This window comes from Oncorhynchus gorbuscha, linkage group LG01 (genome assembly GCF_021184085.1).
Source record: "Oncorhynchus gorbuscha isolate QuinsamMale2020 ecotype Even-year linkage group LG01, OgorEven_v1.0, whole genome shotgun sequence".
In the NCBI taxonomy this organism is placed as follows: domain Eukaryota; kingdom Metazoa; phylum Chordata; class Actinopteri; order Salmoniformes; family Salmonidae; genus Oncorhynchus; species Oncorhynchus gorbuscha.
The window spans coordinates 60,095,915-60,240,093 of record NC_060173.1 but is presented as its reverse complement, the minus strand read 5'-3'; the positions used below and the strand labels follow the sequence as shown (position 1 = coordinate 60,240,093).

Here is a 144,179-nt window from a genome sequence, read left to right as displayed (position 1 = left end):
GGGCTGGTAGAGGCCAGCGTACTTCCTCTCCAGCTCGTGGACTTCCTCATAGAACTTTGCTTCTATGCTGGCACATTGCACCTGTAGCTTCTTCAGGGCGTAGACTCGCCTCTTCACAGCCTTGGGGAGCAGGCTGGGGAAGAGCGGGAGAGGCATAATCATGCACACATCACAAAATGGTAAATCCATGTAGCAAAGTGCACACATAAGGAGAAAGGACAGATTAAGTGAATATATAACATCACAGAACCCAGAGCCATGCATGTCTAAAATAAAGTATAGTAGCATGTTTCTATGGAACAAGGAAAATAAAGTTTGTCATTTGCAAATGGGGCTGTGTCAACAAAGTCTCAGAAGAAAATTGATTGTAAGTGCCCAGAATATACATTTGACTTGGGGGTACAAATCAAAAACTATGCATGAAGCCTCTTTAGTCATAAGATTTATACCTAGACCTCATGAGCTGTCCTAAACAGTTAAATGTTACATTTATTTAACTAGGCAAGTCAGTTAAGAACAAATTCTTATTTACAATGACGGCCTCCCCGGCCAAGCCCGGACGACGCTGGGCCAATTGTGCGCCGCCCTATGGGACTCCCAATCACGGCCTGTTGTGATACAGCCTCGATTCGAACCAGGGACACACCTCTTGCATTGACATGCAATGCCTTATACCCACTGCACCACTCGGAAGCCCATTAGCCGGTAATAGCCGGCATTTGTCTGATATTTGCATAATTAAGTGCAGTTAAATTTAGAGTGCACAGGATATTTGTTATAAATCTTCTCACATCGGAACAGCATACAGATAGAGCCTTTGAGTGGAAAATCTGTCACACAGCACAAGAGCTGTTGCAAGACAACTGGGAACTCTGAAAAATACAGAGGTAAAATCATTACGTATTCAGGTTGATAAGTCGGAGCACTAGAAAGAGGCCCGAGGTCCCGAGTTGGACTACCATTCAAAACTATTTTTCCCCAGTCGGAGCAATTTTTTCACCCCCAGTTCCCAGTGCCCTGAACTCAAATTGTATTTATTTAACCTTTATTTAACCAGTTCAGTTGTTTTCAACACAGCGGCAAGCGGCAACGGAAGGCAGGCTTCATCAGCGCGTCACACAACACTTTACAATGAGATGGAGGCAGTATGCATTTACCAAAACATATACTTTATTGTTTGAAACCTGAACGTTTTAATACCAGGCATGTCTTACCTTGCTTCCAAGCAGCCTATTAGATCACTCATCCTCGAAACTGCTAATGGACATTTTCATCTATCACATGAAACTGCTCACATGTGCAGTGATATTTTGACAATGGTGGTTTCCCGCTAATAGCATGATGGAGCGAAGAATCGCAAGAAGCCTACCGTAATTTCCGGACTATAAGCCGCTACTTTATTCCCACACTTTGAACCTCGCGGTTTATACAATGACGCTGCTAATTTATGGATTTTTCCCGCTTTCACTAGATTCATGCCGTCAAAAAACTGAGCACCGTCACATAATGTGACGTAAATCGAGCGCGCTCAAACTTTCCATCATTCTGATTACGGTAGTAATTTTGTCACCCTCATCATGGCAAAGAAACGGAGAAATGCATATGATGAAGCTTTCCAAGTTGATGGCGATCGATCTGGCTGTTGGAAAAGGAAATAGAGCTGCTGCATGGGAGCTTGGCCTTAATGAGTCGATTATAAGACTTTGTAAACAGCAGCGTGAGGAACTGACTCAGTGCAAAAAGACAAACCTTTCAGAGGGAAGAAAAGCAGATGGCCCAAAGTATTTGCAGCCACTCGACATCAGTGTAAATCGTGCATTTAAGGTGGCGCTCCGTGTTCAGTGGGAGGCTTGGATGACAACTGGGGAGAAATCCTTCACTAAAACGGGCCGCATGCGAAGAGCAACTTATGGTCAAGTCTGCCAGTGGGTCCTGACAGCGTGGAGCATTGTCAAAAAAATCCACTACCATCAACAGGTTTCGAAAGGCTGGACTGCTGCGTGTTGAAGGGCCAGCATGAGCTCAGCGGGGTATTTGCCTCCGGATGAAAGTGACGAGAGCGACAATGAAAACGATCCAACATCGGATGAAGCGATTCTGAGGCTATTCAACTCCGACACCGAAGGAGATGACTTCAGTGGTTTCAGTGCACAGGAGGAGGAAGATAGTGACCAATGACTTTCTTGGTAGGCTACAGTTTTAATTTTTGATACAAGCTGTGTTTCGTTAAAGCATATTTATTTTTGTTACAAGCCGTGTTTCGTTTAAAGGCTGTGTAAAGTTTATTTGTTTCAATGTACCAGTAGGCACCTACGGCTTACAGATATGTGCAGCTTATTTATGTACAAAATACATATTTTTTAATAATTCAGTGGGTGCGGTTTATATTCAGGTGCGCTTAATAGTCCAGCAATTACGGTACTGCCTTGTGCACATTGCTGCGCTTATAATGTATAGAAATAATGGTTTGTCAAAGTTAAGCTAAACGCTCTCCTCGGCTGCATCACACTCATTGCTTTTTAATGTATTTTTTTCGTTTATGTGGCCTAGGCCTACTGGTTGAATACATTTGGGATCTATCATCCCGCAACTGTCCCAGAGTGTTTGGAATAGGTCATTTCTTTCTCGACAAGCTGACAAATAGAACTTTTAAACTTTTCTACTTTTCTACTATTAGTCTTGTTGGCTGAGGAAAAGTAAAATGTGGACCGTTCAAAGAGCACATCAGAATTCAGTAAGGACTGCACATCATTGCAATCTCGACTTGCATGTTCTGTTAATATGAATGACCATATTCAAAATGTGATTTGTCATTCTGAGCACTGTGGGTGGACGCCCTAAACAAGTTATTACTAAAATGTCTGGTCAATTAAACGTTACATTAGCTGGCTAGCCAGTTCAAATAATGACCATATACTATACAAAAAAGTATGTGGACACCCTTTGAAATTAGTGGATTTGGCTATTTCAGCCACACCGGTTGCTGACCAGAGTAACCAATCGAGCACACAGCCATGTAATCTCCAGGCAAACATTGGCAGTAGAATGGCCTCACTGAAGAGCTCAGTGACTTTCAACATGGAACCAACATAGGATGCCACCTTTCCAACAAATCAGTTAGTCAAAGTGTTGCCCTGCTGTTATTATGAAGTGGAAACATCTAGCAGCAACAACGGCTCAGCTGCAAAGTGGTAAGCCACACAAGTTCACAGAACGGGACCGCAATTCACAAGAGTTCCAAACTGCCTCTGGAATCAACGTCAGCACAATAAGTTTGTCAGGAGCTTCATGAAATGGGTGCCGATGGCCGAGCAGCCACACACAAGCCCAAGATAACCACGCACAATTAAAAGCGTTGGCTGTAAAGCCCGTCGCCATTGGACTATGGAGCACCGGAAACGCTTTCTCTGGAGTGATGAATCACGCTTCACCATCTAGCAGTCCAACAGACAAATCTGGATTTGGAGGAGACCAGAAGAGCGTAACCTGCCCCAAAGCATAGTGCAAACTGTAACGTTAGGTGGAGTGTAAAGTTAGTGGAAGGAAATCTGAACACTACAGCATATATTTAAACGATTCTATGCTTCCAACTTCGTGACAACAGTGTGAGGAATTTTTGCAACCCTAGTTGTAGCCCCTTTCAGTTCACCTTTAATTATGTCATTTTAATTCCATCTTCCATCGATTAGATCTCTTAACTTGCTTTCCGTCCAGCGGAGCACCAATTGCAACTGCCTCTCCACAGCGAGCACATTGAAAGGATCAGAAAGCATGCTTTTTCCCCAAAACTTTTCCAGAACAACAATATAGTGCCCTTATGTTTTGATTTCTAAGACATTCTCAGGTTTGCAGGCCTATCACATCAAAATAAATCATGGATTTTATTGTGATGGAGTAGGCTATATTAAATGGATTTATTCAACTTTCTATGACAATTACCGGCTGACAAAATTTCACGACCGCCACAGCCCTAGGCACACACATCAAAAGTTTGGTTTATATTTGGTTAGTCCATTATGCAAGACATTTTTTTTTTTTTTGCGTGAAAACGTAACATCCATAGTGCTGGAATTGGCCAAAAAATATCTGTGACTCGTGCTCACCTCTCCATGTTGTGGAGGCTGTCCTGTCTGTCCAACGGTCCTCCTGGGATCTGCATGCCATGGTCTCCTTTACCTGTCAATCAAACCAGAGCACATACTGACTCACACTTGAGCACTACTACTCCTCACCAATTCACTGTGTGAATCATGCTGGCCACGTTCCAATCTGCACATTTAGACTGAATCTAAATTGTATTTCCGTGATTCCTCATATCCCATCTCCTCCTCCAATGTGCTTTGAGGAGGAGGCAAGGATGTCAGGGGTGCTGTAACTATATGAAGAAATGTCATCATAACCTGTGAGCCAGAGAATATTTTCAGGACCACAGCGAGGGACCGCAACCAAGCACAAGAGAAACCACTCACTTCAGCAACATGGCAGTGGAGAGCTCTTAATGAGCAGATTCTACAGATAATTGTTTATTCTCCTACCTTGGCAAACACAACATTGATCTGTATTATTATTCCCCCAAAGTTTAGATTTGTAAAACGATAGGAAATAAAACCCGATTTATCTTCAACCGCAAGTACTGTGTTGGGACTCCTGATTATACGCCACAAATTACTACCGAAACCCAGAAGGGAGGGATTCCTTAATGGGAAAATGACAAGGAATATTGAGGATTACATTGGCTAATCTGACAGAAAAGTAGGAGATGGTTCCAAGACAGAGAGAAGCAATGTGGGACAGTACACAGGAGAACATGACAGAAGTAAGCCCAACACATTGACGGCAATGTTTCACAGAAGTGCGAGGGAGTCACAATTAGAGGTCGCCCGATGAAACGGAATGGCCGATTAATTAGTGCCGATTTCAAGTTTGCATAACAATTGGTAATCGGCATTTTTGGATACCGATTATGGCCGATTACATTGCACTACACGCGGAGACTGCGTGGCAGGCTGACTACCTGTTATGAGAGTGCAGCAAGGAGCCTAGTTAAGGTGCTAGCTAGCATTAAACTTCATTAAATAACATAATCACACTTCATATCATAATCAAACTTCATAGCATTAAATAACATAATCACTAGTTAACTACAAACGGTTTATGATATTACTAGTTCGTCTAGCTTGTCCTGCATTGCAGTGCCAGTTTAATTTATCATTGAATCACATCCTATTTCGCCAAACAGGTGATTTAACAAGCGCATTCATGAAAAAAAAGCACTGTCGTTGCACCAATGTTGTACCTAACCATAAACATCCATGCCTTTCTTAAAATCAATCCACAGAAGTACATATTTTTAAACCTGCATATTCATTTAAAACAAATTCGTGTTCGCAGGCAATATTAACTACGAAAATTGTGTCACTTCTCTTGCGTTCATTGCACGCAGAGTCAGGGTATATGCAACAGTTTGAGCCAACTGGCTCGTTGCGAACTAATTTGCCAGAATTTTACATAATTATGACAACATTTGAAGGTTGTGCAACGTAACAGCAATATTTAAACTTAAGGATGCCACAGTTAGATAAAACACACAACGGTTCCGTATTTCACTGAAAGAATAAACATTTTGTTTTCGAAATGATAGTTTCCAGATTTGACCATATTAATGACCTAAGGCTCGTATATGTGTGTTATTATAATTAAATATATGATTTGATAGAGCAGTCTGAGCGGTGGTAGGCAGCAGCAGGCTCGTAAGCATTCATTCAAACAGCACTTTACTGCGTTTGCCAGCAGCTCTTCGCAATGCTTCAAGCATTGTGCTGTTTATGACTTCAAGTCTATCAACTCCCGAGATTAGGATGGAAATAAATTACCTATTAGAACATTCAATAGTCAAAGGTATATGAAACAAATGGTATAGAGAGAAATATTCTGATAATAACTACAATCTAAAACTTCTTATCTGGGAATATTGATGACTCATGTTAAAAGGAAACACCAGCATTCATATGTTCTCATGTTCTGAGCAAGGAACTTAAACGTTAACTTTTTTACATGGCACATATTGCACTTTTACTTTCTTCTCCAACACTGTGTTTTTGCATTATCTAAACCAAATTGAACATGTTTCATTATTTATTTGATAATACATTTAATTTTTTTGATGTCTTATATTAAGTTAAGTGTTCATTCAGTATTGTTGTAATTGTCATACACACACACACACACACACACACACACACACACACACACACACACACACACACACACACACACACACACACACACACACACACACACACACACACACACACACACACACACACACACACACACACACAAAAAAATAAAGGGAACACTAAAATAACACATCCTAGATCTGAATGAATGAAATCTTGTTCTTAAATATTTTTCTTTACATAGTTGAATGTGCTGACAACAAAATCACACAAATTAAATCAATGGAAATAAAATGTATCAACCCATGGAGGTCTGGATTTGGAGTCACACTCAAAATTAAAGTGGAAAACCACACTACAGGCTGATCCAACTTTGATGTAATGTCCGTAAAACAAGTCAAAATGAGGCTAAGTAGTGTGTGGCCTCCAAGTGCCTGTATGACCTCCCTACAACACCTGGGCATGCTCCTGATGACCTGGACTAAAGCATCCGCCAACTCCTGGACAGTCTGTGGTGCAATGTGGCATTGGTGGATGGAGCGAGACATGACGTCTTAGATGTGCTCAATTGGATTCAAGTCTGGGGAACGGGCGGGCCAGTCAATAGCATCAATGCCATCCTCTTGCAGGAACTGCTGACGCACTCCAGCCACATGAGGTCTAGCATTGTCTTGCATTAGGAGGAACCCAGGGCCAACCGCACCAGCATATGGTCTCACAAGGGGTCGGAGGATATCATCTCGGTACCCAATGGCAGTCAGGCTACCTCTGGCGAGCACATGGAGGGCTGTGCGGCCCCCCAAAGAAATGCCACCCCACACCATTACTGACCCACCGCCAAACCGGTCATGCTGGAGGATGTTGCAGGCAGCCGAACGTTCTCTACGGCGTCTCCAGACTCTGTCATATGTGCTCAGTGTGAACCTGCTTTCATCTGTGAAGAGCACAGGGCGCCAGTGGCGAAATTGCCAATCTTGGTGTTCTCTGGCAAATGCCAAACGTCCTGCACGGTGTTGGGCTGTAGGCACAACCCCCACCTGTGGACGTCGGGCCCTCAAACCACCCTCATGGAGTCTGTTTCTGACCATTTGAGCAGACACATGCACATTTGTGGCCTGTTGGAGGTCATTTTGGAAATGGAGGAAAACTCGCCTCCCTGCGGACCTGGCATCCTTTCGCTCCCTCCTCTCTACATTTTCCTCTTCTGTCTCTGCTGCTAAAGCCACTTTCTACCACTCTAAAATTCCAAGCTTCTGCCTCTAACCCTAGGAAGCTCTTTGCCACCTTCTCCTCCCTCCTGAACCCCCCCCCCCCTCCTCCCTCTCTGCAGATGACTTCGTCAACCATTTTGAAAAGAAGGTCGACGACATCCGATCCTCGTTTGCTAAGTCAAACGACACCGCTGGTTCTGCTCACACTGCCCTACCCTGTGCTCTGACCTCTTTCTCCCCTCTCTCTCCAGATGAAATCTCGCGTCTTGTGACGGCCGGCCGCCCAACAACCTGCCCGCTTGACCCTATCCCCTCTCTTCTCCAGACCATTTCCGGAGACCTTCTCCCTTACCTCACCTCGCTCATCAACTCATCCCTGACCGCTGGCTACGTCCCTTCCGTCTTCAAGAGAGCGAGAGTTGCACCCCTTCTGAAAAAACCTACACTCGATCCCTCCGATGTCAACAACTACAGACCAGTATCCCTTCTTTCTTTTCTCTCCAAAACTCTTGAACGTGCCGTCCTTGGCCAGCTCTCCCGCTATCTCTCTCAGAATGACCTTCTTGATCCAAATCAGTCAGGTTTCAAGACTAGTCATTCAACTGAGACTGCTCTTCTCTGTATCACGGAGGCGCTCCGCACCGCTAAAGCTAACTCTCTCTCCTCTGCTCTCATCCTTCTAGACCTATCGGCTGCCTTCGATACTGTGAACCATCAGATCCTCCTCTCCACCCTCTCCGAGTTGGGCATCTCCGGCGCGGCCCACGCTTGGATTGCGTCCTACCTGACAGGTCGCTCCTACCAAGTGGCGTGGTGAGAATCTGTCTCCTCACCACGCGCTCTCACCACTGGTGTCCCCCAGGGCTCTGTTCTAGGCCCTCTCCTATTCTCGCTATACACCAAGTCACTTGGCTCTGTCATAACCGCACATGGTCTCTCCTCTCATTGCTATGCAGACGACACAATTAATCTTCTCCTTTCCCCCTTCTGATGACCAGGTGGCGAATCGCATCTCTGCATGTCTGGCAGACATATCAGTGTGGATGACGGATCACCACCTCAAGCTGAACCTCGGCAAGACGGAGCTGCTCTTCCTCCCGGGGAAGGACTGCCCGTTCCATGATCTCGCCATCACGGTTGACAACTCCATTGTGTCCTCCTCCCAGAGCGCTAAGAACCTTGGCGTGATCCTGGACAACACCCTGTCGTTCTCAACTAACATCAAGGCGGTGGCCCGTTCCTGTAGGTTCATGCTCTACAACATCCGCAGAGTACGACCCTGCCTCACACAGGAAGCGGCGCAGGTCCTAATCCAGGCACTTGTCATCTCCCGTCTGGATTACTGCAACTCGCTGTTGGCTGGGCTCCCTGCCTGTGCCATTAAACCCCTACAACTCATCCAGAACGCCGCAGCCTGTCTGGTGTTCAACCTTCCCAAGTTCTCTCACGTCACCCCGCTCCTCCGCTCTCTCCACTGGCTTCCAGTTGAAGCTCGCATCCGCTACAAGACCATGGTGCTTGCCTACGGAGCTGTGAGGGGAACGGCACCTCAGTACCTCCAGGCTCTGATCAGGCCCTACACCCAAACAAGGGCACTGCGTTCATTCACCTCAGGCCTGCTCGCCTCCCTACCAATGAGGAAGTACAGTTCCCGCTCAGCCCAGTCAAAACTGTTCGCTGCTCTGGCCCCCCAATGGTGGAACAAACTCCCTCACGACGCCAGGACAGCGGAGTCAATCACCACCTTCCGGAGACACCTGAAACCCCACCTCTTTAAGGAATACCTAGGATAGGATAAGTAATCCCTCTCACCCCCCCCTTTAAGATTTAGATGCACTATTGTAAAGTGACTGTTCCACTGGATGTCATAAGGTGAATGCACCAATTTGTAAGTCGCTCTGGATAAGAGCGTCTGCTAAATGACTTAAATGTAAAATTTTGCAGGGCTCTGGCAGTGCTCCTCCTTGCACAAAGGCGGAAATAGCGGTCCTGCTGCTGGGTTGTTGCCCTCCTACGGCCTCCTCCACGTCTCCTGATGTACTGGCCTGTCTCCTGGTAGCGCCTCCATGCTCTGGACACTACGCTGACAGACACAGCAAAACTTCTTGCCACAGCTCGCATCGATGTGCCATCCTGGATGAGCTGCACTACCTGAGCCACTTGTGTGGGTTGTAGACTCAGTCTCATGCTACCACTAGAGTGAAAGCACCGCCAGCATTCAAAAGTGACCAAAACATCAGCCAAGTAAGCATAGGAACTGAGAAGTGGTCTGTGGTCACCACCTGCAGGACCACTCCTTTTATCGGGAGTGTCTTGCTAATTGCCTATAATTTCCACCTGTTATCTATTCTATTTGCACAACAGCATGTGAAATTTATTGTCAAACAGTATTGCTTCCTAAGTGGACAGTTTAATTTCACAGAAGTGTGATTGACTTGGAGTTACATTGTGTTGTTTAATTGTTCCCTTTATTTTTTTGAGCAGTGTGTGTGTGTGTGTGTGTGTGTGTGTGTGTGTGTGTGTGTGTGTGTGTGTGTGTGTGTGTGGTGTGTGTGTGTGTGTGTGTGTGTGTGTGTGTGTATGTATATATATATATACACACACACACAAACAAACAGATTTACATACATTTACAGAGATAGATACATATATATATATACATAAAAAAAGTGGCTGATTAGTCATTATCAGCTTTTTTTTGGTCCTCCAATAAATCGGTATTGGTGTAGAACAATCACGAATCGGTCGACCTCTAGTCACAATGCATACTGTGACAACATGGATCACAAATCCAAAGACTAACGAGTTAACGGTTGAAATGAGAGAAAAGCAGAGGAGAAAAGGCAGGTGTTGCGCATTCCTGCAGAGTGCAAGACAGTTCCCTCGGAAAGTATTCAGACCTCTTGACTTTTTCCACGTTACATTAGCCCATTGTTCTCTGCAGATCATATCAAGCTTTGTGAGGTTGGATGGGGAGCATTGTTGCACAGCTATTTTAAGGTCTCTCCAGAGGTGTTCGATCAGGTTCAAGTCTGGGCTCTGGCTGGGCCACTCAAGGACATTGAGACTTGTACCGAAGCCACTTCTGCATTATCCTTCTGTAGCTCAGTTGGTAGAGCATGGCGCTTGTAACGCCAGGGTAGTGGGTTCGATTCCCGGGACCACCCATACGTAGAATGTATGTACACATGACTAAGTCGCTTTGGATAAAAGCGTCTGCTAAATGGCATATATTATTATTATTATCCTGGCTGTGTGCTTTGGGTCTTTGTCCTGTTGGAAGGTGAACCTTCGCCCCAGTCAGAGGTCCTGAGAGCTCTGGAGCAGGTTTTCATCAAGGCTCTCTCTGTACTTTGCCTCAATCCTGACACGTCTCCCAGTCCCTGCCTCTGAAAAATATGCCCAAAGCAAGTTTCCTCAAGACGTGATACATGTTAAATCTTGGTTTCATCAGGTTCTTTTGGCAAACTCCAAGCGTGCTGTCATGTAGCTTTAACTGAGGAATAGGTAAGGTTTGGCCACACTACCATAAAGGCCTGTTTGAGTGCTGCAGAGATGGTGGTCCTTCTGGAAGGTTCTCCCATCTCCACAGAGGAACTCTAGAGCTCTGTCAGAGTGACCAGCAGGTTCTTGGTCACTTCCCTTACCAAAGCCCTTCTCCCCAGATTGCTCAGTTTGGCCGGGCGGCCAGCTCTTGGAAGAGTCTTGGTGGTTCCAAACTTCTTCCATTTGAGAATGATTGAGGCCACTGTGTTCTTAAAGACCTTCAATGCTGCAGAAATATGTTGGTACCCTTCCCCAGATCAGTGCATCAACACAAGCCAGTCTCTGAGCTCTAGACAGTTCCTTCGACCTCATGGCTTGGTTTTTGCTCTGACATGCACTGTCAACTGTGGGACCTTATATAAACAGGTGTGTCTTTGCAAATCATGTCCAATCAATTGAATTTACCACAGGTGGACTCCAATCAAGTTTTAGAAACATCAAGGATCAATGGAAACACGATGCACCTGAGCTCAATTTCAAGTATTGCAAAGGGTCTGAATACTTAAGTTATTTTTATATTCGTTATTAATTCACAATAAAAAAAAAATCTATTTTCGCTTTGTCAGTATGAGATTGTGTGTAGTTTGCTGAGGATTATAAAAAAAATTAAATCCATTTTAGATTAAGGCTGTAACGTAACAAAATGTGGAAAAAGTCATGGGGTCTGAATGCACCGTATATCATATGTAGAATGCGCGGAAGACAACTGAACAATCCTGCACTCAGCCAATGAGTACCCAGATATGCCACGGAGAGCACATGAACACAGATGCTGTAGTTTCTATTTCACCAGGTAACAGTGAAGGTAGCACGGTTTTACTGCAAACCAATAGGAATTTCTATAGACACTAAACAGTGTCAAGTAGCCAGGTGTTTATAAGCAAAGCCATTTCACAAGCACTTAAGTTACCTATAGTAGGACAGGAAGTGTTGAATTTGCATACATTTGGCTCAGTTACGTCCAAGAACATAACCTGCATTAGAGTAAGGGTCCCTCGCTGGCTCACATGAAAGATGTGTTCTCAAAAGCACGGCAACTTATCAGTCTCCTCTGTTCCAAAAAATACTGAATCTTAGGAGTCGATTCAGTATTTTTGGAACAGAGGAGACTGATTAGTTGCCACAGCAGGAGTGTGACACTCAGAAACGGGAGTAGACACCAGGAGTCAATGTGCAAAGAAACTAGAAATCAGTTACTTCGGAGTTCACTCTCCACCACTACGTCATTGTTAACAGTTGAAAAGTGGAAGAGAAAGGCAAGCGACAGCAGTGAAGTCCTGTAAGCAATACATTGAAGAGTTCAATGAGAAGGAAACGCAAACTTTGCACGGTGGAATTGAAGTACAGAAATGGTAGTACAGGTACAATGCTTCACCATCTGAAAAGGTACGCACTGTGAGACCCAAACCGTTGCTGGCAACAAGCAGCGCAGGGTTACTGTGAATTAACATGTTTAAAGATTTTTTTCTTAGACCTCGACCAAGCCGGAGCCACACGTGTGCATTTTGTCTATACCCACCAGACGCATTCATGACACGCAGGTTAAAATGCAAAAACCAACTATATCGGGACAAAAAAAAAGCATCCATGGACATTTAGCAAGCTTGCTGATGCTAGCTAATTCATAATTTGAGATAAACATTGGGTGAATTTACCTGAAATGCATAAGGTCCTTTTTTTGCAGGATCTTTGTGGAATTTTGAGTCATACAAAATCGTATTTTCTCTAATCTAACAATTAACCCAGATAAAAGGGGAAACCTAGAACAATTTTAGTTTGTTTTCCCTCTTCGTTCATCTTCTGTGGATTTTATTTGGCAGTTGGCAACCAACTTTAAGGTGTATTACCACCACCAACTGGACTGGGGACCTCATTCAATTAGTATTCTTGTTAAAACCAATGAGTAGATGGGAGAGGCAGGACTTGCAGCGTGTTAAACGGAGAACCCTAATGACGTGCACGAGCAGTTTGGATAAATTGACACACTGGGAATCGAAGTTACATAAAGAAATCCATCAAAATCTGTCAGTTTAAACGAGAGAAATATTTAACTTTTATTTAACTAGGCAAGTTAGTTAAGAACAACTTCTAATTTACAATGACAGCCTAACCAAGATGATGCTGGGCCAATTGTGCGCCGCCCTATGGGACTCCCAATCATGGATTTTTTTGCATTGGATGCGTCACAATACACTGCATCCGCCAATGTTTCACTTCTGCATCTGCAGTGAAAGATGCCAAAGCTAAAGCCGTGTTTGTCAGACCATGGACCAGCGAAAATCTGTCTTCTCAAAGACGTCTATAGTGTCCAAATTGTTTGACTATGATCCCTCTATTGAAAGATGACACTCAAGAATACTATGGTGTTCTCCCTTTTGTTCTTCGACACCCACAAGTGTCAAGAGACTCGTCTGAAGTCGGGACCACTGAGATGCCAACTTGTTTGGTAGCATCCAAACAGTTTGGGCTACAAATTAATGAGACCCCACGAAGGGGTTCTTCATTTTGCACTACAATCCCCACAAGTGTCATGTGACTGGTCTGAAGGTAACTGGTACCGGTAAAAAAAAAATATATATATAATAATTTAGAAAGTTTTGGGACTACCCCCAAAAAGGGCTTAAATCTGTATAAAAGAAATGTATATCCACTGAGGTGTTTTTTAAATTAAATATCTCCTAGATCTAGGACAGACTTCAAAACATTTATTTATTGACTGTCCATTTTGCCATTAATAAAGGTGTTATTCAATGCATTTATGGGCTTTAGCAGTAAAGGCATTGTTGATTGTGTAAAATAATGCATCAATATTCTCTGTTTATGGTTATCAACTGTCAAGTTGTCTAGGTGTTATAATTATTTCAGCTCTGCCCAAACTTGAAAACAGCTTGCTCAACACGTGAAGGATTCAAAGGGACAACTCAATTCCTTTTTAGTGTTTTAATGCAACTTGTTGAATATGTTGAAACAGTTGATTTGTTGAATAGAGTAGTTGAATGACAGAGGAATAAGGAATAAGTTGATAAACTTAAACAGAGAATAAAGATGCATTATTTTACACAATAAACAATGCATGACAGCATAAAAGCGTCTGCTAAATGGCATATATTATTATTATTATTACAGCAACAAAACATGGCATTGAATAAAGTAAACGTTTAAACAATAATAATCTAGCACGTCAAGCAATTACTTCTGCAGTCAGAAAATATCCACAAAAAAGAAGTCACCACTCCTACCAGAGTTAAACATGTAAATTGTGCTAAGCACTGGATGCAACATAATAAATCATTCCAAACATTACATACCAGTTGCATCTTTAGGGTTAAACAATGAGCTGTTTGTATGTTGAGGACCCAAGCAAAGCTAAGCCCAAACATTTTATACCCATGCTTATCTGCAAGGTGCGCATGTAAAAGTAGTTCCTCCAGAAATCCTGGCTCAATGTTTTAGTTCCACCCGTGTTTTTGGGTTATCTGCCCTCTTGAGGCCTGGAGTTCTTTAAAGGAAGAGCTGCCACTGTGCTCATGTTTTGAATGTTTTTTGACACAACACACACATGATCAAACGTACGTGGACACCTGCTCATTAACGTTTATTTCCAAAATCATGGGAATTAATATGGAGTTGGTCCACACTTTGCAGCCTTAACTGCTTCCACTCTTCTGGGAAGGCTTTCCACTAGATGTTGGAACGGGGACTTGTTTCCAATCAGCCACAAGAGCATTCATGAGGTCAAGCACAGATGTTGGGCAATTAGGCTTGGCTCGCAGTCAGCGCTCCATTTCATCCCAAAGGTGTTTGATGGGGTTGAAGTCAGGGCTCTGTGCAAGCTTGCCAATTTCTTCCAAACCGATCGACAAACAATTTCTTTATGGACCTTGCTTTGTGCATAGGGGCTTTGTCATCCTGAAACAGCAAAGGGCCTTCCCCAAACTGTTGTCAAAGTCAGAAGCAAAGAATAATCTAGAATGTCATTGTATGCTGCAGCTTTTAGATTTCCCTTCACTGGAACTAAAGGGCCTGGCATCCACCAAACACTGATTTGTCAGTACGGCGAAGTGTGATTCATCACTCCAGAGAAAGTGTTTCCACTGCTCCAGAGTTCAATGGGGCGAGCTTTACACAGGTCCAGTCAATGCTTGGCATTGTGCATGGCAATCTTATGCTAGTCTGTGGCTGCTCTGCAATGGAAACACATTTCATGAAGCTCCCATCGAACAGTTATTGTGCAGATGTTGCTTCCAGAGGCAGTTTGGAACTCTGTGGCGAGTGTTGCAACTGAGGACAGAATATTTATACACTCTTCAGCACTCGGTGGTCCAGTTCTGTGAGGTTGTGTGGCCTACCACTTCGCAGCTGAGACGTTGTTGCTCCTAGACATTTCCACTTCACAATAACAGCACTTACAGTTGACTGGGGCAGCTCTAGCAGGGCAGAAATTTGACTGACTGACTTGATGGAAAGGTAGCATCCTATGACGGTGCCACGTTGAAAAATCACAGAGCTCTCCAACAAGGCCACTCTACTGCCAATTTGTGTCTATAGAGATTGCATGGCTGTGTGCTCGATTTTATACACACGTCAGCCAAATCCACAAATTTCAAGGGATGTCCACATACATACACACGCAGTTGAAGTAGGAAGTTTACATACACGTACGTAGGTTGGAGTCATTAAAACTAGTTTTTCAACCACTTCACAAATTTCTTGTTAACAAACTATAGTTATGGCAAGTTGGTTAGAACATCGACTTCGTGCATGACATGCAATTTTTCCAACAATTGTTTAAAGATTATTTCCCTGTATCACAATTCCAGTGGGTCAGAAGTTTGCATACACTAAGTTGACTGTGGCTTTAAACAGCTTGAAAAATTCCAGAAAATGCCATGGCTTTATGAGCTTCTGATAGGCTAATTGACCTCATGAGTAAATTGGACATGTACCTGTGGATGTATTTCAAGGTCTACCTTCAAGCTCAGTGCCTCTTTGCTTGACATCATGGAACAATCAAAAGAAACAGCCAAGACAACAGAAAAGAAATGTGTAGACATCCACAAGTCTGGTTCATCCTTGGGAGCAATTAACAAATCCCAGAAGGTACCACGTTCATCTGTTCAAACAATAGTACGCGATCATAAACACCATTGGACCACTCAGCAGTCACACCGCACTTTTCGGTGCGAAAAGTGTAAATCGGTCAAATCAAGTACCTATATCCACAGTAAAACGAGTCCTATATCGACATAACCTGAAAGGCCACTCAGCAAGGAAGAAGCCACTGCTCCAAAACCACCATAAAAAAGCCGGTTTGCAACTGCACATGGGAACAAAGATCGTACTTTTTGGAGAAATGTCCTCTGGTCTGATGAAACAAAAATAGAACTGTTTGGCAAGAATGACCATTGTTATGTTTGGAGGAAAAGGGGGGAGGCTTGCAAGCCGAAGAAAACCATCCCAACCGTGAAGCACGGGGGTGGCAGCATTTTGTGGGGGTGCTTTGCTGCAGGAGGAACTGGTGCACTTCACAAAATAGATGGCTTCATGAGGAGGACAAATTATGGGGATACATTGAAGCGACATCTCAAGATCAGTCAGGAAGTTAAAGCTTGGTCAAAAATGATCTTCCAAATGGACAATGACCCCAAGCATACTTCCAAAGTTTTGGAAAATGGCTTAAGGACAACAAAGTCAAGGTATTGGAGTGGCCATCACAAAGCCCTGTCCTCATCCTATAAAAAAAAAATGTGTGGTCAGAGCTGAAAAAGCTTGTGCGAGCAAGGAGGCCTACAAACCTGTCTCAGTTACACCAGCTCTGTCCGGAGGAATAGGCCAAAATCCACCCAACTTATTGTGGGAAGCTTGTGAAGGCTGCAGGAAAGACACCTTTGACCCAAGTTAAAACAATTTAAAAAGGCAATGCTACCAAATACTATTTGAGTGCATGTAAACTTCTAACCCACTGGGAATGTGATGAAAGAAATAAAAGTTTAAATAAATCATTCACTCTACTATTATTCTGACATTTCACATGCTTAAAATAAAGTGGTGAGCCTAACTGACCTCTGGTGCCCACCAGACGTCACCCGCAACAATAATATTGGGGTCCTTCTGTAGCTCAGTTGGTAGAGCATGGCGCTTGTAACACCAGGGTAGTGGGTTCGATCCCCGGGACCACCCATACGTAGAATGTATGCACACATGACTGTAAGTCGCTTTGGATAAAAGCGTCTGCTAAATGGCATATATTATTATTATTATTATATCGCCTATGGGCACAAAGCCACCGTCGTTGGACCAGACAGGACTGGCAAAAAGTGCTCTTCTCTGACGAGTCTCGGTTGTCTCACCAGGGGTGAAGGTCGGATTTGCGTCTATTGTCAAAGGAATCAGCGTTACACCGAGGCCTGTACTCTGGAGTGGGATCGATTTGGAGGTGGAGGGTCCGTCATGGTCTGGGGCGGTGTGTCACAGCATCATCAGACTGAGCTTTTTGTCATTGCAGGCAAACTCAACACTGTGCGTTACAGGGAAGACATCCTCCTCCCTCATGTGGTACCCTTCCTGCAGACTCATCCTGACATAACCCTCCACCTCCACTGGTGGCATGACAATGCCACCAGTCTTACTGCTCGTTATGTGCGTGATATCCTGCAAAGCAGGAATGTCAGTGTTCTGCCAAGGCTAGTGAAGAGCCCGGATCTCAACCCTATTGAGCACATCTGGGACCTGTTGGATCAGAGGGTGAGGGCTAGGGCCATTCCCCCCCAGAAATGTCCAGGAACTTGCAGGTGCCTTGGTGGAAGAGTGGGATAACGTCGCACAGCAAGAACTGGCAAATCTGGTGCAGTCCATGAGGAGGAGATGCATTGCAGTACTTAATGCAGCTGGTGGCCACAACAGATACTGAGTTACTTTTGATTTTTACCCCCCTTTGTTCAGGGACACATTATCCCATTTCTGTTAGTCACATGTCTGTAGAACTTGTTCAGTTTATGTCTCAGTTGTTTAATCTTGTTATGTTCATCCACATTTTTAAGTTTGCTGATAATAAACACAGTTGACAGTGAGATGACGTTTCTTTTTTTTGCCGAGATATATATTGCGTACGTTTTCACACTGAGGTTGGAATAATACTGTGAAAAAAAAACATGTAATTTTGTAATTTGTCAAGTCAGCCGCCCTAGGTAACCCTTTTAGTGTAAGAGCTGTTTGAAAAGACCACCTTGAATTTCAGCCTGTTTAGGTGGGATGGTTAATATAGGAATAAGAAAGAGTTCCAAACCTCTGCCAATAACAGCTAGTTCTCAGTTTTCCCCTCCCAGACAGTACTAGCCAAATTCTTACTTGAAAAATAGCTATTTTCTAAGATATTATATTTCTTTTTGGCCATTTGAATTGAAAACGATCACAATCTGGGTAAATTGTTACCCAGAAATATGATGTTGGGATAAAAACAGCTGTATTGGACCTTTACAAATGTTCCATTATTCTTATCTCTAGATGCTAGCTATCAGGATAAGAACATGTCAACAGCTCTGTGACCAGGGTCATGTTCATCATGTCCCACAATGGAAAACATTTGTAAATATTTGGCGATGGAAAAAGAAAATGGGTGGTTCAAATCCGACAGGTCTAGGCAGTCCCTCCCAGTTTCATTCAGTTTTCTTCTGTTCGTTGCCTAAGACGAATGACAGGCAGTTTGTGCTGATCCAACAGGCTTTTGCTTCCCATTTATATTAATAAATGCCCCCTTTATGATAACAAAGATGCAGCGAATGATTGTTCATACCTCTTTCAATCTTATCATAGCCCTGCTCGTGAGTAAATATTACATGGCCCATGACTTCTGTATAAGGCAGTGAGATGCTACATGCAAAAGAGTCTGTTGTGAAATAATGAGCTGAGGCTTAGGAGTGATCTAATGGTAGGGCAAGGAGGCACTTGGGTTACACCAATAGCTCAGTTTGTGTTGTGAACTTATTTGCAAAGCACACACACATACATACAAATAAACACAGGGCACCAAGTTCCTGTTAACTCTCGACAAAGAGGGTGTCATGTTCCTGAAAATGGGTTGTGTGCAGAAAGAAATGTTCACATCCTAGGGGATCTGAAAAGCTATTATCAAAAGGAAGAAAATATAAAGTATTTGCACAGCATCCAACTAAGAGGAATGTTATGCAGATATAAAATTGAATGATGCTTTTAAAATGTATTTGTCTTCCAGAGGTGACAGAATTGGCACGACGCTGAGGTTAGGTTCAGTGCAGGAAAATCCATGACCCTATGACAGCCTAGATCAGAGGCTGTCAGATAAAAAAAAGATTGCAAATTGAGACATGATTGTTCCATAACAGGCCATCAAAGTCGAGAGGTTCATCTAACTCAGCCGAATGGCTGAAATAAGTTTAATTCCTACATCTTCATTTCATATTTTAAAATCAGATTTTGTATCCTCAAATCCTCACTAGGAAATAGCTATCTTTCATAGAATTGAAAATACAAGTGTTGTCTGATTTGGGTAAACTGATTATGAGTAATAAAATTGGTCTTACACGGACAGAGCAGATACTTGCCACATTCCTTCACCACATTAGATCACACAGAACATACCTCTGCCTTCAGCTTTGTTGGCCTCCATCGTAACAGCTCCTTCTGCTCTGTAGCAAAATAGATACAGGGGTCAATCTGGGAATTAAGTGACTTATGCTCTTAATAAACTTGGCATGCTTGTGTGAAACATAACTGGAATGATAGGTAGTTAAAACTATGTTCATAGGCAGTGCAACAGTAGTGGTTAGGTAACTTTGCTAGCATTGTTAAATTAACGTAGCTACTACCAAGCGTTCCTGACAAGCCTATTGTCAGTAACCAAACAAGCCTGTCAGTTGACAAGCTAACTTAGCTAAGATCTGCTGTTTGGCTGGATATCGAATATGTAAAGTTAAAGTGACGGCCTTAATAGGTATTGTGAAATCAAAATGAACTAGCTTGCTCCAGTAACTGGAACACAACAAGCCTCCAGAGCGCAGTTAGATCACGCATTATGCTTGCCTTTGGCAATAATGATACATTGACATGCTACGTTGCTAGCGTACCTACAATAGCTAGCTAAGATTGTTTTACGTCGGACCGTGTCGCGAATAGAGAAATGTCGTATTACCAGATCCTCAAAACAACGAAATTGACATGTTATGTCTGTACGCATTAGTTGCCTACCTGCGAGACAATTCTAGCATCCACACAAATAACTCTGGGCGGTGCCACACTTATTTGACAGTAAACGTTAGCTAGCAGTAACGTCAGCGTGCTAGCTGATAGCATGTTCGCATGCTGCCCCTCAGAAACATATTTTATGGTCAACAAAAACCCGGTAACACGACAGCAAGTAGTTAGTCAGCTAACGTCACACACAGAAAACACTACCAAACGACGAATATTAATGGTCGACCACGACGGAAAAACCTGTTCATATAAGCTTGTTTCTTCTTAAGTCAAATGCCCCCACTCAACGAGCCACATGACATGTGGGAATCTCGCTAGCTAGCCAAGCATTTGTTGCTAACAATCAAATGTCACAAACAGTAACTTCTCTGACACTAGCAACACGCCTCTGACAGCTTCTACCATTTCACTGTTCAATACCTCCTGTTGAAACACAAACAATGTAACAAAATCCAACGAGAATAACTACGTAGATATCTGGCGAATTCTGCTCTCTTTACCTCAGGGTCTTCTTCTTCTTGAGAGTTTTATGGCAGATTACACCTATGGACGTTTTGCCGCCACCTACTGTACAGGGTTTTGAAACAAAACAAAAAATTATATATATTCCATTGCGGGAAGGGGGACCCGAGATTTAAACATTTTTGACCCTTATTTTACCAGGTAAATTGACTGAGAACGCATTCTCATTTACAGCAACGACCTGGGGAATAGTTACATGGGACAGGAGGGGGGATGAATGAGACAATTGTAAACTGGGGATGATTAGGTGACCGTGATGGTATGGGGGCCAGATTAGGAATTTAGCCAGGACATCAGGGTTAACACCCCTACTCTTACGATAAGTGCCATGGGATCTTTAGTGATCACAGCGAGTTAGGACATCCATTTAACATCCCATCCAAAAGACAGCACCCTACACAAGGCAATGTCCCCAATCACTGCCCTGGGGTATTGGGATATATCTTTTTTTTAGACCAGAGGAAAGTGTGCCTCCTACTGGCCCTTCAACACTACTTTCAGCAGAATCTGGTCTCCCATCCAGGGACCAACACTGCTTAGCTTCAGAAGCAAGCCAGCAGTGGGATATGCTGCTGGCGGCGAGATAATACAAAATTTAATCAAAACAACCAACTCCTACACAGGCCTGTGAGGGTGGAGCATTCATCAACAAGATGCATTGCAATGCCGCTGCATTGACAAGTCTAGTAGAGTTGTTTTCACCAACTCTGAAACTACAAATGGATCAGCCAAAAGGCAAGGGTTCACTCTTTCCAAAAAGTGCACTCCTACCGTCACAGACTCATCTTTATCCTGACTCTCGGTGCAAACCTCGGGCTTCGAGAACTTCACCACATCTACCACCTCCGATACTTTGCCCTCATTCACTTCCATTTCTCCTCCTGTCCTCAAATCAGCATCCAGCTCACTCGGCTTACATTTTCTACCATTCTTCTTTAACAAAACATATCCTTTTTTCCTCCATATTTAACCGATTCAAGCTCACTATCTTTCTTCAACCTCCTTTGCCTCTCATTTTCCCTCCATTCCTCCTCCATATTCCAAGTATATGTCTCACTATGATAATACTGCACTTCTGCTGACATACTGTACATCTTGTTCTTGCCCTCTTAAGGGCAGTCATTTTCCCCTGGCTAATCCTTTCTCCTCAATCACTCTGGACGTGCATTGGGATTCTGAGAACTTCAACGTTGCCTTCAGCTGAACTTGCAAAGAGAGATGGTTGACCTTCTGCCCAACTAGGTCTTCTTCTTCTGTAAATTGCCGATCACACAATTTAATCAGCATCCTGCCACCTACTGTGCAGGATGGAAACAAGATTCACCAAAAAACTAAACAGAAATAAATGAACTAAATCAGATCTGATCCCTACATAGGTTCAAGGGGAACCTGGGAGGGTGGGTCTTCTGGCGTCAGTACTCCTCACAAGTCTTCAAATATAAAATCCTTCAGTCCCAAAAGATTTTCTGCCACAGCCACAATAATGTCCAGTTTCTTAGACTTCTTTGAGACTTGTGCTATAAAGTTTATAACTGTGGCAAAGAACGCCACAAAATCCACATTTTTAACACACAGGGTATCTTTTGACTGGCAGCAAACCTTTATTACAGGCTGTGGTGCGTCCACAACCATATCGTCACCAGCTTCACTTGTTTTCTCAATTATTTTAAATCGCCTCCCCATAGGAGATTCGATTTACCTCTCTAACTTTTGTCACTTCAATCTCATTCACCCTTACAGGGCACTCCAGGAACTCGGGATCATGAGCCCCACCACAATTGCAACAATGTCGTCCTTCTACCCACAGTTCTTCAATATACTCTGTCCGTCTGCACACCCTTGAAACATGGACAAATTCTTTACAATTCTTGCACTGCAATTGGTTTTGGGATGAAAGCTCTTACAGCGTATCCTACATAACCAAGCTTCACATGCGGTGGTATTTGTTCTTTATCAAAAAACAACAGGACATACAGACTTTCTTCTTTTTCTCCATTCCCCCAGAGGGTCAGACACCAGGCACCACTACTCCGGGAATTCTATTCAGGTATTCAGCCTGAACATCTGTCGTCACCCCTGAGATGACTCTGATGGGTGCTCTACTCTGAAGTTAGAAACACAAAACCCATGTTGCTCGTATTCTTTTGAGGCTCACTGCAATCTTCCTCTGTTCTTCAGCAATACAATTCATCTAAATAAGACTGCTCCTGGTCAATGACAGACTTTCCCCAGTGCATACATTGTTATTGTTATTGTACCTTGTTATTGTTGTTTGATCAATAGGACTGTAAAGTTCCCAAATGTAAAAGGGCTCCCGTGGTATTTAGCTGCATATTTGCAGAAATCCATTCAAGTGTATTTTGTTTTTATTAGGTTTTATTTAATTCAGTGCCTATTAATTGTCAAAGCTCACGGCCGCGTTCCCACTCTATATTGCTCTAGAACTTTCACAAATGCTATAGTATATGTCATTCCCAAACACTCTAAGAATTTATGAAAACACGAGCAATGAGCAATGATGAGTCCAAATTTGAGATTTTTGGTTCCAACTGCCATGTCTTTGTGAGACGCAGAGTAGGTGAATGGATGATCTCCACAAGTGTGGTTCCCACCGTGAAGCATGGAGAAGGATGTGTGATGGGATGGGGGTGCTCTGCTGGTGACACTGTCTGTGATTTATTTAGAATTCAAGGCTTACTTAACCAGCATGGCTACCACAGAATTCTGCAGTGATACGAAATCCCATCTGGTTTGCACTTAGTGGGATTATCATTTGTTTTTGAACAGGACAATGACTCAACACACCTCCGGGTTGTGTAAGGGCTATTTGACCTAGAATGAGAGAGATGGAGTGCTGCATCAGATGACCTGGCCTCCACAATCACCCGACCTCAACCCAATTTAGATTTATTTATTTATTTCTTTATTTCACCTTTATTTAACCAGGTAGGCAAGTTGAGAACAAGTTCTCATTTACAATTGCGACCTGGCCAAGATAAAGCAAAGCAGTTCGACAGATACAACGACACAGAGTTACACATGGAGTAAAACAAACATACAGTCAATAATACAGTATAAACAAGTCTATATACAATGTGAGCAAATCAGGTGAGAAGGGAGGTAAAGGCAAAAAAGGCCATGGTGGCAAAGTAAATACAATATAGCAAGTAAAACACTGGAATGGTAGTTTTGCAATGGAAGAATGTGCAAAGTAGAAATAAAAATAATGGGGTGCAAAGGAGCAAAATAAATAAATAAATTAAATACAGTTGGGAAAGAGGTAGTTGTTTGGGCTAAATTATAGGTGGGCTATGTACAGGTGAGATTATTTGGGATGAGTTGGACCACAGAGTGAAGGAAAAGCAGCCAATTGCTCATCATGTAGGAAATCCATTCCAGGTGAAGCTGGTTGAGAGAATGCCAAGACTGTGCAAAGCTGTAATCAAGGCAAAGGGTGGCTACTTTGAAGAATATCAAATATAAAATATGTTATTATTTGTTTAACACTTTAAAACAAAACTTTTTTGGTTAATACATGATTCCATATGTGCAATTTCATAGTTTTCATGTCTTCACTATTATTCTACAATGTATTAAATAGTAAAAATACAGAAACACCCTTGAATGAGTAGGTGTGTCCAAACTTTTGACTGGTGGTCTATGTTTCAGTAAGATTTGATTTTGGGCATTTATGGCATTTATGTTCATCAACTGTACTGCAGGGATGGAATGTAAGTTGCAGAAAATAGAGGTTGTGGTGGCAACTGCAGAGAGGTGTTTGGGTGTGCGAGACTTGACATCAGAAGAGTTACAGTGTGTGTTGAGTGGTGGTGTCCCATCCTCTCAGGCTGTTGGCCTTAATTTGGACTAAATAGATTTAAATAGTGAAGTATGGTATTTATTATTATTAATTGTGAGTGTAGTGTTAGATGGTAGGGTATTTGTTTTATTATTATTATTATTATTATTTGGGGGGGGGGGTGGAGTAGAAAAAATTGGCAAAGAATAAGGGAGTTATACTCCAGTCTAGTAGGTGGCGGTAATCAACATTTATTGGATGTCAACCGCCGTTAAACCTCATCAAAGAAGAAGAACTGGTCGCGCAAACGATTGATTTTGCGGTCTCCACTCATTCGAGAGCTACATTGTTGCAAGAATAGCACAGTGTAGTCTCTTTAGCTATTGCCTTGGTTGAACGGGTTTAGCATTGTTTGCATCGACGTAATGTTTGCTTCCTGTTACTTTCCGCCAATGGCGTTTTAGTTTAGATTGGTAAATCAGGCTAAATGTTCCGTGTATGAAGACAGCAGACTACTTTCGTGGCTCATTTGGAAGATATATTGTTTTCATAAATACGTCAACATGTCAAGCGAGCAGGTGTTCAGCTGGACTGTAGTAGTCTTGACCTGTCAACATAAAGATAGCGTTTACGCCTTTCAAAGAGGTGAGTCTCTTATTTCTCTTCTTGTTTACAGTAATGCACAGTTGCCCACTGTAGTCTAATAATGCAAAAGATGAGGAATAGACTAGATGCATGCGTAGCCTTCTGTAGGCCTAAGTCTATTAAATTTACTGAAGAATAAGTTACTAAACTTAATTTTACTCTCGTGTTTACCAATCTGAAACTATTGAAGCAGGATTGTGAATGAGCTGTCAAAATAAAAGTCTTGTTATATAACTTAAAAATACATTCTTTATTAATTTGATAAAACAGAACAGTTAAGAAACATTTAAAATCCCACTGTGGATCTATTAGTCTGCATAATTGCATTGGTATAACCTTTTATTTGTAAAGCGCATTTCCCACGCTCAATGCACAAGTGAAGGTTGTTGGTGCGTGCTCCTGTGCGTAAGTCATTTGACTGATCCAGTTTCAGATGAGTTATTCCTTATTATTTCTAAAATTATTTCTAAAAAAAGAAGCTGATAAACTCCTCCCCCTCCTCCCCCAATAAAAAATCAAATAAAAAAGACAGCAATGCTAACAATGTTAAAGGGATAATTCACCCAAATTACATGTTAACCATTTTGTTTTGTTGTCCACTGTTTCAAAATTCTAACTATTTAGTATTTGTGGCTCAAATCAATGGTACCTACAGTATATTAGCATTTTCATGCTTCATGTCCAAATCATCCAGAAGTATCTTACAATTGATTGTGTAACTCAATGATGTTACTTATAGATTTGGGTATGAAGCCCAGACATGCTAATATTGTACCATTGTCTTGAAAAGTTATCATTCTTAAATAGTTTCCAGGTAAACAAAATGGGTCGTTGTCATACCTTCTCCATATACTGCTTGCATAGTAAGGAAAACAATATGTCATTTGGGTGAACTATCCCTTTAATATGGGGTGATTCTTTAAAAACAAATAATCACATCATAATAGCAACACCACCTAGTGGTCAGAACTTGGTGATATCAGGATGTAGGATGGGACATGAAGCTAACAAATTCAATGACTAATTTCTCTGAACAGGGTGAGAAAAAAACATCCCCAAATGTGACTGACTGCCTCAACTACAAAATAACACACATGGAATCATGTAGTAACCAAAAAAGTGTTAAACAAATGTAAATATTTTATATTCTTCAAAGTAGCCACCTTTTGCCTTGACAGCTTTGCACACTCTTGGCATTCTCTCAACCAGCTTCACCTGGAATGCTTTTCCAACAGTCTTGAAGGAGTTCCCACATATGCTGAGCACTTGTTGGTTACTTTTCCTTCATGCTGCGGTCCAACTCATCCCAAACCATCTCAATTTGGTTGAGGTCTGGTGATTGTGGAGGCCAGGTCATTTGATGCAGCACACCATCATTCTCCTTCTTGGTCAAATAACCCTTACACAGCCTGGAGGTGTGTTGGGTCATTGTCCTGTTGAAAAACAAATGATAGTCCCACTAAGCACAAACCAGATGGGAGGGCGTATCGCTGCAGAATGCTGTCGTAGCCCTGCTGGTTAAGTGTGCCTTGAATTCTAAATAAATCACAGTGTCACCAGCAAAGCACCATCAGACCTCCTCCATGCTCCACGGTGGGAACCACACTTGTGGAGATCATCCGTTCACCTACCCGGCATCTCACAAAGACTTAACAGTTGGAACCAAAAATCTCAAATTTGGACTCATCTGACCAAAGGACAGATTTCCACCAGTCTAATGTTCTTTTTTTTTTTTACCCATTTTTTTTCTCCCTAATTTTGTGATATCCAATTGTTGTAGTAGCTACTATCTTGTCTTATCGCTACAACTCCCGTAGGGGCTCGGGAGAAAGGTTGAAAGTCATGCGTCCTCCGATACACAACCCAACCAGCCGTACTGCTTCTTAACACAGCACGCATCCAACCCGGAAGCCAGCCGCACCAATGTGTCGGAGGGTACACCGTGCACCTGGCAACCTTGGTTAGCGCTCACTGCGCCCAGCCTGCCACAGGAGTCGCTGGTGCGCGATGAGACAAGGACATCCCTACCGACCAAGCTCTCCCTAACCCGGACGACGCTAGGCCAATTGTGCGTCGCCCCACGGACCTCCCGGTCGCGGCCGGTTACGACAGAGCCTGGGCGCGAACCCAGGGACTCTGATGGCACAGCTGGCACTGCAGTACAGCGCCCTTAACCACTGCGCCACCCGGGAGGCCAGTCTAATGTTCATTGCTCGTGTTTCTTGGCCCAAGCAAGTTACTTCTTCTTATTGGCATCCTTTTAGTAGTGGTTTATTTGCAACAATTTGATCATGAAGGCTTGATTCAGAGCAGTTTCCTCTGAACAGTTGATGTTGAGATGTCTGTTACTTGAACTCTGAAGCATTTATTTGGGCTGCCATTTCTGAGGCTGCTAACTCTAATGAACTTTTCCTCTGCAGCAGAGGTAACACTGTGTCTTCCTTTCCTGTGGCGGTCCTCATGAGAGCCAGTTTCATCATAGCGCTTGATGGTTTTTGTGACTGCACTTGAAGAAACTTTTAAAGTTCTTGAAATGTTCCGTATTGACTGACCTTCATGTCTTAAAGTAATGATGGACCTTCGTTTCTCTTTGCTTATTTGAGATGTTCTTGCCATAATATGGACTTAGCCCTATTTTGTAAAAGACCATCTTCAGTATACCACCCCTACCTTGTCACAACACAACTGATTGGCTCAAACGCATTAAGAAGGAAAGAAATTCAGCAAAATCATTTTTAACAAGGCACACCTGTTAATTGAAATGCATTCCAGGTGACTACCACATGAAGCTGGTTGAGAGAATGCCAAGATTGTGCAAAGCTGTCATCAAGGCAAAGGGTGGTTACTATGAATAATCTCAAATACAAATATATTTGGATTTGTTTAACCCTTTTTTTGCTGGTTACATGATTCCATATGTTTTTTTTGTAGTTTTGATGTCTTAATTATTATTCTACAATGTAGAAAAGAGTAAAAAATATAAAAAAAACATTGAATGTGTAGGTGTGTCCAAACTTCTGACTGATACTCTATTCTGGTCAAGGCTCAACCTTTTCTATTCATATACTGTTTGTACTGACATTATGGACAATCATATATTTATATTCCAGAATCTGACATTGCTCGTTCTAATATTTCTACTTTTGTTAAATAGTTTTTTTTTGGGGGTGTAATGTTTATTGTTGTTGTTAGATTTTACTGCACTGTTGGAGCTAGAAACATAGCATTTTGCTACACCTGCAATAGCAAATGTGTACTCGACTAATACATTTCGATTTTGAACCGCAAATTTCAGTATTGTGGCTAACTTCACACAGGTTTACACAGTCTACTATGGAGACATTGAATGAGCTGTCAGAATTTTTTAAATATTTTTTTATGTAACCCTGTTAACCCTGATTTCTCAATGAACAGCTTGAGAGTATGTTGGTGACTGTAGTTGTGGAACCTTCCTTTTCCAGATGGGCTTCTCGAGTTGTCCTTATTCCTTCTTTAGTAATCTGGATCTTAACATCGGATATTGGCAGGTGGCAATGAATCCCGCCGTTCAGAACAAGATTGTGTTCATTTCCCCAGCTGGTTTGTACTCATTCAAATGCATGCCTTTTGGTTTGGAGAACACTCCCGCAACCTTTCAAAGGCTGATGGAGACTTCCCTGGGAGATCTGAGGGGGGAAAATTGTGTATCTGGATGACATAATCTATTCCTCTGTCACTGATTATCTGCAGCTTTGACCCTGAACTTGAAGTGTCATTTCTGCTTGCCTGAACTCAAGTTCCTTTGTCATGTAATTAATGCAGAAGGTATCCATGCAGATCCAGCCAAAGTTGCAGCAGTGCAGGGGCTCCCAATTCCCACATCCCTGATGGCTGTTCAGAGCTTCCTGGGTATGGCTTGATGGTACCACAGGTTTGTGCTTGACTTTTCAAAGTTAGCTGAACCACTCAATCACCTTAAGAAGAAGGTGGTGAAGTTCCAATGGACTCCTGCATTTGAAGCACTCAAAAACAGTCTCATTGCTCCTCCAGTGCTTGGACATCCTAAGCTGAATGCCCCATTTCCTAGAGTACACAGATGCAAGTCAAACAGGACTCGGAGCAGTCTTTGCTCAACCAACAGGATCTGGAACAGAAGAAGTTCTTGCCAATGCAAGTCTAACCCTGAATTGCGCCAAGAGGAATTTGTCAACAAATGAACGGGAGTGCCTCGCTGTGGTCTGGGCTCTGGAGAAATGGAGCTACTATTTGGAGGCCAAGGTCTTCAATGCTGTCACAGACCAACGCTGCGGTGGGTTCTGACATCAGGCAAGACCAACAGCTGTCTCATTCGCTGGCCAATCATACTTGGTCTTCATCGTTGAGTATCGCAAAGGAAAACTGAATGTTGTACCAGATGCCCTCAGATTACAGAGACTGCCAACGTTTGTCATCCATTGTGCAGCACTATCACTACCACTAAGTGTATGCATTATTATTTTCCTCTGGATTATGTGTGTGGAGGGCACAGCCACTTCAGTGCACCCCTTACTGTGTCTTAGTCCCCTCTACATTGACTGACCAAATGATCCAAGCTTATCATGCCAACCCCATGAGTGGCCATCTTGGAGTCTTCAAAACCGACCGAAGATTACATGAGGTGGTGTACTGGCCAGGCATGTGGGTCGATACCAAGATGTTTGTGCAGCAGTGTCTGCTAGAAATACAAACCAGACGTTGGCAGACCTGCCGGGAAACTCCAGCAGACCGTTGTGAACCATCCCAAAGAAATGCTGGGAATTTTCCTCCCAGGCGGGGAACCAGGAATGAATTCTTATTGGTGGTTGTGGACTACTACGTTGTTTCCACTCCGCAAAGCCACTGCTTCAACCATTGCTCTAATTCTGCGAATGGAGATCTTTACCACCTGGGAAGACCACTAGAAGATCCGATGAGTCTTGCAAAGTTCCCCCGTTTTCATCTGACTGCCCAGCATTTGATGCAGTCCACCACCACCATACCTTGCGAGCCAAACAACGACAGCTCATAAACTATGACAAACAGGCGAGACGTGTGTTTCCCACCTGAGTCTCATGATCCGTTCTCATCTGTCAAAGGCGTCCAAGCAGTTTACTGCAAAACAAGCTAGGAGATGGAAAGGTCCTTTCTTTGTGGTGCAGAAGTTGGGCCCGGTGAACTACTTGGTCTCTTTGGAGGAAACGCGGAAGATGTCAGGAAGGTGCATGTTGTTGACCTAAAGCCCTGCTACACTATGGCAGAAGATCTGAATTGCAGGCAAAAGTAACACCTGCAGGAACACTTCTTGGAGGACCCTCTTGATGAGTTCCCTGGTTTTGTGTAGTAGTGGGGGGGACTAAATGCATGAAGTAATTTCATTTCTAAATGGTAAAACATATACTTTGTGTACGTGGACACCACTTGAAATTAGTGGATTTGGCTATTTCAGCCACACCCGTTGCTGACCGGTGTATAAAATTGAGCACACAGCCATGCAATCTCTATACTTCCAATGTTTGTCTATAATGGTCTTACTGAAGAACTCAGTGACTTTCAACGTGGCACCGTCATAGGATGCTACCTTTCCAACAAGTCAGTTAGTCAAATTTCTGCCCTGCTAGAGATGTCCCAGTCAACTGTAAGTGCTGTTATTGTGAATTGGAAGCGTCTAGGAGCAACAATGGCTCAGCCGCAAAGTGGTAGGCCACATAAGCTCAAAGAATGGGACCGCAGACTGCTGTAGAGCGTTGCTTGTAAAAAATTGTATTTTTTCAGTTTCAACACTCACTGCCGAGTTCCAAACTGCCTCTGGAAGTAACGTCGGCACAATAACTGTTCGTCGGGAGCTTCATGAAATGGTTGTCCATGGCGAAACAGCTGCACACACGCCTAAAATCACAATGCGCAATGCCAAGCGTCGGCTGGAGTGGTGTAAAGCTTGTCGCTATTGGACTCTGCACATTTTGGGGAATATTCAGAGGTGGAAACTTAACGTGGGAATATATGCGAATTAACGGAAATATGCAAATGAATATTAATACCATTTTAAATGTGATGTTTTTTGCATTGGATATATTTACCATATCTTATGGAGACAAACATAACATTTTACCTTAACATAAGTAGACATTGCAAATGATTTAAATCCTTCAAATGTAACTAAATTGTTTTTATTTCTGAGTTGAACTTTTTAAATGAGTTCACTTCACATGATTTCACTGAACAACAAAATATGGGAATATTAAATGATCCCCAATGATCCATCGCATCTGTAAAATGAGATGCGCGCCATTGTGCATAAATGTATTTTGTCCCCCCACACCAAATGCGATCATGACACGCAGGTTAAAATACCAAAACAAACTTTGAACCAATTATATTAATTTGGGGACAGGTCGAAAAGCTTTAAATATTTATGGCAATTCAGCTAGCTAGCTTGCTGTTTCTAGCTAATTTGTCCTGGGATATAAACATTGAGTTGTTATTTTACCTGAAATGCACAAGGTCTTCTACTTGGACAATTAATCCACACATAAAACGGTTATCTCTCCTCCTAGGCTTTTTTTTTCTCTTGACTTTATATTGCGATTGGCAACTTTCATAAATTAGGTGCATTACTGCCACTGACCTCGTTCGTCTTTCAGTCACCCACGTGGGTATAACCAATGAGGAGATAGCGTGTGGGTACCTGCTCCTATAAACCAATGAGGAGATAGGAGTTGCAGCGCAATCTGCGTCACAAATAGAACTGACTTCTATTTTAGCCCTTGGCAACGCAGAAGCTTGTTGGCACGTGCGAGCATTGTGGGTGCAATGATTGAATAATATAGATTTCAAAATGTATTTTGCAATGCTCACGCATGGGACGCGAAAGGTGTAGTCAGCCTGTAACGTTACAGCCTTATTCGAAAATGTATTAAATTGTTTTTCCCCCTCATCAATCTACACACAATACCCCATAATGACAAAGCAACATTTATTAAAAATAAACTGTTCTTACATTTAAGTATTCAGACCCTTCACTCAGTACTTTGTTGAAGCACCTTTGGCAGCGATTACAGCCTCGAGTCTTCATGGGTATGATGCTACAAGCTTGGCACACCTGTATTTGGAGTTTCTCCCATTCTTCGCTGCAGATCATCTCAAGCTCTGTCAGGTTGGATGGGGAGCGTCCCTGCACATCTATTTTCAGGTCTCTCCAGAGGTGTTCGATCGGGTTCAGGTCTGGGCTATGGCTGGGCCACTCAAGGACATTGAGGCTTGTCCTGAAGCCACTCTTGCATTGTCTTAGTGTCATTGTCCTGTTGGGAGGTGAACCTTTGCCCCAGTCTGAGGTCCTGAGTGTTAATGGAGCTGGTTTTCATCAAGGATCTCTCTCTACTTTGCTGTTTCTCATGGTCTGAGAGTCCTTTAGGTGCCTTTTGGCAAACTCCAAGCGGGCTGTCATATGCCTTTTTACTTGCTTCTGTCTGGCCACTCTACCATAAAGTCCTGATTGGTGGTTCCAAACGTCTTCCTTTTAAGAATGATGGAGGCCACTGTGTTCTTGGGGGGCTCTATGGACAATTCCTTCGACCTCATGGCTTGGTTTTTGTCTGACATGCCTGTCAACTGTGGGACCTTATGTAGACAGGGTGCGCCTTTCCAAATCATGTCCAATCAATTTAGTTTACCACAGTTGTAGAAATATTTTAAAAAATGATCAATGGAAACAAGATGCACCTGAAATGTAACTGTGGAAAAAGTAAAGGGGTCTGAATACTTTCCAAAGGCACTGTTTATATGAAAAGATCCTCAAATAAAAGGTTACATTCAGTACGGTCTCCTCATTTGATCTGAAATGCTGAACTATAGAGCCAAATTAAAAGTTTTAGCTTCACTGTTTAAAGAAAGGGTGTGTTTGTCTCAGAGCTGGAGGTCCGGCAGCAGCGTGGAGGTCTCTTACAGGGGACGTTACTGCTCACTGTGTCAGACCCCCAGGAGCCTGGACTGGGCAGTGGGGGAGCCACTCTCAATGCACTGCTGGTGGCAGCCGAGCACCTGAGTGCCAGAGCTGGATACACTGTAAGTGACTCCAGACAATATGTCCATAAAATATCATAAAGAGAGAAGATAGAGACGAAGGACAAATTCCACTGCAAATATTGTGAGTCAGTTTGTGCATTTTAGTTTCAGACCATAGTATTTGTAGATTGATTACATTTTTGTATACTTTACAGATGGAATATATTCCTGTAACTGAAATTACACAATATTATTGTCTTGACTGTTACTGTATTATGGTGTAAACCTCTTGTTGGGGTATATTAATTGTGGAGCTGAACAATGCACTTATCCAATGTTGTTTTCAGGTTGTTACCGCGGATGTCCTTGACGATGCCCGTATCCTGATCTTGCACACGGTAAGACTGGAGGGGTAGCAGGGGACGGGGAGAAGGAGAGAGTGGGGCAGAGAGACTGAATGGATCAGGAATGAGCTTTCAATTGTGAGATTTCATTTATTATTATTCACATGGACATGGGAGTAATCTCTCTTCTGTATTTTTCTCTCTCCCCAACTCTCCTGTCTTTCTGCAGGGACGTGACTTTCCCTGGGATAGCTGTGGCAGGGCCTTCTGCTGGCTACCTGTGGAAAAGCCAGCTCAGACTGTGCAGGGACCTGTCTGCTGCCTGGATATGCTGCTTGACTGCCTTTCCAATCAGGTTAGCCATAATCCTATTTGTCGGAGACACCATCTAGACTAAGGGGCTCCTACTCTGGTCCTGGAGTGGGATTACTTCTCCGTTAATGGGGCAGTTGGTACAAGTGGCTTGGTGTCATCCATTAATACAGGCTGCTCTGTAATATTTTCTCAGGTTTTCAAGCTACCTTCCTTCCGTCATTGAGTGTGACGATAACAGTGGCGATTTTAGCATGTGTAAATCCATTTGTGTAACTGGATAAGAACTGCGTTCTCCTTCAATAACAATGAATATCGGAATGAGTTTTGACTTTTGAACTATGCACAAGACATTATTACATTTATGTTCAATAAATTCACAATGTTTGTTCTTTATAATTAACACTTAGCTCTGAAGTATAAGCAAGTGCAAGCAAACGAGCTGCGATGAGGTAGGCCTATTCTTGCAGCAATTTTGAAATGGACAATGAGAGGAGTTCAGATAAATTCAGGAAAATTTTGAGGCCTTAACTTGACTCTTCTTTAAGTAACTCAGCGGTTAGCCTTCCATTTTGAAGTATTTTATTTGGTCTGTGCGGTCTGTACCCGGACATTGAACTACTCCCAACTGGGCACAGATATAGGGCACCCCTCAGCAGGAAAAACAGAACTAGACAATCATTTGTGCCAGGTGTGATATCCCTCCTAAATAGCTTGGGCTAATGTTCCTATTGACTCCGTAAGTCTTACCAATAAAACATTTTTATTTTTTTTTTTTTGTCACTGTTATGAAAGTTGTATTGTCAATTTTGTTTGGTATTTAAACACCACTTTAAACGTGTACATGACACTGCAACAAAATTTCCCCATGGGGGCAATAAAGTAAGTAAGTAAAAAGGAAGGAAAATACAATCACGAGGATCCACTTTTATAGACAATATACATACGCACTGCAGCTCATTGAGCAAACAAAACAACCCTTGCAATATCAACTGGAATTACATGGGTCTAGTACTAATATAATGTTGTTGAGTCTGTAACTTACCACCCTCCTCGTGGAGAAAAGCACCAGAGATAATTATAACACACAAAGTAAGAAACGATTAAATGGAATAATTCAGAACATTCTTACAGTATTCTCCCTGTACACCTAGTCTGAACAGTATGCTAAATTATTAACGGGCACATAAGCAGGCAATGAAAGCTGTTACAATATTCAATGATTAATTTTCTCTAAAACTGGCTGTAGGCTAAATTAACAGGGGCACTTAAGCAGACAATTGTTCTGCCAGTCACATTCTGTTAAAGGTCTCCAAAGCACACACATCCCTGGGTCGCTCCTCTTTTCAGTTCGCTGCAGCTAGCGACTGGAACGAGCTGCAACAAACACTCAAACTGGACCGTTTTATCTCCATCTCTTCATTCAAAGACTCAATCATGGACACTTGCAAAGCAGCCACAACTGTCAGTATGATGTATTGTTGTCTCTACCTTGCCGTTTGTGCTGCTGTCTTTGCCCAATAATGTTTGTACCATGTTTTGTGCTGCTGCCATGTTGTTGCTACCATGCTATGTTGTTGTCTTAAGTCTCTCTGTATGTAGTGTTGTGGGGTGTCCTGTCCTGATGTGTGTTTGGTCCTGTATTTATTTTTAATCCCAGCCCCCATCCCCGCAGGAGGCCTTTTGGTAGGCCATCATTGTAAATAAGAATTTGCACATAACTGACTTGCCTAGTTTAATAAAATAAACTATGAAAGAGCTTACAATGTGAACGGGTAAGTAGGCAATGAAAGCTGTTACAATATTTGATTATTAAATTGCTCTAAAACTGGCTATAGGCTACATGTGCACCACCAAGTCAGAACAGTAAGCTAAGTTCTAAGGGGGGGGGGGGGGACCACATTCTTAGCATGAGGCACATAGGCTACTAACTGCTTACTACACAACATACACTGAGTAATACTATCTTAGCTACAGTATACACATTTCCCTGACATATTACATCACTTATGCAGCAGCATACTAGACATAAACTCAGCAAAAAAAGAAATGTCCTCACTGTCAACTGCGTTTATTTTCAGCAAACTTAACATGTAAATATTTGTATGAACATAACAAGATTCACAACCAAGACATAAACTGAACAGGTTCCACAGACATATGACTAACAGAAATGGAATAATGTGTCCCTGAACAAAGGGGTGGTCAAAAGTAACAGTCAGTCTGGTGTGGCCACCAGCTGCATTAAGTACTGCAGTGTATCTCCTCCTCATGGACTGCACCAGATTTGCCCGTTCTTGCTGTGAGATGTTACCCCACTCTTCCACCAAGGCACCTGCAAGTTCCTGGATATTTCTGGGGGGAATGGCCCTAGCCCTCACCCTCTGATCCAACAGTTCCCAGACGTGCTCAATGGGATGGGGGGCTCTTTGCTGGCCATGGCAGAACACTGACATTCCTGTCTTGCAGGAAATCACGCACAGAACGAGCAGTAAGACTGGTGGCATTGTCATGCTGGAGGGTCATGTCAGGATGAGCCTGCAGGAAGGGTACCACATGAGGGGGGAGGATGTCTTCCCTGTAATGCACACAGCATTGAGATTGCCTGCAATGATGACAAGCTCAGTCCGAGGAGGCTGTGACACACCGCCCCAGACCATGACGGACCCTCCACCTCCAAATCGATCCCGCTCCAGAGTATAGGCCTCAGTGTAACGCTAATTTCTTCAACGATAAACGCAAATCCGACCTTCACCCCTGGTGAGACAAAACCGCGACTTGTCAGTGAAGAGCACTTTTTGCCAGTCCTGTCTGGTCCAGCGACAGTGGGTTTGTGCCCATAGGAGACGTTGTTGGCTAATTTTACGTCAAGCTTGTGACTCTATAAACTTGTTGAATGCATTTGCTGTTCATTTTGGTTGTTTCAGATTGTTTTGTGCCCAATTTAAATGAATGGTGGGTAATGTATTGTCCTTTTGGAGTCACTTTTATTATAAACACTTCTACATTAATGTGGATGCTACCATGATTACAGATAGTCCTGAATGAATTGTGAGTGAGAGAGTTAGACACACAAATATAATACCCCCAAGACATGCTAACCTTGCACTGTTACACCATTTTAGGGTATGATATTTATGCGTGTAACTATCTCACTCATCACTATTCACAATTAATTCAGAACTATCCGTAATCATGGTAGCATCCACATCAAACACAAACTCATTACCTCCATACTTTCTCTGTTAAATCTTCTAGACTGTGCTGTAAATCAAGCAGATAATCAACATAAATGTAGGGGCATTGGATTCAAAATGTTGATGTCTCGTTCGTTGTGCCAGTGAAGTTGTGATTCACAACTTAACTGAAGCAACGATCGAGACATCAAAATATTCTGGACTGACTTCTGACGTTTTCCGCACCGGCTGTTTTTGCATTGCATGCTATATCACAACAGCTGATTGTCACTTAACTGTTGTTCAGAAAAATATTTCCTGGATCAGCTGATAGTTAGGCCTATGGATATTGTCAACTATCAGCTGGACACCAAATGCGCATTCAACAAGTAGGTTTATTAGCCTACGCATAGCCTATAGAAGAACCACTTAAGTTAGGTGACTTTCGGTCTAGAAGCATTTGATTTAGCAGTTGCATGCGTCATTTTGGATTTGTGTGCCCATGAAAACTGGTTTCACGGCATAGCCTAAAATATCAATATGGACCTTTGATAAAGCGGTGCTGCCATTAATAGGGCACTACCTCATAGACGCAGCAATACTTTTGTCCCGCTGATGGCCCATACGGGGTCGGAAGGAAATATCATAGGCCTAGTTCTGTTATATTGATAATTATCTTCTATTTATCAAATTGAAAGAAAATTCATTATTACAAGGTTGATGTGTATTTTATGATTTTTTTTTTACTTAAAAAAAACTACTTTTTACCCCATTTTACTTCCCAATTGGTAGTTATAGGCTTGTCCCTTCACTGCAACTCCTGGACGGACTCGGGAGAGGCGAAGGTCGAGAGCCATGAGTCTTCCGAAACACGACCAAGCCTCACTGCTCACAGCTGGCCCACCACACAGTTGCTAGAGCGCGATGGGACAAGGACATGCCGGCCAAACCCTCCCCTAACCCGATGATGCTAGGTCAATTATGAGATGCCTCATGGTTCTCCCAGTCGCGACCGGCTGCAACGCAGCCCGGGATCGAACCCGGATCCGTAGTGACTCCTTAAGCACTGCGATGCCAGTGCCTTAGACCGCTGCGCCAATCGGGAGGCCTGAAATTGCTTTTCTTCATGTGCATGTTTTTAATTCATTAGTAGGCTTATGGATGACATTTTAAGTTATTTGCCCAACCCCGTTGTATTTATTCCATCTGAAAAGGAAGACCGTGAATGCAGCACATATTTATTTTATACAATAGTCTGCCCATAACAACAAGTGTGTATATACAATATTCTTCCCATGTGAACCATGTGTTTTAGGGCATTAGGGACCCAATATGAGAGCCTTTACCCGATTTGTTCCCCAGCCAATCATGCACACGCGGATGAAAGAGTCGCCGACAAAGGAGTTAACTTCTGCTGCAACCTTCGCTGTGAAATATAATGCGTTGGGGCGGTGCTTCCTGAAATAAATAATTGCTACCAATGTAATTACAGTAATAGCAGGTTGTTCTGAATCTTGAAACCAAATGCTTTCTGTTTTTTCTTAAAACAATTTATTAGCCCATAGTGAATTGTTTGTGTTTTTAGTAGGTCTATATAGTCTTTTATTGATAAATAGTTAATTTGTTGATGTTTGTTTTGTGTGTCATGTCCATGGACTTTGTTTGTATTAGCTGCGATTTTGGGTATGATAAACTGGTTACAACATTGACTATACCATTCTCTCTTAGCCCAAATTTGGTTAGTACTTCTGATTTTAAAATAATGTACATAATAAACTGATTAATCAATTGCTTTGAATATGGTGCGCCACAAGGCTCTATGTTTGGGGTCAGTGCTTTTTGAATACATTTAACGTAACCAGGGCCCAGATTCACAAAACCTTAAGAAATGTCTTTTTCACTGACATTTTTTCCTTTTAACTATAGACTTAAGAAGAACATTAAGCAAAGTTGCTATTCCTAAAAAGGTTGTTGGAAATGTTCTCGTGTGTCATGCCCTGGCCATAGAGAGGTTTTTATTCTCTATTTTGGTTAGGCCAGGGTGTGACTAGGCTGGGCATTCTAGTTTCTTTATTTCTATGTTTTCTATTTCTTTGTGTTTGGCCGGGTGTGGTTCTCAATCAGAGGCAGCTGTCTATCGTTGTTTCTGATTTGAGAATCATACTTAGGTAGCCTTTTCCCACCTGGGTTTGTGGGTAGTTGTTTTAGTTTACAGAACTGTTCAATTCTCGCTTTGTTATTTTTGTTCTAGTGTTCAGATTTAAATAAATATCATGAACATGTACCACTCTGCGCTTTGGTCCACTCCTTCATCAGACGAGCGTTACATTGTGCTATTTCTTATGTTTCTCTTATTAAGCAAAAAGGAAGAAGATTATTGAAAATAAAGTTCTTGGAAACTCGTGAAAGCTATTGAACATGTTTAATTCACTGACAAACTTCACCTGAAAGTTTCAGTATTGATTATTTTAAACCCCAAAACATGTTTAAGAACAGTAATCTCAATAAGAAATATGCTAACATGATTGCCATTTGCTAGCTAAAATGGTTGCCTAGCAACAAGATATTTGAGAAGTTCATAAGAAAATGGTTTAATCTTAAAATATTGTTGAGGAATTGCACTTACGAACTTGTTTTCTTTTCTTAATAAGCTTCTGAAGTTTTTGCATAAGAAGTGTTTTGTGAATCTGGGCCCAGGTCAAGAACAAATTACCTACCTACATTTTTTTGGGTCAATGGCCGAACTCACTTGTTGTGTTGTCTGCCTCACAGTTTTTTGTCTCTGCCTTGTTTGATCCATCTGTAGGTGTGCCCTGGTTCTCCCCCGGGTGTTTGGGTGTGCAGCACTGACATGATCCTGACCATGCCGACTACCTTCAGTTAGATCTTCTCTATAATTCCATTCAGATTATATTTTAACCATTTTTTTTTTAACCGGTCTCCCCCCACTGTCCCTTAATATTATTTCTCTTCTGTCTTTCAGAAATGTCATGGGAGGGTTTTTCTGGGGTCCGTGTGTTGGCACTACCTGGTGATATCTCTTACGCCGCCAATCATGGAGTCTACTTTGCTGATGAGCAGGTACATCACTTTTAAGGATATGTCTCTTACTGAATGGAATGACAAACTTTAGATACAGTGCCTTCAGAAACTATTCACACCCATTGACCTTTTCCACATTGTTGTTACAGCCTGAATTTAAAATGGATAAAATGAAGATTTCTTTTGTCACTGGCCTACATACAATACCCCATAATGCCATTTTTTTACAAATGTTTTGAGTCAAGTATTCAACCCCTTTTGTTGTGGCAAGCCTAAATAAGTTCAGGAGTAAACATTTGCTTAACAAGTCACATAATAAAGTGCGTGTATTCATGTCTATCTCTATCTCCACAATTATATACTAATTCCAAATACAGATTTTTTTAAACCACATTGTGGATCACTCTAATTGAGTTTTAAGACACTAAAAGACAATCATTATCAAACATGGTACAGGCGTAATTTATGTTACATTACATCATCTATACATACACATGTATGCATAAACCAAAAAAACAAAAATACAGTATAATAAAGGGACAGGTAGACGCTTATAAAGAAACATCTCAGTTGAAAGATTAGGTTGCAGGCTTTGCCGCAGACATTTACATTGTTACCTGATAAAAGTTGACACAAATTCTTATTTTCATCCAGACTGTTAAAATGCTAATTTTGTCTGGAAAGCTGACATAACATATCATCCCTAATGTCACTGTATAGCCCACAGTAAAGCGAGACATGAACTTCTGTTTCAATGGAACCATGGTTACAAAAAGTACATACTGTACACATGTACACGTGGTCCTTCTGTAGCTCAGTTGGTAGAGCATGGCGCTTGTAACGCCATGGTAGTGGGTTCGATTCCCGGGACCACCCATACGTAGAATGTATGCACACATGACTGTAAGTCGCTTTGGATAAAAGCGTCTGCTAAATGGCATATATTTATTATTATTATTATAATACGTTGCATAAGTGCAATAATATATATGATTTTTGAATGACTACTTCATCTCTTTAGTCCACACGTACAATTTATCTGTAAGGGATGAATATTTTTCCGGAAATCTACCAAGTTTCAATACCGGGAATAATTCATCCCGAGTGTCCCGGGAAATACCACAGAAACTGTAAGTGCCAATTTAAAGTGTTTGAAACCAAGATATGGTCAGGGTTCTCCCAAAATAAGATTGCTGCTGCGCCACTTTGCCTTCTTAGTTGCACCTCCTATGTAAAGATTTCACAGCAAGTGAAACTGATATTTCGTAATGATAGAGTAGCTTTGATCATCACTGACATTAATTGTGAACAGGCCTTTCATAAATTCAGAGCATTATCATGTTCCTTAATTATTTCAGTAGTAGGCCTAGGCTATCTCGACACAGAGCTTGCTCAGGACGCACAGAGCTCACCCCGAGTAGGCCATAGCGTTGTCGAATCATACAAACTTTGCAATGCCAGTTAAATAAAAGTCAAATCACCAAAGTTGATATGTTTGCTAGATAACCTCCCATGAATGACAGAATATCTCCTATTTGTTAAAATCGAGTTGACGATTATACAGATAGCAGATCAGCTCATGAATAACGTGGGAGATGAAGAGAGGTTGTTTTAAATATTAAGGTCTCTTATACGGGGACCAATTCTGTTAAAAATATCCATATCTACTCTCATACCGTTTGCTGATCACACATTCTCAAACGACGCTCTCATATGGGCAGCAATATGAGACAGCACAGAGAAGCGGGGGAAATGTTCTAGTGGTATTTTGACATACGTAGGCGAAACATGCTTTGATAATGCAGTCTATGGATTTTTTTTGTTTGATTATCAGACAGGCTTTTGGTCGGGAGTAGGACTGGCTACTACACGAGTGAAGCCCAAAATCCACTTGTATTATATGCTAGCAAAATGTCCTGAACAGGTAATATAATGTATGACCAATCTAGAATAAAGGTGATAATTAGCACTCACCTCAACTTAGCTAACATTTTCCCAGCCTAATTGTTACCAAATATCCAAACTGAGATTCCGTGAAGACAAAGATCTGACATTGATGGATTTATCTACACGGGCACCCCAAACTTGTCTCAAGTCAGCCCAACGGTGCTGTCCCAATCAAAGAGGTGCTGAAATGATCATCTAGGTGACAACACACAACAATTGCTTTAAATTAGTACACCAGTTTGTATATGACTTTGGGAGTTTCAGTTAGAATTTACTACATTATTTTAATTAGATTAGCCTACATCATTCCAATATTCTCATCATTCAGTTGATCATAACTAAGGGGGAGTTTTCCTCTCTCTGTGCCTTTTCAAGGCCCAATGGCTGTTTTCTCATCTCCAAACTGTGCTGCCGCCCGCCTATACCGCATTGTTCTCAACACCAGTTTAAGTCAATATAGCTAACTATTTTCTAGAAATCTGGCTTTTTTTTGCGGGGGGGTTTGGGCTCATTTAATTTCTGTGATGTCGGCTCGGGCTTCAACTCACCGGGCTTGGATCGGACCTGGATTGAATTTTCCACTCTGATAAACTCTCGTTGGGTTCTGAGAATATGAAATATACTTATGTCACTGAGGCAGTGCTGGGGTTTAGAGGGTCTACACCAGAAGTTAATGGTTATAGGAGGAAGGTATATAGTGTAGGGTCTATACCAGAAGGTAATGGGTATCTGTAGGAGGAAGGTATATAGTGGAGGGTCTACACCAGAAGTTAAGGGTTATAGGAGGAAGGTATATAGTGTGCAATTTAAGCTTGGAATGTGCTGAGTGCAGGGAAGCGATCACATGTGGCAGGCATTGATAAGGGGAGAGAGCCATGGATTGGTGATGGAGGGGGGTTGAGGTCAGGTCACCTTAAGGGAGAAATATACGTTTTTTGCCTGTATCACCAGTGTCCTGCCTAGCAGTAAACAATGACATTTGTACAGATGAGTAGGAGGGGACTCAGCCTATGAGGAACAGTTAAATATCAGTGCTTGTGTGAAAAATGTTTTTGTCTGAATGCAGCTATATTGACCCTTTGGGAAGAATAAACTTGGTTAAGCGTTTTACTCTGAGAATTAGAACTTAACACTCTAAACTGCATTCTGGTCTCGTGTGCAGTGTCAATTATGCGTGTGCTTTGAATTAATGGCAACTTTGTGTGAAGTAAATACGCTAGGCTAAAGACCTTCTATTCAATAACCTGTTTGGCAAAAAAATGTCGTGGCATATTATCCAATCTGCTGCTGTGCATGTTGTGTATTTTGTGGTATTGCATTATTGCGACATTGAGGGAATATTTTGGTTATTTTTTATTTTTTCGGGAAATGTGAAGAGTGATCCCGGTTACCTGTGTTAATCCCTAGTAAGGTCCTTCAGTCGAGCAGTGAATTTCATACACACATTCAACCACAAAGACTAGGGAGGATTTCCAGTGCCAGTGCCTCACAAAGAAGGGCACCTATTGGTAGATTAGTATGAGGCCAATGTTGACTAAAACAGTTTCATGGCTGTGATAGGAGAAAACTGAGGATGGATCAACAACATTGTAGTTACTCCACAATACTAACCTAACTGGTAGTGAAAAGAAGTAACCCTGTACAACAAGGCACTACAGCAACATTGCAAACAAATATGGCGGAGAGAATTCACTTTTTGTACTTAATACAAAGAGTTATGTTTGGCAAATCCAGTGCACACATTACTGAGTACCACTCCATATTTTCAAGCATAGTGGGGGCTGCATCATGTTATGGGTATGCTTGTAATCATTAACCTCTTGAAGCTAGGGGGCACTATTTTTATGTTTGGAAAAATAACGTTCCCAAAGTTTAGTTAAATTCCCAAAGCCTATTTCTCAGGACCACATGCTAGAATATGCATATAATTGACAGATTAGGATAGAAAACACTCTAAAGTTTCCAAAACTGTCAAAACATTGTCTGTGAGTATAACATAACTGATATTACAGGCGAAACCCTGAGAAAAATCAAACCAGGAAGTGGCTTCTATTTTGAAAACTCGATGTTCCATAGCCTCCCAGGGATATCAACCAGATTCCTTTCCCTATCGCTTCCTCAAGGTGTCAACAGTCTTCAGACATAGTTTCAGGCTTTTATTTTGAAGAATAAGCGTGAACGACCACATTGCGTAAGTGGATAGGTGGGGGCTCTCAGAGTGAGTTGTGCGCAAAAGAGAAAGGCGGCCATTGTTACTCCCGGTCCAAGTGAAAAGCCAACTGTCCCGGGTGATACATTAGCGAATAGATATTTGAAAAACACCCTGAGGATTGATTATAAAAAATGACATGTTTCTGTGGACATTATGGATATAATTTGGAATTTTTGTCTGCATTGTCATGACCGCTCTCTCCGGTGTTTTCCTGGGCATAACACACCAAACTAACGGAGGTATTTGGATATAAAAAATATCTTTATGGAACAAAAATAACATTTGTTGTCTAACTGGGCGTCTCGTGAGTGAAAACATCCGAAGATCATCAAAGGTAAATTATTCATTTGATTCCTTTTCTGATTTTCGTGACCAAGTTACCTGAAGCTAAGTGTACTTATTGTTTTGTCGAGCGATCGATAAACTTACACAAACGCTTGTATTGCTTTCGCTGTAAAGCATAATTTCAAAATCTGAGACGACAGGTGGATTAACAAAAGGCTAAGCTGTGTTTTGCAATATTGTACTTGTGATTTCATGAATATGAATATTTTCTAGCAATATTATTTGACTGTGGCGCTATGCTTTTCAGCGTTGCTGATGACAATTATCCCGGATCCGGTATGGGTGGTTCAGAGAGGTTGAGGACGGAAGTTTTTAAGGATAAAAAATAAATGTAATGGAGCTAAGCACAGGGAAAATCGTAGATGAAAACCTGGTTCAGTCTGCTTTCCACCAGACACTGGGAGATAATTTCACCTTTCAGTAGGACAATAACCTTAAACACAAGGCCAAATCTACACGGGAGTTACTTACCAATACCACGACAGTGAATGTTCTTGAGTAGCTGACTGTACAGTTTTGAATTAATCTACTTGAAAATCTATGGCAAGACCTGAAAATGGTTGTCTAGCAATGATCAACAACTCATTTGACAGAGCTTGAAGAATCTTGAAAATAATTATTGGCAAATGTTGCACAGTCCAGGTGTAGAAGGCTCTTAGAGACTTACCCAAAAAGACTCTTAGCTGTAATCACCGCGGAAGGTGCTTCTACAAAAGTATTGACTCAGGAGTGAATACTTATGTGAATGAGATTTCTGTATTTAATTTTCAATACATTTGGAAACTAAAAACATGTTTTTACTTTGTCGTTATTGGGTCTTGTGTGTAGATGGGTGAGAATGTTTTTGTATTTTGAATTCAGGCTGTAACACAACAAAGTGGAATAAGCCAATTAATCCTTTCTGAAGGCACTGTACACATTGTCTGCATGAAGATGATCATTCATAAGTAGTGTCAAATGGTGGTTTTTCTCTGCTCATAGGGTAGAGTATGTGACATCATCTACAAGGGGTCAGAGGAGCGGATTCGCCGAGCCGCACAGCCTGATGGGATGGTGCCACTGGTAAGTCAAAGATAGTGAATATAGGAAAATATCCAGAAATGTATTTTTTCCTTCAATAAAAAGAGTCATGGGAATACCTAGATGGCAGGTAGGCTAGCGGTTAGAGCATTGGGTCAGTAACTCGAAGGTTACTGGTTCGAATACCCGAGATGACAAGGTGCAAATGATGTGCCCTTGAGCAAGGCAATTAACCCTAATTTGCTCCAGGGGTGCTGGCTGACCCTGTGAAACAACCCATTTCACTGTACCTCTTGTGTTTACTGTATGTGATAAAATAACCTTGTTTTATTTTATGAGCCTGCAACACATGTAATGATGTAACTCCCTTCAGGTGTCAGGGCCTGTGTTCTTCTGCAGGAGGGTACTCGAGCGATTGCTGAAGGCCCATGTTACCCCTCCCCTTGACGGCTGCACGTACATGGGCATGGACTCTGGGGCACCACCCATTCAGGTATGCAGTCTTCATCTTTACTTCTCATTTCTAATTCTAATTTTCATTACCTCTCTTTGTGCCTGTCACGCTCCATTTCATCTTCTGTATCAATTTCACTCTTCCATATCTTTGCACCCTCCCCCCTCAAACACTGTTCTGTTTTTTTCTAGGTTTACACAAAGCTGGTTTTATTCTGATACAGCCTTATCCTCTGTTACATCCCTTCATTGTCTTTCTTTCCATGGTTATTTATTATCTGCAGATCTCCCTCTTCCTGGATTTGTTGATGTGTCTTTGCTCAGACCTGAGTGAGTCAGAGTTTGTGAATGGTGAGAGGACGGGCTGCAGTTCCCCCATCAGTCAACAGGGAGCTGTAGTGAGGAGCGCACGGGCCTTGCTATGGAGGATACTGAGAGGCACTACTCTCCATATGGGTATGTCTCTTTCTATGTGGTACATCATTCTCTGTACATGCCAAATGTGCCATCCTATTACAAGTGGTTCATAAGTGTGTTTGGTTTTCTCCTTGCAGTTTACGTTCCTGGCGGTTGCTACGACTACCTGACTCTGTCCGGTAGAGAGCACATTGCCCGCCTGACAAAGAAGGGGACAGAGAGAGACACATTGTCACACATACAGGTACCGTACTGGCAGTGGCGGTCGGTGCCGTTTTTAAGATGGAGTATTTTCCTTGTTAATGAGTGTGGCCTTATGTCTATTACAGCATATTGGATGACTGTCATTCATATTCCATTCACCCAGCTCAATGTAATATCGATAGGTTTAGGCTACTACATGATACTCATTTTCCCTGTGCCCATCATGAGGTTGCTACAACCTAGCCTATGAATGAAAGTTTACAACGTAGGTGCACAGGTCGAGACAATTTTAAGTTATCAAGGTGACAGACAGTGACACTGATCTAGGATGTAATCGTTAGTCCATCCCTTGCAAATGAGAGTTTCTATTGGACAAATTCAGGTATGTTCCGTTTGCTGACGTTTTTAAGAAAAGTTTTTCAACAGAATCAGCGGAACGAAGACGCCCCTGACCACACACAAACATAGTTCACTTTCCTCCTTGTGTGTGTATATATATATAATTCCTTCTCACACCTTTTCCGTTCGCTTGTGGGCTTCAGCTTTCAGCTTTCTATGACCAGGCTAAAAAAGCTTTCCAAGCCAATAAATCAAATCAAATTTATTTATATAGCTCTTCGTACATCAGCTGATATCTCAAAAGTGCTGTACAGAAACCCAGCCTAAAACCCCAAACAGCAAGCAATGCTGATGTAGACGCACGGTGGCTGGGAAAAACTCCCTAGGAAGAAACCTAGAGAGGAACCAGGCTATGGGGGGGAGGGGCAGTCCTCTTTTGGCTGTGCCGTTTGGAGATTATAACAGAACATGGCCAAGATGTTCAAATGTTCATAAATGACCAGCATGGTCAAATAATAGGTCTGGGACAGGTAGCATGTCCGGTGAACAGGTCAGGATTCCATAGCCGCAGGCAGAACAGTTGAAACTGGAGCAGCAGCACGGCCAGGTGGACCGGGGACAGCAAGGAGTCATCATGCCAGGTAGTCCTGAGGCATGGTCCTAGGGCTCAGGTCCTCCGAGTGAGAGAGAGAGAATTAGAGAGAGCATACTTAAATTCACACAGGACACCGGATAAGACAGGAGAAGTACTCCAGATATAACAAACTGACCCTAGCCCCCCGACACAAACTACTGCAGCATAAATACTGGAGGCTGAGACAGGAGGGGTCAGGAGACACTGTGGCCCCATCCGATGATACCCCGGGACAGGGCCAAACAGGAAGGATATAACCCCACCCACTTTGCCAAAGCACAGCAGCCACACTACTAGAGGGATATCTTCAACCACCAACTTACCATCCTGAGACAAGGTCGAGTATAGCCCACAAAGATCTCCGTCACGGTACAACCCAAGGGGGGGCGCCAACCCAGACAGGAAGATCACATCAGTGACTCAACCCACTCAAGTGACGCACCCCTCCTAGGGACGGCATGAAAGCGCACCAGTAAACCAGTGACTCAACCCCTGTAACAGGGTTAGAGGCAGGCAATCTCAGTGGAACCGGCCTGGCAGAGACGGCGAGGGCGGCTCGTTGCTCCAGAGCCTTTCTGTTCACCTTCACACTCCTGGGCCAGACTACACTCAATCATATGACCCACTGAAGAGATGAGTCTTCAGTAAAAACTTAAAAGGTTGAGACCGAGTTTCCGTCTCTCACATGGGTAGGCAGACCATTCCATAAAAATGGAGCTTTATAGGAGAAAGCCCTGCCTCCAGCTGTTTGCTTAGAAATTCTAGGGACAATTAGGAGGCCTGCGTCTTGTGACCGTAGCGTACGTGTAGGTATGTATGGCAGGACCAAATCAGAGAGATAGGTAGGAGCAAGCCCATGTAATGCTTTGTAGGTTAGCAGTAAAACCTTCAAATCAGCCCTTGCTTTGACAGGAAGCCAGTGTAGGGAGGCTAGCACTGAAGTAATATGATCAAATTTTCTGGTTCTAGTCAGTATTCTAGCAGCCGCATTTAGCACTAACGGAAGTTTATTTAGTGCTTTATCCGGGGTAGCCGGAAAGTAGAGCATTGCAGTAGTCTAACCTAGAAGTAACAAAAGCATGGACTCATTTTTCTACATCATTGTTGGACAGAAAGTTTCTGATTTTTGCAATGTTACGTAGATGGAAAAAAGCTGTGCTTGAAACATTCTTGATATGTTTGTCAAAAGAGAGATCAGGGTCCAGAGCAACACCGAGGTCCTTCACAGTTTTATTTGAGACTTCTAGCGAGGGCAATTTTGGGGCTTCGCCATGTTTCATTGAAATGTACAGCTGTGTGTCATCCGCATAGCACTGAAAGTTAACATTAAGTTTTCGAATGACATCCCCAAGAGGTAAAATATATAGTGAAAACAATAGTGATCCTAAAACGGAACCTCGAGGAACACCGAAATTTACAGTTGATTTGTCAGAGGACAAACCATTCACAGAAAAGATCTTTCCGACAGATAAGATCTAAACCAGGCCCGAACTTGTCCGTGTAGACCAATTTGGGTTTCCAATCTCTCCAAAAGAATGTTGTGATCGATGGTATCAAAAGCAGCACTAAGGTCTCGGAGCACGAGAACAGATGCAGAGCCTCGGTCTGATGCCATTAAAAGGTAATTTACCACCTTCACAAGTGCAGTCTCAGTGCTATGATGGGGTCTAAAACCAGACTGAAGCATTTCGTATACATTGTTTTTCTTCAGGAAGGCATTGAGTTGCTGCGCAACAACCTTTTCTAAAATTTTTGAGAGGAATGGAAGATTCGATATAGGCCGATAGTTTTTCACTTTTAGTGAGTTTGGTAACACAATAGAAGCCATATAATGACTACCAACCACTACACACAGCCTGCATCATAGTCAACATACACTATATATACAAAAGTATATGGACACCCCTTCAAATTAGTGGATTCGACTATTTCAGCCACACCGTTGCTGACGGGTGTATAAAATCGAGCACACAGCCATACAATCTCCATAGACAAACATTGACAGTAGAATGGATTTACTGAAGAGCTCAGTAACTTTCAATGTGGCACTGTCATAATATGCCACCTTTTCAACAAGTCAGTTCATCAGATTTCTGCCCTGCTACAGCTTCCCCGGACAACTGTAAGTGCTGTTATTGTGAAGTGGAAACGTCTAGGAGCAACAACAGCTCAACCGCAAAGTGGTAGGTAACAAGCTCACAGGACTGGACGTGTAAAGCGTGTAATAATAGTCTGTCCTCGGTTGCAACACTCACTACCGAGTTCCAAACTGCCTCTGGAAGCAATGTCAGCACAATAACTATTTGTCGGAAGCTTCATGAAATGGGCTTCCGTGGCCGGGCCGCTGCACACAAGCCTAAGATCGATGTGGAAGAACCTGACTGGCCTGCACAAAGCCCTGACCTCAACCCCATCGAACACCTTGGGGAGAAATTGGAATGCCGACTGCAAGTCAGGCCTAATCACCCGACATCAGTGCCCGACCTCACAATTGCGCTTGTGGCTGAATGGAAGCAAGTCCCCACACAAATGTTCCAACATCTAGTGAAAAGCCTTCCCGGAAGAGTGGAGACTGTTATAGCAGCAAAGGGGGGACCAACTCCATATTAATGTCCATGATTTTGGAATGAGATGTTCAACGAGCAGATGTCCACATACTTTTGGTCATAGAATGTAGCTACTATACTAATGCATTTGTAAACCCACTACAATCATGCAATACAGTCAAAGCAGCTTAGCAGTTACATCGGCGGGCCCCTTTGGCAATAAATTAATCAAACCTAAAGCTTATCTTGACTTGGAAGAGTTCCAGTGTTGGATAGCCATAGCCAGCTAGCTAACATCCTTTTCTGTTTGAGTACGCTAAACTAGCTAGTTGCATTCAGCTAGCTCTTTCTCTCTTGCTTCTCCTTTATTCTGGAAGAAATGAATTTGTTCAACTATTGTCTTTCTATGAGTCAACTACTCAACACATTTTATGCGCTGCAGTGCTAGATATCTGAAGCTTATGCTTTCAGTACTAGATTCATTCTGCGATCCTTTGATTGGGTGGACAATATGTCAGTTCATGCTGCAGGAGCTCTGATAGGTTGCAAGTCTATGGAAGGGGGTGAAAAATAAGAGCCTCCTAGGTTTTGTATTGAAGTCGATGTGCTTTTACACCTGCATTGTTTGCTGTTTGGGGTTTTAGGCTGGGTTTCTGTACAGCACTTTGAGATATCAGCTGATGTACGAAGGGCTATATAAATAAATTTGATTTGATTTTGATTTGATGTACCCAGAGGAGGACAGAAGCTAGCTCTCCTCCGGCTCCACCAAGTGCTGCTAAAGCTACTGTAGACCTTCATTGCAGAATAGTGTTTTTTTAAATCAATTATTTGGTGACTTGTGAATATATTTAGAATAGGTTTAACTAAAAAGGATCACTGTTTTATTGGTTCAGTATTTTATTTTTATGAAATGTTCTTCCTCCTCTTAGGATCTTCCACTACGTACTAGGTAACCCTTCACTCGTAAGGTCTACATAAAGCTGCCATAAACGTGTCAGGAACAATAAATTGAATTAATCCCAACCTTGATCACAACCCTGGACCCAACCCTGGACCAAGTATTGTGTGTGTTTAACATCTGTCCATGTATTTCTGTCTGTGTTGTCCTCAGAATACTCAGTGTGTGAGTGATGGAGGCAGGGTGATCAACAGTGTTCTGGAGGGGGACGTCAGTGTTGCGTCAGGAGCAGTTATCCAGCACTGCCACCTTCAGGTCTGGAGGAACTCAAACGTAGAATAAAATGTGTACTTAAAACATTTATTTCACTGTGTCCCCGTATGCTTGGATGTTGTATGACCTTTGACCTCTTTTCCCAGGGACCAGTGGATGTGCATTCAGGTTGTTTACTCTCAGGCCTGGAAGTGACCTCATCTTCGCACATCCAGCAGCTGGCCTTAACCAATGACCACATCATCCAAGGGCACCACATACAACTGGGAGAGATGAAGATTACTGTTTATACAGTGCTGGGGGCTTACGATGATCTTAAGGTAGCAGGGCGCTGTCTCCTCCCTCTGCCTCCCTTCCACCTTCTTTAGATATTTCACCATCTGAATGGTAGGACTGTGGACAGAGGCTGTTTAGAATGTCTGTTGGTCTCTTACAGACTTTGCCTTCCCATAGGTTTCCTGCAATGACGATGGTGCCACCTTTCTGAATCACAGATGGAGTGACCTCTACAGCCGCACTGGAATACAGTAAGCGTGTTAGCTTGATTGCTAACCTACTCTGCTCATGATTTGGACCCTTGGAATGATGAATGTTATATTTGCTGGGTCCCTCTGTTCTTTCTCTCCCTAGGTCAGAGGATCTGTGGGGGTCCGGGCGGTCCCAGTCACTCATGGAGGCCCGCCTGTTCCCAGTCTTCCAGCCGCGGGGTGGTGCGGTGGGGCTGGAGGTGGGGGTGTGCTGGCTGTTGGGTGGGCCTGGGGCATTGGAGCAGTGGAGGGCCGTGTGGAGGCTCTCTCTCCGAGAGGTCCTTTCCCTTACTGACCAGGAGGGGGAGCTGCGCTGGAGGGAGGCGCTATTCTTCCAGGTGGGGAGGAGGAGAGTGATGGACAACTTGAAGAGCCAGAGCGATCGTGGGTTGTTGCCCAGCTTCAGGGCTGCCGTGCTTGGAGGCCAGCATGAGGAGCTCCTCTGCACACTAGACTCCAGTGAGTATTGATGTTCCTTTATTTGACCGTGAGAACACATGGGCATTTACACTGCAAGGAGTTGCAGTGTGGAGGAGTTAGTGTCTCAGGTACCATGTTATTTCTTTCACCTTTTCAACACTTGGAAGTTTATGTTCTCTAAATGTGTGTTTGTGTGAATTCCTGGGGGTGCAGGTGCCTGAATGCATTATACAGGCTCATTTTGCACTCTTGCTGTCAGACGGCCATAAGAATGGAAAAAAGGCTGGTGGAGACCAAGTAGATATACTGTTATCTACGTGCAGACACGCTCTCAATGACAATAGTAATCTTGTGTGCTCCAGTTGCAGCGGGCAGCGGGGAGAATCTGGGAGTGGCGGCCCGCTGCCTGGCCTGTATAGCTGACGTGTTGGCCTGCCTGGCCGGGGAGGGCCGAGGGGGGCTGAGGAGCGGGCCGGCTGCTAACCCTGCCTGGAGCCATGCCTTCTCCATCCTAGAGCAGGGAGACCTACTGGGTGGCGTCCAGGCCCTGGCCACCGAGAGAGCCAAGTGGCTCAGCAGGTCAGACCCATACTGATACTATTAACTATTAACTGCTGACATCTGCATATGCACCATAATGTTTACTTTCTGCAATATCAATTCCTTAAGACTATCGTCAAGAAGGGAAGGAAACCATTAATTATTATAATACATTTAAATTAAGTCAGAAGTGACAGTATATGACTGCCCCCTGCAGGCCAGACTTGCTGGTGCGTGCTGCACGGCACTATGAGGCGGCCGGGCAGGTGCTGTTACGACAGGCTGTGATGTTATCACAGAGATTTATCTACATTGGTCAAGGTGAGGTCCCGCCCCTTGGGGAATGGCAAGATGTGGAGTGTCCTGCCAGACTGGACCTCTCAGGTGAGTGTCAACAGCCCTGTTCTTTCACCCCTAGAACAGCGTTTTTAAAACTCTTGTCTTCGGGACCTGAAGGGGTACGCTTTTTGCTTGTTCCCCTAATGTTACACAGCTGATTCAAATGATCAAAGCTTGATGATTAGTTGATTATTTAAATAAGCTGTGTAGCGCTAGGGCAAAAACCCAAATATGTAGCCCTTGGGGTCCCGAGGACCGAGTTTGGGAACTCTGCCCTAGACCTTTCCCTTAGCCAAACTCTAATGGCAAAGCTCTTTTGAGGAGTTATCCCTACTCTTTTAAACCGGGACAATATCCCTAAAAACATGCCGTTAGTTTCTACTCTGTTTATTTAGAACCTAACGGACATCTAGTCAAAGCTCAAACCAAGTTTATTCACCCATTGTGTCAAACAGCTGCAAAGACGTGTTTCCACCAGCACAAGTGTTTAAACCCCCTTTTAGGTGGCGTCTCCTCCTTTTCTATAAACACTACATCTTTGTTGTTAGGCAGGAAGTTAAGTGATGTGGGTAATAAACTGTTCCTTCTCCCTTCATGTGACCTGACCTCAGACCCCATTCCTTACTAATCCACAGCTATTCACCCTTATTAGTGACCGCAACCATGTGATTGCCTTTCCCTTACTTAGTAATATGCCAAACCTCTTATCCAACCTCCATTGACCCCACCATATACATTCCTCATACATGTGCCCATTAACGCCATGTATAGCAAGTATTTCATACTGGAACCCAACAATGCTATGGGATGCTTAGTTTAACAAAAAATGGAATGGAAAGTCATTAGCCTGGTCCTATATCAGTTTGTGTTTTCATTCCACAAAGCCCGTCGGAGTACTTCTCACAATAGGCTCTATCCCACAGGTGGCTGGAGCGACACTCCGCCCATTGCCTTTGAACATGGCGGCACAGTGGTCAACGTGGCAGTGAAGGTCGACGGGAGACGGCCCATTGGTGCCCGAGCTCGTCGCATCAAAGAGCCCCGTCTGCTATTGGTCAGTTCCAGCGGAGTGCAGGATGATGCTATCGCCATGGAGACAGTTTGCGAGAGGCTGGAGGATCTGAAAGACCACTGTGTGCCATATGCACCTGGTAAGACTTAAATGGGCAATTTTATGTACATTTTTTTGTCCATTTAAAAAACAAACATCAAATTGATCAGAAATACAGTAGACATCGCTAATGTTGTAAATGACTATTGTAGCTGGAAACGGCTTTTTTAAAAATTCTATGGAATATCTATGCGTACAGAGGCCCATTATCAGCAACCATCACTCATGTGTTCCAATGTCACGCTGTTAGCTAATCTTTTGCAATTATGTTACCACAGCTGAAAACTGTTGTCCTGATTTAATGAAGCAATAAAACTGGCCTTCAGACTAGTTGAGTATCTGGAGCATCTGCATTTGTGGGTTCGATTCCAGGCTCAAAATGGCCAGAAACAAGTAACTTTCTTCTGAAACTCGTCAGTTTATGAAATGAAGGCCATTCCATGAAAGAAACAGCCAAGAAACTGAAAATCTCGTACAATACTGTGTACTACTCCCTTCACAGAACAGAACTGGCTCTAACCAGAATAGAAAGAGGAGTGAGAGGCCCCGGTGCACAACTGAGCAAGAAGACAAGTACATTAGTGTCTAGTTTGAGAAACAGACCCCTCAGAAGTCCTCAACTGGCAGCTTCATTAAATAGTACCTGCAAAATACCAGTCTCAACGTCAACAGTGAAGAGGCGACACCGGGATGCTGGACTTCTAGGCAGAGTTGAAAAGAAAAAGCCATATCTTAGACAATAAAAAGAAAAGATTAAGATGGGCAGAAGAACACACACTGTACAGAGGAAGATTGGAAAAAAAGTGTTATGGACCGACGAATCTAAAAGGATCACAAAGAAGAACATTCGTGAGACGCAGAAAAGATGCTTGAGGAGTGCTTGGAGCCATCTGTCAAGCATGTAAAGGTCTGGGGGTGCTTTGGTGATGGTAAAGTGGGAGATTTGTTCAGGGTAAAAGGGATCTTGAAGAAGGAAGGCTATCACTCTGTTTTGCAACGCCATGCCATAACCTGTGGACGGCACTTTTTTGTTGAAGCCAATTTCCAGGACAATGACCCAAAGCACAGCTCCAAACTATGCAATAACTATTTAGGGAAGAAGCAGTCATGGTATTCTGTCTATAATGGAGTGGCCAGGCCAGTCACCGGATCTCAACCCTATTGAGCTGTTGTGGGAGCAGCTTGACCGTATTGTACGTAAGAAGTGCCCATCAAGCCATGCTTCAGGAAGCATGGGTTGAAATCTCTTCAGATTACCTCAACAAATTGATAACCAGAATGCCAAAGGTCTGCAAGGCTGTAATTGCTGCAAATGGAGGATTCTTTGTCGAAAGCAAAGTTTGAAGGACACAATTTACTATTTCAATTAAAAATCATTATTTATAACCTCGTCAACGTCTTTACTATATTTCCTATTCATTTTGCAACTCATTTCATGTATGTTTTGAACGGTAGTGTATGTGGTCCGTGCTGATCAGTAAGTGTGTGTGTGTGGAGTCTTGTGTGGCATTTCCATGTTTTTTTTTTTTTTTTAAATGATCTTAAAAATAATTCTATATCCTTGTGCTGTCTGTTGACTGCTATTGCGTGATCCAGTTTTTCATAAAGGCACATTTCTAGTTGTCATGTTTGATCACTTTGTCTTTGATCGTAGTCCAGGTCATGCTTTGTGATCAATCATGTTGTGGTAAAACTGGCAGCTGTCACTGTGAACACTAAATGCTCACCAATTAAAAGGGTGCGTGAACAGAATCGATGTGTCTTTACGCTACACTACATCTCTGTTGGTCATATCTGGTCATCTGCTCCTGTGTGTGTGTCCCAGCTGCCCTGTTGAAGGCCGTGTGTGTATGCAGCGGCCTGGTTACCTATCCCGCTCGGCAGTCCCTGGATGAGCAGCTCCTGCAGCGCTGGGGCGGAGGGGTGGAGATCCACACCTGGTCCCTCCTGCCGCACGGTTCAGGACTGGGTAAGAAGAGCAATGGGTTATGCTCAATAGGGCATGTAACAGAAAACATTTTGACATTTTGCAAGACATTGATTGGTCTTGCAAAACGGAGAATGTTTTGCAATGGAAAATGTATTGTCATTTTTATTAGAGAGTCTAAGTAGTCCCTCCCTGTTTCAGTCTGTTTTTCTTCCATTTGGTGCCTAATGCACATGACCATGGGCCAGTGTCAGCGTCTCATAACACATAAACCACCACATTGTCTCTTGTTGTTGTGGTGCTGCAGAAAAAGCAAAAAACACTACCTTGTCATCAATGACAAGTGGCACACATTGCCCACTCACTCCTTCACCCTTCTCTCCCCTTCCCCTCACATCCCCTCTCTCACTCTTTCTCCATCTTTCTCCCCGTTTTCTCTCGCACTGCTTGTTGTTGCACCTGCAGGTACCAGTAGTATCTTGGCAGGAGCGGTGCTGGCAGCCGTCTATAGATGCACGGGGCGAACGTACGACACAGACTCTCTCATTCACGCTGTTCTCCACCTGGAGCAGATGCTGACCACTGGTGAGACAACACGCACTCACAAAAACACATACAGTGCATTCAGAAAGTATTCAGACCCCTTGACTTCTTCCACATTTAGTTTGTTACAGCCTTATTCTAAAAGGGATGAAATAAATACATATCCTCGTCAATCTACACACAATACTCCATAATGACAAAGTGAAAATAGATTTTTAGAATTTTTTGCAAATGTATAAAAAATAAAAAAAAACTGATACCTTTTAAGTATTCAGAACTTTTGATGCTCAGGTGCATCCTGTTTCCAATGATCATACTTGAGATGTTTCTACTACTTGGAGTCCACCTGTGGTAAATTAAATTGATTGGGAATGATTTGGAAAGGCACACACCTGTCTATAAAAGGTCCCACAGTTGACAGTGCATGTCAGAGCAAAAACCAAGCCATGAGGTTAAACGAATTGTCCGTAGAGCTCTGGGACAGGATTGTGTCTAGGCACAGATCTGGGGAAGGGTACCAAAATATTTCTGCAGTTTTGAAGGTCTCCAAGAACACAGTGGCCTCCATCATTCTTAAATGGAAGAAGTTTGGAACCACCAACACTTTCAAGAGCTGGCCGCCCAGCCAAACTGAGCAATCGGGGGAGAAAGGCCTTGGTCAGGGAGGTGACCAAGAACCCCATGGTCACTCTGACAGAGCTCTAGAGTTCCTCTGTGTTGATGGGAGAACCTTCCAAAAGGACAACCATCTCTGCAGCACCAATCAGTCCTTTACGGTAGTGTGGCCAGATGGAAGCCACTCCTCAGTAAAAGGCACATTGCAGCCCGTTGGGAGTTTGCCAAAAGGTACCTAAATACTCTCAGACCATGAAAAACAAGATTCTCTGGACTGATGAAACCAAGATTGTACTCTTTGGCTTGAATGCAAAAGCTTCACATCTGGATGAAACCTGGCACCATCCCTACGGTGAAGCATGGTGGTGGCAGCATCATGATGTGGGGATGTTTTTCAGCAGGACGGACTGGGAGACTGAGGGAAAGATGAACGGAGCAAAGTACAGAGAGAGCCTTGATGAAAACATGCTCCAGAGTGCTCAGGACCTCAGACTGGGTCTAAAGTTAACCTTCCAACAGGACAACAGCCCTAAGCACACAGCCAAGACAACACAGGAGTGGCTTCGTGACAAGTCTAAGACTGTCCTTGAGTGGCCCAGCCAGAGCCCGGACTTGAACCCGATCAAGCATCTCTGGAGAGACCTGAAAATAGCTGTGCAGCGACGCTCCCCATCCAACCTGACAGAGCGTGAGAATATAATACAGGTGTGCCGAGCTTGTAGCGTCATACCCGAGAAGAATCGAGGCTGTAATTGCTGCCAAAGGTGCTTCATCAAAGTACTGAGTAAAGGGCCTGAATACTTGTATAAATGTAATATTTCAGTTTTTTGTTTTTAATAAATTTGCAAAAATTTAAAAATAAATAGTTTTTGCTTTGTCATTGTGGGGTGTTGTGTGTAGATTGATGACTAAAAAAAAACAATTTAATAAATTTTGTAATGGGGCTGTAGCGTAACAAAATGTGGAAAAAGACAAGGGGTCTGAATACCTTCCGAATGCACTGTACACAGGATACCATTCACATCCTATGCTGTGTGGCTCAGGTAAGGCATGGTGCTTGCAACGTTAGGATAGAGGGATCAATTACCGCTGGGGCCACTGATACGAGAATCTATTCACCCACATGTGAGTTCCAAATATCTGTCCCCAAAGCATGAGATGTTTTTATGCTTGTGAAGAATGCCTTCACTGTTGCAAAATGTGATTGTTACGCATCAGGACAGTTCACCCGCTCTGCCCTTAAACCATGGCGTGCTGCGTGCTAATTATCTATAGGCAAACAAGGCTTATTTAACTATTTGAATTTGAGGTGTGTTTCGCCCTCCTCAATAATTCACATAGAAGCAGCCCATTTCACTGTGGCGAACAATTTACATAATAATATAATATAATAATATAATAATAATAATATAATAATAATATTATATATATATTTACATTTGTTCGGCTCATTGTAATGCCTCAAACTTCTCTCTTAGATGAGAGCCCAAGCACTTCCCCAGTGTTTCTTAGGATCAAGAATGCAGACATTTGCATCTCCAGTGAGAACAGAACCTGCACTAACTTTTTTCCCCCTGGCGCATTTTCCGACTGGCGTACTGACATGGCTAGAAGGGATCCATTTTAGCTAATCCTAACCCTTTTCCTAACCTTAACCTAATTCTCTTAACCTGCTATGTTAATTTTCCTAACCTGCTACGAAAAGTCAAATCTGACAAAAGCTGGGATCCCTTCTAGCCAAAACCCTGGCTCCCGTGTTGCCTTCATTGTTCTTTTCCTTACTTATAATAACTTTGGATTCTTGCATAGATTGTAATGGACATGTGTGTAATATACTTTTTTGAAGGTTGTACTGATTATGCTGAGCTAATGCTAAGCTACAGGCACGTCACAGGGGCTATGAAGATGAAGCATCAGTTTAGAACATTTTCTCACAACCAAATATAGAAGAGGGAAGAGGAATTCCAGTCGTTAGTAGTGAAACTGGGCCGAGATTCTGGTCCTTTTCTCATCTATGAAACATCTGGATCTCAATACATTTTTCTGTTCCCAAAACTAGAATCCTCTACAAACACAGTGCACTACGTTTGATAGATTTGACACTTTTCCAAAGTTTTTTAAAAATGCCGTTGTTTAAGAATGCAAGTTCGAATCAGAGGAGGTGCTCCCTGACTGAAAATGCAAATGTACGCTACAATGTGCCAATAGGATCTCACTAGCTCATGCTTGGCTTTGCTCACCTTCTTCATTGTTCTGCCCACTATGCTTCATTTGCTCCCACTGTAAACGGCACAGATAAACCAGCTTAGGTCCGTTATAAATATATTTTGCTAAGCTGTTTGCCGGCTATGTGTGGAGCCATGTTTGTTGACATCATTCAATGCATTCTGAGTCACGAAAACGTCTGTCAGACAAATTATGTTATAGCAAGGTGAAGGGATGGTTCACTCGAGAACTTCTGGAAGTGAATGATGGGAGACGACACATCCCATTCGTCTTTAACATGCATACTGCAAACAAATCAACATCAAATTTATTTATATAGCCCTTCGTACATCAGCTGATATCTCAAAGTGCTGTACAGAAACCCAGCCTAAAACCCCAAACAGCAAGCAATGCAGGTGTAGAAGCACAGACCCAACTCATCTTGTTACCTCTTATCTTTGGTTGATGGGGAAAAACAACCATGGCGGCGCGCACAACTACACACCATCGGACTACTTTAGACTTTTAGAAAGGGCTTTACTCAATTATTTTGATCACTGGTGAGCTCACCCATGATGTGATGAAGTGTAAATAGTCATTGTTAATTCATATTATGGTTTCTATCAGCCAAGAGTTGTCTAAATATGACAGCTTGTGTCTCTTTTCTCAGTTAGCGCTAGGACCAATGTAGCCTATAAAACACAATGATAATTGCAACATTGTTTTGTGATAAAACAGTGTGGCCAGCTCAAACACGTCAATCGGAACTAGACATTCTAATGAAGTGTTCTAATCACACCGGTTTGGGACCACCCGTGTCAAAGGGTTTTAAGTCGCTTTGGATAAAAGCATCTGCTAAATGGCATATTATATTAATAGAATATTATGATATGTTATTTGTTAGGATGCACTCATTTTGTTTCCTTCTCTCTCCCGATCTCCCTCCTGAGGTGGTGGTTGGCAGGACCAGGTCGGAGGCTTGGTGGGGGGAGTAAAGGTGGCGCGCTCCAAAGCCTGTCTCCCCCTCCGGGTGGAAGTGGAACGTCTCCCTCTCTCCGACGACTTTCTGCTCTCACTGCAACAGCACCTCCTGCTGGTCTACACCGGCAAGACTCGGCTTGCACGAAACTTGCTGCAGGTTAGCCATCCAGCCTTCCACATTTACATTTTAGTCATTTAGCAGACGCTCTTATCCAGAGCGACTTACTTATTCAAAGTCACAATGTTAACCCCTTAACTTTATACCATTCATTGAAAAGACTGACTTTTTGTACTTTCAAAAAATTATTGTAACTTATAAATCAGGCCTTTTAGTCTGTATTGAGTTTAAATCTCCACTGTAATAAATCCAACACTTTCTGACTCTGTGTGCTAGAACACCTTGTTTTGTGCTTTTAGTCAAGTTTAGGGTTAAAGAAATCGCTTTGGGATTTAATGAGGTTCTGTAAAGTTCCTTTTAATATATTTTCATCAAGCATCCACACTTCCTGTTTCCACAATAATATTTCTGATCACTTCCTGTTTACAGTGTACAGTTGTGGTAGAACACTTCCTCTCAGTGCTGCAGGCATTTTGTCATTTCACATGTACCATGTATTTACTAGCTGAAATCTTTCAAAACTACATGATCAAAATAGTATGTCAACTTCTACAGCTACTTAGAGGAATAGCCAAGGAGAGGAAGCAACTTCAGACTACTGAGCTGTACCCCTGGTACAGTTTGAAGGATGTTGGGTGTCTCGTCTCTAAAATGGCTGCCATGTTGTTGTGCAGGACACGGTGCGGCGCTGGTACAGCCGTGTCCCCTCCATTGTGGAGAACGCCGGGCAGCTAGTGGACAACGCAGAAGAGTGTGCCCGCGCCTGTACAGAAGGTGAGAGGGAGGGGAATGGTCTTTCAAACTCGTACTTAAGTGGGGCTGCATATTTTAATTGGCAGATTTGTTTTCTAGCTGCACCTGTTTTGAGATGGGCGCATGATAATGGTCCCTTCTAAATGAAAACAAATTATACACACACACACACACGTGTGTGTGTGTGTACAGTGCCTTGCGAAAGTATTCGGCCCCCTTGAACTTTGCGACCTTTTGCCACATTTCAGGCTTCAAACATAAAGATATAAAACTGTATTTTTTTGTGAAGAATCAACAAGTGGGACACAATCATGAAGTGGAACGACATTTATTGGATATTTCAAACTTTTTTAACAAATCAAAAACTGAAAAATTGGGCGTGCAAAATTATTCAGCCCCTTTACTTTCAGTGCAGCAAACTCTCTCCAGAAGTTCAATGAGGATCTCTGAATGATCCAATGTTGACCTAAATGACTAATGATGATAAATACGCAGTTTGCTGAGTTTCAAGTTTGGGAAAGATAATTTTCACCATAAAAATGCACCTTGAAAATAAAAGCATTTAATGCATAATCTCATTTGTGGTCACTTTTTTGTGAATGGTGTTTTCCTGTTAATGGAACATTCGTGCTTGTAACTTACTGCCGTGTGCACATTGCTGTGCTTATAATGTGAAACTATTATGCTTTTTCTTATCAACATTTTCAGCTAAACGTTCTCATCTGCTGCGTCAGGCTCATTGTTTAAAACATTTTTTTTAATGCTAGTGGTTGTATTAATTTGGGATCAGTCGCATCACACAACTGTCCCAGACTATGTTTGGAATATTTATTTCTCGCACAGAATAGAGTAGGTCAACCTTTGTACTATGGGGGATAGTAGATTGACATCGTCTAGTGCTTTTGCTGTTCGTTAGGCCTACTCATATTGTTGGTTGACGAAAAGTAAATGTGGACAGTTCTTCCAATATCTTCAATACGCACCTCGGAATTGGTTCAAAACGTGCACAGAATGTCTTCATGTGCACACACACTCAAATTATTTTGAGAAAATATACTTTCTATTTTATTCAGCTTTGTTCAATTGTATTCTTCATACTATAAAATAATGCCACGGAATTCTAAGGAAATCCTGTCTGCTAAATGAAGTAGTGTAGCCCACAGCCATTTGGCATAGCCAGATCAGGACCTAACATCAGGACAACTCAGAGTATGCTATTATGTTCTTCTGAAATATACATTTTCTTCATATCATGTTTCTTTAGTCCTGTCTAAAATACATAATGGATTTATTGTGATGGTGTATTACATGGATTTGTTAGACTTTTCAAAAGTTAGACGTTCCAAAGGTCTGCATCAGTGGCTTGTAGGCTATGTGTGGAAGCCAGGAGATGCTAAATGTGTTTGTTAATCCTCTCCATCTCCCTCTAGGCTCTCTCCCCAGACTGGGGGCTTGTCTGGAGCGTTACTGGGGCCAGAAGAAGGTGATGGCTCCGGGGTGTGAGCCGGCAGCTGTGCGGACCATGATGGATGCTCTGCGCCCGCTGGCCCTGGGACAGACTCTGGCTGGGGCAGGCGGAGGGGGCTTCCTCTACCTGCTGACCCGCCAGCCACAGCAGGGGGAGGCAGTGCGTCAGGTCCTCAACAACACACAAGTGAGTATATATAGACAGATGGCGATATACTGAAAGGATCAGGTATAGTTCAAATGAAGATGGCAGGGAATGAACAGGGCAGTTATATCAGTCCTATGTGTTTAAAACTTGAGTTTAAAAAGAAACCAAAAGAACTCATTTAAAAGCAGAGTTGAGGTATGCTCAGTGTTTCAGCTGACATTGACTGTTTGTGTCCCAGGGCCTCCGAGACTTCAGTGTCCATCCAGTTGAGCTGGACATGGACGGCATCTCACTGCTGAAGTCTTCTTGAGACAGACAGATGGATGTCTGGACCCTAAGCCATTTTTATACACATTTCTAACTTTTATGATCTATTGGGGGATGGTTAGTGTTAGGACATATCACAAGAGGTTGGTGGCACCATAATTGTGGAGGACGGGCTCGTGCTAATGGCTGGAGCAGAAGAATGAATGGAATGGTATATTAAATACATCAGACACATGGTTTCCAGGTGCTTGATGCCATTCCATTTGCTCCCTTCCAGCCATTATTATAAGCCGCTCACCTCAGCAGCATCCACTGGGACATGTACACCTTTCAAACCGAGACATTATTCTGCCAACTTTTCTCTATATAAGGTATTAGGTATATATAAGGTATATATATATAAGGTATTGCCCGCGAGACAAAGCCCATATGTTTATTTCCGCCAACCGACCTAGTCATGATTACGGTAAAGTTCTGCCTACGGCTTAGAATGAAATGTAGCCATAAAAATCCTGAGGCGGCATTGGCATGCACTCCGCTCTTAAACTCTTGATGGTTGCTAGACAGCGGCCGTTACTACTATCATCCTGGCAGTTAGAAACTTTGCGAGGCATGTCACTTCACCCATCATGCACTATTTCCTTAAACACCAACTGTGGAAACAAATATCACTGAATCATGAAAATATTGGAATAAAGTAGGCTAATGCAATTGAAGGCATCAAATTATTGTTTACTTAAACTCGCAAAGTCATCCAATTTGTTATAATAGGCCTACATTTGATTTGAGGTGAGTGCTGCTCATGATCATCTTGTCAAGTTGGCTCATTTATTAGCACTGATCACACGCAGTAGGAACACGAGACTCCAATGCTTTTGAAAATATAGATTGCTATTATTTTCTATCCGTGTCGTGATGAAGATACTATCAATGTAATATCCTACGCCTACTCCCTAACAAAGCAGAGTGAGGGTTGGAAAGAGGTGACACGTAGATTTAAATAAAATAAAAATCAGGTTTAATTTGGGCTCTGATAAATCTTTTTATGTTGCCATGATGCAAGTTGTGTGGGATATTCTTTGTATTTTATTATATTATTTCATTCTTAGCCTACTATCAAATGTGTGACTGTGTCTTTTCTGTTTAATAAACAAAATAAATATTAATTTCATGTGCATGCTACAACCATAGAGGCTGCACAGACCAGTAACATAATTCAACTCAATATGAAATTCTATCCTTTTGAAAATATTTTTTATTAGTCTTATGGTTCTTAAGATCTGCCTAAACAAATGAATAATGGATTTTTGTTATGGTGTATATTCCATGAAAATAGACAACCACCCACATCTGCACACCACTACAACCACTCGCACACGGGAGTTATAAAAGGCGTATGCAGGAAACAATGGGCCTGTTTGGGGGTCATATAAACATTGGGAGAAAACAATTTACCAGGCAAAATACTGTAACAGTGGTGTAAAGTATTAAGTAGTTTTGGGGGTATCTGTACTTTCCTATTTACATTTTTGACAACTTTTACTACACCACATTCCTAAAGAAAAGTATGTACTTTTTACTCATATTTTCCTTGACACCCAAAAGTACTCGTTACATTTTGAATGCTTAGCAGGACAGGAAGATTCACACACTTATCAAGCAAACATCCCCGGTCAACCCTACTTCCTTTGATCTGGCGGACTCACTAAACAGTGTTAGTGTTGGCTATCTGTAAAAAAGGGTTCAAATTCTACTACTAATGGACATTGTCAAGGATACCGTTTCACACACAATCCCTCAGGTGGCAGCGACCTGAGCTTGGTTGATCGGCACACATTGGTGCTGCCAATTAGGGTGATTGTCAATCAGCGTCTCAGCTTGTAAGCTGTGAGGCTGCTGGTTCATTTGGACATGCCTGCTGGTGGTTTCCTTTTTGTACATGTGTTTCGTCACCATCTGAACAAATAAAACTCCGCTTGGATGGCCAACCAAGAGACAGAGCCGGCCCTGGCCCAAGGAAAGTTTGCTGTCTCCCTTTGCAACATCTCGGCACATACGTTGATTTCTCACAAATGCACACATTCATGTTACAGGACCCCTAGACAAAGCGTGTGCAACAATATCTGTAGGCTAGTTATGGGTTTCGTCACACTACTAACTGCTACTTTCCCATGCAACAAGATCAACACACTTGATCAAAATGTTTAATATGGTATTGATGCGAGGTTCTTACTGTGTTTTGATATGGGAATATTTACCCTAACACCAAAGATTTGGCTTGTTAAATGTAGGGGCCTCCTGTTAACAAAAAGGATGTGATAAGAGATTGTAGCCTTGATGTATTTGCAGTGTACAATATAATTGTAAGGGAAATGAGCCATTAATAACATACTACTTGAATGAAGATGAACCATAACTTGTTTCGTAACTAACTGTTTACGGTCAGACTAAAATACATGTAATCCAGCTCTGCAATATCTTGGTCCTGTGTATTGACTGATTTGATGGTCCTAGTACAAGAGCAGTGAAAAGACAAACTTCAGCATTAATCTCTTCATTTATTGACATAAACATTGAATTCAAAAAACCCTCTTGACTCTACTGACAGAACAAGGAGGAATGTAGTGGCACTACCAGATCAGCGCTAATGATGGGATTGTGTGTACTTGTTTGTTTCTTCCCCCCGGGACTAGAGGAACGAGTCTCTTCTCCTTTTCCATCTTTTAGCCCATGTCTAAAATTGCTACCTCTTCTTTCCCACCTTCCTTAAAACGGCACTGACACACAACTTTTGTGGCTGATACCCTGGCAGTGTCACTGACGTCGTGTGAGCCACTTTATCAAGTGTTTACATTTTAGACTTATGTCGATTAGTAGAAAATGGGCACCCATAATTGATTTCTCTGTTTTTAGATTTGTGCAGATAAATGAGAGGAGATGAGGAGTAAAAGTCACTTTAGAGTATCGAGAATGATGCACCCAAGGCCTCCGGTGTGGCCATTCTGGTGAGGGGGTCTCATTTTCCGGCCACCACTGACAATTGGTCACGGATCCGGCCCAGGCCGTCCAGCATGGTGTCCAGAGTTTCCTTGCTCAACTCCACCGTGACCGATGAGAGAGCGCCACTTCCCCTTAGACAGCTGGAGTCCTCCACCTGCAATGGCAACACACTATTAGTGACAGTCACTTATACCCAGACCAACTTCAACAAGCCCTAGTTGTAGCATCTACACATTTATAAATGTTATTGCAGTGCTTGTGATGTATGGATGTAAAGCAGTGCTTGACTGACTGAAATGGGTACCAGTACAATACTTTTGAGCTAATATTCTGAGGTGCAGGAGCTCAAGCAGTAGAACATTTGAGGCTCCAGTGTGCCCCTGCCCATGTTAAGCACTGGATGTATGTGACAAAGTGCAGACAATTTTAATATTAAAGTGAGGAGAACACGTTTGTTGAGACCAGTGCATGGCGCACATTGGCATACCTTCATGTGCACCAGGCAGGTGGGCACAGCCATGCGACTGACCGAGTCAGATGCAGTCTTCATGTCGACTCTCCAGTCCATCTCCACTAGATGGGGCAGCGAAACTGGAGAACATTCAACCAACAGTTGTGTCAGGGTTGGTACCACACGTTCACACTCATTCAGTAACAGATAGTTCAAAGAATAGAGCTGGAATATGAAAGAACATGCTTACTTTGATTAGACAGAGCCTCATTTCTCCATGTGGGGCTACAACAACAAAAATCATTTGACACCATTTTAGTTCTCAAAATTAGACGTACGTTGAAGAACCATGAGAAAGTGGTCCTTGGTGAGCGTGGGAGGGATGGCTACAGACCTGTGCTCAAGCATAATCTTGGTAATGAGGATCTTGAGGCTGGGGTGGAATGACTTGGGGAATAGTACAAGGATCTGCTCGGGCGCTGTCAGGTTATGGAACAGGATGTGGTGAGAAAGGGTGTGCAGGGCTGCAATAAGCTGGAAGAGAGGAGCACAGGATCAATTGGTGTCCTCTCCCAGATGATCAGTTTGACAAACACTGGTGGTTTGAGAGATGTGTAAAGAGCCATGTTGGTGGCTCTATACATTAGGCCTGCATTCTGTAATAATATTGTAGCAAACAGCGACAGTACAATGCCCTTTGCAGATTTTGAACCCGGTCGCCACGCTTTACTAGGTCCTTGACATGTAAACGCTTCTTGGAATCTGATGAGAATTAGTGAATGGCAGTTAGAATTAGAAAGCTGCCATCTGTGTGCAGTGCAACCTGTTTCTCTCCTTGGTTGATGACTGATATTGCAATTACTTTACTTTCTCACACTCACCTCCTTTGCCTCGATGGCAGATACAGACAGGGTCCCTGCTGTACTTTCCGCGAGTCGCCATGACTCAGGGGCTCCAGAAGGGAAACTGTCAGCACATAGCTGCCGCACCGCATCCTTCGATGGAGCCTTCTCCCATTCATGGTAGTGAGTCGACATGAAAGTGATTAGAGACAGACGTTCACTGTGAGATCATTCAGGGCTCATCTATAGACTACAGAGGCACATTATGGGATAGGTAAGACTAGCCTTACAGTGGCGTGTATTCACGGGTGCCAAGGGAAGCCATCATTTTCCTTCAATTCACAAGAGGCTGAATGTATTTCACCGGAGAAAGCAAGCGAATAAGTGCCCCTCTGTATGTGTAGCCCATCTATCATTGAATGCAAGGGAAGCGAGCATTTGGCCACCCTTTCTTTTTTTTAATCAAATAATCCAAACAGCGTTGAGCTAACCTAACGAGCTCAACTATAAATGGTCCTGGCGCACCCCCCCAAAAAAAGTCAAGGGAAGCCAGTTTGGATTTGGCTTCACAACAAAAGCCAGATGTCATTGACAGAATTTGAATTGTTGTATTGTTCTCCAGTGGCTAGCTACAGTGCATAACCCTGACTTTTTCCACATTTTGTTATGTTACAGCTAGGGATGCATGAGATATCGGAATACTGTCCAGTTTAACACCGATGTCAAAGCCTACGTGTGTAGGTACATGATAATGACGCCACATAAAATGTAGTACTACACAGCATTCCTGACCTAGCCCACAATGTCTGCTGTGTGGATCGAGCAGTCATTTGAAAGAGTAAGACAATTTCAGCGAGACAACTCAAAGGCGAAATCCATTAAACGCCAAGATAATGGAATTCATTCCCCTTGACAAACAACTGTTCTCTGTTGTGGGTGATGTTGGCTTTCGCCAACTGGTCGAGCACCGGTACACTACCCGGTGTGCTATTTTTCAGATGTTGCCCTAAAGGAGTTACACAGTAATAGCAAACGGAACGCTGTTTGGGTCTTTGCATGTTAGTGTTAAATAAGCTTTTCATTTTACATCAAATAACAGTTATATTATAGAATGTTATGTGTTCTGAAATTGCATGTGCAAGCCAAGCGCCGCCACTATAAGTAGCACTGTCAAAGCTGTACAAAAGTCTACAAACAAGCAAACACCGGCCACAATACCGCGTTGGTAATAAAACCTAGCTTTAGCGTGGTACCTAGCTAGCACTAATACAACCAGCCTGAAAACAATGACCAATAGAAACTGCAGTCCTTTCCATTATTCTTAGCAAAGATTTAGGAATCCTTGTAACTTAACTAGGTAGCCACTTTTTCACCTATTGCAATTGAACTTAATGTTGATTAAAGTAAATAGCTAGCTAGCTAGCTACTTAACCCTTTTGCCCAAAGCTAAGGTTATAAGCAGCCAGAGAGCTTCATCTGGCTCGTGAGGCTCGACCGGACCGGGTTGTGTGTTTTGAGAAGCTAGCCACAATAAGGATTAGGGACAATAGTGGAATTTGCAGTTTGCCTTCGGAATAAAAGTACCTCAAAGTGATGCAGAAGGTTACAATTGCCACGGGTCCCCCAGATCCTCAAAGTTCTACAGCTGCACCATCCAGTACATCACTGGGGCCAAGCATCCTGCAATCCAGGACCTATATAATATGCGGTGTCAGGAAAGCCCATAAAGTTGTTAAGACTATTTTTATATCGGTATTGCTTTTTTTCGCATGGAAAACATTAGGTATCGGCCAAAAATGTCATATCAGTACATCACTAGTTACAGCCTTATTCTAGAATGTATAAAATACATTGAGGGAAACAATCTACACACACTACCCCATAATGACAAAGCGAAAACACGTATTACAAATAAAGGCCTTATTTACACAAGTATTCAGATCCTTTGCTATGAGACTTGATGCAGGTGCATCCTGTTTCCATTGATCATCCTTGAAGTTTCTACAACTTGGACTTCACCTGTGGTAAATTCAATTGATTGAACATGATTTGGAAGGGCACACACCTGTCTATGTAAGGTCCCACAGTTGACAGTGCATGTCAGAGCAAAAACCAATCCACGAGGTCAAAGGAATTGTCCATAGAGCTCCAAGACAGGATTGTGTCGAGGCGCAGATCTGGGAAGGGTACCAAAAAATGTATGCAGCATGGAAGGTCCCCAAGACCACAGTGGTCTCACTCATTCTCAAATGGAAGAAGTCTGGAACCACCAAGACTCTTCCTAGAACAGGCCGCCTGGCCAAACTGAGCAATTGGGGCGAAAATGGCCTTGGTCAGTGAAGTTACCAAGAACCCGGTGGTCACTCTGACATAGCTTCAGAGTTCCTCTGTGGAGATGGGAGAACCTTACAGAAGGACAACCATCTATCTCTGCAGCACTCCAACAATTAGGCGTTTATGGTAGAGTGGCGAGACTGAAACTGGAGGTCGACCGATTAATCGGAATGGTCGATTTCAGGTTTTCATAACAATCGGAAATTGGTATTTTTGGGCGCGGATTTTTTAAAATACCTTTATTTAACTATGCAAGTCAGTTAAGAACACATTCTTATTTTCAATGACGGCCTAGGAACGGTGGGCAGAACAACAGATTTTCACCTTGTCAGCTCGGGGGATCCGACCTTGCAACCTTACAGTTAACTAGTCCAACGCAGTAACGACCTGCCTCTCTCTCGTTGCACTCCACAAGGAGACTGCCTGTTACGTGAATGCAGTAAGCCAAGGTAAGTTGCTAGCTAGCATTAAACTTATCTTATAAAAAACAATCAATCATAATCACTAGTTAACTACACATGGTTGATGATATTACTATATATTATCTAGCGTGTCCTGCATTGCATATAATCTGACTGAGCATACAAGTATCTAAGTATCTGACTGAGCGGTGGTAGGCAGAAGCAGGCGCGTAAACATTCATTCAAACAGCACTTTCGTGCGTTTTGCCAGCAGCTCTTCGTTGTGCGTCAAGCATTGTGCTGTTTAGGACTTCAAGCCCCGAGATGAGGCTGGGGTAACCGAAGTGAAATGGCTAGCTAGTTAGCACGCGCTAATAGCATTTCAAACGTCACTCGCTCTGAGCCTTGGGGTGGTTGTTTCCCTTGCTCTGCATGGGTAACGCTGCTTCGATGGTGGCTGTTGTCGTTGTGTTGCTGGTTCGAGCCCAGGGAGGAGCGAGGATAGAGACTGAAGCTATACTGTTACACTGGCAATACTAAAGTGCCTATAAGGACATCCAATAGTCAAAGGATAATGAAATACAAATGGTATAGAGGGTAATAGTCCTATAATAACTACAACCTAAAACTTCTTACCTGGGAATATTGAAGACTCATGTTAAAAGGAACCACCAGCTTTCATATGTTCTGAGCAAGGAATTGAAACGTTAGCTTTCTTACATAGCACATATTGCACTTTTACTTTCTTCAACACTTTTCTTTGCATTAATTAAACCAAATTGAACATGTTTCATTATTTACTTGAGGCTAAATTGATTTTGATGTTTTATATTAAGTTAAAATAAATGTTCATTCAGTATTGTTGTAACTGTCATTATTACAAATCATGTATATAAAAAATATTTTTTTTAAATCTAAAATCGGCCGATTAATCGGTATCGGCTTTTTATGTCCGCCAATAATCGGTATCGGCGTTGAAAAATCATAATCGGTTGACCTCTAACTGAAACCACTTCTCAGTAAAGGGCACATGACCGCCCTGCTTGGAGTTTGCCAAAAAGCAGCTAATGGACTCTCAGACCATGAGAAACAAGGTTCTCTGGTCTGAGGAAACCAAGATTGAACCATTTCTGGCCTGAATGCCAAGCGTCACGCCTGGAGGAAACTTGGCACCATCCCTATGGTGAAGCATGGTGGTGGCAGCATCATGCTATGAGGATGTTTTTCAGCCGCAGGGACTGGTCGACTAGTCAGGATCGAGGGAAAGATGAACGGAGAAAAGTACAGAGAGATCCTTGACGAAAACCTACTCCAGAGCGCCCAGGACCTCCAACTGGGGTGAAGGTTTACCTTCCAACAGGACAATGACCCTAAGTACACAGCCAAGACAACACAGGAGTGGCTTCGGGACAAGTCTATGAATGTCCTTGAATGGCCCAGGAAGAGCCCGGACTTGAACCCGATCGAACATCTCGGGAGAGACCTGAAAATAGCTGTGCAGCGACGCTCCCCATCCAATCTGATAGAGCTTGAGAGAATCTGCAGAGAAGGATGGAAGAAACTCCCCAAATACAAGTGTGGCAAGTTTGTAGCATCATACCCAGAAAGACTGGGCTATAATTGCTGCCAAAGGTGCTTCAGCAAAGTTTGTAATACTTCTGTAAATTATTTGTTTATACATTTGCAAACATTTCTAAGCCTGCTTTTTTTGGTATTGTGTGTAGATTGAGGGGGAAAACGAATCAATTTCAGACTGAGGCTGTAATGTAACAATGTAGAAAAAGTTAGGTCTCAATACTTTCTGAATGCACTGTAACTAAAATTGGCCATGGATGGAGATAGGGATTTTGACTTGTGGTTTTACTTAATTCTCCATACTGGCCAATGATTATAATGGCAATTCTGATCCAACCATAAATTCATACATAATGCCTGAGAAGATGAAAGTTCAATATGTAGCTAGATATATGCTAATATTAACTAGCTGGCTCCTCGTTGCCCATGAAAGTAAGGCTAGTGAACAAGCATTTTAGTTAGGACAAAAAAACTAAAAGCATGTAGCCTACTGTATGACAGAGTCGTAGATGAACGAGCGGTTTGGCATTTCTCTACAAGTAGAGTGAGTCTTTTCTCCAACTTGGACACGCAAACAAAGACTAACTAACTGACAAACATTAAGCAGGACATTCATACGAGCCTTAACTCCTAATACAGACGTTCTGTGCGTCCATGAATCAACGTAAATCCACCAAATCAGTTCAGATGAAAGGTAACAATCTGTTGCGATCGGGAGAGCAGGCCATCAGTTATTGTTTATAGTTATTACCTTGGAGTACATGCTTCAAACCTATTGTGTAATGTCAATGGACAATGATCACGGCCCTACAGATCGTCACAGGCCAATTATGCCATCGATATGGTTAATATGTAATGACATTACATGTACATATGAAGACGAACCTGAAAAGATGAAATATGAAATGTCATTGTTTGCTGAACTGATTAATTCTGATATGAAACTGATGGGGATTAGACTGAATAACCGATAACTGATTGTATTATTCTTCTCATTATTATGATGAATATTTCCGAGCATAAATGACTCTGACTCCCATTGACTTCTTATTGAACTGAATTACCTAATTATGTTAGAGAATGATTTATGATTTTCTTTGTGATTATGAATTTGATTGGATACATGTTATTCTGTTTCCTTTGTTATGCAGCAAACTGCCCAGTAAATATACCACTTTGTGGTTAAAGGAATTCCTGCCTCAGTCTCATCCATTCCTCTGTCACCTGACCCATGACCTCCTGTTCACCCTCACTGTCAGTCATCCTACCTGTCCAGCTACCCACACAGATTCCAATAATATTTCAAAGGGGCACCGTCTCGCTCGGATGTTTTCCCGGTGATATGCATTCAGCTTTTTGGGAATTGAAGGACAAGAAGAAAAAAAGTTTTTTTCTTGGTCCAGTTTACGGAAAGACTGTCTTCCCTTGGCACCCATGCATACACGCCACTCTTCCCGAGTGATTTTACGCACCGCTATAGTACTGTAGACTTAGCAGAGCCTATTCCATACAGCAAGCCAGCCATAATAATCAAACTAGTTCACGTAACTAGCTAACGAAATGAACAAAAGCGACCGATACATCGACTGATATAACAAACCGATAACACAAAGATTATCACACTAATACATATAGCAAAGGCGACAAACAGTAGATAGCTTACCTTTAAAAGAATTTGCAAGGAAGAAAAATATTCATCTGAAATTGCAGCCATCTTGCCACGTGATGCAATGAAAACACAGATGGCAATCGCAGCAAGAAAGATGTTCCAGATATTTCACCGGATGTATAAATGTGAACTATCCGGTTGGCGATCCCACTCACTACCAAATATGTTGAGGAGAGGAAGCCAAGTGGCCAGCAGTGGGAGAAGATGGAGCGAGGTGGATTTTGGCCGAAATTTTGCAAATGTTCTCATCGATGAAACGTTTAATCTCGTAAAGTTTTATGTTTTCAAAAATAAAATATGTAAGAGTGGACTGCATTTTGTAGACTTACCGTTTGCGGAAGTTTTTTGTTGTTGTTGTTGCGTTTAAGTTATTGCGAATTTCATTGAGTAGGCATCCCCTTACAAATAAATGCTACAACGCGTAAATAGGATCTCACTAGTTCGTCATTGGCCCTGCCCACCTCCTTGCTTGTTCTGCTCATTATGATTCAGGTGCTATCAATGGAAACGACAGCCTCTGGTCTATCTTGGGTTAGTTATAAAAATCTTTGTGGAAATATCTGTAAACATGGAGTCATGTGCTCAACAAAGACGAGGGGGCACAGTTTCTTATTTTTCTTCTTTGGTTTTTAAATAGCAGTTGGCAATCCCAAGGTGCTTTACACCCACCAACTGGACTGGAGTGTAAACCATTACACTTTTTATTTTTTAGAAAGTACATAAAAGAAAACACCCTTTTGACTTACCCTACACTCATTAAAAACCCACTACCCCATTCCACTTCTTTGATTCTACCTGCTCCTACACCATGCCAATGGCCTGGGAGCACAGGACATCACCACTCAACACACCATGTAACGCTTCTGAAGTCATCTTGTACACCCAAGTACTTCTCTGCAACTGCCACAACAATATCCATTTTCTGTGATTTATGTTCTATTTCTGCAGTACAGTTCATAACCATAGCTAAGAAGCCAACCTTACTGAAGCATATATCACTCATTGGCCTATCCCTCTATGCTGGCACAGATCTACTACTGACAGGGATCCTCTCAGGATCCCTCACCCTTGACCCATCCTCCTCCTACTATCTTCACTGCCTCAGCATACGACATCTTCTGCATTACTCTGGCCACCTCAACATGCCTCTCTCGCACTGGAAACTTCCGAACCCAGGCAACATGGGAATCCCTATGTTTTTCCACCAAAACTACACAATCCTCTGTCCCATGCCCTCCTGCACACTTCCCACATATTGGAATCTCCCTCCTGTTACATGACTATACACATGGCACCAGAAACACAGCAGTGGGTTCAGCACAAAAACTCTAACAGGATAACTCACAGTTCCGTATATGCTTTGGCAGTTTGATTTTCATTCAAATCAAATTGTGGAAAAACCTGAAAATGACTCATTTTATTGAGTTTGGATTCATCATTTTATGAACGAAAATCAGATGTCAACTAGTTTTTCTCGTTAATGGCATCGAGTAATAGAAAATAAATGATAACATTTCTATCCCAGTTTCCTTTTCTTCATACCTGGAAGTACACACCCCCTAATATAATGTTCACTGTGCATAGCAGGGTGTTTGTTTCCAGTCTGGGTTGAGCTGCAGTGTCTGCATCACAGAGAAAGGATTAGACATTTGTGTGACAGGAAGATAAAAATAGTAATATTAGCTAAGATGCTTAACTTATCATGATGTTAGCATGCCAATAGAACAAACTCAACAACAACTGAATAAAGTTGCCTTGCACTGCCTGGTTAGCTGTCTAACATTACTGCTGGCTAACTGACTAGCTAGCTAGACATAACTGGCTACTGGCTATACACATGCTAGCTAGTAGTAGCTAGGGAAGTAAGTGTGTCCCTCAACCTGCTACAAGATGAAGCTGCCCGGCCAGAGGTACCTGCTGCATACATTTTTTAATTTCTCCATTACTTTCTGTAGCTAGCTTAGCTAGATCTTCTGCCTGGCTGATGCTTATTAACTGAGTAATAATGAACTGCAGTTACTATAAATGTTTAACTATCCAAGCTGCTTCACAACCGGCCGTGATTGGGAGTCGCATAGGCCGGGGCACAATTGGCCCAGTGCCCGGGGTAGGCCATCATTGTAAATAAGAATTTGTTCTTAACGGTCTTGCCTAGTTAAATAAAATAGCTAACTGTCCCTTTGCATAGCAATTTCTAACACATTCAATTTTGTGTGTGTGTGTGTGTGCGTGGGGAGGGGGGGGGTCGGAATGTGCCCACATCATATGCACTTGATCCAGTGCATTAAGTTAAAATCAGCCTTCTATTAATGTGGGTATATTTCACAAACCTAATTTTACTGCTTAATGTAAGGCAGTCGCTTAGGGCCGCACACATATCCATTTTCTATGTGGCTCAGTTGGTAGAGCATGGCGCTTGCAAAGCCAGAGGTGTAGGTTTGATTCCCAGCACATATGTATGCACTCACTAGTGTAAGTTGTTCTGGATAAGAGCGTCTGCTAAATGACAAAATGTAAAAATGTGTGTGGATACTAAATTAAATACTATGACAATTATTGTAATTTATACCAAACACCTTTCAGGGGGGCTGATGATCATTGATACAGAGGCAGTCTGATATGACTTGACTACTGATTCCCCCTACACTTTCTCATTCAAAGTACCATTCACACAGCCCAGAAGCTCTCAAGGTCCTACAGTATTTCCCCCTACAACACCTTGATGAGAAGTAAAATGCCTCTACCCATGACTGTAAGTTGGCATATCTCTCTAACCCTGCTGTACACTACCGTGTTGAGACAATCTGACTCTTGAACAGTATTACACTATTTTTAAATGTAATGGCCAACATTGATCTCTCATCCTCACAGTTCACTCACTCAGATGTACAGTTGAAGTCGGAAGTTTAGATACGCTTAGGTTGGAATCATTAAAACTCATTTTTCAACCACTCCACACCTTTCTTGATACCGAACTATAGTTTTGGCAAGTTGGTTAGAACATCTACTTTGTGCATGACACAAGTCATTTTTCCAACAATTTTTTGCAGACAGATTATTTCACTTATAATTCACTGTATCACAATTCCAGTGGGTCATAATTTTACATACACTAAGTTGACTGTGCCTTTAAACAGCTTGGAAAATTCCAGAAAATGATGTCATGGCTTTATAAGCTTCTGAAAGGCTAATTGACCTCATTTGAGTCAACTGGAGGTGTACCTGTGGATATATTTCAAGGCCTACCTTCAAACTCAGTGCCTCTTTGCTTGACATCATGGAATAATCCAAATAAATCAGCCAAGACCTCAGAAAAAAAATTGTAGACCTCCACAAGTCTGGTTCATCCTTGGGAGCAATTTCCAAATGCCTGAATGTTCATCTGTACAAACAATAGTATGCAAGTATAAACACCATGGGACCACGCAGCCATCATACCGCTCAGGAAGGAGACGCATTCTGTCTCCTAGAGATGAACGTACTTCATTGCGAAAAGTGCACATCAATCCCAGAACAACAGCAAGGGACCTTGTGAAGATGCTGGAGGAAAAAAGTACAAAAGTGTCTATATCCACAGTAAATCGAGTCCTATAATGTCATAACCTGAAAGGCTGCTCAGCAAGGAAGAAGCCACTGCTACAAATCCGCCATTAAAAAAGTCAGACCACGGTTTACAACTGCACATGGGGACAAAGATCATACTTTTTGGAGAAATGTCCTCTGGTCTGATGAAACAAAAATAGAATTGTTTGGCCATAATGAACATTGTTATGTTTGGAGGGAAAAGGGGGAGGCTTGCAAGCCGAAGAACACCAGTCTAACCGTGAAGCACGGGGGTGGCAGCATCATGTTGTGGTGGTGCTTTGCTGCAGGAGGGACTGGTGCACTTCACAAAATAGATGGCATTATGAGGGAGGAAAATTATGTGGATCTCAAGACATCAATTAGGAAGTTAAAGTTTGGTCGAAAATGGGTCTTGCAAATGGACAATGACCCCAAGCATACTTCCAAAGTTGTGGCAAAATGGCTTAAGGACAACAAAATCACAAAGCCCTGACATCAATCCTATAGAAAATGTGTGGTCAGAACTGAAAAAGCATATGCGAGCAGGGAGGCCTACAAACCTGTCTCAGTTACACCAGCTCTGTCAGGAGGAACGGGCCAAAATTCACCCAACTTATTGTGGGAAGCTTGCGGAAGGCCACCTGAAACGTTTGTCCCAACTTAAACAATTTAAAGGCAATGCTACTAAATTCTAATTGAGTGTATGCAAACTTCTGACCCACTGTAAATGTGATGAAAGAAATAAAAGCTGAAATAGTATCAGAATGCTTGGACTGCAGCTGAGACTCTCTTCTCATTCCTCTCTTCTCAATCTTTTAAGGAAAGTACGTTCTTTACACTTCCGGTTGTGCATGATGCTTTCAAGGTGTCTCTTTCGTGTTTGCGTGGTATTACCTATTGATGACTCCTTTGCTTCTGAATTGGTGTCCACATCAGGCATTTTACTTGTTACCTGATTGTTAGAATACTGCTTCCCCTTCACATCATTTGAATGATCCCTTCACTGCCACATGGTTTCTCTCTTTCTCTCCAGGATACATTAGGGGAAGTTGCTTTGTTGTTGGCACCAATCCCAGGCTGCCAGACAACATCAATGACTTTCACCAGACGTTTAGTTACTCGTCTTCTACTTAAGTCTTTGCTAATCCCTTTCATCAACAGACGGGACCGACATATGGACGGAAGTTCATGACTGGCTATCTGTCTTCGAAAGGGTCGCTGCATCGGCCGGTCGAGTGGGAAGGCTGCTGAGATCTATGCGTCAACCCTATCATCAGGCACGATGCCAGGTAAACCCAGCAATGTAGTCTCAAAACATACACGTATAGAGAAAAGGGTTCCAACTAAAACCATGTAGGGTTATTCGGCTTGTCCCTGTAGGAGAACCCTTTATGGTTCTAGGTATATGAAGAGTTCTATGTAGAACTCTCTGTTAAAGGTTCTACCTAGAACTCAAATCAAATTTTATTTGTCACATACACATGGTTATCAGATGTTAATGCGAGTGTAGCGAAATGCTTGTGCTTCTAGTTCCGACCATGCAGTAATATCTAACAAGTAATCTAACCTAACAATTTCACAACAGCTACCTTATACACACAAGTGTAAAAATATATGAATGAGTGATGGTACAGAACGGCATAGGCAAGATGCAGTAGATGGTATCGAGTACAGTATATACATATGAGATGAGTAATGTAGGCTATGTAAACATTATATAAAGTGGCATTGTTTAAAGTGGCCAGTGATACATTTAATTACATCAATTTTTCCATTATTAAAGTGGCTAGAGTTGAGTCAGCAGCCACTCAATGTTAGTGATGGCTGTTTAACAGTCTGATACCTAGAACCCTCCGTGAAGGGTTATACATAGAATGATTCTATCTTCTAAGGGTTCTACCCTACTCCTTTGCCAAGAAACCTGTAGCACAATGAAACAGAGCCGCTTTACCAACCAGTTTGTTTCTATGATGGAAAAAGTCAGAAAAGCTTATGGAATATTTCTATAATTATAATAAGTTAATGATCTAGCTGAAAGTGAAGAATCCCTCTGATTATAGATAAAAGGCTATGCCAAAACATAGCAGGTTTCCAGTGTATTTGATAAAGGATTTTTTGGGGGGGGGCTTTCTATTAGGGTGCATGGAATCTTAATGCTGTACCATACAACACAAAGTACATTGGTCATAAACTGCATGTTGACCAAAACGGAAAGCTTGTCATGTTTTGCGTGACCCATGTTTTTTCCGTTTATGGATAGAGTAAGAAAATAGTGGGTCATTCCACCAATCCTCTGAAGAACAATTTGCCAGTCTATCAATCATTACAGGTAGGCCTAATAAGTTTATTCATCTCGCTCTCTCCCAATCAAATTGTAATTGTCACATATGCCGAATACAATAGGTGTAGCTTTAGTGTGAAATACTTACTTACAAGCCCTTAACCAAAAATGCAGTTAAGAATATAGTTCAGAAAATATTTACTAAATAAACAAAAGAAGAGAATACTAAAGTAACACAATAAAATTAAAATAATGAGGCTATGTACAGGGGGTACCGGTACAGAGTCAGTGTGCGGGAGTACAGGTTAGTCAAGGTCATTTGTACATATAGGGGTAAAGTGACTATGCATAGATAATAAACAGCGAGTAGCAGCAGTGTTAAAACAAGGGGTGGGGGTCAATGCACATAGTCCAGGTGGCCATTTGATTAATTGTTCATCAGTATTATGGCTTGGGGGTAGAAGCTGTTAAGGAGCCTTTTGGACCTAGATTTGGCGCTCTGCTACAGCCTACTTTTTGAGGATCTGAGGGGACTAAGCAGGCACCCCTGAGGGGCCCACATGTTGAGGATCAGCGTGGCAGATGTGTTGTTGTCTACCGTTACCACCAGGGGGCGGCCCATCAGGAAGTCCAGGATGCAGTTGCAGAGGGGGTATTTAGTCCCAGGGTCCTTAGCTTAGTGATTAGCTTTGTGGGCACTATGGTATGGAATGCTGAGCTGTAGTCAATGAATAGCATTCTCACATAGGTGTTCCTTTTGTCCAGGTGGAAAAGCTTCTATCTCAAGGCCATCAGACTGTTAAATAGCCATCACTAGCACAGAAAGGCTGAAGCCTTTAATAAATGGAACACTAGTCACTTTAAATAATGTAACTTGTATGTATATAAACTTAGCAAAAACATAAATGTCCTCTCACTGTCAACTGCGGTTATTTTCAGCAAACTTAACATGTGTAAATATTCAACAACTGAGACATAAACTGAACAAGTTCCACAGACATGTGACTAACAGAAATTGAATAATGTGTCTCTGAACAAAGGGGGGGATAAAAATCTAAAGTAACAGTCAGTATCTGGTGAGGACACCAGCTGCATTAAGTACTGCAGTGCATCTCCTCATGGACTGTACCAAATTTGCCAGTTCTTGCTGTGAGATGTTATCCCACTCTTCCACCAAGGCACCTGCAAGTTTCCGGACATTTCTGGGGGGATTGGCCCTAGCCCCCACCCTCCGATCCAACAGGTCCCAGACGTGTTCAATGGGATTGAGATCCGGGCTCTTTGCTAGCCATGGCAGAACACTGACATTCCTGTCTTGCAGGAAATCACACACAGAACGAGCAGAATGGTTGGTGGCATTGTCATGCTGGAGGGTCATGTCAGGATGAGCCTGCAGGAAGGGTACCACATGAGGGAGGAGGAAGATGTCTTCATGTAACGCATGATTGCCTGCAATGACAACAGGATCTGTCCGATGATACTGTGACACACCACCCCAGACCATGACGGACCCTCCACCTCCAAATCAAATCAAATAAAATTTTATTTGTCACATACACATCGTTAGCAGATGTTAATGCGAGTGTAGCGAAATGCTTGTGCTTCTAGTTCCGACAATGCAGTGATAACCAACAAGTAATCTAACTAACAATTCCAAAACTACTGTCTTATACACAGTGTAAGGGGATAAATAATATGTACATAAGGATATATGAATGAGTGATGGTACCGGGCAGCATACAGTAGATGGTATCGAGTACAGTATATACATATGAGATGAGTATGTAGACAAAGTAAACAAAGTGGCATAGTTAAAGTGGCTGATACATGTATTACATAAGGATGCAGTCGATGATATAGAGTACAGTATATACGTATGCATATGAGATGAATAATGTAGGGTAAGTAACATTATATAAGGTAGCATTGTTTAAAGTGGCTAGTGATATATTTACATCATTTCCCATCAATTCCCATTATTAAAGTGGCTGGAGTTGGGTCAGTGTCAATGACAGTGTGTTGGCAGCAGCCACTCAATGTTAGTGGTGGCTGTTTAACAGTCTGATGGCCTTGAGATAGAAGCTGTTTTTCAGTCTCTCGGTCCCAGCTTTGATGCACCTGTACTGACCTCGCCTTCTGGATGATAGCGGGGTGAACAGGCAGTGGCTCGGGTGGTTGATGTCCTTGATGATGGCCTTCCTGTAACATCGGGTGGTGTAGGTGTCCTGGAGGGCAGGTAGTTTGCCCCCGGTGATGCGTTGTGCAGACCTCACTACCCTCTGGAGAGCCTTACGGTTGAGGGCGGAGCAGTTGCCGTACCAGGCGGTGATACAGCCCGCCAGGATGCTCTCGATTGTGCATCTGTAGAAGTTTGTGAGTGCTTTTGGTGACAAGCCAAATTTCTTCAGCCTCCTGAGGTTGAAGAGGCGCTGCTGCGCCTTCTTCACGACGCTGTCAGTGTGAGTGGACCAATTCAGTTTGTATGTGATGTGTATGCCGAGGAACTTAAAACTTGCTACCCTCTCCACTACTGTTCCATCGATGTGGATAGGGGGGTGTTCCCTCTGCTGTTTCCTGAAGTCCACAATCATCTCCTTAGTTTTGTTGACGTTGAGTGTGAGGTTATTTTCCTGACACCACACTCCGAGGGCCCTCACCTCCTCCCTGTAGGCCGTCTCGTCGTTGTTGGTAATCAAGCCTACCACTGTTGTGTCGTCCGCAAACTTGATGATTGAGTTGGAGGCGTGCGTGGCCACGCAGTCGTGGGTGAACAGGGAGTACAGGAGAGGGCTCAGAACGCACCCTTGTAGGGCCCCTGTGTTGAGGATCAGTGGGGAGGAGATGTTGTTGCCTACCCTCACCACCTGGGGGCAGCCCGTCAGGAAGTCCAGTACCCAGTTGCACAGGGCGGGGTCGAGACCCAGGGTCTCGAGCTTGATGACGAGCTTGGAGGGTACTATGGTGTTGAATGCCGAGCTGTAGTCGATGAACAGCATTCTCACATAGGTATTCCTCTTGTCCAGGTGGGTGAGGGCAGTGTGCAGTGTGGTTGAGATTGCGTCGTCTGTGGACCTATTTGGGCGGTAAGCAAATTGGAGTGGGTCTAGGGTGTCAGGTAGGGTGGAGGTGATATGGTCCTTGACTAGTCTCTCAAAGCACTTCATGATGACGGAAGTGAGTGCTACGGGGTGGTAGTCATTTAGCTCAGTTACCTTAGCTTTCTTGGGAACAGGAACAATGGTGGCCCTCTTGAAGCATGTGGGAACAGCAGACTGGTATAGGGATTGATTGAATATGTCCGTAAACACACCGGCCAGCTGGTCTGCACATGCTCTGAGGGCGCGGCTGGGGATGCCGTCTGGGCCTGCAGCCTTGCGAGGGTTAACACGTTTAAATGTCTTACTCACCTCGGCTGCAGTGAAGGAGAGACCGCATGTTTTCGTTGCAGGCCGTGTCAGTGGCACTGTATTGTCCTCAAAGCGGGCAAAAAAGTTATTTAGTCTGCCTGGGAGCAAGACATCCTGGTCCGTGACTAGGCTGGGTTTCTTCTTGTAGTCTGTGATTGACTGTAGACCCTGCCACATGCCTCTTGTGTCTGAGCCGTTGAATTGAGATTCTACTTTGTCTCTGTACTGACGCTTAGCTTGTTTAATAGCCTTGCGGAGGGAATAGCTGCATTGTTTATATTCGGTTATGTTACCAGACACCTTGCCCTAATTAAAAGCAGTGGTTTGCGCTTTCAGTTTCACGCGAATGCTGACATCAATCCACGGTTTCTGTATTAGGGAATGTTTTTATCGTTGCTATGGGAACGACATCTTCAACGCACGTTCTAATGAACTCGCACACCGAATCAGCGTATTCGTCAATATTTTTATCTGACGCAATACGAAACATGTCCCAGTCCACGTGATGGAAGCAGTCTTGGAGTGTGGAGTCAGCTTGGTCGGACCAGCGTTGGACAGACCTCAGCGTGGTAGCCTCTTGTTTAAGTTTCTGTCTGTAGGCAGGGATCAACAAAATGGAGTCGTGGTCAGCTCTTCCGAAAGGGGGGCGGGGCAGGGCCTTATATGCGTTGCGGAAGTTAGAGTAACAATGATCCAAGGTTTTACCACCCCTGATTGCGCAATCGATATGCTGATAAAATTTAGGGAGTCTTGTTTTCAGATTAGCTTTGTTAAAATCCCCAGCTACAATGAATGCAGCCTCCGAATAAGTCGATCCCGCTCCAGAGTACAGAACTCGGTGTAACGCTCATTCCATCGATGATAAATGTGAATCCGACCATCAACCCTGGTGAGACAAAACCGCGACTCGTCAGTGAAGAGGACTTTTTGCCAGTCCTGTCTGGTCCAGCAACGGTGGGTTTGTGCCCATAGGCGACGTTGTTGCCGGTGATGTCTGGTGAGGACCTGCCTTACAACAGGCCTACAAGCACTCAGTCCAGCCTCTCTCAGCCTATTGCGGACAGTCTGAGAACTGATGGAGGGGTTGTGCGTTCCTGGTGTAACTCGGGCAGTTGTCATCCTGTACCTGTCCCGCAGGTGTGATGTCCGGATGTACCGATCCTGTGCAGGTATTACACGTGGTCTGCCACTGCGAGGATGATCAGCTGTTCATCCTGTCTCCCTGTAGCACTGTCTTAGGCTTCTCACAGTACGGACATTGCAATTTATTGCCCTGGCCACATCTGTAGTCCTCATGCCTCCTTGCAGCATGCCTAAGGCACGTTCACGCAGATGAGCAGGGACCCTGGGCATCTTTCTCTTGGTGTTTTTCAGAATCAGTAGAAAGGCCTCTTTAGTGTCCTAAGTTTTTATTACTGTGACCTTAATTGCCTACCGTCTGTAAGCTGTTGGTGTCTTAATGACCGTTCCACAGGTGCATTTTCAGTAATTGTTAATGATTCATTGAACAAGCATGGGAAACATGTGTTTAAACTCTTTACAATGAAGATCTGTGAAGTTATTTTAATTTTTTCGAATTATCTTTGAAAGACAGGGTCCTAAAAAGGGACATTTATTTTTTTGCTGTGTTTACTGTGTTCTATACTATATACTGTATCTCAGTCTATGCCGCTCTGACATTGCCCGTCCATAGAAACTCAGCAAAAAGAGAAACGTCCCTTTTACCACCTGGCTACATAAAGACGTGGGTGACTCCAAATAGGAATTTAATACAACATTATAATCCATTGGTTAGAATTGAAAATATGTCTTCTCCCTTTCCCAACACCAACAAATACACACAAGTTGACACAGGATCAGCAGCAGTGCGGAGCCCCTGGATTGAGAACAATTGTGGGGGGTTTGGTGCCTTGCTCAATGGCTGGAGATGGTCCATGGGATCAATGACCAGCAGTGTTCCAGCTGCCAGTTAAGTTCAGTTCCCATTTTTATGTTGCTCCAGCTGCTGGTCTGCCTCTCCAACCCCTATTTCCTAATCCTGTTTCTCAATCAAGCCTTATTTTTTCCTAACACTACACAGCTGATTCAAATAATCAACGTAGTCTTCATCAAGCACTCATCACCCTTCTTACGAGTGCTGGCCAGCCCAAAGTCAGTGACCATAATCTTAGAGTCTGCATTTAAACTGGTAGCTGGGAGGCTCCTATGTACCATCTCCTGCAATTTCCCATGGGTGCTGCACTGCAGGGTGTTGGGAAAATCAGAAGACACAATTTCCATTCTAACCAATGGACAATAAAGTATATATTCTATCTGTTCTTGACACAAGTGGCAGTTTACACAATATGTTATGAATTGCAATTCGTTCAATATGGATGTCCATTTCATCAAAAGTATTAGAACACCTACTCATTCAAGGGTTTTTCTGTATTTGTACTAGACATCAAAACTATGAAATAACACATATGGAATCATGTAGCAACCAAAAAAGTGTTAAACAAATAAACAATTATTTTGTATTTGCGATTCTTCAAAGTAGCCACCCTTTGCCTCACACGCTTGACATTCTCTCAACCAGCTTCACGAGGTAGTCACCTGGAATGCATGTCAATCAACAGGTGTGCCTTGTTAAATGTTGTGGAATTTCTTTCCTTCTTAATGCAATTGAGCCAATCAGTTGTGTTGTGACAAGATAGGGGGGGTATAGAGAAGATAGCCCTATTTGGTAAAATATCAAGTCCATATTATGGCAACAGCTCAAATAAGCAAAGAGAAATTACAGTCCATCATTACTTTAAGACATTAAGTTTCGTCAATACGGGAAATTTCAAGAACATTTGCAGTCGTAAAAACCATCAAGTGCTATGATGAAACTGTCTCTCCTGAGGACCGCCACAGGAAAGGAAGACCCAGAGTTACCTCTGCTGCAGAGAACAAATTCAATAGAGTTACCAGCCTCAGAAATTGCAGCCCAAATAAATGCTTCAGAGTTCAAGAAACAGACACATCTCTACATCAACTGTTCAGAGGAGACTGTGAATCAGGCCTTCATGGTCAAATTGCTGCAAAAAGACACCAATAAGAAGAAGAGACTTGCTTGGGACAAGAAGCGAGAACAATGGACATTAAATCTGTGGAAATCTGTCCTGTGGTCTAAGTCCAAAATTGGAGATTTTTGGATCCAACCCTCGTGTCTTTGTGAGACGCAGTGTGGGTGAATGGATGATAAAAGCGTCTGCTAAATGGCATATATTATTATATTATTATTACGCAAGTGTAGTTCCACCGTGAAGCGTGAAGGAGAAGGTATAATGGTGTGGGGGTGCTTTGCTGGTGACACTGTCTGTTATTTATTTTGAATTCAAGGCACACTTAACCAGCATGGCTACCACAGCATTCTGCAGTGATACGCCATCCCATCTGGTTTGTTTTTCAACAGAACAATGACCGAAAACACACCTCCAGGCTGTGTAAGGTGACCTGGCCTCCATAATCACCCTACCTCAACCCATTTTGTTATTTTTATTTAACCTTTATTTAACTAGGCAAGTCAGTTAAGAACAAATTCTTATTTACAATGATGTCCTACCAAAAGGCCTCCTGTGGGGACAGTGGCTGGGATTAAAAATAAATAAAATATAAATATAGGACAAAACACATCATGACAAGAGGCAACACAGCACTACATGAAGAGAGACCTAAGACAACAACATGGTAGCAACACAACATGCTACAAACATTATTGGGCACAAACAGCACAAAAGGCAAGAAGGCAGAGACAACCTTGCATCATGCAAGGCAACCACAACTGTCAGTAAGAGTGTCCATGATTGAGTCTTTGAATGAAGAGATAAAACTGTCCAGTTTGAGTGTTTGTTGCAGCTTGTTCCAGCTGCTAGCTGCAGCGAACTGAAAAGACGAGAGACCCAGGGATGTGTGTGCTTTGGGGCCCTTTAACAGAAGGTGCATGGCAGAATGGGTGGAGGATGAGGGTTGCAGTAGAATTTTGATGAGTTGGACTGCAAAGTGAAGGGAAAAGCAGCCAACACGTGTTCAGCATATGTGGGAACTCCTTCAAGACGGTTGGAAAAGCATTCCTCGTGAAGCTGGTTTCGAGAATGCCAAGAGTTTGCAAAGCTGTCCACTGTCCACCATCCACTGTCTCGCTTCCTTCACCCTCCAAGTTTCTAGCCAGCTAGCAAACATCCTAGTTAGCTGCCTAAATCTTTGTCCTCTTCCAGTTGATGATAATACGCATCAATCAAAATGCTATGGCACCGCCCATTCTGTATGGAGGACGGAGTACACCGGTTGGACATCTTGGACGAAATCTCCTTATTATACCTCAGTGGTTACAAGTTATCCAGTTAAAACCTTACTTCGTCCACTAGATTACTAATTGGGTGCACTGTGTTGAAGCTGCCGTGCATCCATTTTGGCACTCCCCCACCATTGTAAAAAATGGTTGTAAAGAATGGCTCCGCCATTTCCTGGTTGCTAAAACTATAATAGTTTGCCTAATTTCAGTTTGTGATTAAATAAGATGGTACAATGACTCTCTACACTATACCATCTAAACCGCTGTGAAATATATTTTCCATAACCAAAAATATTGTTGTTTCAGCTGTTTGAAAATACAGTAAAAGATGCAAAAAACTAAACTTAAGAATGGGCCGCATGGAAATGGCGCACCACGATACCAGATACCCAAATTGGTCTACACGGAGAAGTTCTGGTCTGGTCTTAGTTCCTATCTGTCAAAAATATATCAGTTCGTCTCTGATGGTTTGTCATCTGACACATCATTGTAAGGTTTGGCGTTCCTCAAGGTTCCATTTTAGGACCACTATTGTTTTCATGATATATTCTACCTCTTGGTGATGTCATTCGAAAACACAATGTCAACTTTCACTGCTATGTGGATGACACACAGCTGTACATTTCGATCAAACAAATCAAAACTGCCTACCCTGGAAGCCTGTGTTTCAGACATAAGGAGGTGGATGGCGGCAACTGTTTTACTTTTAAACTCGGACAAAACAGAGATGCTAGTTCTAGGTTCCAAGAAACAAAGACATCTGCTGTTGGATCTGACAATTAATCTTGATGGTTGTACAGTCATCTCAAATAACACTGTGAAGGACCTCAGCGTTACTCTGGACACTGATCTCTCTTTTGATGAACATATCAAGAATATTTCAAGGACAGACTTTTTCTGTCTTTGTAACCTTGCAAAAATCTAAATTTTCATCCACAAAATGATGCAGAAAAGCTAATCCATGCTTTTGTCACTTCTAGATTAGACTACTGCAATGCTCTACTCTCCGGCTACCCAGATAAAGGTCTAAATAAACTTAATATATATATATATATGTATATATGCCATTTTATATATATATATGCCATTTTAGCAGACGCTTTTATCCAAAGCGACTTACAGTCATGTGTGCATACATTCTACGTATGGGTGGTCCCGGGGATCGAACCCACTACCCTGGCGTTACAAGCGCCATGCTCTACCAACTGAGCTACAGAAGGACCACAACTTAAATTAGTGCTAAACACGGCAGTTAGAATCTTGACTAGAACCAATAAATTTGATTGGATTACTCCAGTGCTGCTTCTCTACACTGGCTTCCCGTTAAGGCTAGGGCTGATTTCGAGGTTTTACAGCTGACCTACAAAGCATTACATGGGCTAGCTCCTACCTATCTCTCCAATTTAGTCCTGCAGTACACACCTACAAGTATGCTACTGTCACAAGACTCAAGTCTCCTTATTGTCCCTAGAATTTCTAAGCAAAAAGCTGGAGGCAGGGCCTTCTCCTATAGAGCTAAATTTTTATGGAATGGTCTGTTTATGTGAGAGACGCAGACGCTCTCAACCTTTAAATCTTTACTGAAGACTCATCTCTTCAGTAGGTCCTATGATTGAGTGTAGTCTGGCCCAGGGGTGTGAAGGTGAACGGCAAGGCACTGGAGCAACTAACCGCCCTTGCTGTCTCTGCTGGCTGGCTCCCCTCTCTCCACTGAGATTCTCTGCCTCTGACCGTATTACGGGGGCTGGATCACTGGCTTACTAGTGCTCTTCCATGCCGTCCCTAGAAGGGATGCGTCACTTGAGTGGATTGAGTCACAGTCGTGATCTTCCTGTCCGGTTTTACGCTCCCTTAGGGCTCGTGAGGTGGAGGAGATCTTGGTGGGCTATACTCAGTCTCAGGGTAGTGTCATGATTCTCTCCTTGGTGAGGCTCAAAGGTGCCAGATCAACTGGCAATGGCTGACAGGAGAGGAGAGCGGTGAGTTGGGCTGGTTTTATGACATAACAAACAAGCATAAATAGTTTGCAGAAACCACCCTCTGGCTCTCTAGTATGAGAAGATGGAAACCTCTTTGTTCCAGAGACCTTTGCTGTCAAAATCCTTTTTCTCCAAGAGAATGAACTTTGGAACAATATTTATAAGATAGGAATGTTAAGAATGGTCCGGGGGGGGATCTAAAGAATAATTCTGTCACATTGTTTATTATTTTGATGTCATTAAGGATGGTATAACAAAGTAACTGTAAGTTAGGAAGGAAGCACATTCTATATGTCAAGATTACATCTAAATGTTGTATAAAATTAATTATGAAGTATCAGAGTATTTTTGATAAGATAGAAATGTGATTTTAGTTTTCTAATGAGAATTGAGACCTGTACATTGCTGGGTTACTACTGGCGTAAAGTGGTCGGGAGCTGAACCCTGAATAATCAACCCTTGATACCAAAAGACGTGAGACGGTGGTGTACACGTTGAAATGGTTAGAAACTCTAAAGCTCTCAACCTCAACACAAGTGAAGATCACCTAGGAGACCAGAAACATTCACAGTCTGCAGCTGTGCATGTAAAAGTGGTCCTAGAACTTTGACTAAAGACACAAGGTGGGAAATAACCATTGATACATCTGAAATATGTGTTCTAACAAACACTCCACTACCAGAGAAGCTCAACAAAGAAGAAGGACATTGTGACCTTTGGTGGACAACCAGAGCCTTACATCGAGCCACTACCCATAGACGGATCGATTGGTTTCAACAGATAGACGACGATTAGGAGCAGCTGTGTGTAAATATATATTGCATTTCTAATCCGAATGAGTGGTGGTTAGGGTGCTAAGTATTCATATTTCTGTGAGCGTAGCTTCCAAATATATTAAAGTGTTGTCTCTCTTTGTCTCTCCCTCTCTTTGCCTACCCCTCCCTCTCCATATGTGTAACAAGCCGTCATATCTTCTCTGTCCCCCAGGGACTTTTATTTCATGTATGTGTATTGTGTTATTATTTAGTTAGTCAATAAATTATTGAATCAATTTGTGTAGTACTGAATGTTCAGAAGGGCTAGGGTTCTTGCAGATCCAAGGCTTACGCGACGTTCAGAATGAGACTGATGAGGTAATAATTAATAATGGACTGTTATTGATGTAAGAGATATATAGATATCTTTGGAGTTTAAGTCGGGAGATAGTAACTTGTTAAAAAACTTTTCACGTGGTGCCCTAAATTCCTAATGAGTTAGTTGTTACATGATTAATTTAATTGAGTAACAATTAAAAATACTTAATTAACAGTCATCACATTAATGGGAGTCACTACAGTAGTAAGTTGGTGGTGTGTTGATATCCCTCTAGGGGTGTGGGAGCTGTGCTTTGGCTAAGTGGGTGAGGTTATATCCTGCCTGGTTGGCTCTATCTGGGGGTATCGTTGGACAGGGACACAGTGTCCCCCGACCCACCCCTGACTCAGCCCTCCCGTATCTATTCTGCAATAGTCTATGCGCTGGGGGCCTAGGGTCAGTCTGTTATATCTGGTGTAATTCTCCTGTCTTATCTGGTGTCCTGTGTGAATTTAAGAATGCTCCCTCTAATTCTCCCTCCCTCTCTCCCTCCCTCCCTCCCTCCCCTCCAAGAGAACTTGAGCCCTAGAACTATCTGGCCTGATGACTCCTTGCTGCCCCCATTTCCACCTGGTTGTGCTGCTGCTCTAGTTTCAACTGCTCTGCCTGCGGCTATGGAACCCTGACCTGTTCACCGGACAAGCTACTTTGTCCCGGACCTGCTGTTTTCGACTCGCTCTCTACCGCATCTGCTGTCTCGACCTCTGATTGCTCGGCTATGAAAAGCCAACTGACATATACTCCTGAGGTAGTGACCTGTTCCACCCTCTACAACCACTGTGATTATTATTTGTCCCTGCTGGTCATCTATTAACGTTTGAACATCTTGAAGAACAATCTGGCCTTATGGCCACGTACTCTTATAATCTCCACCCGGCACAGCCAGAACAGGACTGGCCACCCCTCAGAGCCTGGTTCCTCTCTAGGTTTCTTCCTAGGTTCTGGCCTTTCTATGGAGTTTTTCCTAACCACCGGGCTTCTACATTTGCCTTGCTTGTTGTTTGGGGTTTTAGGCTGGGTTTCTGTATAACACTTTGTGACATCTGCTGATGTAAAAAGGGCTTCATAAATACATTTGATTGTTTGATAGAACATATCTACCGCTTATTAGACATGCTTTTAAGTAGAATGATAGATCTATAACTCATATTTCTATGTGAATTTGGTCGGGTCGCCCAAAAAGTTACATATTGCACTTTAAATAGCATTTGTTTTTGCCACGTGTTCTATTACAGACACCTTAATGCATACTTTTTAAATTAGATTGTGAGCTCAACATACAAATAAAATGTATAATATTTAAAGATTACTAATGTTACTGTCCCCACAAAAAAACACAATTAAATACATGTAGCCAGCTATTGTCGTTCTTTTAACGCAACGTAGCGTAAACAACACTACTAGCTAGCCAGCTAGCCCCCGAATAGCAGCACTGCAGAAACTATTACACTCAACGGAACGACTTGATTAGTGTAGTGTCAACAACGCACCCACTGCCAGCTAGCCTACTTCAGCAATACTTACTGTATCATTTTAATCATTTTAGTCAATAAGATTCTTGCTACGTAGCTTAAATTTCTGAACATTCGAGACGTGTAGTCCACTTGTCATTCCAATCTCCTTTGCATTAGCGTAGCCTCTTCTGTAGCCTGTCAACTATGTGTCTGTTTATCCCTGTTCTCTCCTCTCTGCACAGACCATACAAACGCTCCACACCGCGTGGCCGCGGCCACCCTAATCTGGTGGTCCCAGCGAGCACGACCCACGTGGAGTTCCAGGTCTCCGGTAGCCTCTGGAACTGCCGATCTGCGGTCAACAAGGCAGAGTTCATCTCAGCCTATGCCTCCCTCCAGTCCCTCGACTTCTTGGCACTAACGGAAACATGGATCACCACAGACAACACTGCTACTCCTACTGCTCTCTCTTCGTCCGCCCACGTGTTCTCGCACACCCCGAGAGCTTCTGGTCAGCGGGGTGGTGGCACCGGGATCCTCATCTCTCCCAAGTGGTCATTCTCTCTTTCTCCCCTTACCCATCTGTCTATCGCCTCCTTTGAATTCCATGCTGTCACAGTTACCAGCCCTTTCAAGCTTAACATCCTTATCATTTATCGCCCTCCAGGTTCCCTCGGAGAGTTCATCAATGAGCTTGATGCCTTGATAAGCTCCTTTCCTGAGGACGGCTCATCTCTCACAGTTCTGGGCGACTTTAACCTCCCCACGTCTACCTTTGACTCATTCCTCTCTGCCTCCTTCTTTCCACTCCTCTCCTCTTTTGACCTCACCCTCTCACCTTCCCCCTACTCACAAGGCAGGCAATACGCTCGACCTCATCTTTACTAGATGCTGTTCTTCCACTAACCTCATTGCAACTCCCCTCCAAGTCTCCGACCACTACCTTGTATCCTTTTCCCTCTCGCTCTCATCCAACACCTCCCACACTGCCCCTACTCGGATGGTATCGCGCCGTCCCAACCTTCGCTCTCTCTCCCCCCGCTACTCTCTCCTCTTCCATCCTATCATCTCTTCCCTCCGCTCAAACCTTCTCCAACCTATCTCCTGATTCTGCCTCCTCAACCCTCCTCTCCTCCCTCTCTGCATCCTTTGACTCTCTATGTCCCCTATCCTCCAGGCCGGCTCGGTCCTCCCCTCCCGCTCCGTGGCTCGATGACTCATTGCGAGCTCACAGAACAGGGCTCCGGGCAGCCGAGCGGAAATGGAGGAAAACTCGCCTCCCTGCGGACCTGGCATCCTTTCACTCCCTCCTCTCTACATTTTCCTCCTCTGTCTCTGCTGCTAAAGCCACTTTCTACCACGCTAAATTCCAAGCATCTGCCTCTAACCCTAGGAAGCTCTTTGCCACCTTCTCCTCCCTCCTGAATCCTCCTCCCCCTCCCCCTCCTCCCTCTCTGCAGACGACTTCGTCAACCATTTTGAAAAGAAGGTCGACGACATCCGATCCTCGTTTGCTAAGTCAAACGACACCGCTGGTTCTGCTCACACTGCCCTACCCTGTGCTCTGACCTCTTTCTCCCTCTCTCTCCAGATGAAATCTCGCGTCTTGTGACGGCCGGCCGCCCAACAACCTGCCCGCTTGACCCTATCCCCTCCCCTCTTCTCCAGACCATTTCCGGAGACCTTCTCCCTTACCTCACCTCGCTCATCAACTCATCGCTGACCGCTGGCTACGTCCCTTCCGTCTTCAAGAGAGCGAGAGTTGCACCCCTTCTGAAAAAACCTACACTCGATCCCTCCGATGTCAACAATTACAGACCAGTATCCCTTCTTTCTTTTCTCTCCAAAACTCTTGAACGTGCCGTCCTTGGCCAGCTCTCCCGCTATCTCTCTCTGAATGACCTTCTTGATCCAAATCAGTCAGGTTTCAAGACTAGTCATTCAACTGAGACTGCTCTCCTCTGTATCACGGAGGCGCTCCTCACCGCTAAAGCTAACTCTCTGTTATGCAGGTGAATGAGGACCCAAAAGCGACTTGGCGAAAACAGTCTTTAATCCAGTAAAGTAAATTTACAATCATAAGGCATAATTCCACTCGTAATGACGAGAACAGACTGGAGACTCGATCAAGAACTGCAGGTTGCCTCGGGAAGGCACTTGAACGTAGCAGACTCAGACACCTGCTCACCACGCAGCATCTGAGGGAAACACGACACGACAGGGCGATACACAGACACAGCACGGTGAACAATAGACAAGGATCCGACAGGGCAGAAACGGAAAACAAGGGGAGAAATAGGGACTCTAATCAGGGAAAAAGATAGTGAACAGGTGTGGGAAGACTAAATGATTGATTAGGGGAATAGGAACAGCTGGGAGCAGGAACGGAACGATAGAGAGAAGAGAGAGAGGAAGGGAGAGAGAAAAAGGGGAACGAACCTAAAAAGACCAGCAGGGGGAAAATGAACAGAGGGAAAAGCAAAATGACAAGACAATCTAAGACAAAACATGACAGTACCCCCCACTCACCGAGCGCCTCCTGGCGCACTCGAGGAGGAATCCTGGCGGCAACGGAGGAAATCATCAATAAGTGAACGGTCCAGCACGTCCCGAGACGGAACCCAACTCCTCTCCTCAGGACCGTAACCCTCCCAATCCACTAAGTATTGGTGACCCCGTCCCCGAGAACGCATGTCCATGATCCTACGTACCTTGTAAATAGGTGCGCTCTCGACAAGGACGGGAGGGGGAGGGAAGACGAACGGGGGTGCGAAGAAAGGGCTTGACACAGGAGACATGGAAGACAGGATGGATGCGACGAAGATGTCGCGGAAGAAGCAGTCGCACAGCGACAGGATTGACGACCTGGGAGACACGGAACGGACCAATGAACCGCGGAGTCAACTTACGAGAAGCTGTCGTAAGAGGAAGGTTGCGAGTGGAAAGCCACACTCTCTGGCCGCAACAATACCTTGGACTCTTAATCCTACGTTTATTGGCGGCTCTCACAGTCTGTGCCCTGTAACGGCAAAGTGCAGACCTCACCCTCCTCCAGGTGCGCTCACAACGTTGGACAAACGCTTGAGCGGAGGGAACGCTGGACTCAGCAAGCTGGGATGAGAACAGAGGAGGCTGGTAACCCAGACTACTCTGAAACGGAGATAACCCGGTAGCAGACGAAGGAAGCGAATTGTGAGCGTATTCTGCCCAGGGGAGCTGTTCTGCCCAAGACGCAGGGTTTCTGAAAGAAAGGCTGCGTAGTATGCGACCAATCGTCTGATTGGCCCTCTCTGCTTGACCGTTAGACTGGGGATGAAACCCGGAAGAGAGACTGACGGACGCACCAATCAAACGACAGAACTCCCTCCAAAATTGTGACGTGAATTGCGGGCCTCTGTCTGAAACGGCGTCTAACGGGAGGCCATGAATTCTGAACACATTCTCGATAATGATTTGTGCCGTCTCCTTAGCGGAAGGAAGTTTAGCGAGGGGAATGAAATGTGCCGCCTTAGAGAACCTATCGACAACCGTAAGAATCACAGTCTTCCCCGCAGACAAAGGCAGACCGGTAATGAAGTCTAGGGCGATGTGAGACCATGGTCGAGAAGGAATGGGGAGCGGTCTGAGACGACCGGCAGGAGGAGAGTTACCCGACTTAGTCTGCGCGCAGTCCGAACAAGCAGCCACGAAACGGCGCGTGTCACGCTCCTGAGTCGGCCACCAAAATCGCTGGCGAATAGACGCAAGAGTGCCTCGAACACCGGGATGACCAGCTAACTTGGCAGAGTGAGCCCACTGAAGAACAGCCAGACGAGTGGAAACAGGAACGAAAAGGAGGTTACTAGGACAAGCGCGCGGCGACGCAGTGTGCGTGAGTGCTTGCTTAACCTGTCTTTCAATTCCCCAGACTGTCAACCCGACAACACGCCCATAAGGAAGAATCCCCTCGGGATCAGTAGAAGCCACAGAAGAACTAAACAGACGGGATAAGGCATCAGGCTTGGTGTTCTTGCTACCCGGACGGTAAGAAATCACAAACTCGAAACGAGCGAAAAACAACGCCCAACGAGCTTGACGGGCATTAAGTCGTTTGGCAGAACGGATGTACTCAAGGTTCTTATGGTCTGTCCAAACGACAAAAGGAACGGTCGCCCCCTCCAACCACTGTCGCCATTCGCCTAGGGCTAAGCGGATGGCGAGCAGTTCACGGTTACCCACATCATAGTTGCGCTCAGATGGCGACAGGCGATGAGAAAAATAAGCGCAAGGATGAACCTTATCGTCAGACTGGAAGCGCTGGGATAGAATGGCTCCCACGCCTACCTCTGAAGCGTCAACCTCGACAATGAATTGTCTAGTGACGTCAGGAGTAACGAGGATAGGAGCGGACGTAAAACGTTCTTTTAGAAGATCAAAAGCTCCCTGGGCGGAACCGGACCACTTAAAACACGTCTTGACAGAAGTAAGAGCTGTGAGAGGGGCAGCAACTTGACCGAAATTACGAATGAAACGGCGATAGAAATTAGCGAAACCTAAAAAGCGCTGCAACTCGACACGTGACCTTGGAACGGGCCAATCACTGACAGCTTGGACCTTAGCGGAATCCATCTGAATGCCTTCAGCGGAAATAACGGAACCGAGAAAAGTAACGGAGGAGACATGAAAAGAGCACTTCTCAGCCTTCACGTAGAGACAATTCTCTAAAAGGCGCTGTAGAACACGTCGAACGTGCTGACCATGAATCTCGAGTGACGGTGAAAAAATCAGGATATCGTCAAGATAGACAAAAACAAAGATGTTCAGCATGTCTCTCAGAACATCATTAACTAATGCCTGAAAAACAGCTGGCGCATTGGCGAGACCAAACGGCAGAACCCGGTACTCAAAATGCCCTAACGGAGTGTTAAACGCCGTTTTCCACTCGTCCCCCTCTCTGATGCGCACGAGATGGTAAGCGTTACGAAGGTCCAACTTAGTAAAGCACCTGGCTCCCTGCAGAATCTCGAAGGCTGATGACATAAGGGGAAGCGGATAACGATTCTTAACCGTTATGTCATTCAGCCCTCGATAATCCACGCAGGGCGCAGAGTACCGTCCTTTTTCTTAACAAAAAGAACCCCGCCCCGGCCGGAGAGGAAGAAGGCACTATGGTACCGGCGTCAAGAGACACAGATAAATAATCCTCGAGAGCCTTACGTTCGGGAGCCGACAGAGAGTATAGTCTAACCCGAGGAGGAGTGGTCCCCGGAAGGAGATCAATACTACAATCATACGACCGGTGAGGAGGAAGGGAGTTGGCTCGGGACCGACTGAAGACCGTGCGCAGATCATGATATTCCTCCGGCACTCCTGTCAAATCGCCAGGTTCCTCCTGAGAAGTGGGGACAGAAGAAATGGGAGGGATGGCAGACATTAAACACTTCACATGACAAGAAACGTTCCAGGATAGGATAGAATTACTAGACCAATTAATAGAAGGATTATGACATACTAGCCAGGGATGACCCAAAACAACAGGTGTAAAAGGTGAACGAAAAATCAAAAAGAAATAGTCTCACTGTGGTTACCAGATACTGTGAGAGTTAAAGGTAGTGTCTCAAATCTGATACTGGGAAGATGACTACCATCTAAGGCAAACATGGGTGTAGGCTTGTCTAACTGTCTGAAAGGAATGCCATGTTTCCGAGCCCATGCTTCGTCCATGAAACAACCCTCAGCCCCAGAGTCAATCAAGGCACTGCATGTAGCACCCGAACCGGTCCAGCGTAGATGGACCGACATAGTAGTACAGGATCTAGATGAAGAGACCTGAGTAGTAGCGCTCACCAGTAGCCCTCCGCTTACTGATGAGCTCTGGCCTTTTACTGGACATGAATTGACAAAATGTCCATCAAATCCGCAATAGAGGCACAGGCGGTTGGTGATCCTCCGTTCCCTCTCCTTAGTCGAGATGCGAATACCTCCCAGCTGCATGGGCTCAGTCTCAGAGCCAGAGGAGGGAGATGGTTGCGATGCGGAGCAGGGAAACACCGTTGACACGAGCTCTCCTCCACGAGCTTGGTGACGAAGATCTACCCGTCGTTCTATGCGGATGGCGAGAGCAATCAAAGAGTCCACACTGGAAGGAACCTCCCGAGAGAGAATCTCATCTTTGACCACTGCGTGGAGTCCCTCCAGAAAACGAGCGAGCAGCGCCGGCTCGTTCCAGTCACTAGAGGCAGCAAGAGTGCGAAACTCTATAGAGTAATCCGTTATGGATCGATCACCTTGGCATAGGGAAGCCAGGGCCCTAGAAGCCTCCCTACCAAAAACTGAACGGTCAAAAACCCGAATCATCTCCTCTTTAAAGTTCTGGTAATTGTTTGAACAATCAGCCCTTGCCTCCCAGATAGCTGTGCCCCACTCTCGAGCCCGGCCAGTAAGGAGTGAAATGACGTAAGCAACCCGAGCTCTCTCGCTAGAGTATGTGTTGGGTTGGAGAGAGAACACAATATCACACTGGGTGAGAAAGGAGCGGCACTCCGTGGGCTGCCCGGAGTAGCAAGGTGGGTTATTAACCCTAGGTTCCGGAGGCTCGGCAGGCCAGGAAGTAACAGGTGGCACGAGACGAAGACTCTGGAACTGTCCAGAGAGGTCGGAAACCTGAGCGGCCAGGTTCTCCACGGCATGGCGAGCAGCAGACAATTCCTGCTCGTGTCTGCCGAGCATGGCTCCTTGGATCTCGACGGCAGTGTTACGAGCGTCTGTAGTCGCTGGGTCCATTCTTTGTTCGGATCCTTCTGTTATGCAGGTGAATGAGGACCCAAAAGCGACTTGGCGAAAACAGAGTCTTTAATCCAGTAAAGTAAATTTACAATCATAAGGCATAATTCCACTCGTAATGACGAGAACAGACTGGAGACTCGATCAAGAACTGCAGGTTGCCTCGGGAAGGCACTTGAACGTAGCAGACTCAGACACCTGCTCACCACGCAGCATCTGAGGGAAACACGACACGACAGGGCGATACACAGACACAGCACGGTGAACAATAGACAAGGATCCGACAGGGCAGAAACGGAAAACAAGGGGAGAAATAGGGACTCTAATCAGGGAAAAAGATAGTGAACAGGTGTGGGAAGACTAAATGATTGATTAGGGGAATAGGAACAGCTGGGAGCAGGAACGGAACGATAGAGAGAAGAGAGAGAGGAAGGGAGAGAGAAAAAGGGGAACGAACCTAAAAAGACCAGCAGGGGGAAAATGAACAGAGGGAAAAGCAAAATGACAAGACAATCTAAGACAAAACATGACACTCTCTCTCCTCTGCTCTCATCCTTCTAGATCTATCGGCTGCCTTCGATACTGTGAACCATCAGATCCTCCTCTCCACCCTCTCCGAGTTGGGCATCTCCGGCGCGGCCCACGCTTGGATTGCGTCCTACCTGACAGGTCGCTCCTACCAGGTGGCGTGGCGAGAATCTGTCTCCTCACCACGCGCTCTCACCACTGGTGTCCCCCAGGGCTCTGTTCTAGGCCCTCTCCTATTCTCGCTATACACCAAGTCACTTGGCTCTGTCATAACCTCACATGGTCTCTCCTATCATTGCTATGCAGACGACACACAACTAATCTTCTCCTTTCCCCCTTCTGATGACCAGGTGGCGAATCGCATCTCTGCATGTCTGGCAGACATATCAGTGTGGATGACGGATCACCACCTCAAGCTGAACCTCGGCAAGACGGAGCTGCTCTTCCTCCCGGGGAAGGACTGCCCGTTCCATGATCTCGCCATCACGGTTGACAACTCCATTGTGTCCTCCTCCCAGAGCGCTAAGAACCTTGGTGTGATCCTGGACAACACCCTGTCGTTCTCAACCAACATCAAGGCGGTGGCCCGTTCCTGTAGGTTCATGCTCTACAACATCCGCAGAGTACGACCCTGCCTCACACAGGAAGCGGCGCAGGTCCTAATCCAGGCACTTGTCATCTCCCGTCTGGATTACTGCAACTCGCTGTTGGCTGGGCTCCCTGCCTGTGCCATTAAACCCCTTCAACTCATCCAGAACGCCGCAGCCCGTCTGGTGTTCAACCTTCCCAAGTTCTCTCACGTCACCCCGCTCCTCCGTTCTCTCCACTGGCTTCCAGTTGAAGCTCGCATCCGCTACAAGACCATGGTGCTTGCCTACGGAGCTGTGAGGGGAACGGCACCTCAGTACCTCCAGGCTCTGATCAGGCCCTACACCCAAACAAGGGCACTGCGTTCATCCACCTCTGGCCTGCTCGCCTCCCTACCACTGAGGAAGTACAGCTCCCGCTCAGCCCAGTCAAAACTGTTCGCTGCTCTGGCCCCCCAATGGTGGAACAAACTCCCTCACGACGCCAGGACAGTGGAGTCAATCACCACCTTCCGGAGACACCTGAAACCCCACCTCTTTAAGGAATACCTAGGATAGGATAAGTATTCCCTCTCACCCCCCCCCTTTAAGATTTAGATGCACTATTGTAAAGTGACTGTTCCACTGGATGTCATAAGGTGAATGCACCAATTTGTAAGTCGCTCTGGATAAGAGCGTCTGCTAGATGACTTAAATGTAAATGTAATTTTGTCCTTAACATTGAATTGAAATACTGTTGAATTCCATTCATTCCTATGGAGAACTGCTCCTACTGCAGAGTTATTCAACGCCTCTCAATAGCCAATACATAGTATCAGCAATCCAGGGTTTCTATACATCATTGATAAAAACAGGCATGCAATGGTATGGAGGAGGGTAAGGAGTGGTTGTTGGTGAAGATGGTAGGTGAAGAGAGATTAGCACATTTGCTGATATTAGCTAGCTAGCTGTGAACCTAAACTCCATCAACCTAAACCAAAAATTCTAAACATTGTGAGCCACCATTTGAGATAGTGTTAACTAAATTAAATTCTGAAATAGGCTTGCTAAACAAAGGATAGATATCACCAGTAACAGAGTTGTCACGTTCTGACCTTAGTTCCATTATTATGTCTTTGTGTTAGTTTGGTCAGGGCATGAGTTGGGTTGGGTGATTCTGTAACGGTTTTCGTCCTCCTCTTCTGAGGAGGATTAAGAAGGATCGGACCAATACGCAGCGCGGTAAGTGTTCGTCATATTTTTAATTAAAACTGAACACTACACAAAATGAAAACGAAAAACAGTTCCGTGTGGAAAACACAGACACAGAAAATAATCACCCACAACCAAAATGGGGAAAACTGTCATGTATTGTCATATATTGTCATGTCTTGTCCCTGTGCTTTCTCTTCTATTCGTTTCCCCCTGCTGGTCTTATTAGGTTCTTTCCCTCTCTCTATCCCTCTCTCTCTCTATGTTCCGTTCCTGCTCCCAGCTGTTCCTCATTCTCCTAACGACCTTGTTTACTCTTTCACACCTGTCCCCTATTTTGCCCTCTGATTAGGTCTCTATTTCTCTCTCGGTTTCTGCCTCTGTCCTTGTCGGATTCTTGTTTGCTGTTGCTGTGTTCTTGTTCCGTCCTGTCGTGTTTTGCCTTCATCAGATGCTGCGTGTGAGCAGGTGTCTCTGTCAGCTACGGCCCGCGCCTACCCGAAGGGACCTGCAGTCTGTGGACGCTTATCCTGCTATTCCCCTCTACAACTAGAGGATTTCTGTTATCCCCGTTTGGACATTTCCTGTTAAGGATTCAGGATTATGTTATTTTCTGTTTGGACTTAAATAAACTCAGTTTCTGTTAAGTCGCTTTTGGGTCCTCACTCACCTGCATAACAGAAGAATCCGACCGCGAATGGACCCAGCGACTACGGATCCTCGCAACTCTGCCGTCGAGATCCAGGGAGCGATGCTCGGCAGACATGAGCAGGAATTGTCTGCTGCTCGGCATGCCGTTGAGACCCTGGCCGCTCAGGTCTCCGACCTCTCTAAACTGTTTCACAATCTCCGTCTCGATCCACCAGCTACTTCCCGGGCTTCCGAGTCTCCGGAACCCAGAATTAATAACCCACCGTGTTACTCTGGGCAGCCCACTGAATGCCGCTCGTTTCTCACCCAGTGTGATATTGTGTTCTCTCTCCAGCCCAACACATACTCAAGGGGTAGAGCTCGTATCGCCTACGTCATATCTCTCCTTACTGGACGGGCTCGTGAGTGGGGCACGGCTATCTGGGAGGCAAGGGCTGAGTGTACTAACGAGTATCAGAACTTTAAAGAGGAGATGATACGGGTTTTTGATCGTTCAGTTTTTGGGAAGGAGGCTTCCAGGGCCCTGGCTTCCCTATGTCAAGGTGATCGATCCATAACGGATTACTCTATAGAGTTTCGCACTCTTGCTGCCTCCAGTGACTGGAACGAGCCGGCGTTGCTCGCTCGTTTTCTGGAGGGACTCCACGCTGAAGTTAAGGATGAGATTCTCTCCCGGGAGGTTCCTTCCAGCGTGGATTCTTTGATTGAAATCGCCATCCGCATAGAACAACGGGTAGATCTTTGTCACCGAGCTCGTGGAAGAGAGCTCGCATTAACAGTGTCCCCCCTCTCCGCATCACTACCATCTCCCCCCACTGGCTCAGGTGTTGAGCCCATGCAGCTGGGGGGTATTCGCATCTCGACTAAGGAGAGGGAACGGAGAATCACTAACCGCCTCTGTCTCTATTGCGGTTCCGCTGGACATTTTGTCATTTCATGTCCAGTAAAAGCCAGAGCTCATCAGTAAGCGGAGGGCTACTGGTGAGCGCTACTACTCAGGTCTCTCCATCAAGATCCTGTACTACCTTGTCGGTCCATCTACGCTGGACCGGTTCGGCTGCTTCCTGCAGTGCCTTGATCGACTCTGGGGCTGAGGGCTGTTTTATGGACGAAGCCTGGGCTCGGGAACATGACATTCCTCTCAGACAGTTAGGGGAGCCCACGGCCATGTTCGCCTTGGATGGTAGTCCTCTCCCCAGTATATTATGTGAAACACTACCTTTAACCCTCACAGTATCTGGTAACCATAGTGAGACCATTTATTTTTTGATTTTTCGTTCACCTTTTACACCTGTTGTTTTGGGTCATCCCTGGCTAGTGTGTCATAATCCTTCTATTAATTGGTCTAGTAATTATATCCTATCCTGGAACGTTTCTTGTCATGTGAAATGTTTAATGTCTGCTATCCCTCCTGTTTCTTCTGTCCCCTCTTCACAGGAGGAACCTGGTGATTTGACAGGGGTGCCGGAGGAATATCATGATCTGCGAACGGTCTTCAGTCGGTCCAGGGCCACCTCCCTTCATCCTCATCGGTCGTATGATTGTAGTATTGATCTCCTTCCGGGGACCACTCCCCCCCGGGGTAGACTATACTCTCTGTCGGCTCCCGAACGTAAGGCTCTCGAAGATTATCTGTCTGTTGCTCTCGACGCCGGTACCGTTGTGCCTTCTTCCTCTCCCGCCGGAGCGGGGGGTTTTTTTGTTAAGAAAAAGGACGGTACCCTGCGCTCCTGCGTGGATTATCGAGGGCTGAATGACATAACGGTTAAGAATCGTTATCCACTTCCCCTTATGTCGTCAGCCTTTGAGATTCTGCAGGGAGCCAGGTTTTTTACTAAGTTGGACCTTCGTAACGCTTACCATCTCGTGCGCATCAGGGAGGGGGACGAGTGGAAAACGGCGTTTAACACTCCGTTAGGGCATTTTGAATACCGGGTTCTGCCGTTCGGTCTCGCTAACGCTCCAGCTGTCTTTCAGGCATTAGTGAATGATGTACTGAGAGACATGCTGAACATCTTTGTTTTCGTTTACCTTGACGATATCCTGATTTTTTCACCGTCACTCCAGATTCATGTTCAGCACGTTCGACGTGTTCTCCAGCGCCTTTTAGAGAATTGTCTTTATGTGAAGGCTGAGAAGTGCGCTTTTCATGTCTCCTCCGTCACATTTCTCGGTTCTGTTATTTCCGCTGAAGGCATTCAGATGGATCCCGCTAAGGTCCATGCTGTCAGCGATTGGCCCGTTCCTAAGTCACGTGTCGAGTTGCAGCGCTTTCTCGGTTTCGCGAATTTCTATCGGCGTTTAATTCGGAATTTCGGTCCAGTGGCAGCTCCTCTCACAGCCCTTACTTCTGTCAAGACGTGCTTTAAGTGGTCCGTTTCCGCCCAGGGAGCTTTTGATCTCCTCAAGAAGCGTTTTACATCCGCTCCTATCCTTGTTACTCCTGACGTCACTAAACAATTCATTGTCGAGGTTGACGCGTCAGAGGTGGGCATGGGAGCCATTCTGTCCCAGCGCTCCCATTCTGACGATAAGGTCCATCCTTGCGCGTATTTTTCTCATCGCCTGTCGCCGTCGGAACGTAACTATGATGTGGGAAACCGCGAACTGCTCGCCATCCGCTTAGCCCTAGGCGAATGGCGACAGTGGTTGGAGGGGGCGACCGTTCCTTTTGTCGTTTGGACTGACCATAAGAATCTTGAGTACATCCGTTCTGCCAAACGACTCAATGCGCGTCAAGCTCGTTGGGCGTTGTTTTTCGCTCGTTTCGAGTTCGTGATTTCTTATCGTCCGGGCACTAAGAACACCAAGCCTGATGCTTTATCCCGTCTCTTCAGTTCTTCTGTAGCCTCTACCGACCACGAGGGGATTCACCCTGAGGGGCGTGTTGTCGGGTTGACTGTCTGGGGACTTGAGAGACAGGTAAAGCAAGCACTCACTCACACTCCGTCGCCACGCGCTTGTCCTAGTAACCTTCTTTTCGTTCCCGTTTCTACTCGTCTGGCCGTTCTTCAGTGGGCTCACTCTGCCAAGTTAGCTGGCCACACCGGCGTTCGGGGCACGCTTGCTTCTATTCGCCAGCGGTTTTGGTGGCCTACTCAGGAGCGTGACACGCGCCGTTTCGTGGCTGCTTGTTCGGACTGCGCGCAGACTAAGTCAGGTAACTCTCCTCCTGCCGGTCGTCTCAGACCGCTTTCCATCCCCTCTCGACCATGGTCTCACATCGCCTTAGACTTTATTACCGGTCTGCCTTCGTCAGCGGGGAAGACTGTTATTCTAACGGTTGTCGATAGGTTCTCTAAGGCGGCTCATTTTATTCCCCTCGCTAAGCTTCCTTCCGCTAAAGAGACGGCACAAATCATCATTGAGAATGTGTTCAGAATTCATGGCCTTCCGTTAGACGCCGTTTCGGACAGAGGTCCGCAATTCACGTCTCAGTTTTGGAGAGAGTTTTGTCGTTTGATTGGGGCTTCCGTCAGTCTCTCTTCCGGTTTTCATCCCCAGTCTAACGGTCAAGCAGAACGGGCCAATCAGACTATTGGTCGCATCTTACGCAGTCTTTCCTTTCGAAACCCTGCGTCTTGGGCTGAACAGCTCCCCTGGGCAGAATACGCTCACAACTCGCTTCCTTCGTCTGCGACCGGGCTATCTCCATTTCAGAGTAGCCTTGGGTACCAGCCCCCTCTGTTCTCGTCCCAGCTCGCCGAGTCCAGCGTTCCCTCCGCTCAGGCTTTTGTCCAACGTTGTTAGCACACCTGGAAGAGGGTCAGGTCTGCACTTTGCCGTTATAGGGCGCAGACTGTGAGAGCCGCCAATAAGCGTAGGACTAAGAGTCCTAGGTATTGTCGCGGTCAGAGAGTATGGCTTTCCACTCGTAACCTTCCCCTTACGACAGCTTCTCGCAAGTTGACCCCGCGGTTCATTGGTCCGTTCCGTATTTCTCAGGTCGTTAATCCTGTCGCAGTGCGACTTCTTCTTCCGCGACATCTTCGTCGCGTCCACCCAGTCTTCCATGTCTCCTGTGTCAAGCCTTTTCTTCGCGCCCCCGTTCGTCTCCCCCCCGTCCTTGTCGAGGGCGCACCTATCTACAGGGTCCGGAAGATTATGGACATGCGTTCTCGGGGACGTGGTCACCAGTACTTAGTGGATTGGGAGGGGTACGGTCCTGAGGAGAGGAGTTGGGTTCCATCTCGGGACGTGCTGGACCGTTCGTTGATCGATGATTTCCTCCGTTGCCGCCAGGGTTCCTCCTCGAGTGCGCCAGGAGGCGCTCGGTGAGTGGGGGGGTACTGTCATGTATTGTCATATATTGTCATGTCTTGTCCCTGTGCTTTCTCTTCTATTCGTTTCCCCCTGCTGGTCTTATTAGGTTCTTTCCCTCTCTCTATCCCTCTCTCTCTCTATCGTTCCGTTCCTGCTCCCAGCTGTTCCTCATTCTCCTAACGACCTCATTTACTCTTTCACACCTGTCCCCTATTTTGCCCTCTGATTAGGTCCCTATTTCTCTCTCGGTTTCTGCCTCTGTCCTTGTCGGATTCTTGTTTGCTGTTGCTGTGTTCTTGTTCCGTCCTGTCGTGTTTTGCCTTCATCAGATGCTGCGTGTGAGCAGGTGTCTCTGTCAGCTACGGCCCGCGCCTACCCGAAGGGACCTGCAGTCTGTGGCCGCTTATCCTGCTATTCCCCTCTACAACTAGAGGATTTCTGTTATCCCCGTTTGGACATTTCCTGTTAAGGATTCAGGATTATGTTATTTTCTGTTTGGACTTAAATAAACTCAGTTTCTGTTAAGTCGCTTTTGGGTCCTCACTCACCTGCATAACAAAAACAGGCTACCTAAGTATGATTCTCAATCAGAGACAACGATCGACAGCTGCCTCTGATTGAGAACCATACCAGGCTGTTTGTCGTTGTCTCTGATTGGGGATCATATTTAGGCAGCCATTTCCCCTTTGTGCTTTGTGGGATCTTGTCTATGGATAGTTGCCTGTTAGCACCATTGTTAGCTTCACGTTTCGTTTTGAGATTTAATATTTTTCTTTTGCTGTGAGGTTCACTTAGAAATAAAAGATGTGGAACCAAGATCACGCTGCGCTTTGGTCCAGTTATTCTAACGATCGTGACACCCCCTTGAATTAGCTTGAGGGAGCGAGTGAACAACTTTGACTTGCGGGGTTGATATAACCCACAATTCAATACAAACTGCATTCATATGTGAAACTCTGCTGGCCGCGAAGTGCCAAATTTAATCAACAACAATGCTGCATTTTCAGCATGTCAGGAAAAAGTATGGAGCTAGGTTGCTAAAAAAAGATTTAAACACTGGTTTAAGCGTTGGCAAATTGGCTTAGTCTGGTAATGAGGAGTCTATAAAACGTAGCTAGATTCATAAACATATTTTTGGGTATTCTGAAGTTTATTGGAATAAATGACCAAAATATAAAACTAGCTAGCCAGCTATAGGTAACTGTAGCTAGCTACCTGAGAGGAGTGATGCATAGATACGTTAGCTTCCTAGGTACATTAATAGCTTTAGGTTGGTTGTTTTTAAGCTCAACTTCAAGATTTCCACTAAGGATGATTCCTCTCCGATCATCACTCTCCCTTGCTTGGGCAAGGGAAATTTAAGGTACAATCGAAGGTGACGATGTGAAACATCATTCAAGGGCTGAGGGTTTAGGGCCGAAGGCTGTCTACTTTGAGTTTGAAATGCACCCCAAGCCATCATCCGAACTTGAGCCATATATGTAACCAGAAGTCTCCCACTGTTGGGATGCTAGTTCCACCTGTTCCGACCACAGCCCCAAGTCTCTCTCCACTTCCTGCCCCTCGGTCCCAACCGAGGTACCGGCATCCGAGAAAAGGAAGTTGCCTTAGGTAACTTCTGTTCCAATCCGCGACAAACTACAAATAAATTGTGAGTAAACCGTGAGAAATGCTATAACCGCATGACTGGGGGCATGAACTTGACCCCGAACTCGGCTTAGCCATCATCGTCTCGGTCGTCTCGGCCCTTACATCAGCTGATATCTCAAAGTGCAGAACATGGCCAAGATGTTCAAATGTTCATAGGTGACCAACAGGGTCAAATAATACTAATCACAGTGGATGTCGAGGGTGCCACAGGTCAGCACCTCAGGAGTAAATGTCAGTTGGCTTTTCATAGCCGATCATTCAGAGTATCTCTACCACTCCTGCTGTCTCTAGAGAGTTGAAAACAGTAGGTCTGGGACAGGTAGCACGTCCGGTGAACAGGTCAGGGTTCCATAGACGCAGGCAGAACAGTTGAAACTGGAGCAGCAGCACGGCCAGTTGGACTGGGGACAGCAAGGAGTCATCAGGTTAGATCATCCTGAGGCATGGTCTTAGGGCTCAGGTCCTCCGAGAGAGAAAGAAAGAAAGAAAGAAAGAAAGAAAGAAAGAAAGAAAGAAAAAAGAAAGAAAGAAAGAGTTAGAGAGAGTATACTTAAATTCAAACAGGACACCGGTTAAGATAGGAGAAATACTCCAGAAATAACAGACTGGCCCTAGCCCCCCGACACATAAACTACTGCAGCATAAATACTGGAGGCTGAGACAGGAGTGGTATGGAGACACTGTGGCCCCATCCGACGATACCCCTGGACAGGGCCAAACAGGCAGGATATAACCCCACCCACTTTTCCAAAGCACAGCCCCCACACCACTAGAGGGAAATCTTCAACCACCAACTTACCATCCTGAGACAAGGTCGAGTATAGCCCACAAAGATCTCTGCCACGGCACAACCCAAGGGGGGCACCAACCCAGACAGGAATATCACGTCAATGACACAACCCACTCAAGTGACGCACCCCTCCCAGGGACGGCATGGAAGAGCACCAGTAAGCCAGTAACTCAACACCTGCAACAGGGTTAGAGGCAGAGAATCCCAGTGGAGAGAGGGGTTCTGGCCAATGCTGAAACATATCCCACACAACACTGTGACCTGTATGCTCTCGTCGGCTGGCCCTTGCTTCATATTCATCACCAGACCCACTGGCTCCAGGTCATCTATAAGTCTATGCTAGGTCAAGCTCCACCTTATCTCAGCTCACTGGTCACGATAACAACACCCACCCATAGCACGCGCTCCAGCAGGTATATCTCACTGGTCATCTCCAATGCGAACACCTCCTTTGGCCGCCATCCAGTTCTCTGCTGCCAATGACTGGAACGAATTGCAAAAATCGCTGAAGTTGGAGACTAATATTTCCCTCACTAACTTTAAACATCAGCTATCTGAGCTATCTGTAATTACTTTGCTACTATGGCCTATTTATTGCCTTACATCCTCACGCCATTTGCACACACTGTACAGTATATCGACTTATTATTATTGATTTTTTCTATTGTGTTATTGACTGTACGCTTGTTTATTCCATGTGTAACTTTGTGTTGTTGTTTGTGTCGCAATTCTTTGATTTATCTTGGCCAGGTCACAGTTGTAAATGAGAACTTGTTCTCAACTGGTCTACCTGGTTAAATAAAGGTGAAGTAAAAAATTTAATTAATTTGAAAAACAAATTGAAAACGTATGAGAAAAAGTACAAACTTCAGCACAAATAGCAGTTTGTTTTAGAAGCGTGAATCGTTCCTGTTCACACCATGGTGAAGAGTGGAATAATTGAAGGAATGAATCAGAGCTTCACCCTTATCACCCATGGAAGGCTGGACTTCGAGCGAGGTGCGGATTTCAATGGCCTGATTGTACATCCTTCAACTGAAGTCACAACAGTGCATCTCCCTATAGTATTTTGTACTGAAGTTGACTGACTGAAAGGGAAGATTATGACTGGGTGTGTTTATGAAAATAAATAATATAATAATAATAATATATGCCATTTAGCAGACGCTTTTATCCAAAGCGACTTACAGTCATGTGTGCATACATTCTACGTATGGGTGGTCCCGGGGATCAAACCCACTACTCTGGCGTTACAAGCACCATGCTCTACCAACTGAGCTACAGAACGTTTAATCATTTTGAAACTACAGGAAATAGGTTGACTTCTATGTTAAATAACTGCAGTCATGGCTGCTTTGGTCGTCAACAGACTTGTGGGTATTGTAGTCTTTTGACTGAAGAAAAACAGGAATCTCTAAAGTTGACCCCGGTGAGGCAGGCATGTGAGCGAGGGGCAATTGCGACAAAATATGCAATCCACTGACTGAGCAAAGGAACATAACCTACATTATTCAGGAAAATTACATATTCAGTGATACCTGCTATCAGAGATGGAAAAGGAAACGAGACACCCCAATCAGTTTTTTTCTGGATCAATGAAAGTCAAAGACGACCAGACCAGACACTGACACTTATACATTGGTATATATGTAGACTGGAAGTTACCTTTTTTTTAATGGTAAAACGCATGAGTGAACTATCTTCATTTATTCACCATCTTTGGTATGGGTAACTGCCCAATATGGTGATCGGAGTTTTGGCGAGTCGAGGTGTTAAAAGGAGTGGGTGTATGGAAAGAAAATCTGGTAATTGGGCAGATTTGTTGCCACTCAAGACCGTTTTGTGTAGCTGATTGGGATGCTCAATGAGTGCGAATGACTAGCAATGCCGGAGCCTCATAGACTAAAATACATTAGAATAGAATACAGTATTTACATATGACATGTGTAATGCAAAATATGGACGTTATTAAAGTGACTAGTGTTCCATTTATTAAAGTGGCCAGTGATTTCAAGTCTATGTATATAGGGTAGACTGTAAGGTGCTAGTGATGGCTATTTAACAGTCTGATGGCCTTGAGAAAGAATTTGTTTTTTCAGTATCTGTCCCAGCTTTGATGCACCTGTACTGATCTCGCCTTCTGGATGATAGCGGGGTAAACAGGCAGTGGCTTGGGTGGTTGTTGATCTATTTGGCGTTCCTGTGACATCGGGTGCTGTAGGTCTCTGTGCCATTATAGCGTCTGTGACAGCATGGAAGCGTGGTGGAAGCTGTCAATAGAGCTGCCCATGCTAAAATGGACTTTTGGCAACTAGAGGCCTCTATCATTCTCTATGGGTGCTTCCCACTGGGCAGCTGTATCACAGTTTCACAGGGGGTAGCTAACGTGGACATTTTTCCCCTGCCATTATTTGATTTCAATTGGGATTATTCCGAATATCACACATAGACATTTCCTATGGCTGGATATGGACTTGAGATATGCAACATCCTATTTTCTCTATTCATGTTGACAAATACTGACTGTATTCATTGCATATCTGTAACGATTCTCCTCTTCGTCTGAGGAGTATGAAATATTGGACCAATATGCAGCGTGGTAAGTGTTCGTCATATTTATTACATTGAAACAGTCCCGTATGGTGAAAAGACTGAAACGGAAAATAACCACCCACAACTCAAAAGTGGGAAAATAGGCTACCTAAGTATGGCTCTCAATCAGAGACAACGATTGACAGCTGCTTCTGATTGGGAGCCATACTAGGCCAAACACATAGAAATATAAACACAAAAACAAAACATAGAATGTCCACCCTAACTCACGCCCTGACCAACCTAAAATAGAGACATAAAAAAGGAACTAAGGTCAGGATGTGACAATATCTGTGTTTTCTCAGTACATTCAAGATAAGCACTATTGATTCCAGAAATGCTTCTCTTGGCTGAGGTCCAAATCCAGATCTTGATATGTTTTCAGCACATGCTCAATATGAAATACAGTTTAAAAAAGTTTAGGCGTGTTTTGAATTACTCCTTGATATAAGATAGCCAAGTTGCAAGTTAGCTAGCTATCTATCTAGCTAGCTAGCTTGTTCCAGTTTCCTCATCATAAATGAAGCAGTTAGAGTGGGTACCTTGTGGTATTGCTAGGTGAAATAACAATATTTTCTTGCAATATCTACACTTTTTTATTCTTAATTCATGCATTGACAGTTTGGAGTGGCTTACAGACGACGTTGGGTCTGGACTGCGAGGGACCGCCGCTAAAGAGCCAATCAACACCTATCCAGCTTAACATACAGGACAGGCAGGGATATTGAGGGTGTGCAACTTTTATGTTCTGTTAATGAAATAAAATACTTTTTTTTTACCAGGATTGGACTATGTTTGCATCTTTACAGAAAACGTATAGTGATTGGAGCTCTGGATTTGCTATTCTGAATTTTTAAAACAGAAATTGCAGAGATGTGCTTTGGAAATAGCAACTTGGATTAAATATGACAATGTTTGCCTTTCCGTGCCTTGTATAGTCTACTATTGAATATGGTGCAAATGTATGCTCAGATATGTCACCTGCATGTGAAGAAGCACAATGATTTTCGGCATCTGAACAGGTCAAATTATTTGGCAGCTGGACCTTTCATGAGTCGGATTTAGCCCATTTTCGATCAGACATAGGAGGATGTATATAACATACCATGTAAGGATATCTATTGAAATTATGTTTTCTTTCTTATACAGATAAATATTTCGAAAATTATTACAGATATGATACATTTGGGAAAAGTGTATAAAGTCTTAGATACTGCAATGACTGGGCGGTGAGACGGAAGCAGGTGCAGATGAAATGTTTTAATAAAATAACAAAACCAAGAACATGACACTAGCACATGGCAGTACGCCAATACATAAGAACAGAAACAATGATGCCTGGGGAAGGAACCAAGGGGAGTGACATATATTGGGCAGGTAATCAAGGAGGTGATGGAGTCCTGGTGAGTGTCATTATGCGCTAATGCGCGTAACGATGGTGACAGGTGTGCGCCTTATCGAGCAGCCTGGTGACCTAGAGGCCAGAGAGTGAGCACACGTAACAGATACAGTATCTTGCAATTAAAATAATTTTGGTTGGTTGGGATATGTGTTTGAAGGGTGGTAGGTCGGAATATGTTTTAGTTCAAAACATTTTAGTGAACAGAGTGCAGGCATTAGGCCTATGTCAATAAAAAAGTGATGAAGATGAAGCAGATGCTAAGCAAAGGGACTGTTTTGTTAGCACAGACTGGAATATGTTCAGGGATTCTTTCGATGGCATTGAGGAGTACACCACATCAGTCACTGGCTTCATCAATAAGTGCAGTGATGACGTCGTCCCCACAGTGACTGTACCTACATATACCAACCAGAAGCCATGGATTACAGGCAATATCCGCACAGATCTAAAGGGTAGAGCTGCCGCTTTCAAGGAACCGGACTCTAACCCAGAAGCTTATAAGAAATCCCGCTATGCCCTCCAATGAACCATCAAACAGGCAAAGCGTCAACACAGGACTAAGATCGAATCGTACTACACTGCTCCAACGCTTGTCGGATGTGACCAGGCTTGCAAACTATTACAGACTACAAAGGGAAGCACAACCTAGAACTGCCCAGTGACACGAGCCTACCAGATGAGCTAAATTACTTCTATGCCCTATTCGATGCAAGTAACACTAAAACATGCATGAGAGCATCAGTTGTTCCGGAAGACTGTGTGATCACTCTCTCCGCAGCCGATTGTGAGTAAGACCTTTAAACAGGTCAATTTTCAGAAGGCCAGTCAGATTACCAGGGTGTGTACTCCGAGCATGCGCTGACCAATTGGCAAGTGTCTTCACTGGCATTTTCAACCTCGCCGTGTCTGAGTCTGTAATAAAAACATGTTTCAAGAAAACCACCATAGTCCCTGTGTCCAAGAACACTAAGCTAACCTGCCAAAATGACTACCGACCTCAGATCCTCAAAAGGTTATACAGCTGCACCATTGAGAGCATCCTGGAGGGTTGCATCACTGCCTGGTATGGCAACTGCTCAGCTACCGACCGCAAGGCACTAAAGAGGGTAGTGCGTACGGCCAAGTACATCACTGGGGCCAAACTTCCTTCCATCCAGGACCTCTATACCAGGCGGTGTCAGAGTAAGGCCCTAAAAATTGTCGAAGACTCCAGCCACCCTAGTCATAGACTGTTCGCTCGGTTACCGCACAGCAAGCGGTACTGGAGCGCCATGTCTAGGTCCAAGAGACTTCTAAACAACTTCTAGCCCCAAGACTTCTGAATATCTATATCTATCAAATGGCTACCCGGACTACTTGCACTGCCCCCCCCCCCCTTACGCTCCCGCTACTTTGTTATTATCTATGCATAGACACTTTAATAACTTTACCTACAGTTGTGGCCAAAGGTTTTAAGAATGACACATATTAGTTTGTATGATGGCAATTTGCGTATACTCCAGAATGTTATGAAGAGCGATCAGATGAATTGCAATTAATTGCAAAGTCCCTCTTTGCCATGCAAATGAACTGAATCCACTGCATTTCAACCGTGCCACAAAAGGACCAGCTGACATCCTGTCAGTGATTCTCTCATTAACACAGATGTGAGTGTTGACGAGGACAAGGCTGGAGATCACTCTGTCATGCTGATTGAGTTCGAATAACAGACTGGAAGCTTCAAAAGGAGGGTGGTTCTTGGAATCATTGTTCTTCCTCTGTCAATCATGGTTAACTGCAAGGAAACACATGCCGTCATCATTGTTTTGCACAAAAAAAGGCTTCACAGGCATGGATATTGGCAAGGATATTGCTGCCAGTAAGATTGCACCTAAATCAACCATTTATCGGATCATCAAGAACTTCAAGGAGAGCGGTTCAATTGTTGTGAAGAATGCTTTAGGGCGCCCAAGAAAGTCCAGCAAGCGCCAGGACCACCTCCTAAAGTTTATTCAGCTGCAGGATCGGGGCACCACCAGTACAGAGCTTGCTCAGGAATGGCAGCAGGCAGGTGTGAGTGCAGCTGCACGCACAGTGAGGCGAAGACTTTTGGAGGATGGCCTGGTGTCAAGAAGGGCAGCAAAGAAGCCACTTCTCTCCAGGAAAAACATCAGGGACAAACTGATATTCTGCAAAAGGTACAGGGATTAGACTGCTGAGGACTGGGGTACAGTCATTTTCTCTGATGAATCCCCTTTCCGATTTTTTTGGGGCACCCGGACAAAAGCTTGTCCGGAGAAGACAAGGTGAGCGCTACCATCAGTCCTGTGTCATGCAAACAGTGAAGCATCCTGAGACCATTCATGTGTGGGGTTGCTTCTCAGCCAAGGGAGTGGGCTCACTCACAATTTTGCCAAAGAACACAACCATGAATAAAGAATGGTACCAACACATCCTCTGAGAGCAACTTCTCCCATCCAGGAACAGTTTGGTGACGAACAATACCTTTTCCAGCATAGTGGAGCACCTTGCCATAAGGCAAAAGTGATAACTAAATGGCTCGGGGAACAAAACATCGATATTTTGGGTCCATGGCCAGGAAACTACCCAGACCTTAATCCCATTGAGAACTTGTGGTCAATCCTCAAGAGGTGGGTGGACAAACAAAAACCCACAACTTCTGACAAACTCCAAGCATTGATTATGCAAGAATGGGCTGCCATCACATCCTAATGTGGCCCAGAAGTTAATTGACAGCATGCCAGGGCGGATTGCAGAGGTCTTGAAAAAAGAAGTGTCAACACTGCAAATATGGACTCTGCATCAACCTCACGTAATTGTCAATAAAAGCCTTTGACACTTATGAAATGCTTGTAATTATACATCAGTATTCCATAGTAACATCTGACAAAAAATATCTAAAGACACTGAGGCAGCAAACTGTGGAAATTCATATCTGTGTCATTCTCAAAACTTTTGTCTATGAATGTGCATGTCCATACTACCTCAACTAACCAGTGCCCCCGCACATTTACCCTGTACCCATATCCCCTGTATATAGCCTCGTTATAGTTATTTTACTGTTGCTCTTTAATTATTGGTTATTTTTCACTGTAAGGTCTACACCTGTTTATATTTACATTTACATTTAAGTCATTTAGCAGACGCTCTTATCCAGAGCGACTTACAAATTGGTGCATTCACCTTATGACATCCAGTGGAACAGTCACTTTACAATAGTGCATCTAAATCTTAAAGGGGGGGGGTGAGAGGGATTACTTATCCTATCCTAGGTATTCCTTAAAGAGGTGGGGTTTCAGGTGTCCCCGGAAGGTGGTGATTGACTCCGCTGCCCTGGCGTCATGAGGGAGTTTGTTCCACCATTGGGGGGCCAGATCAGCGAACAGTTTTGACTGGGCTGAGCGGGAGCTGGACTTCCTCAGTGGTAGGGAGGCGAGCAGGCCAGAGGTGGATGAACGCAGTGCCCTTGTTTGGGTGTAGGGCCTGATCAGAGCCTGGAGGTACTGAGGTGCCGTTCCCCTCACAGCTCCGTAGGCAAGCACCATGGTCTTGTAGCGGATGCGAGCTTCAACTGGAAGCCAGTGGAGAGAACGGAGGAGCGGGGTGACGTGAGAGAACTTGGGAAGGTTGAACACCAGACGGGCTGCGGTGTTCTGGATGAGTTGAAGGGGTTTAATGGCACAGGCAGGGAGCCCAGCCAACAGCGAGTTGCAGTAATCCAGACGGGAGATGACAAGTGCCTGGATTAGGACCTGCGCCGCTTCCTGTGTGAGGCAGGGTCGTACTCTGCGGATGTTGTAGAGCATGAACCTACAGGAACGGGCCACCGCCTTGATGTTGGTTGAGAACGACAGGGTGTTGTCCAGGATCACGCCAAGGTTCTTGGCGCTCTGGGAGGAGGACACAATGGAGTTGTCAACCGTGATGGCGAGATCATGGAACGGGCAGTCCTTCCCCGGGAGGAAGAGCAGCTCCGTCTTGCCGAGGTTCAGCTTGAGGTGGTGATCCGTCATCCACACTGATATGTCTGCCAGACATGCAGAGATGCGATTCGCCACCTGGTCATCAGAAGGGGGAAAGGAGAAGATTAATTGTGTGTCGTCTGCATAGCAATGATAGGAGAGACCATGTGAGGTTATGACAGAGCCAAGTGACTTGGTGTATAGCGAGAATAGGAGAGGGCCTAGAACAGAGCCCTGGGGGACACCAGTGGTGAGAGCGCGTGGTGAGGAGACAGATTCTCGCCACGCCACCTGGTAGGAGCGACCTGTCAGGTAGGACGCAATCCAAGCGTGGGCCGCGCCGGAGATGCCCAACTCGGAGAGGGTGGAGAGGAGGATCTGATGGTTCACAGTAATCGAAGGCAGCCGATAGATCTAGAAGGATGAGAGCAGAGGAGAGAGAGTTAGCTTTAGCAGTGCGGAGCGCCTCCGTGATACAGAGGAGAGCAGTCTCAGTTGAATGACTAGTCTTGAAACCTGACTGATTTGGATCAAGAAGGTCATTCAGAGAGAGATAGCTGGAGAGCTGGCCAAGGACGGCACGTTCAAGAGTTTTGGAGAGAAAAGAAAGAAGGGATACTGGTCTGTAATTGTTGACATCGGAGGGATCGAGTGTAGGTTTATTCAGAAGGGGTGCAACTCTCGCTCTCTTGAAGACGGAAGGGACGTAGCCAGCGGTCAGGGATGAGTTGATGAGTGAGGTGAGGTAAGGGAGAAGGTCTCCGGAAATTGTCTGGAGAAGAGAGGAGGGGATAGGGTCAAGCGGGCAGGTTGTTGGGCGGCCGGCCGTCACAAGACGCGAGATTTCATCTGGAGAGAGAGGGGAGAAAGAGGTCAGAGCACAGGGTAGGGCAGTGTGAGCAGAACCAGCGGTGTCGTTTGACTTAGCAAATGAGGATCGGATGTCGTCGACCTTTTCAAAATGGTTGACGAAGTCATCTGCAGAGAGGGAGGAAGGGGGGGAGGGGGAGGAGAATTCAGGAGGGAGGAGACGGTGGCAAAGAGCTTCCTAGGGTTAGATGCAGATGCTTGGAATTTAGCATGGTAGAAAGTGGCTTTAGCAGCAGAGACAGAGGAGGAAAATGTAGAGAGGAGGGAGTGAAAGGATGCCAGGTCCGCAGGGAGGCGAGTTTTCCTCCATTTCCGCTCGGCTGCCCGGAGCCCTGTTCTGTGAGCTCGCAATGAGTCATCGAGCCACGGAGCGGGAGGGGAGGACCGAGCCGGCCTGGAGGATAGGGGACATAGAGAGTCAAAGGATGCAGAGAGGGAGGAGAGGAGGGTTGAGGAGGCAGAATCAGGAGATAGGTTGGAGAAGGTTTGAGCGGAGGGAAGAGATGATAGGATGGAAGAGGAGAGAGTAGCGGGGGAGAGAGAGCGAAGGTTGGGACGGCGCGATACCATCCGAGTAGGGGCAGTGTGGGAGGTGTTGGATGAGAGCGAGAGGGAAAAGGATACAAGGTAGTGGTCGGAGACTTGGAGGGGAGTTGCAATGAGGTTAGTGGAAGAACAACATCTAGTAAAGATGAGGTCGAGCGTATTGCCTGCCTTGTGAGTAGGGGGAAGGTGAGAGGGTGAGGTCAAAAGAGGAGAGGAGTGGAAAGAAGGAGGCAGAGAGGAATGAGTCAAAGGTAGACGTGGGGAGGTTAAAGTCGCCCAGAACTGTGAGAGGTGAGCCGTCCTCAGGAAAGGAGCTTATCAAGGCATCAAGCTCATTGATGAACTCTCCGAGGGAACCTGGAGGGCGATAAATGATAAGGATGTTAAGCTTGAAAGGGCTGGTAACTGTGACAGCATGGAATTCAAAGGAGGCGATAGACAGATGGGTAAGGGGAGAAAGAGAGAATGACCACTTGGGAGAGATGAGGATCCTGGTGCCACCACCCCGCTGACCAGAAGCTCTCGGGGTGTGCGAGAACACGTGGGCGGACGAAGAGAGAGCAGTAGGAGTAGCAGTGTTGTCTGTGGTGATCCATGTTTCCGTCAGTGCCAAGAAGTCGAGGGACTGGAGGGAGGCATAGGCTGAGATGAACTCTGCCTTGTTGACCGCAGATCGGCAGTTCCAGAGGCTACCGGAGACCTGGAACTCCACGTGGGTCGTGCGCGCTGGGACCACCAGATTAGGGTGGCCGCGGCCACGCGGTGTGGAGCGTTTTTATGGTCTGTGCAGAGAGGAGAGAACAGGGATAAACAGACACATAGTTGACAGGCTACAGAAGAGGCTACGCTAATGCAAAGGAGATTGGAATGACAAGTGGACTACACGTCTCGAATGTTCAGAAAGTTAAGCTTACGTAGCAAGAATCTTATTGACTAAAATGATTAAAATGATACAGTACTGCTGAAGTAGGCTAGCTGGCAGTGGGTGCGTTGTTGACACTACACTAATCAAGTCATTCCGTTGAGTGTAATAGTTTCTGCAGTGCTGCTATTCGGGGGCTAGCTGGCTAGCTAGTAGTGTTGTTTACGTTACGTTGCGTTAAAAGAACGACAATAGCTGGCTAGCTAACCTAGAAAATCGCTCTAGACTACACAATTATCTTTGATACAAAGACGGCTATGTAGCTAGCTATGTAGCTAGCTACGATCAAACAAATCAAACCGTTGTACTGTAATGAAATGAAATTAAAATGTTATACTACCTGTGAATGTGACGGTGTTGTGAGTCTATTCGGTAGACGTTGGCTAGCTGTCGGCTAGCTGTTGGCTAGCTAGCAGAGTCTCCTACGTTAAGGACGACAAATAGCTGGCTAGCTAACCTCGGTAAATTAAGATAATCACTCTAAGACTACACCCTCTAAACCTAAACTACACAATTATCTTGGATACGAAGATACGAAGACAGCAAAGACAGCTATGTAGCTAGCTAACACTACACTAATCAAGTCGTTCAGTTGAGTGTAGTTTCTCCAGTGCAGCTAATCAGTGGACGTTAGCTAGCTGGCTAGTGAAGACTACGTTAGGACGGCGAAATACGATAATTACGCAATTATCTTTGATACAAAGACGGCTATGTAGCTAGCTGAGAAGAAATTGCTAAGATTACACAAATCAAACCGTTGTGCTATAATGAAATGTAATGAAAAAGTTATACTACCTGCGGGAGCGAAGTGCCGATGCGACCACTCGCTCCAACCCGGAAGCATATATTCGGCGCATGTAACAAATACAATTTGATTTGATGTTGTGTTGACCATTTTTGTGCTCTACCTTAACTATTCAAATGTGGCACTGGTTTGACCCTCTGTAGACCAAATAAGGCTCTTGCTTAAGTGATTATAAAGGATCAGCACTGTCCAATTCATTTTAGCCTGATCCTTTTTCTTGATTGACAATCAACATGATGATTCCCTCAGTGGGGTTTTTGACTTTCTTGAGCACGTTCATGAGTCTCGAACTTCACGTTTACATGTTAAACTGTCAAGTAGCTGTCAGGTAGAAGGTTATTTTGAGAGAATCAAGGGATGTATTGTTTGGTCAGGGTGGAAAAATGGATTGATCTTATATCACCCGGTTTCATTTTACTCTTATCAAAATCACAACACTTTGAAGTTTAAATGTTTACCTTTTAGGATTGCACAATAATAATGGATTGAAAAAATATGATATGTGCAGGACTAGTTGCATCAACATGTATGGTGATAGTAGAGGGTTTAGAACTGTGGGTTTGTAGGACTATACATTGAAATGATATTGGTAGGCGAAATTGCATTTCTTCACACTAAATGTGTGACAAGTCAGTACCTGACTTCATTAATCTTAGATGAAGCCTGCAGTTGGCTTGTGTAATGAATAGTATAATTTGATATAATATATTATACAAATTACAATGCTAGTAGTTAGGTACAAAATAGTATACTGTGCAGTGTGCAATAGTTCCAACACAGTTCTTGTGAAGCATCTAGGCCTATGCTTTTATTGTTGAATTTAGTGAAAGTCAATATTGTATTAAAGACGACCATTTCCTAAAAACTCCCTATCAATTCTGCGACAACGCACATAACTGTATTATAGGCTATAATAAACCGTTAAAATGCTTCCGCTTACAGAGAGTGGTGATCACTTCATAAATATTGAAACGGTTAAGTATTCCGTAACAATCGGTGTCGGGGAGGAGGGGCAGGCACCACCAGAGAATGAACGAACTCTATAGATGTGTATTGATGAAAGTCACACTTGTAAACGCGAGCGTCGTCCGATACTTCGCAGTAGAAAGTAGCAGATGTAGCAAATAAATTATTAGACGACGAGACTAAAACCCAAGGACCTTTCAATTGGTTGAATTTCATAATTCGCTAGTTCAAAGGGGTATAGGCTACACATGCTTTATACACGAATTTGAAATTGTCGCCACAAGGTCGCCGCTGTGCGCAAGACACACGGCAATTGAAGAGTAGTTGAAGTGAGCTTGTAAAAGGTAAGATACGCTTTAAAATATGTTTGTTTACAAAATGTATTCAAATTAGCCCAGCCTACTTCTAAAGATAAATATTCACGTTGACAGTCACACTTCTAATATGTTTTCTGCCTTTCAACTTCTCGAGATTCTGATTTGCCATCTTGAAGTTTCTTCTCAAATGAGTGTGTGTCAGTGTCAGTGAACGTCTAGACGGCAGTAAAAAACTGCATACATATGTAGAAAATGAACTCAAACCATTGAATAACATCTCCAAACTGAATTTTGCAGGACTGAGCATGCTGCCCGTTACTCCTTGGTGGTTCAGCCTGTTCTCATAGACTAATAGTGACATAGTAAATGTAAATCCCGGACAACCAAATTACTAAAATATGCTATGTTTGGTATTTAAAAAATAGCTAATATTTAGCAACCCAAAGGTTGCGTGTCGAATCTCATCACGGACAACTTTAGTATTTTAGCTTATTAACAACTTTGGAGCTACTTACTACTTTTTAGCTACTTTGCAACTATACTGACGAAAAATATAAATGTAAAATGTTGGTCCCATGTTTCATGAACTGTAGTAAAAGATCACAGAAATGTTCCATATGCATAAAAAACGTATTTCTCTCAAATTGTGTGCACAAATATCATTACATCCCTGTTTGTAAGAAATGTTCCTTTCCACCTGACAGGTGTGGCATATCAAGAAGCTGATTAAACAACATGATCATTACACAGGTTCTCCTTGTGCTGGGTACAATTAAAGCCCACTCTAAAATGTGCAGTTATGTCACATAATACAATGCCACAGATGTCTCCTCCTTTTGAAGGAGTGTGCAATTGGCATACTGACAGCAAGACTGAAACTAATTTAATGTTAATTTCTCTACCATAATCCACCTCCAACGTAATTTTAGAGAATTTGGCAGTATGTTCAACCGGCCTCACAAACATTTACATTTACATTACATTTAAGTCATTTAGCAGACGCTCTTATCCAGAGCGACTTACAAATTGGTGCATTCACCTTATGACAACCAGTGGAACAGTCACTTTACAATAGTGCATCTAAATCTTAAAAGGGGGGGGGGTGAGAAGGATTACTTTATCCTATCCTAGGTATTCCTTAAAGAGGTGGGGTTTCAGGTGTCTCCGGAAGGTGGTGATTGACTCCGCTGTCCTGGCGTCGTGAGGGAGTTTGTTCCACCATTGGGGGGCCAGAGCAGCGAACAGTTTTGACTGGGCTGAGCGGGAACTGTACTTCCTCAGTGGTAGGGAGGCGAGCAGGCCAGAGGTGGATGAACGCAATGCCCTTGTTTGGGTGTAGGGCCTGATCAGAGCCTGGAGGTACTGAGGTGCCGTTCCCCTCACAGCTCCGTAGGCAAGCACCATGGTCTTGTAGCGGATGCGAGCTTCAACTGGAAGCCAGTGGAGAGAGCGGAGGAGCGGGGTGACGTGAGAGAACTTGGGAAGGTTGAACACCAGACGGGCTGCGGCGTTCTGGATTAGTTGTAGGGGTTTAATGGCACAGGCAGGGAGCCCAGCCAACAGCGAGTTGCAGTAATCCAGACGGGAGATGACAAGTGCCTGGATTAGGACCTGCTCCGCTTCCTGTGTGAGGCAGGGTCGTACTCTGCGGATGTTGTAGAGCATGAACCTACAGGAACGGGCCACCGCCTTGATGTTAGTTGAGAACGACAGGGTGTTGTCCAGGATCACGCCAAGGTTCTTAGCGCTCTGGGAGGAGGACACAATGGAGTTGTCAACCGTGATGGCGAGATCATGGAACGGGCAGTCCTTCCCCGGGAGGAAGAGCAGCTCCGTCTTGCCGAGGTTCAGCTTGAGGTGGTGATCCGTCATCCACACTGATATGTCTGCCAGACATGCAGAGATGCGATTCGCCACCTGGTCATCAGAAGGGGGAAAGGAGAAGATTAATTGTGTGTCGTCTGCATAGCAATGATAGGAGAGACCATGTGAGGTTATGACAGAGCCAAGTGACTTGGTGTATAGCGAGAATAGGAGAGGGCCTAGAACAGAGCCCTGGGGGACACCAGTGGTGAGAGCGCGTGGTGAGGAGACAGATTCTCGCCACGCCACCTGGTAGGAGCGACCTGTCAGGTAGGACGCAATCCAAGCGTGGGCCGCGCCGGAGATGCCCAACTCGGAGAGAGTGGAGAGGAGGATCTGATGGTTCACAGTGTCGAAGGCAGCCGATAGGTCTAGAAGGATGAGAGCAGAGGAGAGAGAGTTAGCTTTAGCGGTGCGGAGCGCATCCGTGATACAGAGAAGAGCAGTCTCAGTTGAATGACTAGTCTTGAAACCTGACTGATTTGGATCAAGAAGGTCATTCTGAGAGAGATAGCGGGAGAGCTGGCCAAGGACGGCACGTTCAAGAGTTTTGGAGAGAAAAGAAAGAAGGGATACTGGTCTGTAGTTGTTGACATCGGAGGGATCGAGTGTAGGTTTTTTCAGAAGGGGTGCAAACGCAGACCACGTGTAACCATGCCAGCCCAGGACCTTCACATCCAGCTTCTTCACCTGCAGGATCGTCTGAGATCAGCCACCTGGACAGATGATGAAACTGAGTAGTATTTATGTTTTTAATAAAGCCCTTTTGTGGGAAAAATGAATTCTGATTGGCCGGATCGGGCTCCCCAGTGTGTGGGCCTGGCTCCCATGTGGGTGGGCCTATGCCCTCCCATGGCTCAAATTGTGTGCATAAATTGCCCAGTCGTGAAATCCATAGATTTGGGCTTCATGAATTTATTTCAATTGACTAATTTCCTTATATGAACCGTAACTCAGGAAAATTGTTGCAAGTTGCATTTATATTTTTGTTCAGTGTACTTAGTATGTTAGCTAGAGGTCGACCGATTATGATTTTTCAACACCGATACCGATTATTGGAGGGCCAAAAAAAACCGGTACCGATTAATGGCCCGATTTTTAATTTATATGTATGTATGTATGTATGTATGTATGTATGTATGTATGTATGTATGTATGTATGTATGTATGTATGTATGTATGTATGTATGTATGTATGTATGTATGTATGTATGTATGTATGTATGTATGTATGTATGTATGTATGTATGTATGTATATGACAATTACAACAATACTGAATGAACAATGAACACTTATTTTATCTTAATATAATACATAAATAAAATCAATTTAGTCTAAAAAAATGGCGAAACATGTTCAATTTGGTTTAGATAATGCAAAAACACAGTGTTGGAGAAGAAAGTAAAAGTGCAATATGTGCCGTGTAAAAAAGCTAATGTTTAAGTTCTTTGCTCAGAACATGAGAACATATGAAAGCTGGTGGTTCCTTTTTAGCATGAATATTCAATATTCCCAGATAAGAAGTTTTAGGTTGTAGATATTATAGGACTATTTCTCTCTATACCATTTGTATTTCATATACCTTTGACTATTGGATGTTCTTATAGGGACTATAGTATTGCCAGCTTAATCTCAGGAGTTGATAGGCTTGAAGTCATAAACGGTGCTGTGCTTCAAGCATTGCTAAGAGCTGCTGGCAAATGCAATAAAGTGCTGTTTGAATGAATGCTTACGAGCCTGCTGCTGCCTACCACCGCTCAGTCAGACTGCTCTATCAAATCATAGACTTAATTATAATATAATAACACACAGAAATACGAGCCTTAGGTCATTAATATGGTAAAATCTGGAAACTATAATTTCGAAAACAAAACGTTTATTCTTTCAGTGAAATACCGAACCGTTCTGTATTGTATCGAACGGGTGGCAACCCTAAGTCTAAATATTGCTGTTACAATGGTACGCCATAATTATGTAAAATTCTGGCAAATTAATTACGGTCTTTGTTTGGAAGAAATTGTCTTCACACAGTTCGCAACGAGCCAGGTGGCCCAAACGTCTGCATATACCCTGACTCTGCTTGCAATGAACGCAGAGAAGTGACACAATTTCCCTAGTTAATATTGCCAAGCTAACATGAATTTCTTTGAACTAAATATACAGGTTTAAAAAATATATACTTGTGTATTGATTTTAAGAAAGGCATTGATGCTTACGGTAAGGTACATTTGTGCAACGAGTGTGCTTTTTTCATGAATGCTCTTTTGTTAAATCATCACCCGTTTGGCAAAGTTGAAGTAGGCTGTGATTCAATCATAAATTAACAGGCACCGCAATGATTATATGCAACACAGGACAAGCTAGTCAACCTAGTAATATCATCAACCATGTGCAGTTCATTAGTGATTATGTTAAGATTGATTGTTTTTTATAACATAAGTTTAATGCTAGCTAGAAACTTACCTTGGCTCCTTGTAGCCACTAGGTTATTTTGATGCTGCACTCGTGCAACAGGTGGTCAGTCTGCCATGCAGTCTCCTCATGGATTGCAATGTAATCGGCCATAATCGGTGTCCAGAAATGCTGATTACTGATTGTTATGAAAAATCAGCCCTAATTATTCGGCCATGGCGATTAATCGGTCGACCTCTGTTAGCCAACCCTTCCCCTAACCTTACCCTTTAACCTAACTCCTAGCCTTAACCCGTAACCCCTAGTGTATTTAACGTTAGCCACCTAACTAATGTTAGGAACCTAACTAATGTTAGCCACAACAAATTGGAATTATTAACAAATACACTACCTTTCAAAAGTTTGGGGTCACTTAGAAATGTCCTTGTTTTTGAAAGAAAAGTATATTTTTTTGTCCATTAAAATAATATCAAATTGATCAGAAATACAGTGTAGACATCGTTAATGTTGTAAATGACTATTGTAGCTGGAAATGGCAGATTTTGGCAGATTTTTTAATGGAATATCTACATGCGCACACAGGCCCATTATCAGCAACCATCATTCCTGTGTTCCAATGGCACGTTGTGTTAGCTAATTCAAGTGTATTATTTTAAAAGGCTAATCATTTTAAAAGGCTAATTGATCATTAGAAAACCCTTTTGCAATTATGTTAGCACAGCTGAAAACTGTTCTGCTGATTAAAGAAGCAATAAAACTGGCCTTTAGTCTAGTTGAGTATCTGCAGCATCAGCATTTGTGGGTTCGATTACAGGCTCAAAATTGCCGGAAACAAAGACCTTTCTTCTGAAACTCGTCAGTCTGTTCTTGTTACTCTGCAAGAAATTGCCCAGGTACTGAAGATCTCGTACAAGATCTCGTACAATGCTGTGTACTACTGCTACAATGCTGTGTAATTCTGTATCTAACCAGAATATAAAGAGGAGTGGAGGGCCCTGGTGCACAACTGAGCAAGCGGACAATTAGTACATTAGTGTCTAGTTTGAGAAACAGACGCCTCACAAGTCCTCAACTTGCAGCTTCATTAAATAGTACCCGCAAACACCAGTCTCAACGTCAACAGTGAAGAGGAGACTGGGATGCTGGCCGACTAGGCAGAGTTCCTCTGTCCATTGTCTGTGTTCTTTTGTCCATCTTAGTCTTTTCTTTTTATTGGCCAGTCTGAGATATGGCTTTTTCTTGGCAACTCTGCCTAGAAGACATATTATATTATACAAGATGGAAGATGGACCTCCACAAATGTATACATACCATACGAAATGTAACATATCATACCAAGTGGAGGGAGACATATTTACGTTTACCATGTTACGTCTACCCATGAGTCCAAGTTGCATCAGTTTGATGCACCTTTATAGGAAAGTACAGTAAAGATGGGTGACACTAAGCTGACAGTCATTGCAGCCTAAGGCCTGCTTGTGTGTGTGACACTCCTCGCTGAAAATAATGACCTTACTAGTAACTCCTACTGCTGATTAGGGAAGGCATTAGATCTTTAGAATGTCACTGAAGGTTGTAAGTACTTAGTCAAAGAGGTAAGGTAACATCCAGTGTTGGTGATACCAAGCCTGTGGAAATAGAGCACAGGTGCTGATTCAAAGAGAATGAGAGCTGGATAAATAGAAAATCTCTAATGTGCTGATCTAAAATAGTAGTTTCTAACATTCACCCAGCCTAACAAAAAACTGCGTCTACAAGCAATGACGCTACATCTACGGTAAAGAAATGAATAGGTCAGTACAATATAATACAGTAGAGTAGAGTTTGGTACAGTATGGTAAAGAAATGTGGAGTATAGGTCAGTACAATACAGTAGAGTAGAGTTTGGTACAGTACCGTATAGCACAATTCCTTGTGCATAGATTTGTCTGGTTTCTTTGACTTTGGAGTCAAAGGTTTTTGTTTGGCATAATTTGTTTTCAATTTAAAAGTATTTCAGTGTTATTCTGTTACCATAGAATTGCCCTACTACTAACATCCCCTATCCAGTCATCTACAGATCTGTGATAAACATTGTATTTATGGATGTATTTTGAAAGTATACATTCATATTGCCCACTACCCTAGTCTCAATTAGGGCGATGTTGCAGAGTGCCCCACAAACCCTCACTCTGATTTCTTCTTGGATCAGGGCAAATGGAAGCACCCGGGGTGGGTGCACACAAGCATGCTATTGTTTATTTTCATCTGGTCTGCCAAACAGAGAACAGAGAGAGAGGTGATTGCTAAATACTTATTTAGCGTTGCCAGGCTACCCTCAGTGGAGTGCACAAAGGGACAGCATTAGAGGGGACGCAGAGCAGAGCACGAAGGCGAGAGAAAAAAATGAGGTGCAGAATAATCTTTCATTTACAGCTTTTCGATGTTCTCTCTAATTTAGGATCTGCACTTGATGAGGGCACACATGTACATAAGTCACGTACTCTCTCTCTCTCTCTCTCTCTCTCTCTCTCTCTCTCTCTCTCTCTCTCTCTCTCTCTCTCTCTCTCTCTCTCTCTCTCTCTCTCTCATTCATTCATTCATTCATTCATTCATTCATTCATTCATTCATTCATTCATTTGTACACAGACAGGCCCAACTGAGCTGGTCATAACACATTTGTAAATCTCAACCAATTCTTTCACGCAAGCAAGGGTTGGCCCACATATCTTGAATATTAGGCATTGTGCCTCTTTAAATGAGTGGTGGGTGCTGTTGCATCTGCTCTCATTCTACAGAGTAGATTGGCGAGGTAGGGATACTTTCTGACACCCAGATGTGTGTGGGATGGGGTGACGTGGTGGGTACAGGCGGTGTGTGTGTTCTCCAGCTTGTATGTGCATTTCTCAAGTGTGTACCGTAGGTGTTTGCTAGCTTGTGTTTGTGCAAGTCTGTGTGTGATTGTTTATGTACCAGGCCAGCTTGTGCAGGAGTGCCTTTTCAATGCGTGGGAAAGAGCGCATGTGCGTTGTTTACAACATTTGGTGGCATTCACCACCCTCCCTTCCCCTTCATGTGGGCTTCCTGCTCTCTCTGTCAGTGGGTGACTTGAGACTAAAAGCTGTGCGATGGCCCACCTCCTGTCACCTTGTCCCTTATTTCATTTTAGTTTACTAAGTTCTCGACACAGCGTTATTTTTGGGGCCTGGCTCACAAGCTATCCATATATCTGTGCGGGACGCCAAATCCAATGCTGTTCTCAGGCTCTTATTATATCCTAGTGTAGCCTAGCTTAGCCACTCTTCTCTTACCTAACCAACCCAGGCTTTTGGCGGTTGGCCCTTTCATTAGGGCACAGTTTGTGCTGTAAACAGTACTGAGGTTTGGATTAGAGCAGTAAGGCAGGAAGCTAATGGACGAGAGGAAGTTGACATGACTGCACAGCGGGGGTTCACCACCTCTCTGCTTTCGGAATGATACAGGCTCTCTCGTATTGAGACAACATAAGCATGCATACCTGCTGTGAGAGCGAGTGTCTGTCTTCCCCCTCAGACACAGTTTTGCTTAGTGAACTTACTCGCTCACTGTAGTGGTTTACTGTACACCCACAAACACATTTTGTGTGAGTGTTGTAGCCAAAGTATTTTGGTTTCAGTCTTTGTCTACGCCAGTGGCTGTTGATTCTGAAATTTTCACAATGTCACACCAAGTCTTCCTTTCTTCCATGTGGTCTATTCAGTAGAATGAACGGCTTTAGCATTGGAGGCAGAAATGCACTGAATAGCTCATACACAGACTTCTATACTGCAGGATAATTTATTTATTTTTTAATCGGCAATGTCATGAACTTTTAGTTGCACCCAATTGAATAGCCATTATTAACCACTGACTTGTGTTTTCTGCAGGCCTGGTGCATGATGGGATCTTTTCGCCGGCCCCGTCCGCGCTTCATGAGCTCGCCCGTGCTGACGGACCTCGCCTGCTTCCACGCCAGCTCGGTCGGCCAGCAGCTGTCCAACACCAGTGTCTGGAATAGGTGGGTGGGCCTCATCTGTGTGAACCACATCCAACACTGCTTTTAAATGTGTGTGTTTGAGTGTGTGAAACACGTTTCTCTTTTCATATATCTCTGACAGAGGGTCTATATCAGTCATTAGATACTGAACTGACTTTGGTTTGCTTTCAAATGGGAAGCAACTAGATTTGATACATATCATATTTCTTTGTGCCTCACTTTATTTCCCTAAAATGTCCAAAGAGAACATGATAGGAAATGACAGGATAAATAATGTTGTAATCCCACCAGGAAGTATTTAGAGGATGTGGGTTTTTGTATATTAGTAAGTGTCCGGGTTGGAGCAGGAAGACCTGCGATGGTCTCTTTCCTCTCTGACCACCCCATCACTCTTTATCTGCAAAAAGTGTAGATAGTACTGTTGAGCTGGCGGTTTTGAACATATTCACTACAGAAACGGAAGCTAACCCTTTATTTCGGTATGGAAATGTGTCAGACAGCTCTCCCCCCTTCTCTCAGGAAGTGAATAGAGCATTTGACAGGATGTTTTGTGGGAAGCGGATGGGGCAGCGGGTGCTTCGGCTGCTAAGAGGTCCCTTCCAATAAACCCCAGAGGTGCCACTGAGGTGCTTGGCATGCTCTTTGTCCACCGAAAGCAGGGGGTCTTTCCATAGGTGTGGAGTTTGTGTCCTTGGTCACATGGTCACCGGCCGCCGCCACCGCTTGAACGGCACAGTCCTCCACAGCAAAGGGCCGAAGTCACAATGGTACGCTGCACTGTTTTGATCTGATAGCGGACCGTCCCTAAACTAGGACAAAAGGCCAATGCCAAGTTTTCACAAGCCCTATTTTCCTTTCTAATTCCTTCAGCTCTACAAAAGTGCCCAGGGGGTATGAGCTAGGGGTTGATTCTGGACAGTACCTTTACACAGCTTTGCTACACAATGAAAAGGTTTATGAAAACCCCCAAGGCCATGTTATGACAATATGTTATGTCATGTTATGACAATATCTGCAGAGGGGCTTTAAATGGATCTCTGGTTTTCACTGTTTACAGTATGTCCATGCCTCCCTGTTGCAAAATGCATCATACTTCACACCTCTTTTACTACATTGGAGAATTCATATTCAGAAAATGTTGCAGGGCACTAATTGTCCACGGTGGGTTGTTATCAAAACAAGTTTAAAAAATGTTTTTGTAATTAACATGGCTCAAGACATACACTGAGTATACATAACATGAAGGACACCTGTTCTTTCCATGACATAGACAGAACAGGTGAAAGATAGGATCCCTTATTGATGTCACTTGTTAAATCCACTTCAGTCGGTGTAGATGAAGGGGAGGAGACAGGTTAAAGAAGGATTTTTAAACCTTGAGACATTTGAGACATGGATTGTGTATATGTACCCTTCAGAAGGTGAATGGGCAAGACTAGGGTTGCACATTTTAGGTAATATTCGGGGGTGGAAACTTTCCATGGGAGTTAACAAAAATATATGCAAATTAATATTATTACCATTTAAATGTAGATGTTTTTTGCATTGGATATATTTACCATATCATATGGAGACAGAAACATAAACCTTTTACTTTATCATAAGTAGACATAAATCATAAATTTTCTTCCAATAGACATTTTTTTAAATGATTTAGTTACAAATTTAACTTTAATTAAACGAGTTGACTCTTCACATGGGATGATTTATAATAATAATAATATATGCCATTTAGCAGACGCTTTTATCCAAAGCGACTTACAGTCATGTGTGCATACTGAACACCAAAAGAAAGGGAGTATTGAATGATCCCCAATGATCCATCCCATTTCCCAAAAACATTTTCAACATACATCTGTAAAATAATAGTCCAGAAACTAAAGCTTTGTTTGTCTTCCATGTCTTCTCCCTAGATCTCCTCAATGTCCACCCCTTGAACATCTGACTCTGAGGCCTCATCTTCACTGTCACTTTTCAACCTTGTTGAGAATGGCTTGTTGTCAGGCTCAAAAAGCCTCAAATTTTCCCGGATGGTCCCCAATTATCAACCCTTGTATTGGTTAGCCTGTTGCGTGCTTTGATGTGTGTTTCAAAACAAGGAGGAACAAAGACAGTTCCGCCACTTTACATACACGTGCGTAACCGTGAAAACAACAAACATCAAAATACAATCGAGCGCAATACACACAAGTCTAATCTCGCACGAACTAAGGCAGGCAACAGGTACCCTATATACACACAGAAATAAACGCAAATGAAACCAGGTGTGAAAAGAATCGCAGACAAAACAAACAGAAAAGAAAAAAGGGAAAGGTGGCGGCTAGTAAACCTGGCGACGACGAGCGCCAATATTTAAGGGCCTTTGAACGGGGTATGGTAGGAGATGCCATGCGCACCACTTTGTGTCAAGAACTGCAAACGCTGATGGGTTTTTCACGCTCATAAGTTTCCCATGTGTATCAAGAATGGTCCACCACCCAAAGTACATCCAGCCAACTTGACACAACTGTGGGAAGTATTGGAGTCAACATAGGCCAGCATCCCTGTGGAACACTTTTGACACCTTGTAGAGTCCATGCTCCGACGAATTGAGGCTGTTCTGAGGGCATAGGGATGCAACTCAATATTAGGAAGGTGTTCCCGAATGTTTGGTATACTCAGTGTATGAATGACTTCTTAGACAAAATGAGGCAACCTAATCACCATCTATCACAACAGCCATCTTTCAGAAAAGTTTAAATACTGTCCTGTCGATCTCAGCCAGAGCTTCCCATTTTCCAGGCAGTTGAGGCTCCCTCACCTATGCCCTCTGACCTATGAGCTCTGACCTGACCCTGTGTTTCTTTCCCTTAGCGTCCAAACAGCCGTGATCAAAGTGTTCCAGGGTGGAGGGTTGCAAGCGAATGAGCTTTACACCCTCAATGAGAGCATCAGGTAAGGTTGAATTGACAGTCTAGATAGACGTACTCTGTAAGAGCTTTGTGACTTCACCGCACACTGCAGGAAGCTTTGGGGATACGGTCCTCCTTGTTTTGTTCTTGTAACCCGTAAGGCTTTGACAGATAAGGCATTAGTGGAATCAACATAAAGGAAAGGAGACATCAAAATGTTTATACCACCTTTGATTTAGGGCACCACTGTATGTCAATACTTTTATAAAGTGCGTTTTAAATCGATGTTTTTCTTTCACGTTATTAGCTAGTGTCCCATTGTTCTGTGTCCTTTTAGATGGCTCCTCAAGACTGAGTTGGGCTCGTTCATCACAGAGTACTTCCAGGTATGCCCTTTCCCCTTGCATGTACTGTAGATTCACCATCCAAAATGATCAAAGGAGTAGTTTATTAATATAATGCACATGTAGCTACATATGTAGTGTATTTAATAGCCATATCAGATTTGAAAGGATTTTTGCCCCATTCATTCCAAAAAACCCTTTACAAACTTTCCAGTCAAATGTGTTTGTAAGGTGTTTTAGGAAAATGCCTCAATAAGAACAGAGCCAAGGTACCTGGAAAATCATATACATGTGTCAAATGTAGTAATAATAATGAAGTAATACATATATTTATTTTTCAATTGAAGTGAAAGGTGTTTTGGTGTTTTAATGAACTACATTTAGATTGCTGTCTTAATTATTTGTCTTGAAATAGCAGTTGAGCCAGTGGCGATTTTAGCATGTAAATCTAGGTGGGGCAAACTCCCCCCCAAAATGGAGATGCATGCCAGCAAAGCCACTACACTACACAACACTAAACAATACATAAAGTGCACTATAACGGTGACAAACGGTGCCCACAAACTGTTAGCTTCTACTTAAAGCTGTCTCAACAACGGAGTCCCAACAGCAGTCCCAACACCTTATCACTGCTATCAACGGAGCTTTGGCAGAGAAACAGTTCATTCAGCCTCATTTACTGCCTTTAAAAAAATCATAGCTAATATGGCTGACTTGCTTAAACATATGTGGTTTCTACTGACAATTGAGATGTATAAATAATGGCATACTGGGACAACGAGTGGATGAGAGGCAATCCGTAATTTCGATGAAGACATTAACGAGCGAACTAGGACGGACGTAGTCAATATAACTATTTGTTAAACACTTTTGAAATGTACAGCGATAGAATTCAGAACATGGGCCATTCTTACAGTATTCTCACTGTACACCAAGTCAGAACCATAGGATAAATAAGGGGGGCGCATATGCAGACAATGAAAGCTCTTACAATATTCAATGATTACATTTCTTTAAAACAGGCTATAGGCTACATGCACCACCAAGTCAGAACAGTAGGCTATATTATGAGGGGAAAAGGGACCAAATTATTAGGGTGAGGCACATGGGCAAGTAATGGCTTACTACACAACATAAACTTTGTTAGGTTCTGACAAACAGAGTGAAAAACTAACAGACAACTAGTCAAAGCTCAAACGAAGTTTATTCACCCAACGGGTCAAACAGCGACCAAGACATGGTTCCAACAGCACAAGTATTTAAACCTCCCTTTAGGCGGAGTCTCCTCCTTTTTTCTAAACCCTACATCTTTGTTGCTAGGCAGGAAGTTAAGTGATGTGGGTAGTAAACTGTTCCTTCTCCCTTCATGTGACCTGGCCTGACCTCGGCCCCCATTCCTCACTAAAACACAGCTCACCACCGTTATCAGTGACCGCAACCATGTGATTGCCTTTTTCCCTTACTTAGTAACTTCCCAGGCCCATGGCTCTTATCCGCCCTCAATTGACCCCACCATAAACATTCCTCCTACATATAACCATTAACTTCTGGTGTAGCAAGTATTTCAATTTACAACATAACAACTCAGTATTACTTTCTTAGCTACAGTATACACATCTCCCTGGCATATTACATAATTTCTGAAGCAGCATACAATACATTTTCTGACTCAACTTGTTGTGCTGTGCTCACTTGAACAGGAAGTGGCGTGGCGGACCTTCGTGGGCAAATTTTGTCATCAAACTTTGTCATCAAAGTCTGGCATTCTCTGGATTTATGGTGCTTTCAAGACAACTGGGAACTCTGTAAACGTTGAATCATGACATCAGTGATCTTCAGTTCAAAGCTCTAGAAAGAGGCTTGAGTTCCCGACTCTGAATTCCATTTACATTACATTTACATTTAAGTCATTTAGCAGACGCTCTTATCCAGAGCGACTTACAAATTGGTGCATTCACCTTATGACATCCAGTAGAACAGTCACTTTACAATAGTGCATCTAAATCTTAAAGGGGGGGTGAGAAGGATTACTTATCCTATCCTAGGTATTCCTTAAAGAGGTGGGGTTTCAGGTGTCTCCGGAAGGTGGTGATTGACTCCGCTGTCCTGGCGTCGTGAGGGAGTTTGTTCCACCATTGGGGGGCCAGAGCAGCGAACAGTTTTGGTCTTCCGAGTTGGAAGACCATTCAAAACGTATTTTCCCAGTCAGAGCTAGTCTTTTTCTCCAAGGTCACAGTTGTCTTGAACTCACTGAAGTCTGAGATTTCCCAGTTCCGAGTTTCCAGTTGTTTTGAACGCTGCAGAAGCCATGCTGGATTGACAGCATTGCAAATGTTGAATGTTTATCCTTTTAAGCTTGGAAAAGAGATCCTTAAACCTAGACTTGGACCACACACCCACTCCACTGAATAGCATGCTAGTGATTGCTTTGCAATGCTTGCAGTTAGCCACCGATTCCTTCCAAACCACATCATTGTTGAACTTGCAATTTCCAATGTGTTCTGTAATGTTTATGTCCAATGGCCGATGAGCACCAATATGTTTAATCTATAAATTATCTTCATAATTTCTCTTCACATGGCAAGGATCGAAAAGGATTTGCCAGTAGATTGTCGACTTCATTCATGATGATGACTGCTAGCTTGCTAGCTAAGATTTTGAAAGTATGATGTTGACATCAGTCCAATCAAAGCTACGGTAGATATAACATGATTTGATTTTTTTTTCTGTGGCCAATGACCTTGAGCCTTCTTGGATGGACACTTCTAATGTAACTCTATGGCAGCACCAAAGGGGCTTGAATTTTCGAGCTCTCCCAATAAATTTTGCGGTGACGTAGTGTCCCCATGAGTAACAGAACACTGAGCAAATCACGGCGCAACTAGGGAACATTACCAACCACTATGCTCCGTATTTTCCACTGGCTGTCCCACCAGCTCCTCTATATGCAATGAGCAGATTTTCTTTTGCTTAGTGCCTTTCTGTGCATTTGTTGATCAATTATTCAGTCAGCAGAGAACTGATTTTTTTGAAGGGGTTGAAACCTGTTCTTTCAGAACGTTGGTTATAAATATCCCCTTTTCTACGTGTTTGGATAGGACACAGATTAACACCTCCTTTCAGCAACCTTACACTAACTGGCATGTGAGATGCATTTCATTTGCACACCAGATGTCTCTCATGTATATGTTAATAGAGTCATTGGTAACAGCCATGTAAGAGAACTTGAAACTGTTACTGTTTCCTTTAATTTAAAAACATACGTTTCTAACATTTACTCCTTCTTTCTAACAATTTGTCCTAGAATCAACTCTTGACCAAAGGCCTGTCACATATTCTGGAGAAGATTAGACTTTATGAGGGTAAGTGTACCATCTGCGCCATGAAACATTGCAAACAATTTGGCTTTTTTGCATTTACATTTAAGGAAGCTACTTTGTTCACAGCGAGATGGTCAGGGTATTTCCCCAAGGTCTTATTCTTGGGACGCATTCCTCGGTTGGAACTGATTGATGACAGGTATCTACTGTAACCACTTGTGTTTTTACCCTATTAAAACCTCTAAGGACACAGAAATGAGAGTGAGATCTGAGCCTCATGTAAAGAGTTTATTTGTGATTGACCACCTCAATTCAGTCTTGTGTAGCATAAAGCATTATGTGTAATAGCAATTCAATAGTAAAAATCCTTATCCAAGTGCCATATTGCTTTCCACCTGTCCAATGCTTTCAGACTCAGGGAACGAAGGCTCTGTGGAAGAACTTAGATCTGTGCCATTTGTCACAGTGTCATCTAATGGTGGTTCATTTGTCCCTCCCTTTCTCCTCAGGTGACAGTCAACTCCTTATCCTGTCTGAGATGTGGGTCAGGTTCTTCACTGGGATCTTGCCCACGCTCCAGGCTATATTCTATCCTGTTCAGGTACTGTCAACATACAGCCCGTCCTTTCGCTGAGACTTTAAACCGACTGCCTGACCCTCAGTAATCGGTACAATCCCATGGCACTTGGTTTATACAGTAGGGGTGTTATTAATCCTGCCCTCTTGGCTTAATTCTGAAACTGGCTGCTCATTCTACTGCACACAGCCAGATAGGGACAATCCTCTCCTGCCCCTGTCAGTGTAGGGTCAGAAATCTCTCTCTCCTTCCCTCTCTCAATTACAGCCTCTGCTTTTTGCCATACTCTTTCATTTATTTGGCATCTTGAAGTCCTCCCAGCCCTTTACTGCAATGTTGCCATCTAATTTCATCCCTCATGAACATCATTCGTTTATGTGTGTTTTGTCCTGTGTGAGTGCAGGGTCAGGAGCTTACCGTCAGACAGATGGCTCTACTGGGCTTCAGAGACCTGGTCCTGTTGAAGCTCTCCCTGGAAGACCTACTACCCATTGCCACAGTCCCCCCAGCCATCACACAAATGCTGCTGATTCTGCAGGTAAGCTTACTTCTACACCAGTCATTGTAATCTGGACATGTAGACACTTCATGTGACAATTGTCACCACATATAGTAGAATAATAATAGTTAGTACATGTAGCTTCTAAACGCCTTTGGGTCAGTTGTACTACATGGCAAATCAGAGCCTGACTCTGTGGCAAATGAACGTAACATTATCTCACATCGTAATATGAAGTTAATGCAATTTGGGTTCAAAGTGAGGCCCCTGTGTCAACTGTCTGTGTTGAGCACCATCCCATGCTTACTCACAATGTATCTGTCCACGTTTCTGTCATTGTATCTATCCACAGGGCATCCATGAGTCTAACGGGCCCAGTCAAGAGTACTATCAGCTAGAGGGATTGGTCGAGACAGTCATCTCGCCTTACCTGGGGAACGTCCTCCACGTTAGCAACACCAACTGCTTCGTAGGTGAGTGGCCTGGGTCACAACAGAACATAGTATCAGCTTTGGTCCCACTTTTTGTAGTAAGATTAAGTGATTTTTTTCTTTCCCTAATCATATTGTATTTTGAACAATAATGAACAAAATAAAAATAGTACTTGTTTTCAAAAGAAGCATTAACAGCAATTTGACCTGTTTTTTTAATAAGAAGGAGAATGTGTGATCCCTTTACCGTGGCCCCCAGGCTCTATGAGGGGAAATAAGCCTTGAAAGCCCTAACTAGGCTTCTATGGCATGACAAATCACATAAAAAACATCACCAGAGCCTGCAAATCTGCATTTGATCACATTTCTTATCCCACTGGCCTGGAACTGGCTAGCACACACACTTTTTCTTTATTGCACTTTTACTCCCCTTCCCCAGTGGAGTTGTTTCTACGATTGCCATTACAGTCAACCTGATCAATTCAATGGCTTGGGATGGTGGTGACATCATGCACTAAACTAGAGCATGCAGATATCCCAGAGTAATTAAAGGCCCAATGCAGCAGGTTTTATATCAATATCAAATCATTTCAGGGTAACAATTAAGTACCTTACTGTAATAGATTTCCATTCAAATGGGCAAAAATAGCTTTTGGGAGTGGTCTGAGTGGGGAAGAAAAAACCAGCTGTTTTCACCTTTATTTATTTAACCAGGTAGGCTAGTTGAGAACACGTTCTCATTTGCAACTGCGACCTGGCCAAGATAAAGCGTAGCAATTCGACACATACAACAACACAGAGTTACACATGGAATAAACAAAACATACAGTCAATAATACAGTAGAACAAAAGAAAACAAACAGTCTATATACAGTGAGTACAAATGAGGTAATTTAAGGAAATAAATAGGCCATGGTGGCAAAGTAATTACAATATAGCAATTAAACACTGGAATGGTAGATCGGCAGAAGATGAATGTGCAGGTAGAGATACTGGGGTACAAAGGAGCAAAATAAATAAATGAATACCAATATGGGGATGAGGTAGGTAGATAGATGGGCTGTTTACAGATTGGCTAAGTAAAGGTGCAGTGATCTGTAAAATGCTCTGACAGCTGGTGCTTAAAGCTAGTGAGGGAGATGTGAGTCTCCAGCTTCAGAGATTTTTGCAATTCGTTCCAGTCATGGGCAGCAGAGAACTGGAAGGAAAGACGACCAAAGGAGGAATTGGCTTTGGGGGTGACCAGTGAGATATACCTGCTGGAGCGCGTGCTATGAGGGGGTGCTGCTATGGTGACCAGTGAGCTGAGATAAGGCAGGGCTTTACCTAGCAGAGACTTGTAGATAACCTGTAGCCGTGGGTTTGGCGACGAGTATGAAGCGAGGGCCAACCAACGAGAGCGTACAGGTCGCAATGGTGGGTAGTGTATGGGGCTTTGGTGACAAAACGGATGGCACTGTGATAGACTGCATCCAGTTTGTTGAGTAGAGTGTTGGAGGCTATTTTATAGATGACATCACCGAAGTCGAGGATCGGAAGGATGGTCGGTTTTACGAGGGTATGTTTGGCAGCATGAGTGAAGGATGCTTTGTTGCGATATAGGAATCCGATTCTAGATTTAATTTTGGATTGGAGATGCTTAATGTGAGTTTGGAAGGAGAGTTTACAGTCTAACCAGACACCCAGGTATTTGTAGTTGTCCACGTATTCTAAGTCAGAGACGTCCAGAGTAGTGATGCTGGACGGGCGAGCAGGTGCGGGCAGCGATCGATTGAAAAGTATGCATTTAGTTTTACTTGCATTTAAGAGCAGTTGGAGGCCACGGAAGGAGAGTTGTATGGCATTGAAGCTTGTCTGGAGGTTAGTTAACACAGTGTCCAAGGAGGGGCCAGAAGTATACAGAATGGTGTCGTCTGCATGGATCAGAGAATCACCAGCAGCAAGAGCAACATCATTGATGTATACAGAAAAGAGAGTCGGCCTGAGAATTTAACCCTGTGGCACACCCATAGAGACTGTCAGAGGTCCAGACAACAGGCCCTCCGATTTGACACACTGAACTCTATCAGGGAAGTAGTTGGTAAACCAGGCGAGGCAATCATTTGAGAAACCAAGCCTGTCGAGTCTGCCAATAAGAATGTTGTGATTGACAGAGTCGAAAGCCTTGGCCAGGTCGATGAATACGGCTGCACAGTAATGTCTCTTATCGATGGCGGTTATGATGTCGTTTAGAACCTTGAGCACGGCTGAAGTGCACCCATGACCAGCTCTGAAACCAGATTGCATAGCATAGAAGGTATGGTGGGATTCGAAATGGTCAGTAATCTGTTTGTTAATTTGGCTTTCAAAGACCTTAGAAAGACAGGGTAGGATAGATATAGGTCTGTAGCAGTTTGGGTCTAGAGTGTCACCCCCTTTGAAGAGGGGGATGACCGCGGCAGATTTCCAATCTTTGGGAATCTCAGACTATACGAAAGAGAGGTTGAACAGGCTAGTAATAGGGGTTGCAACAATTTCGGGCCAGATTGTCTAGCCCGGCTGATTTGTAGGGGTCCAGATTTTGCAGCTCTTTCACAACATCGGCTATCTGGATTTGGGTAAAGGAGAAATGGTGGGGGCTTTGGCGGGTTGCTGTGGAGGGTGTCGGGCAGTTGAGCGGGGTAGGGGTAGCGATGTGGAAAGCATGGCCAGTCGTAGAGAAATGCTTATTGAAATGATCAATTATAGCGGATTTATCGGTGGTGACAATGTTTCCTAGCCTCAGAGCAGTGGGCAGCTGGGAGGAGGTGCTCTTATTCTCCATGGACTTTACAGTGTCCCAGAACTTTTTTTGAGTTTGTACTACAGGTTGCAAATTTCTGTTTGAAAAAGCTTGCCTTAGCTTTTCTAACTGCCTGTGTTTATTTGTTCCTAACTTCCCTGAAGAGTTGCATATCACGGGGGCTATTCGATGCTAATGCAGAACACCACAGGATATTTTTGTGCTGGTCAAGGGCAGACAGGTCTGGCGTGAACCAAGGACTATATCTATTTCTAGTTCTAAATGTTTTTAGAGGGGCATGCTTGTTTAAGATAGTGAGGAAGGCACTTTTAAAGAATAGCCAGGCATCTTCTACTGATGGGATGAGGTCAAAAAAATTGTATTTTCAATCAGCAACTACAGTGCCAGCAACTACAGTATTCACACCCCTTGAATTATTCCACATTTTGTTGTGTTCCAGCCTACATTTAAATTGAGATTTTGTTTTGGCACTGGCCTACACACAATACCCCATAATGTCTAAGTGGAATAATGTTTTTTGACATTTTTACAAATGAATTCAAAATGAAAGCTGAAATGTCTTGAGTCAATAAGTATTCAACCCTTTTGTTATGGCAAGACTAAGTGAATCAACAACAGCAGTACATACTTCACAAAACTAACCTAATTGACAGATTGAAAAGATTGGAGCTTATACAGGATAAAAAATATTACAAAACATGCATACTGTTTGATACAAGGCACTAAAGCAATACTGCAAAAAAATGTGATAAAGCACTTTCTGTCCTGAATACAAATGTTTGATGTGTGTTATGTTTGAGGCAAATCCAATACAACACATTATTGAGTACCACTCTACATATTTTTAAGCATAGTGGTACAGTAGCTGAATCATGTTATGGGTGTGCTTGAAATTGTTCTGTTTTTCCAGATGAAAAATAAATAGAATAGAGCTGAGCACAGGCAAAATCCTAGAGGAAAATCTGGTTGAGTCTGCTTTCCACCATACACTGGGAGATGAATTCAGGAATAATTATTTAAGGCACAGGAAATATCACTTATAAAAAAAAAATGTTGCACTGTTAGTTTCATCAGCTGTTGTACAATATGATAGAAAAAAACTGGAAATAAACATACTTTTGACTACTGGGCCTTTAACAATTGTTCTTGAATTAGGACTTGTGAACTACATTGCATTGCATTTATCCAATGCATACTCATCAGGAGTCGACTGTATTACTTTCAAACAATAGCAGAGAAATACTCAAACAGGTGTTTTCCTCTTCTTCTATCCCTAGAATGCCGAGCACCACTTTCCAGGTTAAGAGGAGTGGCACAACCAGAGATCACTGTTACTCATCATCATGCCTCAGACTCCTCCTCTCTGGCTCCCCTAGTGGAGCAGGAGGGGGAATCCTATCTGGAGAAGGTGGGAGGAGTCCGACGCCACACAGTGGCCAATGCACACTCCGACATACGGCTGCTCTCAGCTTCTGGCAGGATGCAGCCTGGGATGGAGGAGGACAGTGGTGGCGGTGGTGGGAACGGGATGGCAGGCAACGGCATGCTGCCCAGGCCTTTCTCCAGCCATCCAGACATCCTGGAATCCCCACTGGGAGTGGTGGGGCCCTTTAGAAAGCAGAGATCGACTGAAATCAGCTGCGATCCTCCCAGCTAACCAGTGATAGCAGCTGGAGACCATTGTTGTTATTGATTCCTGGAAACTGAGGGGATAAAAAAACATCTCTGAGTGCGAGCAGGGTGGTCGGGTGGAGTCCCTGTCACCCAAGGGCTTTCCCTCCTCTGTGCTCAGAGGCCAAAATGTGGAAACAGTTGATTGTTTACGTACAGCTCTGTTACCCGAATTGCCAACATGTCAGATCAATTCACATTATTTTATTCCTGGGACGCATTCCTCGGTTGGAACTGATTGATGACAGGCATCTACCGTAACAGCTAGTGTTTTTACCCTATTTAACCTCTCATAAGGACACAGGGGACAGTGAGATCTGAGCCTCATGTAAAGAAAGTATATTTGTGACTGACCGCCTCCATTTGGTCTTTTGTAACATTGTTTTAGTATTTTTATTTTTTACATTAGATAAAAGTTGACTCCCTAGACTCACAGCTAGAAAAACTGTATATCATACACTGCAGTTGAGGAACAAACGGGAAAGTAATTCTGCTTTGAAAGTTGAAAAACTTGTAACCCCACTTTTGAGAAAATGGTCCTTGAATGTTTGGTACACGAGCTCTTCTTATTCCACACCCATTCAGCATCGTTTACATCCTCTTAAGACTTAGCCCAACCAATCTCTTTCACGTGTGAGGCAATGTGCTAAACAGTGAGTATGGTAGTGTACAACCAAAGATTTCAAGACTAAAGGCTGGTTTATACTACATCTATCAACAGTTGTCACAGTGACATCATGAACATTCTATTGTCGTCCGACATCAAACTTGTCATTGTTGTTCTGAAAAATTATTAACAAAACAAAATGACATCATGCATGACTTCAGCAGCCTGGGGGTCCAAAATAGCATAACTGGTGCGTAATTAACACCAATAAACCCATCCTTTTAAAAATTAAAAGCAACTTTCTAAACAATGTTTTTGGGTAGTTTCTAGCCTGTTAGAAGGTGTAAACGGTACAGTGAAATGGTTACTTGAATAGTGGAGTCTTTGGTTTAGACATGTAGCTAGCTAGCTAAACAATGAACCATAATCCCAACTCATAACATTACTACCCTGCATGAATCTACAGGTAGATAAATCTAACCAACTAGCTGGGTTCAATGTTAGCTAGCTAGCTAACATTAGGCTATAACTAGCAATACAAATGGCTCTGAGATATGCATAACGTTACTACACAGATCATACATGTAACATGAACTTGCGCCAGACAGCTAATGTTAGCTAGCTAACAGTAAGCTTTAACTTGCAATGAAAATTACTTTCTGACTAAATATATCTGAAAATGTAGCAAGCTACATGGATGAACGTTTCTCCATCTCTGTCACGGATGCCATGCTTGCCCTTAGTTTCAAATCATTTTTTAAATTTGTCACATACACATGGTTAGCAGATGTTAATGTGAGTGTAGCGAAATTCTTGTGCTTCTAGTTCTGACAATGCAGTAATAACCAATGAGTAATCTAACCTAACAATTTCACAACAGCTACCTTATACACACAAGTGTAAAGGGATGAAGAATATGTACATAAAGATATATGAATTAGTGATGGTACAGAACGGCATAGGCAAGATGCAGCAGATGGTATCGAGTACAGTATATACATATGAGATGAGTAATGTAGGGTATAATAATATTATATTAAGTGGCTAGTGATACATTTTTTACATACATTTTTCCATTATTAAAGTGGCTAGAGTTGAGTCAGTATGTTGGCAGCAGCCTCTCAATGTTAGTGGTGGCTGTTTAACAGTCTGATAGCCTTGAGATAGAAGCTGTTTTTCAGTCTCTCGGTCCCTGCTTTGATACACCTGTACTGACCTCGACTTCTGGATGATAGCAGGGTGAACAGGCAGTGGTTCGGGTGGTTGATATCCTTGATGATCTTTATGGCCTTCCTGTGACATCGGGTGGTGTAGGTGTCCTGTAGGGTAGGTAGTTTGCCCCCGGTGATGCGTTGTGCAGACCTCACTACCCTCTGGAGAGCCTTGTGGGCGGAGCAGTTGCCGTAACCAGGCGGTGATACAGCCGACAGGATGCTCTCGATTGTGCATCTGTAGAAGTTTGTGAGTGCTTTTGGTGACGAGCCAAATTTCTTCAGCCTCCTGAGGTTGAAGAGGCGCTGCTGCACCTTCTTCACCACGCTGTGTGTGTGGGTGGACCAATTCAGTTTGTCCGTGATGTGTACGTCGAGGAACTTAAAACTTACTACCCTGTCCACTACTGTCCCGTCGATGTGATAGCGGGGTGCTCCCTCTGCTGTTTCTTGAAGTCTACGATAATTTCCTTTGTTTTGTTGACGTTGAGTGTGAGGTTATTTTCCTGACACCACACTCCGAGGGCCCTCACCTCCTCCCTGTAGGCCGCCTCGTTGTTGTTGGTAATCAAGCCTAGCACTGTAGTGTCGCCTGCAAACTTGATGATCGAGTTGGAGGTGTGCATGGCCATGCAGTCGTGGGTGAACAGAGAGTACAGGAGAGGGCTCAGAACGCACCCTTGTGGGGCCCCAGTGTTGAGGATCAGCGGGGTGGAGATGAACATATCTCTCGGCATGTCCAGCACATCCATTATCTCAGCCAATCATGGCTAACAGGAAGGTTCCTCTCTTTTGCTATGGCTTTAACAACTATGCTCGTAATATAACAAAAAAAATTGTATTTAAATATGGCATACATGTCTATTGTTAAGGCACATGAAAGTTCACATGTTCCAGAAGGCATTTCTGCCCAAAACGGCATTTTTATAATGAAAAATATTTTAAAAATATGTTCAAACGCCTCTCCTGTGAAGTTGTGACGCGCGACTTGACGCCTAGTTTCCTGAAACGAGTAACATTGCACTGTGTAAGAGTCACCATTGCGAGGAATGTCTGTGCTGCTGAGTTAACACGAAAGACAAACTGTCACACCCTGACCTCAGAGAT

General features: G+C 43.8%; 4 protein-coding genes across 10 annotated transcripts in view; 2 read left to right on the top strand and 2 right to left on the bottom strand.

Moving 5' to 3' along the window:
• nap1l4a (nucleosome assembly protein 1-like 4a) overlaps positions 1–20,717 on the bottom strand; it is a 64,706-nt gene extending 43,989 nt beyond the window's left edge. Inside the window, exons 1-4 of one of the 5 annotated variants that reach the window (XM_046357892.1) lie at positions 20,665–20,717; positions 19,553–19,599; positions 4,104–4,176; positions 1–133 (exon numbers count right to left, since the gene is read on the bottom strand). The exon at positions 1–133 is cut by the window's left edge and continues 12 nt beyond it. In XM_046357892.1, coding sequence (XP_046213848.1) covers positions 1–133; positions 4,104–4,176; positions 19,553–19,580 — 234 coding nt within the window. In that variant the 5' untranslated portion in view covers positions 19,581–19,599; positions 20,665–20,717. The other 4 variants (XM_046357900.1, XM_046357869.1, XM_046357885.1 and 1 more) reach the window with 4 other exon arrangements.
• Positions 20,718–24,783: 4,066 nt separating this feature from the next.
• On the top strand, positions 24,784–64,281 carry LOC124040748 (L-fucose kinase). The gene is made up of 23 exons (XM_046357840.1): positions 24,784–25,130; positions 33,034–33,188; positions 33,476–33,526; positions 33,702–33,827; positions 39,767–39,839; positions 39,944–40,041; positions 45,488–45,568; positions 45,900–46,019; positions 46,264–46,435; positions 46,534–46,640; positions 51,234–51,335; positions 51,440–51,613; positions 51,747–51,820; positions 51,924–52,279; positions 52,603–52,819; positions 52,998–53,164; positions 54,043–54,270; positions 56,056–56,199; positions 56,623–56,742; positions 60,471–60,658; positions 61,294–61,393; positions 62,803–63,026; positions 63,226–64,281. Exons 1-23 carry the CDS (start codon positions 25,049–25,051, stop codon positions 63,295–63,297), a joined length of 3,231 nt encoding a protein of 1,076 aa, XP_046213796.1. The 5' UTR covers positions 24,784–25,048; the 3' UTR covers positions 63,298–64,281.
• Positions 64,282–65,792: 1,511 nt separating this feature from the next.
• commd9 (COMM domain containing 9) lies at positions 65,793–73,675 on the bottom strand. Of its 2 annotated transcripts, XM_046357850.1 has the most exons (6): positions 73,521–73,675; positions 67,587–67,712; positions 67,100–67,239; positions 66,956–66,990; positions 66,742–66,845; positions 65,793–66,408 (listed from the first exon to the last, which is right to left on the bottom strand). In XM_046357850.1, exons 1-6 carry the CDS (start codon positions 73,569–73,571, stop codon positions 66,271–66,273), a joined length of 594 nt encoding a protein of 197 aa, XP_046213806.1. In that variant the 5' UTR covers positions 73,572–73,675; the 3' UTR covers positions 65,793–66,270. The 2 variants fall into 2 exon arrangements, with proteins under 2 accessions (XP_046213806.1, XP_046213814.1); XM_046357858.1 differs by lacking the exon at positions 73,521–73,675 and having other exon boundaries at positions 67,587–67,757.
• Positions 73,676–78,269: 4,594 nt separating this feature from the next.
• On the top strand, positions 78,270–142,698 carry prr5l (proline rich 5 like). 2 transcript variants are annotated; one of them, XM_046357824.1, is made up of 9 exons: positions 78,270–78,379; positions 128,630–128,760; positions 131,593–131,673; positions 131,968–132,016; positions 135,279–135,336; positions 135,804–135,895; positions 136,275–136,409; positions 136,723–136,843; positions 140,861–142,698. In XM_046357824.1, exons 1-9 carry the CDS (start codon positions 78,347–78,349, stop codon positions 141,238–141,240), a joined length of 1,080 nt encoding a protein of 359 aa, XP_046213780.1. In that variant the 5' UTR covers positions 78,270–78,346; the 3' UTR covers positions 141,241–142,698. The 2 variants fall into 2 exon arrangements, with proteins under 2 accessions (XP_046213780.1, XP_046213787.1); XM_046357831.1 differs by lacking the exon at positions 78,270–78,379 and adding an exon at positions 120,187–120,494.
• The last annotated feature ends 1,481 nt before the right edge of the window (positions 142,699–144,179 follow it).

Coding starts and splice junctions, on each gene's coding strand:
- LOC124040748 (XM_046357840.1), top strand. CDS start 25,049: ATGTCAAGCGAGCAGGTGTTCAGCTGGACTGTAGTAGTCTTGACCTGT. Junction 54,271..56,055: donor CTGTGTGCCATATGCACCTG/GTAAGACTTAAA, acceptor TGTGTGTCCCAG/CTGCCCTGTTGAAGGCCGTG. Junction 60,659..61,293: donor TTGCACGAAACTTGCTGCAG/GTTAGCCATCCA, acceptor GTTGTTGTGCAG/GACACGGTGCGGCGCTGGTA.
- commd9 (XM_046357850.1), bottom strand. CDS start 73,571: ATGGCTGCAATTTCAGATGAATATTTTTCTTCCTTGCAAATTCTTTTA. Junction 67,713..73,520: donor CCTTGCAAATTCTTTTAAAG/GTAAGCTATCTA, acceptor GAATGGGAGAAG/GCTCCATCGAAGGATGCGGT. Junction 66,846..66,955: donor TGAGGCTCTGTCTAATCAAA/GTAAGCATGTTC, acceptor AATGTTCTCCAG/TTTCGCTGCCCCATCTAGTG.
- prr5l (XM_046357824.1), top strand. CDS start 78,347: ATGCGTCAACCCTATCATCAGGCACGATGCCAG. Junction 78,380..128,629: donor ATCATCAGGCACGATGCCAG/GTAAACCCAGCA, acceptor TGTTTTCTGCAG/GCCTGGTGCATGATGGGATC. Junction 135,896..136,274: donor CTATATTCTATCCTGTTCAG/GTACTGTCAACA, acceptor GTGTGAGTGCAG/GGTCAGGAGCTTACCGTCAG.